Genomic DNA, 121896 nt, shown 5'->3' on the forward strand with positions numbered 1-121896 from the left:
GGTGCCCGCCGCCCGTGCTGCCAGCTAATCCAGGCGTCCACCCCAGCGGAGTCCCTCGGGATTCTCGGGGCAGCCGCAGACGCAATCTGCAGCATGGAGAAGGTACCTGTGCTGGGCCTGGGCACCTGGAAGCTGAGGTGCCTCGTGCTGGGCAAGGGGCAGCGTCGTTTCTGGACACGCCCTGACGTGAAGGGGCCGCCTACCTGGACACCCGCAGGGACACCCCCAGGACACATGCGGCAGCGTCCGCAGGCCCATGGGTTCTTCTACTGTGTTTGGAAGATGAAATTTTTAGATATCAGATTTTCTGAAAATGGAGATTGTCTTTACGGCATTTCATACTAAGGCCCAAGCATAATTATTCAGAAATAAGGTCTGGGAAAGCCCAGAAGAAAAGGTTGTCACTCTTGGGTAAGGGCAGAAAAATTAACGGTCACTCGGCAGGCCAGCCCAGCAGCCCAGTGAAAGATGGAGAAATGTCTGTGTCAAAAGACAAGGAAGCTCTGTCATTGCCATCTTGGCTTTAAAAAGAAACTGTCTTCTTCCCGGTGTAAAAACCTGATAGTGGAGGCACTTTGGACCTTTCTCTACTTTGGATTTTTAAATTCCTGTCAGTGATTTAGACACAGCACTCACTAAAAAGCCCTTCAGTTTGCTTTAAAAGAAAACAAAATAGCCTTTGATAAAAACTCACTGTAAGAAGTCACATAGGAAATTTTTGGATGATAGAAACTAGAATGATCAACCCTGCTCATCAAAATATTCTTTAAATTCTTTCTTCTATCCGGTTATCAACTCTTAAAGCCAGAGGCGTAGTTCATTGTGGTTCTCAGCATCCGGGACAGGCATTAGGCAGCCGCTCAGTTAGCACTCATGGGTTTACCTGTTTTGCGTTTCTTGTTTCATTTCCTTTTTTCTAGTCCTTAAGCCTCAGATTGTTTCTTTCTGAGCCGCTTATCCCGACTGGGCCTTCCAGTGCAATGGCCATTCCTGTTCTGTTCCTTATTTTAAAGTAAAGGGACACTTCTGATATGGCCACACTTAGGATGGTGTTTAGCCTAGGTTTTGGGTTTTTTTCTTGATATTTTTGTTGTGTTTATTTTAAATATATTATCAGGTTAAAGTAGAGCTGCACTGGGAGTGAGGTGGCCAGGGTCACAGATGCTGCCAGGACATTACCGCAGACAAACGGCTTGTGAAGGAAAGGTATTGTGTTCTCTGGACTGGCTGGCTTTGCACGTGGAAAGGGCATTTTTGCAGCATTTTATTTGAAACTTTCTGTTAACAGTGTTACATACAAAAAGTGCACACATAAGAATAGGGCTTGACTGGTTCTCATAAACTGAGCCTGGCTCTGTGACCAGCATCAGGAAACAAGCCGGACCAGCCCCCCAGAAGCCCCCACCACGCTCCTTTCTAGTCCCCCCTCCCTCTCAAAGCAGCCACTCTTCTGATTTCCAGCAGCATCGATGAGCTGCAGAGCTTTGTCTGGATAACGCGGAACAGTTGTACCAGGTTGCTGCCACGTACTTAACACCACACAGCGCGTCGTGCCCTCATTTGTGCCCGGCTCCTTCACTCAGCGTGGCACCCGTTAGACTCCTCCTCGTGGGTCACCAGCTCCTCCCTCCGTGTCCTGCTCCCCGTGGGAACCTCCCAAGGGCAGCTGTCCATCCTGTCCCTGATGGGCGCTTGGGCAGTTCCCCATCTGGGGATATAAAGACCGAGCGTCACGTCCTGCTCTTTCTTATGATTCAGCTTGTTAACTGAGGTATGGCAGCTTCGGAGAAGCACGTCGGTCTTGACGGGCAAAGCCCAGCTGCTTCCAGCAGTGAGCGCGCTCGAGTACCCAGCGCCCAGAGCAGGAAACAGAGCGTCGTCCAGTTCCGGAAGCTGGGGGGTCTGTCTCCTGAGCAGGGATGCGGACCCTCGGGAACGCCCCTCCCAGGGCTTCTCCATCGGGGGTTCTCCTGACGGCCGTGCCCAGCGTGTCCCTAGGTCTCCCTGATTCCCTCGAACGAGCGTTCCTCAGGCCCACTTCTGACCTGGGTCGTACATGAGAATTCAGAGAGTGTGGAGGGACAGGGACCTGCTGTCCCGCCTCTCAGAGTCTCCACTGGAGTCACCAGGCTCGTCTGTGCCGCATGAGTCCCCAGCTTCCCTCATCCACCCATTTACTGAGCACCTTCTGTATGCCCAGCTTGTTCTAGGTGTTGGGGAGACATCCGTGAACAAAACAGAATCAGACCAGAATCCCTGCCTGCGTGGAGCTCACATCGTAGGGACAAAAGATAGAAAATACAGTATATAAGATGTCCACTCATGATACACACGTGTCAGTGACGGAGGCGCGAGGGCCGCGGTCCTTACCTGCAGTGCTGCCCCAGCGCTCGCGACGTGGCTGTTCTCAGAGGGGCGGGTCCCCTCGCGCTTCAGTGATGCGGCCACAGCAGGAACAGAGGACCTGTTTTCAGGTGGACTGCTTGTCAGCTTTCCTTGGTGAGCTGTGACCCTCTTTGTAGATCGAGTGCCATCCATACCTTACTCAGAAGAATCTGATCAGTTTTTGCCAATCCAGAAAAGTGTCCATGACCGCTTACCGGCCCCTTGGCAGCCCCAGGTAGGGACATGCCTCCGGTTTAACTTGGGTGCTTACGAGGGGTTTAATGAAGACGTGGGCAAGGTGTGGAGAGACCACAGGCACCCCCTGTCAGCACTCCTGGGCCCTTGGGCTGAGGGAGGGGCTGGTGCTGGGAGCCACTCTGGGGAGCTGCCCCAAGGAGGCAGTGACCATTTAAGGGACACTGGGACCAGCTGGAAGTGGCTGCTTTGCTGAGCTCGTGACCAGTACATCTCGTGACCTCTCCTGGACCTCTGAAGAATCAAAATTCATCTTTCCCAGAAGTGGCACTGTGTCCTCTGCTCCCTACATCAGCCAACGGGCCACCACCCACTCGGCCACCCAGACCAGACAGTCCATCAGCAAGATCCACTGAGTGTTCTGCCGGGAGCTCAGAATCTGTCTCTCGATCTCTGCTCCCGCCGTCCGCCTTATTAAGATTCTCAGGATATGGGAGCAGCCTCTGTAACCCTGCCACATTTTCCCAGTTCCAGTCCACTGTCCACGTGGCAGCAGAAGGGGACCATTCATTGTGACCATGTCGCCTTCTTGCTTAAAAGTCCTTTGCTTCTGGCCTAGAAGCCCCGGCTGAGCTGGCCTCTGCCTACTCCTGGCCTCTTTTCTTCCTGCAGACACTCTGCGCCAATCATTTGAAACTCCCTGGGTTCCTGGAATAAAACATGTTCTTTCTAGTCTCTTCACCCTTGTGCATACTGTTCTCTTTACCTAGAAATCTTGTTATTATCTTTTTCTGGAATCTGGTTAACACCGGTTTCTAATGTAAGGCACAATTCAGCACCACCTCCTCCAGGAAGCCCTCCTGTCTCCCCTGACTCATGTTCTGTCCACAGCCCTCGTCACGCTATCTTGTCCTTATTTACTTCCCACTCTTCTCCACTCGTCAGAGCTCACCGAGTGCAGGGACCGATCTAACTCATGACTCTCTGCCCAGCCCCTCGCTCAGCGCCTGGCACATACGGGAGGCCCGGGAAGAGCTGAAATTATTTGATTGCTATTATCTGTGTGTTTCCGCGTGAAATGGGGCACATGTGCTTGAACTGGGCAGCAGCAGGGGGAGTTCCGGGAAGGTTGGGTCCTATCCCACAGCTGAGCTTGAGGCAGAGGAACCCCTTTGGGGAGTGGGTGGTAGGAGCCACCCCAGAGAGGGGACCGGGGCCCACGGGCAGATGAAGTGGGCTCTGCCTGTGTCCCTGAGCACATGCTGAGGGCTGTTGGTGGCCCAGGGCTTGAAACAGTAACTTCGTCATAAACGTTTGCTGGGAAGTGGCTCTCCAGGGTGAAGGGGGCCTGTCCCCTGCTGGACGGAGGCTGAGGGACGGCTTGGTCACCATCTTCAGACTCTCTGCACTGAAGATTCACAGTCTCAACTTTTTCTTGGTATTTGAGGTTTTCTGAAATTGTCGTCATCAACAAGAACCGATGATCCATGTGCACGACTCTGTGCCCACAGCATGAGCTAGGAGGTCAGAGAGCCTGTGAATGTCAGAGGCGCCAAAGCACAGAGAGCACACTGCCTCACACGCCCCGACGTTGCCACCTGGCTCTTGTGGAAAAGCGCCAAATACACGAGCAAAGCGCGATCTCTCGCTGTCTCCATGGAAGTGTTGGCAGTGGTTTCCCCAGATGGTAGCATCTGAGTGACAGCTTTTCTGTATCATTTCAGTTTCCTCTGCTGAGCAAGTAGTATCGTGGCCAGACACAAATAAATCTAGATTTTTGCATTTGGGGATAGTTGTGGTTGTGGTTTTTTCTCTAAAGAAGGAAACACAATCGTTTGACCGCGTAGCCCTGCCCTGTCTCTGCTCTCCAGTGAGGGACCGCCCCGTGGTCCAGATGATGGCGCGGAGGCAAGGGAAGTCTTCAGCTCAGGTAGGCGGGGGCTGCTTCCTTGGTAAAACGTCCGGCTGCCTGGGGACAGGACGTGTTCATGAGTTCTCCTTACGGCGTCTGCAGGTCCTCTGAGCTTCTCCTGGACCTGCTCAGGAAATGCCAGTTTTGTTTCTAAAGGACTTTAGAATGAAAGAACTTGTAATAAAAGGTGCCCTGGCTTTTGGACTTTGCTGCACAATGAAAAGTGAGTGGTAGGGGAAAGGACTGAGCTCTGACTCTGGGTGACCCCGTGTCTGATACTGGACTTTGTTCCCCCCTGCAGATTTTGATCTGATTTCAGATCCAGAGGAATGTGATAGTGATTCCCAAATCCATCAACCTACAGCGGATTCTTGAGAATATCCAGGAAAGTGTGTCCTCCATTTGCATCATCGGGTTTGGAATCCGCTGTTAGCTCCAGGCAGGGGTGGGGTGACCTCTGCAGCCGGTGACCTCTGCAGCCAGCGGCCCCGCCCTCTGTGGCTTTGACACTGCAAGGGGTGGGAGGACAGGAGTGGAGACTGGCCCTCCCAGCCTGGGAGCTGGCGAACTGGACTGAATGGGACAGGGAGAGGTGATGAGGGGACAGGGGTGCAGCCAGAGCTCTCGGGGCTGCCCGCCCAGCCAGCTGCCTGTCCCCCGCCCCCAGGGCCGCCCAGTAATGCCGCACCCAGGCTGCCTTAGCCCTGACGTGTCCAGACTCTTCCAGAGCTGTTCACGCTCTCCCCTTCACCCAGACTATGCCCGGCCCCAGCTCTCCCTCCAGGCAGAACTTTAGTTGTCACTGAGTCTCTAGACTTGGGGTAGAGGACCCACTGTGGGAAGAGGCCAGGCAGTGCTCTGTCCCCTCCCGGGCTCTGCTCCTCCCCCTGGCCCCCAGCAACTCAGCTGTGGGTTCAGGGCTGGCTCTTGGGGTGGAAAGGTCTCACTGCAGGCTAGCGCCTTATAGTCCAGGAGTGTTGTGGGGGGGGGCAGCTTAGAATACTGCTTTCGAAGGAACAGAAATAAAAATGACACTGCGTACAGATACTGTGAGTGTTAATGGTCCTGGGGAGCAAGTATCTCCCTCGCTGGTGGCGGAAGGAAGAAATGTTGTAGCTGTTTGTGTGGTTTTTTTTTGGGGGGGGGGTTGTTTTTGTTTCTTGTTTGTTTTTTGCGTGTGTTGGGGAAAGTTCTGTTCTGGAACGTCCTGTGCACTGCAGGCCGGGGGCAGCACACACCCGTCCCTGCACGCATTTCCTGAGCAGCCGGGCTGAGCCCGCAGGGCGGTCGGAGCCCACGTGCCCTTGGGGCCCCAGAGGATGTTCAGGGGAAGGTCAGGGTCACAGGAAGCTCTGTCCCTACAGGCCCGAAGCGCTCTGTGGCCGGCCTAACTCAACTAAAAGCCACTGAACTAAACTTCCTGTAAATGTTTCCTTCCGGTTCCAGGTGTTTGATTTCGGATTATCAGAGGAGGACGTGACCGACCTGCTCGGCCTGGACCGGAGTGTCCGCTTGGCCGCGTTCCCCATGTAAACACCGCTCTTCCCCTCCTTGCAAAGCGGAGGGAGCGGCGTCGGCGCCCCAGGCTGGGCCCTGCACAGGCGTTTCCTAGGTACCTCTGGGGGCCAGTTAAACCTCCTCCTCGTCATTCTCCCCTGTCCGCGGACGGGCCACTTTGGAGGCCAATCTAAAGACTAAACCAGGCCACAAGGGAGTTCAAAACTACAGAAATGTATCTTTTTAATGCTTCTGTTGAAAACAATAACCCTTCTCTGCTTCTATTTTTGACTTGCTTTTCAGAGCTGGAAGTCACAAGGACTATCCCTTCAGAGCAGAGCGCTGAGGCCCGACTCGGCCCAGACGTCCTCTCCCAGGCGCAGGCAGCTCTGGCCGGGGGCGGGGTGGGGATGTGGGGGGTCCCGCCTGCAGCCGGAGTGCCCGGAGGAAGCCGGGAGCCGCTGCGGGCTGTTTTTTTTCTCCCTGGGGTTCATCTGGGCTTTTTGGTCTTATCCCCCTAATGCTCAGTAATCGTGCTGCTTGGTAACAGCAGTGCCAAACCCCAAGCCTGCCATGAAGTTCCAGCATTCGTTTTCATAGAATGGGGTGTGTTTCAGCCTAACCACTGGTTTTCATTGTCCCGACTAAACTGGTCCTGTTTCTATCCGCACTTCCTCCAGTCTGCTCAGGGCAGAATTTCGTCTTCAGGTTACACAATAAACGGTAGGAGGGCCTACAGCTGGAGGCACCTCCAAATTCTTTCGATGGTGGGTTAAAAGGAATCCAAAAGGGACATGGAGATGTGGAGCTGCTACCAATTTCCTAATTTCTCTTTTTAAAGTAAACTTTTATTTTGAGGTAATTGGAGATTCACATGCAGTTGAAAGAAACAATACAGAGAAACCCTTTGTTCCCTCTACTCAGTTTCCATCAATGTTATCATGTTACAAAACGGCAGCTCCATGACGCAACCAAGACAGTGACACTGACAAACTCCTGATCTCACTCAGGTCCCCCGGATTCGTGTTGCGAGCGTGTTTAGTTCTGTGTGATTCTGTCATGTGTGTTTCATGAACCCTTGGCCACTCAGGACACAGAACACCTCCATCACCCCGGGGTCCCTTTTATAACTCTTCCCCCTCTGCCGCCCCACTCCCTCCTTTAATTCCCCAGCTTTCTTGGGGTGCAATTGACAAACTCTGATTTTTAAGTGTACAACGTGATAATCTGATACATGTGCACATCGTGGAAGGATTCCCACAGTCAGATTAGTTAGCACCCATCGCCTCACGCAGTTCCCTTTTTCCTGTATGTGGTGAGAAGGCTTACGACTTACTTGAATAGAGGAGAGGTCGGATACTAGCACGGTAAATATAAAAGTCAGTTTTTAAAATTAGAGTCGTTATAAACCAGAAGTACTGTTCTCGCCGGCAGTTCCATCAATTCAGTCGGTTGGTGCCATTGAGAAGTGATCCCCGTAATCTGCTAATTAACACATCCGACTCCTCTCAGTTACCTTTTTTTCTTTTTGTTCATGTTTTGGTGAGACCCCTTAAGCGCTATTCTCTAAGCAAATTTCAGTTAGACAGTACAGTGTGATTACCTGTAGTCACCACGCCATTCATTAGGTCCTCAGGACAGCAAGTAAGTTGTAAGGAACATTGTATAACTGAAAACTGCCACCCTTTGACAAACATCTCCCCGCTTCCCCTACTCTGATGGCATGCATGTGAGATCTTTTCTTATTGTTCCACAGGCCCCAAGGCTCTGTTCCTTTAAAAAAAAAAAAATTTAGGTTCCTTTCTCTCTCTGGTTCCCACTGGATAATTTACATTGTTTCGTCTTCCAGCACACGAATTACTTCCTCTGTTCTTTCAAATCTATTGGATCAATTCACTGAGTTTTAAATTCTTATGAGTGTATTTTTCAGTTCTAAAATTTCCATATGGTTTTTCTTTATCTCTTCTATTTCTGTTGTGGGATTCTCCATGTCTTTGTTGAAGTGTTCTATTTTTGTTGTTGTTGTTTTTAGTTTGTCCCCAGTTACCTGTGATGGCTGGTTGAAACATTCTTATGATGGCTGCTTTAAACCCTCGGTCAGATAATTCTAATATGGCAGTCATCTTGGTGTAGGAATCTGTTGCTTGCTTTTTTTAAATTCAGTTTGATGCTTTTCTTATTTTTGGTATAATGAGTAATTTTTAATCAATATCTGGACATTTTGGGTATTGTTTATTCATTAAATTCTAGATCCCTTTGAAAAAAAATTTTAGACCCCTTTGAAAAGTCTTATAAAATTATATACTCAATGTGAATATACAACTCACATTGTGAATTCTGTGAATGTGGTAAATTCACAGAACAAAAGTAAAGAACACGGAACTACAGACAGGTGAAGAGCTAGACTTGGAAAATTTGGAAAATACACCGCGGTTAGCTTTTTCTGAGGGATCCTGGTCACCTGTGATCACTTCCAGGGCTGTCAGCATTTCAGTCTCAGTTACACAGGGGGAAAAAAAAGACAGATAAACAAAAAAAAAGGCCAAATAGCAGTAGATGAGATTGTTCAAACTGTATCTTTACTTTGAGGGGAAAAGACTGGGTTTGGAAACTTTTATTTCCTGATCCAGGGACTCCAGCCTTATCGTGACTGATAAGACCAAGTGACGTGGGATGAAGCAGGTGTGTTCTCGTCCTTGAGAGGTCCTCCATCATCAGCCAAAATCCAAGAACGCTGGCCCAGCCACAGACACTGTCGTTAACAGTCATCATGAGATGGATGAGTTGGATGATGAGAATATCAAAAAAGGTATCTAAAGGGAGAGCCTTAGTCAGGTTTCAGGGCTGGGTAAAGAGTGGTTCCTTTTAACTAGCTTAAGTATGAAAATTAATGTAATTTCCTTTTTGGACAAGTACAAACCCAACTGGTTTTATAAAAACCGTGTACAATTGCATTACAGTATAACGAACACATTGTAGGAAATAAATACACTTACATGTACTTGGGCACACATGCAAAACACAAACCAGTATATGCCGTGTTTGTAGGTATATGATTCTACAACTCAGGGACATAGACTACTTGTGTTGACTTTATAAACTGCCAAGAGGGCAGAAATGAATTCTGCTCCTTTTACCACAGTGCCAGTTTGTGGTGTAATACAAAAATTAACAAATATTTCAAGGTGATGACGAGGAAGGTGATAAAAATCTCTCTCTTGTTCAGTGTCTTTCATGCACTCAGACATAATTTATCTATGACTTTACTGGATGAAAAATATATATTGGATCTAAAGATGGACAGAAGGATTTTAATGTAAGTCATTTCAACAGGGGCTTCCGTTTAGCAAGAGAGGTAAACTCTGTTTTCAAAGTACATTGATTTTTGTTTAGACCAGTGAGTAGGACAAAGAAGAGAGAAAAGAGATTTGAAAAATTGGTGCAAAGGATGTCGTACTGACAGATCCTGGAGTTTCAGCAGAGGAAGGGCAGAAGAACGGGGGGAGACAGTGGTACGAGGGCTTGAAGGAAATATGTTTTCAGCCACTTTCCTAAAAGAAGAGGCAAGAGAAGACTCTGCCCTTTGTGGACTAGAATAAACGGAATCCCTTCGCTGTCCGGCTGCGCAGCGCCTACTTACGGCTCATCATCCATGTAGTGCATGTCCCTGTTTAGGCCGTCCAGCCTCTCCATGTCCTCGGGAGTCAACTGAAAATCAAAAACCTACCAGAAATGTGAGAAGATCAAATCAATTTCCAGAGGCAATGACTGCACACCCCCCTCCCCTCCACACACACAGACACACAACTGTATGTAGGAATTCATGAAGGTTTCATGAGACAGTTGTCTTAAACCTGGGGTTCATCCCCTGGCAAAAGTCATGGGCATTCATCCACCAGAGCGTTGACACTGGCAGTTCAGATGGCCCTCAGAGACTTTCACTGAGTGCCCGTGGCCGTGGCGAAGCAACCCTAGGGATTCTGGAGCCCAGATCTCATCTCATCTGACTCCATCATTTTGCAGCTGAGAAATCAAGGGATGATTTACTGAGGGCCGTATGGTTGAGTGAAAACTGGGATTCAGACTCAAGCTTGATCCTCTGTTGGCTGTTCTTTCCAATCACCATGCCCCCCCCCCTTGCAGGAGGTGGAGGACAGAACAGTTAAACACAGCACACAGCTGCAGAGAGCACACAGGCAGATAAGCTTGGCCCATATGCACATTGAGAGCCTCCCAAATAACCCCCACCAGGGGGAAGCAGTGTGCCTCTGTCCGTCCCTCGCCGCCCGCAACCCTGCCGTTTGTATACCTGGAAGTTCTCTTTCATTCTCTCCTCATTGAAGCTCTTGGCCAGGGCCACCACCCCCCCCCATCCACCCCCCCGCTGAAGCTGGTAGCGCAGGGCGACCTGGGCCGGAGTTCGCCCGTGCTTTTCCGCGATGGCGCCGAGGACCGGATCCTGCAGGAGAGCTGGGTGGTTCTTCTTCACCCTGGGAGGGAGGCAGCCCTGCTCTGTGTCCGATACTAGTCACTTCCACCTGGGACAGTGCGTTCAGGCTGGGCATGGCCAAACCTCTAGAGTCTTCCTTAAGACCCTCGGGCTGTCTTAATATCTCTTTTGCTTCTTTTGGTAAATCCAAAGAATAAATACAAAAGAAAGCAAGGTGGAATGGGGAAATTGGGCATTTTTTTTCATTTTTTAAACATTTCAGAGAAACTCAGTAAAAGATTAAGTCAAGAAGACAAAATTGCCCAAAGACCCAGTCACCATCATAATAAACAAGAAGTTTGTAAGAATTTGCTATTTCAAAAAATGCTTTCCACTAATTCTCTGTTTTGTTCTTTTTTGTTTGCTTGTTTGTTTTTCCCATGGAAAACCCTCTTGTTTATTTGATTAAACAAAAATGAAATAAGCAGCATAGGAACAACTTTAAAGTCCAAAGAGACACCAACTCTGTTTCAAGCCTGAGGAAGCTGATACTCCATCTCCTTGCTGCCCTGCCCAGCCTCCTCTGTGGTCCACGTCAGTACGTGCAGAAGCCTGTCAGCTAACACAGGGGGTTTTCAACGCTTTTTCATTGGTTCTTCACCTGCTCATTGCCTGTCACACCTGAGGCCGGCAGTGCATCATTTAAGATTTAAAGGTAAAAATTCTCAGTTTTGTTCTTAAGTGCTAAAAGGCACACATCTACATTCCTCTTGAAGAAACTAAACCTTAACAGAAATTGTTCTTTGTCTCATATCCCTCAACTGTTAAGTGTCAGAACCGTGCCTTGGAGTCACCTTGTCACTCTTAAAAGCCAAAGCGTTTGTACTGGACGAACGTTTTAATCAGTCACTTGATTAGTCAATAATGGTTTGTTGAATCCCTACAATGTGGGCTAGGGGAAGGGTCTGCAGAGGTGGATGGTCACTGCTGACTATCCTTAACTTCCCCCAGACAGTAGAGAGGTGGCTCTGGAAGGCAGGGTCTAGGAACAGAGTACCTTTCTAGAGATCATTACCATGCCTTCCTCGAGTCAGACCCCAAAGGGGCGTAAGCAACAAGAAGAATGTCCTTGGATGTGCAGAACTCCAGCAGTTTGCTCTGGTTGAGGTAAGGGTGACATTCCACCTGGAAGTTGCCAAGCAGAAGTCGGTTTACAGGACCGGCAGGACCACCAACACCAGATTTACGAGGAACGCAGTCCCATGTTCACGGTGTCAGAAATACTTAGGAAAACCCGCAACACGGGCCAGCACGGCCCTTCACCCGCAGGGGCGCCCGTGCAGCTCCCGGAGCTTGCCTTTGGACGACAGCCCCGTGGCGGCAGAGCGGAATGAACGGATGAGCTCAGGGCTCGCAGAGGACAAGTGACATGGGAACAGAAATGAATAAATAAGAATTAAAAAGTGGTGCAGCCTTTAGAACCATCTTCAGTAACTTAAAATACATTCTGTTCTCTTGAAGCAGCTAATGTCCAAAGGCACAGGAACGAGAAGGGCGTGTCACTGCTGACTTTGCGGAAATGAGGAGAAAAGAAGCTGGAGAGGAGGGGGGAGAGGTGGGGGCAGATTGATGGGGCTCACCTGGTTGCAGACAGGCTTGTGCTTGACCCTGGCTTGTTCAGGATCTTCTCCAGCTGCTCGTGGTTAAAGTTGGACACACCGATGGACTTGGCCAGTCCTGCGTCCTTACACTTCTCCATGGCCTCAGGAGGAAAGGGTAGTGAGGAGTGATCTGTGTAGCTGCCTCGAGAAGCATAATCAAAGGTAGGGTGCTGGGTGGGGCCGGAATGAGAGAGACTGAGACAGAGCAGGAGAGAGAAAGTCTTCAAAGGTGCAGATGTCAATAAATAAGACAGGAATTGGCCAATAGGAGGAGAGTGAAAAAATAAGATCGTTTTTTAAACAGCTAAGATAGAGTAAGAAAGGAATGCAGGTGGCCAGGGCAGGGCTGAGAGAGCCAGTACAATCTTTAGCTAAACACCTAGAAAAATCTGATTGAACAACAGCAAAACGAGCCAAGAGGGCAGGAGGTGCGGTCAGGTGCAGTCTGGGAGACAGGAGGGGGCCACGCCGCCTCCCAGACCACTGGTTCTGTTTTCTCTTCGACCTCACCTCCCAGGCTCACTCTGCTCCGGCCACACAAGCCCCTTCGCTGGTTTTGAACGTGGTAGGCTCTCTCCTGCCTTTAATCTCTGCCTCGGCTTCTCTGTGCCTGCGTCACTCTTCCCCTGGTAACCACAGAGCTGATTCCTCATCCCCTGCAAGGCTTTGCTCAGATGCCACCTTCCCAAAGGGGCCTGCTCTGCCCATTTTTATTTTTTTTAGTTGCTTCTCTGCGCCCTAACCCTCACCCCCTCCACACCCACCACTCTCAGTCCCCTTAATCAGCTTTGCTTTCCCGTATCCCCGCCTGCACCTCTTCCCGCCAACAGCACCAACCAATCTATGGGGCCAGAGAGCCTGGTTTCGTTCATGGGTGTAGCCTGAGCGCTTAGAAGTACTCAGCACTGAGTACGTCACAGGCACTCAATAACTACTTACTGAATTACTAAATGAATAAAATGTGAAACCAAGACAGAGGCACATTTGGGGACTTGCCCAAGTCTACACAAGGGGCAGAGTCGGACCACATCCACCTTTCCTGAGTTCTTGTCTGTCCTCTCTCCCCCAGGGTGCAGAGACATGGCCTCTTCAGAGCTGCACTCACCTCCCACGTGGCACAGAGATCCACGGGGTCAGAAATGATTTTTCCATGTGTGTCCCTTGGGAAGAAGTCCTCCCCGGGCTGGGAGACAGGAAAGAATAAGAGACTGGATCAAGCTCCGTCTGGCCTCAGCCAAGCTGTTCCGAGCCTGCAGACCCTGAGGCCAATGGAACAATCTGTCACTGATCCTGAAAGGAGCTGTAAGGTTAGGCCACCGGGAAAGGTAGTACAGTGGGAAAGTACACTTCCAAGAAATGTTTTTAACTGCTGAAGGGTTAATAAATACTGTTGTGCCAAGGGCATCTCGAAACACCCAAGGCCCCAAGCTAGTGAGAGCCCAGAGGGCTGCCACGGCTGGGCGGGCTCCTTGGTCCTGGACCCTGCGGCATAAGGCCTTCTCACCTCTGCTCTCCACCTGGAGATGGGGGGCGTATACAAGAGCAGCCTGTCAGCACCTCAAGGGCTGAGTCTCATCCTCACTAAAATTTTCTGTGCCTTCACTGGTCTCCAAGTCAGGACGTTCCCCAGACACCAGTGGGCATGAGGCTGAAATTCATAGAGCACGGGGCCTTGAAAGTGTAGACAGGCGCCCACAAGATCGAGGCAAACACGCTGAGACCATTAAACCCTTGTCAGTCTGGGGCTGGCATAGTAAACTGGGGTGGGGACAGTTGCAGGGAAAAAAAAAAAAAACAAATCAAAGTATTATATATGTTTCTTCCCACTTTCACAAACTGCATCCTCCTTCTGTTTAGCTGCCAGTGTTTAGGTTGTAGCCAAAGTACAGTAACTTTCGCTAACCTTCAAGGCTATCAGCTAATGAATAAGATGAAGACCCACGTAGCTCAGCTGGAGTTTCCTCAGTGACCTTTGCGGGCCAGTTTGGGCCAACTCTGGGCGGAAGAAGGGGCCCCACACCTGCAGTGGTTGAAAGAGAAGTGGGGCGGGGTTTCGTATTTAGGAGTCTTTAGGAGAGGTTTAATACACCCACCACCAAAAACCCGCTCGTGGTCATTGGAAAGTGACAAGTCATCCCGCGAAGCCCAGATTCTTTGTCATCATAGCTCATTCTCATACTGAATTCCGTAGAAAATAAAAATATGGTCTTACAAAGACATTTTCAAAACTCAGAATACAAAGGAATTATTTGGTTTGCTTGTGCAAAATATATCCATGGCTTCTCCCTCAACCGTTGTAAATCACAGTATCTGGAGGCTGGGCTGGGAAACCGCACTTCAGACGAGCACTTCAGACGAGCACTTCAAGTGATTGTGATTCTGGAAATTCTCTCTTGACTGTATTAAGAGGTTGTTTTTTGTTTTTTTTTTTTCCAAAGAAAGGCCCATTAGGAACTTTCTAGGGGGTGGCATTTTAGTCACTTCATTTTAAGGAGAAATAGCCTAAGGAAAATCCATCAAAATTCCTAAAGGTAAAGAAATAAAAGGATCCCATGAGAAGAGGCTTAAAAGATGGGAGTTGAGAGGGTGAGAGCTGTAGGGACACCACATCTAAACACAGCCATGCGGATTCAAATTCTGGAGCTAGAAGGAAGAAAGAGGAGTAGGGAGAATAAACTAGGAGTTTAGGATTCACATATACACACACTACTATGTGTAAAATAAACAACAAAGACCTACTATACAGCACAGGAAAATGTATTTGATATATTGCAATAACTTACAATGGAAAAGAATCTGAAAAAATGCATATGTGTGTGTGTGTGTGTGTGTGTGTGTGTATAACTGAATCACTTTGCTGTACGCCTAAAACTAACACAACATTGTAAATCAACTATACTTCAATTTAAAAAAAGGAATACTCAGCAGGGAGGGTACAGCTCAAGTGGCAGAGCGCATGCTTAGCATGCACGAGGTCCTGGGTTCAATCCCCAGCATCTCCACTGAAAAACCAAATAAATACATAAGCCTAATTACCTCCCCCTGCAAAAAAAATAAAAAAATAAAAAAAGGAATACCCATTTACAGACCTGCATAGGGGTCATGATCATGAGCATCAGCTCTCTCCATGGGCTACTCGACCCCAAATTCAAATGATTGCTAGCAGCAGTCAATTCAATGAACACGATGGGAAAAAAATCTTGGGTTCCCTTATCCAACCTGACTTAAATACCAAGTTCTTTAATTTGTTTCAAATATGGTATCAGTGGATGTAAAGAATATTAGTAGACAGTGGTTCTAGAGTTTTAAAAATACATTAAAAATACTTTTATAAACATGAATAATATCCTCAAATCAGTTTCATGGTATTATTTTTCCTGCATCACAGGAAAGAGAAATAAATGTCTATTGACAATGCTGTAGGTTGAGATACAAGGACTAAGGCTCAAAGAGGTAAAAAGACTTTTTTCTTGGTTAAGAAATTTCCCAAAGTCAAATATATAGAATATTAAAGAACTAACATTTGATCTTAGTTTCCAAAAGCCAACAACTTCTGACTAAATAGCTGTGCTTCCCAGTACAGCTAAGAAGGATTGAGTCACTTCATCAAAACTTGAGTATGACAGAGTCAGAAAGACCAAATCCACCCCCTGACTTTCAAAACGCATGATAATAAAAACAGCTAGCATATTGAGCATTTAAAATATGTTAAATACTTTTCTGAAAGTTTTACATGTATTTTTTGAAGTAATACTCATAAAAATCATGTGAGGCAACTATTATCTTCATTTTACAGCTTGGGAAACTGAGGTACAGAGTTTAGTTTGTCCAAGGTCACATGTTTAGTGAGCGGCAGGACCTGGATTCAAATGCACAGAAGCCACACCCCTAGCCAGCTGTTCCAAACCAGCCTTGTCATAGTTCAAGAGTGAATGGAAATCAAACCAATGAGAAGAGAAATCCCCCAAGAGTCTATTCAGCGAAGAGCGAGCTTCCCACAGATACACATGCAACTACCCACAGCACCTTCGTGGTGTAGAATATGTCATCCCTCTTCACAGTGCCATCTGCCATCTTCTCCTGGATGGCCCTTCCAATCTCTTCTTCATTTTGGTACAAGTACGCTGAGTCAATATGGCGGTAGCCTGCATCAATTGCTCTCTTGACGGCCATTTCTACCTCGCCCTTAGCAAGCTGGAAGAGCATAAAAAGATAAAGTCCTGCTTGATTCAGGAACAGGTGACCAGTTCCATTAGAAGAGCTGTCCAGTAGAAGCCACTGTTTTCCTCAGGACTTGCAATGACAAAGCTTCACATTGGCTTATAACCAGTGGTGAGTCTTTAACAACTGACTGAAAAAAAGGTGCCCTGATTTGTAGTATCTGCCAATTTCTATGGTGGAAATACTCCCACCATGCCTAATTTCAAGCTACTGATGTTGGGGAAAGATGCTTATAGTTGAATCTCTGAGCCCATAAGCTGGTCCCAGCACACCACTAGGCTTAACTCTCTATTTCTGGATTTACACTATCTACATGACCTATAGATTTATACAATTTCTAAATTAAGTCACTCTCCAAGAGATTCTTAGACTGGTTTCAACCCAGAACTCCAGTGCTAAACATTATCAATGCAATGAAGGTATAATTTCAGGTAGAATAAATTAGTGATTTACCGATGCAAACTCAGAGAACACTTCAAACAGCATTTGACCCTTGGACAAGCAGCAGCAGAACCACTTGATGGCTCGTCAGAAACGTGGATTTGTGAGCCTTATATCCCAGATCTACTGAATCAGAACCTCTGTGGGCAGAGCCCCCCAGTCTGCACTTTCAACAAGGTTCTCAGATGTATGTCTGCCTGTTAAAAGTTGAAAAGCACTGACACTGCACAAAATAACCTACTCTGGAGAGAGGCGTGTTACAGATGAAGACAGTGAGGTCCACCTGGACTCCCCAAAGTCCCTCAGTGGCTGGTTCTGACCAGGACCCAAGTCTGCTACCCACCCCACCTCCAATAATGCCTCTATGGTTACCTTAGACGGAGCAGAAGTGCCCAACCCCAGCATCGGCATGAAGTGTCCATCATTCATCTTTAAGGAAAAAAGCCTCATTTGACTCATCTTCTCTCACTGCTCTGGCTAAACAAATACTGATTTTCTTCTTCTCAAGGAGAAATCTGCGGAAGGAAGAAAATCGTACAATTGTTATTTTTTTTTTAGCAGCTTTAATGAGACACAATTCACGCATCGTAAAATCACCCCCTTTAGAATATACGATTCCGTGGCTTTCAGTATACTCATAGAGCTGTTACCACTACCAACTTTAGAACGTTCTCATCACCCCCAAAGCAGCCCCACAATCATTGGAAACAAGCCCCCACCCTTCGTCCCCTCCCGCTCCTGGCAGCTGCGTCCTGTCTCTGTAGATTTGCACATTCTAGACGTTTGATGTAAATGCCTTCATACAAACGCAGCATTGTCTGCCTGCCCTCTCTCACTAGCATAATGTTTCCAAGGTTTGTCCACGTTCAAGTACGCATCCGTACTTCATTCCATCTTATGGCTAAATAATATCCTGTCATTTTGGGTGTGCCACACTTTATTTATATAATCGTCTGCATTTTTATAATTCATAAACATTCGGCTTTTCCCACTTTGGGGCTATTATGAGTCATTCTTTTATAAACATTCATGTACAAGTCTTTGTGTAGACACACATTTTTAATCCTCTTGGGTACACCCCTCGGAGTGAAACCACTGGGTCAAATGGCAAATCCACATTGAACATTCTGAGGAATTGCCAGATGTGTTCCTGGCAGAGAGACAAACACACAGCTCTAGTTGTAACAGCTAGATGGCACTACATCCATCAGAGTTTCAAGGCAGGTAAAACTAGGTCTCTGGCCAGCCCCAGAGAAGACGGAGCACTGGACGCATGGACCAGTTCTCTCCCCTAAGAACAGGGAGAGCTAGGAGCGGGGGCTTTTTAACAGCTCACTCTGTGCTGAGCAGGGGGAAGGATCTAGGGTGCCTGGCAATTCTCACCGCCGTCTCTGTCTCCGCTGGGTGGCCGGATGGTGCGGAAGATCATCATAGCAAGACTGACCTGTCTGCAGATTAAGCTCAGTTTCCTAAGCGCAGCAAGAACAGCGATGGATCCTATATGCTTTTTTTCAGGCTCCTTTGCTGGACCTTTTCATGAAGAATCTTAGATTGGACCCTTAAAACTCTCTTGAGGCTAGGACGTCAAGCCAAAAATTCACCATAACTTTGCCTGCTACACCTATAATGCTGGGTTAATTTCTCTCTTCTTGAAGTCCCCAAAATATCCTGAGATTTCTGGGTCTGCCAAGAAGTGACAGTCTTTATTCACCTGGCAAAACTCCTGGGAACCCTGCAAACAAGGAGCCAGGCTAATTTTTTTCAAGGGACTTTATTGGCTCCATAAAGTCACCCTTGGCTCCTTAAAGGCGTCTGTCGCATCCTAGTCTATACACGTGTCTCTCAAATACGACATTCCAGCCAAAGCCTTGGTAATATAACCAATGTTTTTTAATTATGCCTTATTACAAATATAGATTCTTACTGAACCCATGCAAATGACTATATTACCATGAAAATTAAAATATTCACTAAGAGTTTCTGAATTCTAGAGGGGCCAGGTAAGCAGAAAAAGATAAAGGTTTCATTCTTGTTCACAAAGATACATTTTGCTAAATTTCTGTAAGTCATAGAGAAAAGATTTCTCCAAATCTGGAAAAAACAACAACAACATATTAAAGAACCAGCAAACAGTCCCCCAAGTTATAATCACCCTCATCAGTTCACATAGTTAATTCTTACTGGTCTTGATCTTTTGTTAGCAGCTGTATGGAGCCATCAGTTGTCTGCACTGGAGTTCTGCGATTCCTTACCCATTTCAGCCGCGTGCTCTGAAAGCTACCAGAAGCCTGCATTCTAGTGCACTTGTTAAGGGTCCGTTCCGCGAAGCTCTCTGTCTCTGCTAAGGGTGCCTGTCACACTTCTGACGCAGAGAGGGAAGCTTTCACTGGGGAGATTTATTTCCTGCTTTTAGGGGGACCAAGGAGGGTCAGAGTGTCCTTGTTGCATTGACTGTTTCTTAAGTAACTTCAGTTAAAAATAATCAACATGCCAACATATGACATATTGGGGGGGGGGGACACATTCTGCTCCTCTTCGCCTCAGTGAACCTCCCAGCCTGTGCCAGCCCTGAAGTATTCAGATTCCTAAAATGCCTCCTTCTCAGCCCTCACGCTGCTGACTCCCTCTGTTTAGATCCCCACGTCCTTCCACTTTGACCTCTGATGTTGGCCCTAACTGCCTAGAAATGCTTCTACCTCCGACTTACTGAGTTTAGAAATTCTCCAGAGACCTTTAAACGTTCACAAAGCCAGCCCAGCTACTGGTATCTTCCTTTTGTTCCAAAGGTCACTCTCGGGATTGCAGACAGAGGAAACGCCCGTTGGGGTTCTGTGGACTTCGCTCCAGGCCTCCTCGATTCGGCCTCTCTGCACGCCTCCTCATGGGGCGTGTTCTCAACGTTCTGTACGCGCGGGTTCCTGCTCGCCTGCTTATTCCTCCACTTGACTTTGCTGCCCTTTAAAGAACATCCTTAATCAAGTAACTGTCACCCTAGTACAACAGCCTAGGAGAAATAGGCAAATGCTTAGAATCACGCAAACTTCCAGGGCTGAATCACAAAACATAGAAAATCTGAATAGACTGGCCACCAGTAAAGAGACTGAAACAGCAGCCAAGAACCTCCCAAGAAACAGAAGTCCAGGACCAGACCGCTTCACAGGTGGTTCCAGCAAACATTCAAAGAACACTTGACCCCTCCACTTCTCAAAGCCTCACAAAATATTGAAAAGGCGTGAACACTCCCTTACTCATTTCACGAGGCCAACATCACCCGGATACCAAACCAGACAAAGACCACACAAAAGCACTTTTCGTTGTGTTGAAGTTTCCTTTGCTGTGCAGAAGCTGTTTAGTTTGATGTGGGCCTATGTGCATATTTTTGCTTTAGTTCCCTTGCCTAAGGAGGAATATCCAGAAAAACTATTGCTCAGAGTGATGGCAGAGAGCATACTGCTGATGTTTCTTTTTATGGTTTCAGGTCTTGAGTTCAAGTCTTTAACTGATCTTGAGTTGATTTTTGTGATGATGTGAAATACTGGACTCGGTTCTTTTTTTTTTTTTTTCCGGTATGTGGCTATCCAGTTTTCCCAGCACCATTTATTGAAGAGACTATTCTTTCTGGTTTGTATGCTCTTTGCTCCTTTATTGCAAATTAATTGTCCATCAGAGATATTGACCTATAATTTTTTTGTGTGTTTCCATGGGATCTTGTTGGCAAAGACTGTTTTTGACAGCTTCCGTTCCACAGAGAAAAATACAGAAATTATCACTGTGCTAAGAGTTCTGCCCCAGTTGGCTCAGCTCTACAGCTACCAGACTATCCTTCAGTCGACCTCGGGTGTCGGTGCCGTCCATAGGCCTGCCAGCTCAGCCTTCATCTCTGGACCTTCCTAGATTCCCATGCAATTTCTCTTCACTTCTACGGTACTGCACATCGGCATGGAATGAAAGGCTGACTTTGCTCTGCAGGTTATGAAAGAATTTTGGCATCTCTAAACATGCAGGCAGGGAATGTCTAGACTCTGAGAGCTGCCGCGAAGCTGCAGAGGTAAGTAGGTCAATTCACAGGTGTGGACGGTCCCTCGAGGTTTGGTTCCACTTTCCTCATGATGGAAACATCCTTCTGAAAACCAGTTTCTCCAAAACTACTCCACACAGTCTCATGTGAACTAACCTGACAACCTCCAAACCTCCTTCGCCCAGTCAAAGGCGACTGCCAGAGAACGGCCATATTTCCCAGTCCAGTTCCCCCGCGTAGACCTCAGAACTATTAGCAACACGGACGGCTTGACTGCAGGAGCATCAGATCCCTTAACAGTGGTGTTAGGAGACAGCCACAGAACCTGACTCTTCACAGGGACTCCAAAAAACTCATTTTTCATTAAAGGGAATAAACTGTTAGAAGGAATAAAAATTGGACCACGCATTATTAATTTTCCATAACAGACTATTTTTAGAGTAGTTTTAGATGGACAGGAAAGCTGCACGAAGTTCTGAGAGTTCCCGGACTTCCTCTCCCCGCCCCCACTTTGCCCTGTTTTTGGCATTTTGCTTTAACTGTGGGTCATTCGTTACAACTGATGAGCCAATATTTTTACCTTACTGGGAACCAAGGGCCATAGATCGCATGAGGGTTCACGCTTTTTGTTGTACAGCAGCCTTGTGCATGTGGACATGTATCACCGTTACTGTACACATAATACAGAATAGCTTCGCCTCCCTGAAAACCCGTGTGCTCCACTTCCCAGCCTCCCTTCCCCTCTCCCTGCAAACCCCTGGCAACACTGATCTTTTACGGTATCTACATTTTTGCACTTTCCAGTTGGAAACAGAGCGTAGACAGCCTTTTAAGATGGGCTTTTTAAACTTAGCAAATGCATTAATGGTTCCTCTGAGTCTTTCCATGTTTTGATAGTTTATTACTTCTTAACACTGATTGAGATTCCACGTTGTGGATAGAATTATGGAACCATATCTGATGAACCTATGTGCACAACTTGGCAGTTATTAAAATCTGGCATAAACATCCGTGTGTATGGCTTTGTGTGGACAAAAGTTTTCCACTTATTTGGGTAAATACCAAAAGGCACAGTTGCTGGCTCATATGGTTAGAGAATTTTTAGTTTTTTAAAAACCACAAACTGTCGTCCAAAGTGGCTGCACCATTTTGCATTCCCACCAGTAATGAATGAAGTTCCTGCTGCTCCACACCCTTGTCAGCATTTGCTTTCATCGCTGTTTCGGATTTCAGCCATTCTAGTAGGTGTGTGAGAGAATCGATCATACGGTTGTTTTTTGTTTTTGGGGTTTTTTTCCGTAACATGCAAACCCATAGTGGCAAATGATGTTGAGCAACTTCTCGTACGCATGTTTGCCATCTGTGTATCTTCTTCGGTAAAGTGTCTCTGAGTATTTCTTTCTGTTTTCTAGAGGAGAAAAGTAAGACTCAAAGTTCCAGTACCAGCCCCTTGTCACACAAATAAATACTCTAAAGACGACATTGGAAGGCAAACTCTCTGCCTCCCACGCTAGTGACAAGTTGTCCACTAGTCCCTCGATGTCGAGTATTGAAGATTATGTTTCAATCAAAATACAGTAACAAGGACCAAGAATTGAGACCTTACCCTGTAACATTGTAGCTTACCCTGTGAAGGAAAAGCCGGGCTGGGCCTACTCGTAAATCTAAGTTTAACAAGGGTCAGATCACTAATCTGCGTTCTGCTGGGCTAACTCATATATCTAAGTTAGTAAGTGTCGGTTTGCTGATTCCCTGCTCATGGTTTTTTTTTGCTAGCCAGCTGGATTTTCAGAGAAACATGTCTGGCCTTGGAGTGTCGGTTTGCTGCCTCCCTGCCTCTGCTTTGTGATGATGATGCTGCTAAAGCTGTTCCATGCCTATTGGTCGAATACTCCAAGCTTGTAATGAACCCTATAAAACCTCATGCGCACGTCTTGGAGGTGCTCAGAGCCTCGGAGCGGAAGCCTCTCTGAGCCCGCCGGCGTAATACATCTGAGTACTCCTGCCCTCCAAGTGATGCTTGTTTCCTGGCTGGCCTGTCTTTCCATAACAATTCCTTCAAACGATATTTTATTTTCTATTTTAGATACTTTCCCAAGGGTACAAGGTAAGACACAGGGGGAGTATTTCTCGCCGGGCACCCAGCAGGCTTCCCCACAGCAGAAAAGCAATTCTCTCCTATCATTTTTCAATTACTTCATATGCAGGACTTTTTACCTCAAATATTTCTCTGGATTATGTCTTGGAGGGAGAAAAGATTTCTTGAGCTGATGAAATATGCAGAGAAACCACTCCCCTTGCCATCACCCTTAAAGCCAAGCAGCTAACAGTCTCCTGACAGCTGAGTTCCACCTCTTCTGCTAAGCTGCGAAAGAGACAGAATCTGGGGGGGCAGAAACCCAGAATGATCTGGAGGTGACCACAGTTTCAGAACAGGATGCAGAGTGAAGACTGAGTACTTTCTCCCTAGTCACAAGGAATGGTTCTAGGCTGGTTAGGCGAAGCAAGGGGGCCTCCCAGAGTCACCCAGGAACTCGGTGAATTTACAATCCAGGTTGTTTCCACTCATGTTACCTCTGTTTTAAATCCTCAACCCTAAGATCACTATTGTTACCTCCTCAGGTGCAAAGGTGCCAAATCCCAGCACAGGAATGAAGCGGCCGTCAGTAAGTTCCCGACGCTGATGTTTGGGATCCATTGCCTGTGGCTCCTCTAAGTGGACTCTGACTTTTCCTTCTTCACTCACAGGTTATAAATAGCAGGAAGGTACCACCCCAACTGCACGGCCCAAATGTTAGAAAACACACTGTAGGAGGAGCAGGTTGAAGCAACAGCCATGGAAGAAGAAGATACTGGAAACCAGTTAACTTCTCTGTACTTTAATCAACGTAGTCTTAAGTAAATTATTATATAATAATAAAAAATACATTAATTTCTTGCACAATTTAACTCATATTTTTAAGGAGTAAATTTAGAATTACGGATACACTTACATTGTCGTAAATTATTACAGGAGATTGCTGAACAATTAAAGAGCATATGTTAGACTAGACACCTCCACATACCAATATCCTTTTTGTTTTTAAAAGTATCTTGATCTTCTGGATGATGTATCATCTGAAACATTTAGCTGTCCTAACCACACACACGTACAACACACACACTATCACACACACACGATCACATAATTTAAAGGAGTGGTTAATAAGCATTTTTCAAAATGTTAACACTTAGTAAAGAATTAAACCTTCAATTTGAAAGAAAATTTGCCTTTTTACCTTTTCCAATAGCAAAATAATTTTTATTTCTTTTTCTTTGCTTTTTAATAAGCATATCCAGTCCTGACAAGAGTGCAGTCCTGAAAAGGGTAACAAAAAAAGGCATTCTGGAAAGGTGCTTACTGAGGTTACTCATTAATTCTTCTGGTTATCATGCGCGGGGCCCAGGAGGAACCTTGGAGTGTTTGTATCTTTCACCCAGCACGTGACTTTTAGAAAACGATCATGATTTAAGTCTCCCCAAATCATAGATATTTTATACAATTTATAATCCTGTCCAATATTATTCATAAAAGAAAAACTTCAAAACAATTTAAATTATAATAAATTTGAGAGGAGTTAGGGAAATCATGACACATTGATACAATGGAATGCTGTGAGGCCATTTAAAATTCAACATGTGGAGTCATGTCAGCACGACGGCAGACTAGAACAGGCTGGATTCTCCCAGGGAAATGTAAGAAAAAACCTCCAATAATTAGCTGAAAAACGTTACAGGAGCTCTGGAAAACAGTCAAACAAAAATCCACAGCAACAAAGTGAACATCCAATTAGGGAAAATGCAGAGCAGAGGGGCAGGCTCATTCCAGCTGCAGGGAGAGCATACGTGCACAGTGACCAGGGACACGGGATTGGAGGAGGTGGCGTAGACTAGAGCACACAGTCTCTAAGTAGAATTAGGATGTAAATTTGGGGGATATTAAGGGATTCAAAAAGCAGCCCTGTGTTCAGGGAAATGAAAAATCCACACACAGACCAGGCAAGATTCAGTAAAAACAGGAACAGTTTAGGGGACCTCTGAGACAACATCAAGAAAACTAACGCTTGCATTACAGGGGTCCTCAAAGAGGAGGGAGAGAAAATGGTTGAAAATATATTGATGAACTTATGGCCAAAAATCTCCTAAGCCCGAAGGAAAAATATCAGATATCCAGATGCAGAAAACACAGTGTTCCAAACAAGATGAAACCAAAGAGACCTTCACCAAGACGTGTTCTAAGTAAAATGGCAAGAGCTAAAGGTAAGGAGGTAATTCTAAAGAGAACAAGAGAAAAACAAAGCATCACATACGGGGGAGCACCATCAGACGTTAGCCGATGTTTCTGCAGAAGCTTTGCAGGCAGGCAGGTGCGACGCGAAGTGTTTGAAGCGCTAAAAGGGGGAAACCTACAAACTAGGATACTCTTCTCAGCAAGACTATCGCTCAGAATTGCAAGAGAGAACGTCCCAGACAGTCAAAACCTGAAGAGCTTATCAGTCACAAACTAGTCCCAGCAGAAATGCCAAAGGGTCTTCTGTAAATGGCAAAGACGAGGCTACAAACATAAGAAAGAATTCCCAGGGAAGAGAAAATCCTTTTAAATGGGGAATCCCTTAAAACTCCTTTGAATCCTCACTAAGTGGGATTTACTAGATATACAGTAAAGGGTGGGGTCAGCCGCCTAAGCTCGTAAGGGGATTAAAAGACGAAACTTGTAAAATCAGCTATAACTACAACGAACAGTTTAGGGATAAACATGAAGACGTAATACACGATGACAAATCCGCGGAAGGTGGGCAAGGGGAATGACAGTGCAGATCTTCTCAACTGCAACATTTTGCTGAAAAGTCAGTGGATGGTCTATGGGGATTGCCTTGCACGGGACTTTGTTTTCTCTTGTGGTCTTTGACATTCTCTCTTTAACTTTCGACATTTTAATTACAAGTCTTGGTTTAGACCTCTTTGGTTTCATCTTCTGGGGGGCTCTCTGTGCTTCCTGAACCAGGATATCTTTTCCCTTCTTCAGGTTTGGGAACTTTTCTGCCATAATTTTACCTAATATGTTTTCTGCCCCTTTCTCTCTCTCTTCTCCTTCTAGGACCACTGTAATGTGAGTTCTCCTCCACTTGGTCTCACAGTACCTAAAACTATCCTCGTGAAATTCTTTTTTCTTTTGGCTGTTCTGAGTGATTTCTATTTTTCTGTCTTCCAGGTTGCTTATGCATTCTTCTGTTAAACCTAGACAGTTGTTCACTCATTCTACTGTATTGTTCATTTCAGGTGTTTTATTCTTCAGCTCTGATTGGGGCTTTTTTTTATGTTTTCTAGTTCTTAATTGAAGTTCTATGTTCTGCTATTTTTCCCCACTTTCAGTGAGCATTTTTATTACTATTGTTTTGAATTATTTATTTGTAAATTATTTCTCTCTGTTTTTTTAGGGTTTTCCTGAGGTTTTATCTTCTTCTTTCATTTCAAACATGTGTCTTTTTCTTCTAATTTGTTTGACCTTTTCCGTTTGTCTCTGTGAAATTAGGGAAAGGGTTACCTATTCCAGAGTCTAAGGGGTGTCCTTGTGTGAAAGCATCTCTCTGCAATCTGCCTGTGACCGGTGGCTTTGGTTGTAGAGCTGGGTCTGATGTGATCATGGGCCAAGTCCTCTCCCCACATGAGCTGATGTTGCTGTGTTGGTGGGAGATAGGGCTGGAGTTAGAAGGACTAGAGCCAGAGTTAGCTATGAACTGAGGCTTCTCCTAGGATCAATGGCAATTTGTGCCTTTGGGGGAGTGAAGCTGGGGCCCAAGGGGCCAGAATAGGAGTCCTGATAGTTCAGCTCCTCCTCAGAGTGATGGCACAATGGCTGGGGGCAGGGCTGGGGCTCTGAAGGCTGGAGCCGCACCGCTGAGCTGGCTCCAGTTTTCCTCTGTGCATGATGGCAGCCTCAGCCTTAGTGGGGATCAGGGCCAGAGGAGGGGGGTGTGGATCAGGAACCTTGTGCAGGAAGCGGGGTCCACTGGGGCGGTCCCGGTAGGCTGGCCAGGGCAGCAAGCAGTGTTTGATCTGCTGCCTCTGTGTTGGGACTGAGAGCAATCCAGTCCTGCACTTGCTCTTGAGGAGTGGAGTCATGGTTTCTTACAGTCCTTCATTTTCAAACCAGACAAGGGGGCTCATTCACAATGCTGGTCTCCAGGGTTGGGCTGCCCACTATGGGGCTTGGACCCCTCTCCCTTTAAGGAGGTATCCCTGAGCCTGTTTATGCCCCTCCTCTTCCGGTCACCTGCTAGGTTGTGGGTCCTGACTGGACCCCTTCTCGTGCCCTCCTACTAGACTCTGTGGGGTTCTCTCATGAAAGCTTTGGGTGGAAAACAGTCACTCTTCTGCTATTCAGGAAGTCTGCAGTTATAATTCCTCTACATGCAGAGGTTTTCTTCTGTCCTTGTGGGTGGAGATGGGTCCAAGGTCCATCTTGAAGGCAAGGTCTGCCTTTTGATCCCCCTCCCAAGTATCCTTATTTTGAAGTCTATCATTTCACTAAAAATAATGCAAGAAGCCTTAAACCAGAGACACTGCTTTTAATTAGCTCCACGAGGTACAGAAATTCTTCCCACACCCCTAGAAGCAATGCACTCAGGGAGAGCTCATGGTGGAGAGCTCACAGTCAATATTCTTCAGAAAATGGATAGTCAGGGTGATCGCTAAAGCTGAAAGAGAAGGAGAGATACTGATTTTATTAACTCAATATCACACTGTCAGAGAGACTGTTTCTCTGTGGAGGGAGTCAGGATGGGCTAAACCTCTGAATTTACAACCACATCCCTTCTGCTACCCTGACACACATACATGCAGGCCCCTGGTCCCTGTGCAAAATGCACCTTCCTGCCCAATTCCCACATTCACATACGATATAAATGCCACAGTGATATTTTGCTTGATTGAAATTGAAATTCATAAGAGGATGTAAGAACTATACCTAAAATGTTAAGGTCAGTTCAGCTTCAGGTGGAACATTTGGCCCAAGATGATGGCAATGTTCACAGTAAGACATATGCTGGTCACACACTCATCCAACACATAAACACAGAGCACCCCAGAATAGAGGGGCGCTGTAAATAAACTTCTAATCTCTTGAGAAGATAGCATGTACACCTACATAGCTTACTGACAAAATGGGATGACTACTTACTTAGTTGATAATGTATAAAAATTCAGTAATTAACATTACTGCTGTTTTCTGTTTTTTCCCCAAGTTTCTATTTTTCTTTCTACATTTGTCTTCTTTTCTTTAGTGGAGGTTCTGGGGAATGAACCAAGGACCTGGTGCATGCTAAGCGCACGCTATACTATTGAGCTATACCCTCCCCACTAAATTCATCTTTTTCAATTTAATTTCACTAAAGAGTGCATCGTGGGCACTTCCATGTGCCAAGAGCCATGCTGTTGACATGAGATTAGAAAGACAAGTAAATCTAGGCATTTACAGCCTAATGAGGAAGAACATAGAACTATACTTGAGAGCTTTTGAGTATAGAAACGCAACTTTCCACCTCTTTTTCAGTTATAATCTCTTTTCTCAGAATCATGATACAGCTTTGCAAAAAAGAAAAAAGGTTTTAAATCTTTCTTTTGAAAATACATCTTCATTTTATCACTAATTTGTATTCCCCTTCTCTCTATACTGCAAACTTCTCTCAGTTTGATGAGTCTTCCTTCTCTTCAATCCTGACATCCTCCTGCAGGAACTCAACGTGGAATTCCATGTGCGTGAATAAGTCAAAGTCAAGGACAGAGGAGCTCCCCAGGGGATAGTGTCCGGACAAAGGCAACATGGAAGTAATTCTTGAATCAAGAAACCAGAGGAATCCAGATGACCTCATCTGTGTGTGTCCTACAGAAGACACAGGAGACGCTACATGGAGAGTCAGTGAAGTTCGTGATCCATTTCTAACTCAGTTTGGTGAGATTACAAGAATGGGAACATGGAGCTGCACAGGGGGAAGAAATGCCAATGAAGAGATAAATCTGGAACAAATGGATGGTGTGTTGAAAAACAAAAGGCCATCAAGGAGAAAAGCCACCAGACATTGAGGGGAGGGGGTGGAAGCGGGGCCAGGCTGTGACTTCATGGCACCTACACCCATTGGCCTTTTTGTGCTCCCTCCTCCATTAAAAGTGTTAATGTTACATTTGACAGTTGCCTTAGGATAAAAACAAACGTAATCCTGGCTTGATTCATTATTACACCATCACTATTAATATAATTATTTTCCTGTGATTTTAATAAGAATGAAAAGTGAAGCATTCTCAAGGTCCCTAAAAGAATAGGGGGCTGTACACACTGCAGTTTCCATGCCTAATGGGTGCATCATCCCTGAGAGGAAACACGCCAGGCACAGGGGTTAGGGGCATACATGTAGTGAATTCACCATAATGTGGGCTTTGCTCATTCTGCTCATGCACTGTCCTGGCCCCAAGCACATTTCTGTTGGGTCAGAGACTGAGCCCCAAGGGAACCCCCTGATCTGAGGTCTACAGGAAGCTCCTACTTTACTCCTACCCTGGAAATCAGGACTGTCTTGCTGATTTAAGAAGGCTCACTTCCTCTGTTGACAGGCCTGCTGCAGAAAAGAACACAAGAGAAACGACCTACAAGTCACTTACTAGGTTGTATCAAGATAGCGCATATTTCTGTTGAGGCCGTCAATTGCTTTCATGTCTTCTGGCGTCAACTCAAAGTCAAAAACCTGGAGAGAAGGGAAGACTCACAGTCAACTCTCCCCCAGGGAGCTGGCCTCCCCCGAGACCTGGAGGACTTGCACCTGGATGGAGGCAAGAGGAGGGCACAGGGAAGCCCTGCCCGGCCTCAGCTTCCACGTGAACTGGCCTGGGACCCCTTCTGCCGAGTTCTCCGCCCCTCCTTTCCCGCCCCCTCTCCTTCTCTGCTTCACTTCACTGAGTGTTACAGCTCAGCAATCCCAGATCTTTCTAAGTGAACTGCTTGCGACAGAAAAAAACCCAAACAATCCTCCTTTTTCCCCACAAGGGGACACTTGCATAAATTGCACAAAGCACCTGCACTTGAGCAAATATTAGACTACTTGTTCCTTCCCAGCATCGCTGACATGTGACACAGCCTTGAGCTGAGGTGAGTACTGGAAGGAGGGGGCCCCTGTATAAAAGTTTCTCCGAGAATCGGACATCAAACTTACTCATTGTGTGTGAATAAATCTACCAAAAGCAACTTTGTAAATGCCTTTGTAGAAAAAGTTGTGAACTGTATTTAAAATGGAAAAGAATAATTAATTAATGAGATATTCATATCATAACCATGGGATGGAATACTCAGTTTTATAGAGATAACCATTTTTCTTAGAGATCTGCTGTTTCAATGCTGTATGAACTTAAATACATATTTTTTGGTGGACGTTGTTAAAGTGAAATTCAATTTTATGTAAAAGGACAGCTAGTCAACAGCAACGGAGAATTCTTAAAGAAGGAAAATATACTACTCTGTAAGTCAACAACATTTTCCACTATGAGAAGACAGCGCACAAAAGTACATCATTAAATAGTGCTCAGAAGTCAACTTATGGAATTTTGCTTTGTGCTTTCCCTGACAAGGAAAATCAGTGGAAAAATATGAACATTTAGATTTCCATTCAATCATATATATATATACACACACACAAACACACACATACATATGTATATATGTGTTTATATATATATACACCCATTTTCATGTCATATTAAAAGTCAGTTCTAGGTGTAATACAGAACTTAATTTGAATAGAAGGACAAAAATACTTTTTCACAGTAATATTTCCTTGCCCCTTGAACTGATCTTACCTGTGACTTCCATTGGACAATAAAATTTGCCAGAAGCAGTTTTGAGTCAGTTCTGACACTTGAAGAGATTTTTATCGCTACACACTGCCTTGGGGTCACACCACTGTGCTGAGATGAAGACCAGGTTGGGGGGGGGGGCACAGTCTAGACAACTGTATGTGAAAAACTATATGGAGTAGAGTGTAGGCTCCTCTGACAGGAGCCAAATCCACCTGCTAAAGCAGAACTGTCCGGCTGCTCTGCGTTTTACTGCAAACACATGAGAGCCACAGCCAAGAGCAGAACAGCTTAGCTCAGCGCAGGCTTATTGTGAAACCACAGGGTCATGAGCTACATAAATGACCTTTGTAACAGACTCCATAATTGGGGAGAGTTTGCTGTACAGCTGTGGCTGATGGTATAAAAAAGGTCTCCTACACAAAAACCAAAAGATGCAGAAACCTGGCAAAAATGGACAAAGTTTGAGCAATGGCAAAAACTCAAGGAGGTTAAAAGTATGTAAATAGCACTACGGTAGCAATCAAGGAAATGCAGAGTAAGCCGCCATGAACTGCAGGTTGAAGATCACGGCTGTAGCTTCCCTGAGCCCCAAACTGACATGCCGGAAACCTCGCCCCCACGGCGATGATACGAGAACATGGGGCCTCTGAGTGGGGACGCGGGCAGGATGGCGGGGCCGTCACGGGCGAGGCGAAAGCCGTGCCACCTGCCATAAAGGAGGCCTGAGCCAGCTGTGCGGCCCCCTCTCCCGTGCCAGACGCGTCGGCAAGAGCGCGACCTGGGAGAGGGCCCGCGCCCGGCCGCGCAGGCGCCCTGCTCTCAGAACCCAGCCTTTAGATCTGTGAGAATTAAATTTCAGTAGTTTCTAAGACTCCCGAGCTCTGGTATTTTGTTAGAGCAGCCAAAATGCTCTCAGAAAGTCACACAATCCAATTTCCTGACTGGAGAAAGAAGACGTGAGATATCACTTGCACAGGGCAACAGAATAGATTGCAAATGTAATGCTGGAACTGACATCTCTCCCTCATGTCCAATCTCAATTCCACTTCGCCGCGCTGCCGCTCCTGCTGCAAGTGCAGGTGGAGAAAACCGTTAGGATTGCCCATAAGGCATCCAGCACAGGGAACAAAGGTAACTCATCTTGGCCCAAAGACGTCTGGAAAGCTGCACAAAGAGTGACCCCCATGGAGGGTATGAGTTAGGAGCCCTGCCCCTCACCCCACGCATCACCTGCATGTTCTCCTTGATCCGCTTCTTATTGTAACTCTTGGCCAGAACCACCACCCCGCGCTGCAGCTGGTAGCGAAGGGCAATCAGAGCTGGGCTGCGCTTGTGCTTCTTGGCAATGGCACCAAGAAGTGGGTCGTCCAAGAGAACGGGGAGTCTCAGGTTCACCCTGGAAGGAAATTCAGAAATGCTGAAGAGCTGAGACTGAGTATTAAGCTTGCTAGGGGGCTTCCCAAACAGACCAAATAGATCCACCTAGACCAGTGCTTCTCAGAATGTGTCCCTGACCATCAGCATCCGCGTCATCTGGGATCTAGTTAGAAATGGGAGTTCCGTGGCTGAACCCAAGACACAGGTGACGAGAAACTCATGTGGCACCTAGCCATCTGTGTCACACAGCTCTCAGGTCATTTAGCTGCATTGTTGTGTTGAGACAAATGCTTCCAAATTCATAGATTTTGTTCTCTTTTACTTCTCTGTGGCTGTTTTCTTCTCCAGTCATAGCCCCAAAGTAAAGGCAAGGGCATGAAGGGAGAAATGGAAGGAAAACCTGAGACATTTTTTAATTTTAACTTTTCTCAGGTATTGATAAAAATTGAGTAGTCCCAGAAGTATTCATTGTATCATTATTATAGTGTGTAAAGTATCTATAGATGTTTACAAAATTGTTTCAAATTGTAATTTTTCTGTCATAACAGTCTTGGAGTTACAGATTAATATCCCAATTTTAGACATAAGGTATGTGAGTCTTGGAGAGTCTATTGTTAGCAATGGGTTTATTAGTTAATAAATAAATAAACCATCACATATGCTTATGTCTTTTGTCTCAATTGGGGTATTATATATAGATTTTAATGCAGACAATTTTTACTGAACAATCTACAAAAAGATATATACAATGTAAAACACTGATCAAATGACACATGACAGAAGAGAAGAATTTCTTCCATCCCTCCTTCTCCCCCCAAGGTAATGGAGAGTTATCTCCAGAGCAGTGAGTACAGTATGATTGAAAAACCTCATCAAAATTGAGTTTTAGGTCAACTCCTTCTTGTCTTCATTAGGATTCATTACCAATTTTCTAATCTTTGGGATCCCAGAGCACTATAGGCGACCAGAACAATGCCCTTGGACTTGCAGAAATCCAGCAGTTTGCTCTGGTTCATATAAGGGTGACATTCCACCTGCAGAATCCCAACACAGAAGAGTGTCAGATTAAGTGAAAAGGTTATTTTAATATGGCAAAGAAATGTTAAACTTTTTGACAATGTTAAAGAAAAAATTTTGTAACATAAAATTATAATGGGAAATATCCACATCAAGTAATGATTTTCTTAAAAATAAATTTTATATTTCTGTCCACTGAAAAGGAAAGAAACGATGACATTTCTGAGAACAAGCAACTCTGGGGACCAGACCTGGATTACTAATACCTTTGCACACTGCCAGGAGCCATGCCTAATTCCAAATTTGGGGCAAGAAAACAACTGTTTGAGTGTTGGACAGCAAATTGTGCAGAAAGCAAGAAATTCCTCAACGACTCATGAAAAAAATGTCTAAAGGACTAAAAGAACCCACTTGATGGGGAGACCACTCGTGATAATTGGTTAGATTTGAGCATCAAAGGAATACTGAGCAACAGTAATTATAACATATGGAATAAATCAAAGTCCACGAGCCCACAGTGATGTGAGAGGGAGAAACAGCAAAAATATTTGCCTCCATTAATGGTGATTATTACAATAAATCCTTTCTTGGAAACTGACAATAAGTGGGAAAGGGATAAATCTTTAACCCTTTCTTATAGGAAGAAGTTACTTTTATTCTGATTTAATGAGGTACTTTTATTTTGACAATAAATATCAGGTCAGAAGCTTAAAAAGAGTGTTTAAAGTTGAAAATTACTTTCTAAACATCTCAATGAAATACTTAATTCAAGTAAAAGTCATTGATGGAATTCAGCCACTGTGAAAACTTTGGGGGGAGTCTCACTTCACCTGATGACAATTATCCAACAGATGACAGGGTAATTTCAACAGGGAAAATACACATTTCTAAAGGAAAGATCTGTCCACCGCTAGATTTATCACGGGAACAAAGTTAGCATCACTCATAGTGGGACAAATTGTCATACGTGCTTCCTACTGTTGCAATTTGAGGCACACAGTACGCAAAGGATATTTCTTGCCAAAATGTTTAAACTTAATGTAGTAAGGTTTCAGATGTAACTACTAACTTACAGGAGCTAGGAATAGAGAAACAACTTAATTAACATCACAAGATAATAATCTGATGTCTCTTATATTGTCAAAATTCAGCCTAGATGTCATTGTAAAAAAAAATAATAATTGAGTTACCATTTTAGCTAATAAAATCTTGAGAAACATGACTCAAAGTGACATGGGAACGATGATCAGATTCAGCGCAACAAAATATTGTCTACAAACACACACACACACATATGTATAGCAATTGGGCAAAATGTTAAAAAATGTGCATTAAGAGGGAAAATATGTATACTGTCCAGCATACCCTAAACTTTTCTAATATCTAACATTTTTGCAATAAAAATTTGGAGGCAAAATTAATGCTAAAATCACATTAGTTTTTTAACTACTACAATTGAAAATATTGCATATCAATTTATATATGAATTTTGTTAATTCTACAGGCTCCATTTTCCATAGAAATCTCCTACTCCTGGACTTCAGGTTGTACTTGATGATATTATGCTATATCAAAAAGGACAGTCACAGAAAGTCAAAGATTACATGACACCAGTTATATGACATTTCTAAATTCGATAAACCCATAGAATTAAAGAGAGTGATGGTTTCCAGGGGCTGGAGGAGGGAGAGACTGGGAGTTGCTAATCGTGGGCTTCCAGTCTCAATTACACCAGATGAGCAAACTCTAGAGACCTGCTGGAACGCACTGCCCCTGCAGTCAACAGCACTGCACTGCGCTGCGCTGCGTAGTGTTGTGCACTTAACATTGTCTTCAGCTCTCCCATTAACTTTTCTCTCCACAATAATGTGAAAATACAAAAAATTTTTAAAAAGTAAGAGCACATAACCAAACAGAGAAAAATGTGTTTAAACAGTTAATTTTATGGTGGAAATCAATGAGAGAAATAGAAAAAAATTGACTAATTCACAAGGTTTGGTCAACCTTCCAATGACTATTCCTGAGTGACTATTTCATCTACTGTTAGCATCACCATAAGCCATTCACTTCATCCCTCTAACCTTGATGACTTGCGTAGCTTCCAGTAAATCTCCCTGGACTGTGCTTCCTGCTGGAGACCCCTCAAAGCAGAGACACCAGGAATAAGGATTCAGGCACACAAGCCCCACACAAAACTGTAACTCCTGTCTCAGCTGATTTCCATCTTTCTTTACTGGCTTCCCATTGCTTGCTTTCATGGCCTTCCTTCCTGTACACAATCACTCTCTTCATCTAACTTCTGGTCATCCTCTACAGCTCAGCGAAAAGCCACCTTCCCCCTGACTTCCAGGTACCTATTCTAACCCTCCCTCATCTGCTTTCTCTTCCATAATTTCCTACACACAATTTACCATTAAGGTCTCACCACCATTTACACCAAGACTTTCTCAAACAGACATACCATTATGGGTTCCATTAACAGCCTTCCAGACAGAGGCTCTGCTCTCTAGAACCTTCTGCCCCACAAAGGGAGGAGGAATAGGAAGGGTGCTGAGTAGACACCTGGCTGAGGTGCAGGAAGAAGGTTGTGAGGATCAGAAGGAGAGGAGAGCGAGAGGGCTCACCTGGTTGCAGACAGGCTTGTACTTGAGCCCTGGCTTGTTCAGGATCTTCTCCAGCTGCTTGTGGTTAAAGTTGGACACACCGATGGACTTGGCCAGTCCTGCATCCTTACACTTCTCCATGGCCTGGGGAGGAAGGGTGGTAATGAGTCATTTGTCACTGGCTATAGATCAGGAGTAAATGCAGGTAAGATCTGTTAAAATGGTCGTCACCAGAATTAGGATTGATTATAAGGAGGAAAAAAGGAATAAATCAAACAAGAGCAAAGGTCGTGACACAAGAATAAGAATCATAGTCTTCTCCTAATAAAACCCATAGCGTATATGACACACGGGAGGAAGGAGATGTCTATCCTCAGTGTCCCAGATTCTTCTCCTCTGTTCCTCTATAAACACTGTGGTAATGACTTCCCCCACACCACTCCAGCATGGCAGCCCTTTTGAAGCTGTTGAATTGCTAAATACGATGGTCCATGATGATTCCCACAGGTGGAAGAAGTGAGGGAGGTGCCCCCTCCCCTGGCTTCCTCCCCTGTGCTCTCTCCTCCACAGACTCACCTCCCACGTGCTACACAGATCCACTGTGTCACATATTAATTTTCCATTTTCATCTTTGGGAAGAAGGTCCTCCCCTGGCTGGAAGAGAAGCAGTCATTTGAGAGCTGTCACAAAGTAATTTTGCCAAGCGTAGCCCTGACGGCAGGCACACCTAGGACCAGGACACTCAACCTCCATGAGGCACGTGTTGTGATATTTGAGACACTGGTATTTACAAAGTGGTTTCAGATGCAGCTGTAAGGAACGTCTTTAGGATACAGGCTTCCTCTAACCTCTTACACTTAATATCTGTTGTAAGAAATAGAACTTTCCTAGGTCCTAAATGGCTCTCCTTGTGTAAATTTTCCCTGTCTGCTTTACTTGCCTCTATGGACCTGCCTCTCTTGGGCGGGGAATGGCAGTTATTTCTGACATGAAACTTGCAGTCTTGATTGAGGTTATACAATCGCAGTTCCTCTCCTCCCTGAACACCTGACAGCCTAAAGGCAGCCACGTGAACCACCAAGGATCTCTGTAGGTTTGTGTGGGATGTGGAATATCCAGTCCTGCTCTCAAATGTTAATGACTATGAGTGTTGAACTGACCCATGGTCATAGGTGCCACTGAGGGAAAATATTGAGATAAAAATAAAGGAAACCAAGAGGAATGCAATGGTAAGAAACAGAGGACAATGGAAACATTTCTGATCACTACTCCCAATCCTTAAATTTGTCCATAGCTGGACTTGCCATTTACATCATCCAATACACTATCTTTCATATGATACCTTGAGTAGGTATCTATGACTTGAGATCAACAGTTCTACATAGCACAGTTGTTAATGGCTAAGCGCAATCTTCACAACTCAGTGTGAAGACACCCAACTGTGTAGGCAAGGATTCCAAGTCCCTAGAGAGACTGATGGTTTACAACCACCCAAAGAGAACACACCAAAACTATTCAACTTGAAAGAGTGAAAGAGGACATAAACTCATCATGTTGGAGTATAAGGCAGTTTCACTGCCCACCACTGCTGCCCCAAAATCTGTGTTTATGAAATCCACAGGAGACCCAGGAATCATAATCAGGACCCGGTGCTGAACATGCCTGATTTTATTTCCTCAAGATTTTAAGGCAAATTTGTGAGATTGCTGGACTCTGTTCTCTTGGATGCATGGAAAGAAAATTCAGGATTCAAAAAATTCAGTAAAAATATAATCAAAACTTATTATTTTGGTGATTCTCTTCTTGTGCAATCATCTCTACATCTTACTAAGAAAAAAATCTTCATTCAAACATTCGTGTAAGTTAATAGACATTCTGACACAAGAAATAAAATACTTGTCATCACACAAACTTCCAACCTTCATAGCCATGGGAAAGTGAATAATATAGAGGTCCACATAGTCCAGTTGAAGATCTTTCAGTGACTTTTCCAAGGCTGGTCGCACCAACTCTGGTCGAAGGAAAGTACACCAAAGCTGCAGAGGTTAAAGAATGAAAGCTGGGTTAAATCGTACTTCAGGTGATTTTGTTTCTCTTCTTTCATCTAATACTTAGATGTTTCAACAGTTTGGAAATGGATGAAAACTACTCCTTTTCTTTCTGAACTCCTTTTGATCTAACCTACCCATGTAAACTTGATATTTGATTGAATTTATCATCAGTATATCACTCACAATGGAAGGAAAAGACCCAAGAGATAAAAAGTGTTATCAAATAATTATCATGCCCATCATCTAAATTGTGTTTGATAGGGTTTAAAAGCAATACACAAACTTAGGCTAAACTCATCAGTCAATCAATCCTCTCAGGAATAATTAGTATCTATTTGTTTACGTAGCAATAGAAAAAAGTGCTTTGAACATAGTAGTATGTGCAGAAAATAATTCAAGACACTGTGACTAGATCTTGAGTAATAAACCAAGTGCCTCTCCTGTCACTCTCTGTTACTGATGGACGTGAAAAGTGAGATTCAGAAAGTAAAGAAAGTTTAGAAAGTCACCCAGGCAATAAAGAAAGCTATAATTTGATCCTTCTTAGATTTTTGGCCCTTCTTAATCACACTGCTCTGGGCCAGGCTCAGAGAAGTAAAGTGACTTTCCTTAAAAATTAAAATTTAAACACAGCGATGATGAGAAAGCCACCATCATTCTCTTCTCTTTTTTTTTTTTTTTTTTTGGATACTAGATTAAATGTGTGTGTGTCTGTGTGTGTCTGTGAAGAGTTTTATCAATAAACAACTCAGCAAACAACTACTGACCCTATTATGTAATTGTCACCTGTGCACGATCACGGTTCACACATGGGCACACACACCACACACACAGCACCTTTGAGGTGTAGAATATGTCGTCTCTCTTCACAGTGCCGTCTGCAATCTTGCTTCGGATGGCCTGTCCAACCTGCTCTTCGTTTTGGTATAAATACGCACAGTCAATATGGCGGAACCCAGCACCTATAGCGAATTTGGTGGCCTCCAGAGCTTCGCTCTTAGGAACCTACATAAGCAACAAAGGTTGTACTTCAATATTCACACAATTAAGAGACTATGAGGCACAAGCTGTGACCTCCCCAAGCATCAACTTCTTTCAAGACTTAGGTTCATGCTGCACGTATGATGTTGAGCCCATAATGGTTTCACTGGACTTCCCGGGTCAGTAATTAAGGTGGAAATCCTGGAACCCCTTTAACCCCAGGCAATCTTTTATTGATCGCTGGGATCAGAAGTATCCATTATCACCCTCTTGTTCAGTGATTTGCTGGAAGAACCCAAAAGATTCAGGATAAAGTTCAAGTCATGGAGATGAATTACACTGTGAGATGTTACCAACAGAAAACAGCAGAGGGCTAAGGGACATCCTTCAAAGCATCAAGAAACAAGGTGAAAGCTTCGAAGAGTCCTCTACCAGTGTAGTCACACAGCGTGCACCAAATAAAATCTGTACCTATTCAAGGTGTACAAACTGATGTTTTCATGAATAGGTCAATTGTGAAATGACACCACAATCAAGCTAGTCAACATAACCATCACCTCACACAGCTAGCTCTTTGGGGTCTGTCATGAGAACACTTAAGATCAACTCTTTTAGCAAATCTTAAGAATATAATCCATCATCATGAGCTAGAGTCACCACGCTGTACATTAGGTCTCCAGACATTATTGATCTTATAACTGAAGGTTTGAACCCTTTCACCAACATCTTTCCATTTTCCCCACCCCTGTCCCCAGCACCTGGGCACCACTCCTCTACTCTCTGCTGCTGTGAGATCGATGGTTTTAGATGCTGCATTTAAAGAGATCATGCAGCTTTTTCCCTTCTCTGCCTGGCTGACTTGTCCAAGCTTCATGCTTTCCTGCTTCACCTGTGAGGCTGCAAATGGCTGTATTAACTTCATCTTAAAGGCTGAATAATACTGCTTTGCTTTTTCTGTATTTCAGAATCCTTTGCTTTTCAAGGGAGTAAATACTTGGTCTAACTGCTCTGCTGGTTCCAGTCATGGTCATTCCTCGAATGTACAGGCATTCAGAGACTGACCAAGGAATGAACGCCGGCGAGCTCTAGTGATAGCCTGGACCACTCCCATTTCCCATCCCACTTTGCACTACAAAGTAAACAAGCCCTGTTTTCTGTCTCCAAAATGTCTGAATATTTCCTTCTGTTTTATAGATGAGAAGAGTAAGACTCAAAGTTGGATTCCCTTGTCCTACAACTAAATACTCTAAAGACAAGATGGACAGACAGCAACTTTCTGCCCTCCAGTCTGGTGACTTGTCTAGTTTGCCCATCTTCTGCCCAAGCACTGAACACTGTACTGTAATAAAAATACACACAAAACCCACAAATTGAAACTTGGCCTGTAAGATTGTAGCTTATTCCCTCAGGTGATCTGTTTTCCATTGGAATAACTTTCTGGCAGAAGCAGAAGTAAAAGGCAAACACAAGTGGAGTATTTCTCACCTGCACCCGGCAGGCTACCCCACAGCAGAAAAGCAATTCTCTCCCGGTATTTTTCATTCACCTCATCTTCAGAATCTTTTTACCTCAAATATACCTCTGGGTCATGTCTTTTTGGAGGGAAAAGATTTCTTAAATTGCTGATATACACAGAGAAAGTGCTCCAGTGCAAGCACCCTAAAAGCCAAGCACCTGACAGTCTTTTCACAGCTAGGTTCCTTCTCATCTGCCAAGCTGCGACAGAGGGAAAAACCGGGAGGGAAACTCAGAATGACCAGTGGCTGACCACAGTGTCAGGACAGGCTGCACAGTGAAGACTGATTCTCTCCCCCCATCATAAGGTTGGTTCCAGCCTGGTCACAAGAACCCAATGAGCCTCCCAGAGCCACACAGGACCTCAAAGAACTCGCAACCCAAGTCAGTTTCCACTCATGTCCCTTCCCCTTCGTTTTGGAAACCTCAACCCCAAGACCAGTACCGTTACCTCCTCAGGTGCGTAGGTGCCAAATCCCAGCACAGGAATGAAGCGGCCGTCATTAAGCTCCTGACACTGACGTCTGGGGTCCATTGCCTGTGGCTCCTCTGACTGAGCAGAATGATTATTTTCTTCTACCGTCACAGGTTATAAATATGAGGAAGGTACCACCCGAACTGCAGCACCCAATCACTAGCAAATACATTGTGGGAGGAGTAGGTGGAAGCAGCACCCAAGGAGTGATAAATGAATGAAATGGCCTTGTTTGCTTTGTTATCAGTATAATCTCAAGGGTTATATAATAATACATACACCTCAAATCTCTTGCAATATTTCACCTCATATTTTACTAAGTAAATCTGAAGTTAATGATTCACTTACACTATTGTAAATTATTGCACAAGATTTGCTGGGCAATTATGGACCTTGTGTTAGACTAGATACCTCCACATACCAATCTATTTTGTTTTATTAATTATGAAGCCAAATTTTGGTCAAACATCAATTCAAACAAACTACCTTAAAGTACATGCTCAAACACACACACAAGCACAGAATCCTACAATGTAAAGGAGGGATTAATTAGCATTTTTCAAAATGTTAACTCTTACTAAAGAATTAAAACTACAAATAAAAATAAATTTTCCTTTTCTCATTTCCCGCCAGAAATATTATTTTGCTTTACGTTCCAGACAGGGGTGGAATCCTGATAAAAATACAAAACTGCACGTTGTAGGTTAATTATTAACAGGTTTTCGATATCCTGTGCAGTGTGTAAAGAGAGTCATAAATTGTACCTTTTATATAACTCTCGAAAATGGTCATGATGTAAATGATAAATATTTTCTATAATTTATTATGTTGCTCAGCATTATTCATGAAAGAAAAACCTGTGAACAAGTTAAATTATAATAAATTTGGGAGGCACTTAAGAAACCATGACACACTGATACAATGGAATGTTGTGAAGCCAACGAAAAGGTTACCATATATATAGAGTCAGGTCGGTAAAACGGTGACTAGAAAGTGCTGGACGCTCCCAGGGAACCATGAGAAAAAACCCAGGAACTTGCTATGACACTTTACAAGAGCTCTGGAAAACAGTTTAAAAACTACAGCAATAAAGTAAACACCCAGTTAGGAAAACTCCAGAACAGAGTGACAGGGAGTTTCACGGCGCTGTTACTCACCCACACCCTCCCCTGCCTGGCGCAGAGCTGCCCTGGTCTCCCAAGGCCATCGGCTCTGCTCCCAGTCACCTCCCTAAAACCAGAGTGACCACAGCAAACCTTATCTGTGAAATTCCAGCCTGTTTGGAGGCTCCCTAAACATTAGTGTCTGTCTCCCCTGACCCTAACCTAAGCTTAAACAGAGGCCATACACTCACAGCCGCCAGGGACAAGGGATAAAGGAGGAGACATAGTCTAGAGCGTGTAAAACTCTGAGTAAAACTGGGGTGTGGATATGGGGGGTATTATGGGATTCAAAAACCAGCCGTGTGTTCAGGGGAATCAAAAAGCGGCACACAGGCCAGGGAAGATGCAGGCTCAGAGAGACCCGAGTAGCCCATTGGTTTCCACCTTACGCTGATTCCAGGACGAGCAGCATGCCGGCCTCGTTAGGACAGGACTGTTGTGATGTGGAACAAATCTGCAAAGTGTGGGTATTTGGCTGTTGGTTTAAGTGCACAATTATAAACACCTCTGTATGTGCTCATGCGCATGTGCGCTCACACAAACACACACACACACACACAGAGCAAACAAGGGCAGGAAGGAAGAAAGAAGGAAGGAAACAGAAGGAACAAAAGAAGAGGAAAACATGGTCTATGAAAGGAAGAGAAAAAACGGGCAGAAACTGTTCTTGAATAATCACAGGTATTAAAATTAGTTCACAGTGGATTTTAAAACAACTCTTTAGGGAGAAGACCAAGACGGCAGAGTAAGAGGGTGGTTAAACCACATCCCCCAGCAAAACACATCAAAATTGCATCTGCACGTGGAGCAGTTCTCACGGGAACGCACTGGACGTTGGCAGGAAGGTCCCGCCAAAGCTGCGCAGAAAGCCCCGCGCAGAGCTGGGCGGGAAGGAAAGAGAAGCCAGCAGAGCAGAGCCTGGGGCCCCGGGAGGGACACGGAAGAGGCGGGGGACCGCACGGGCCGAGGGGCCCTCCCTGGACAGCGAGCAGCGCGCCACGCTTCCCGGGCAGCCGCGTGCCCAGGGCGGAGCGGGCCTCAGCGGGGCTGACGCGAGGGCTGTCGGGAGCCCCGTCCCCGCGCTTGAAGAGTGTGCGCCCGCCTGTCGCTCAGGGCAGCCAGCGGGCGGGAGGAGCACGGCCAGGCCGCTCGGGGCTCGCGCCGGGTTCCCGAGACTCCTGCAGGGCGCGCCTCGGCCCCGGCCGAACGCCCAGTTCGCAGCTCCGGCTCCAGCGCAGCCGCCACGAGGGCGCCGGCGGCCAGGGCTGGCGAGGGCCCGCGCTCCGGCAGCAGCGGCTCGCACCAGCCCGGCAGCTGAGCCGAGCGCGGGCAGCCACTGCCGACGCGGGTAGGGGCAGCGGATCACGGGTCACCCGGAGCTGCGCGCACCGCAGCCCACCCCGGGCGTCTGCTCCAGCCAGCCTCGCTCCAGGGCTGCTCCCCTCTTGGGCAAAGGTGTCAGTGCTGGAGGGGGCAGACTGCACTTTAAAAGGGAATGTAACCAGTTTGGGCCAAACCCTCAGGGCTTCTGCTGCAGCAAAGCGGGGCCTGCTCTGCCCTCAACAGGGTGATGGCAGACACTGAGCATAGCAGAAGCCCCGGCTTACACTTGGCTCTGGCTCTAGCCTCCCCCCTCCCATCTCCAGCCCCATCTCCCACCAAGGTGACAGCTGCCAGCACAACCTGGGGAAAGACGTGACTCATGCTCACTTCGGATCCATCTCTCCCACAAAAGCCACTAGGCACACACAGACGGCATAGGGTTGCTTCCACACAAGCACATCCTTTCAAGACCAGGATAGATAACTGTTTCACCTAATCTCGTGGAGAGAGGGAGTGTTATGCAAAATGAGAGGGCAGAGGAAATTGTTTCAAATGAAAGGAGAAAAGGAAACACCTGAAAAAACAACTAATGAAGCAGAGATAAACATTCCACCAAAGTAACTGAGCAGATAGCAAAGCATTAGGAATAAGAATGCTAACTGAACTATAGGAAACAGGAGATGAACACAGTGATAATTTTCATAAGCAACTAGAAAATATTTTAAAATAACCCATCAGAACAGAAGAATGCAATAACTTAGGGGTTCATTGTACACTAAGTGACACACGAGAACGCACTGGTGATCTGGAAGACAGGATGATGGAAATCATCCAGTAAGAATAAAAAAAAGAGAAACAAATTTTTAAAAAGAGCACAGTTTATTGGACCTCTGGGACAACGTCAAGAACACTAGCAATCACATTGTATGCGTCCTGGAAGGAGAACAGAGAGAGAAAGGGGCAGAAAATGTATTTGATGACATTTTGGCTAAAATTTTTCTGAATCTGAAGATGGAAAAGATATGCAGGTGCAGGAAGCAGACAGCGTCCCAAACAAGGTAAAACCAAACACACACCAAAATTAAAATGGTAAAAGCTAAGACAAAAGAGAAAAGTAAAGGCAGCAAGAGGAAATGAGTCACATACAAGGAAAACGGCATCAGGCCATCAGCTGATGTCTCTGCAGAAACTGTGTAGGCAGAAGGGCGCGGTTGGAAGGGAAAAGCTACAACCCGGACGCTTTGCCCACCAAGAGCATCATTCAGAGCTGACGGAGAGTGGAGGGAAGACATCATTGTTTATAGGAAAGGGAAATCCCGCCAGCAAAGGCAGATACATAGTAAAGACTGTGGATCAACCACATGAATAAACTAGTGAAAAGATTAAAATACAAAACTTGTAAAATGAACTATAGCCACAAAAAAGTAAAGGGATAAACTTAACGATGTAAAAGCTGACATCAAAAACACAAAATATGAGAGAGGAAAGTAAAATTACGTAGATCCTTTAGAAAGTGTACTTAAATTATTATCAATTTAAAGCAAGTAACGCAATTATAGGTTAACATCTATAAACCCCATAACAACCACAAATCTAAAACCTGCAATAAACACAGCAACATAGAGAGGAAGGACCACAAGCATAAAATGAAAGAAAGAAAACAACAAACCACAAGGGAAGAAATACGGAAGAATAAAATTACAGAGAATCACTAGAAAAAATAACGCACAGAACAAGTGACAAAATGGAAATCAGTACAGCCCTCACAATCATCACTTTAAATGTCAGTGGAATAAATGACCCAGTCACAAGTACAGAGCAACTTGCTGCATTAAAAACAAGGAGGCCCATCGATATGCTGTTTAGAAGAGACTCATTGCAGAGCTAGAGACACACAGAGACTGTCAGCGAAAGGATGGAAAGACATTGCATGCAGATGGAAACGGCAAGACGGTGGGGGGAGCAATGCTCACATCAGACCACGAGGTGCCCCTGGGAAAAGCTGGGAAGTCAGAGCTCTAGCCACCTTCCTTTTCCCAAATATTTAGCTGTTTTCCATAAAGTCCAAATGCAATGCAAGTTTTCTGCCAACGTTCCCTTTTCCCCCAACAAATTATCCACCCTACCCTCTCTGCTGTCAGACTAAGAGTGGAAAGGGGAAGTAGAAAAGGAGGGGGAAGTGTGCAAACATGCACATAACACGGTGTCTCTTGGGGTTTACTAAAATGACAGTTAAAAATAGTCACTTCTCTTCATTGTGGCCTTGGACAAGGCAATAACCTCCACTGGTAACTTTGTCTGTAAAATGAATTAATAGTTGAACCTACTTCATAGGGTGTTTGATGCCTTGAGAGCGCTGCCTGGTGAACAGTAATCACCGAAAACGCTGACTAGTATCATTGATGCTGTTGGGACTGTCAACAATACACGACCCTTTGAGCGTGTCTGTGATTAAAATTATTTCTGTTTTTTTCTTTACTCCTTCACACACCTAAGCCATGATCAGATTCCCATGTTTTGGAAAGGGCAGTGCTCATTCGTTTAATTAATTTCTGAAAAGAAAGAAGATTGAGATTTCTTTTACTCCTTATTTTCTGTAGAACATACTTTCTGTGCCAAATAAATTCGAGGGGTACAAAAAATGGCACCTATTTTTTTTTATTATATTAAAAACATGTAACATTAAATCTGGTGTTTACTGGAATGTGAGTAATGGGCTGCCTCACTCGGATTGCCCCAGCCTTGGGTGAAGCTTAGACATATCCATGAGGTCAAGTTTCCTCCCTGACAGGCAGAACAAAAGATGCTTTAGAGATCATGAGCACAGACTTGATGGGAAGCAACTTTGAAAGTTTGTTACCAAATAATAAGATAAATGACTTTGAATTTCAGTGCATTTGAGCAATAGTTCTTGATGTTCTCTTGTGAATGTCAACATTGTTGTGTCATGTGAAACCTTTCAGATACTGTCTGAGAGAAAGTCTCTATGGTCTGGAAAATAAGAAAGGAGTCCTCTGCTGTAGGGTCTCTTGTTCCAGCACAGTTACAATCTGCCATCCGTCCACTCACTCACATAGGCAATTATGTGAAGCCTTTAGCACTTGTTTCCCAACATTTAGACTTTGAGACCTCAAAAGCAGTAACCATCTCTTTTCCCTCTGGAGCTGGGCTGACAATCACAGGCATGCGGAGCCAGAGGCCCGAACGGACCGAAGGACTCAGGACAATGGATGTCTCTGTGGAACCAGTCTGTGGTGATCAGAGGAACCTCCAAGTCTTGCTAATGTATCTGGAACACAGTAGGCTTTTCAGCTACCATTTCCTTCGAAAGGTCAATTTTTAAATAACCCCGAATATAACAATTCCAAAAAAAAAAAAAACCTATGTTTTCTTCTTGGTCATCTGAATTTGTGGATGAAAATTTATGTGCATTATGTAGAGAAGACATTTCTAGCCATCAGATCAAGCGCAACAGAGGAGCTTGCTCCAGACCTGGAGAAATTGTTCTCATTGAAGAGAGATTGGATGAGTGCCCAGCAGACGTTGGAATGCATCTTAGCCAAACAGGAGCTCTTTGAATTCTTTTTTGAGAATCTGAGCATTTTCTTATACATTATTAACTTCTCCGATAATGAAGATGCTTACTGACATGACATTATAATCCTGTTGTGACCTGATACTTTCCCTTATTCTGTGACTGTTATTGGCCTTCAAGGTCCCTCACACTCCGAGATCCTGAAATTGCAGAAACACACAGGTGAAGAGGAGCAGGCGGGGCCTCTGAAACAGAGGAGGAGGGAGCAGAAGCAGGAAACAGGGGCAGTGCCCAGAGCACCTTGGCCCCCTTCACGTGGGACTTAGGGTCCTCCTGCCCGCACAGTTCCATCAGTTCTGGATGCTGGGTATAGAGAACTCAAGCCAAATAAAAAGCAGAAGAGAAACCCAGCGCACTACTGAAGGGTGTTGAGAGAAAATAGCAAAGAGCTTGGTGTCAGGTTTGTGACCCAATGTATTTCCATTCCTATGTGGAGGCTTTTCAAAGAGAGATTTGCCAAATTCTCCCCTGTCTAAGTCCGCCAGGTTGGAGACATTAGTGTTAGCTCAAGGTGTAAGTCCAAAAAGTCTTGAAAAAAAAAAAAAACAGTTTAACTGCAACAGGTAGAAAAAATAGTCAAGACAAACTCCGAAGGACAGGAAATATAAACACTTTAAATTTTCCATCAATAGGATGGTATTAGCAGGGGGTTCATTATGGAAATATTAAATAAAATAGTCTAAGGAACACTGAGATTGACTGTGGCAGTATAAAAAATACAATTTGAAATAAATTTTAGGGAGTTCGTATTGCCAGTGAATTCCATTCTCTTCAGCTTTATCAGAAACTTGATTTTCAAGGATTTTTTTCATACTCTGTGGGTTCTCTTTTCACTCTCCAGATAATTTACTTTGATGCAACAGGCTTTGAATTTTCACAAATACTAATTTATCTGTTTTTTTATATGTTGCCTGTGTGTTTGGTGTTATACCCGAGAAATCATGGCCAAATCCAATTTCATGAAGCTTTCCCTCTAGGTTTTCTTCTAAAAGTTTCATATTTGTATCTTGTATGCTTAGTTCTTTGATGCATTTCAGTTATTTGTGTGTGTGTGTGTGTGTGCGCGCGCGCACGCGTGGTTTAAGGCAGAGATATCGTTTCTTTCATTTGCACGTAGATATCTATTTTTCTCAGCATTGTTTATTGAAAAGACTGCCCTTTTCCCATCGACTGTTCTTGGCAAACTTGTCAAACATAATTGACTATATATGTGAAGGTAGCATCTATTTCGGTCCTCTGTGCTGTTTCATTGGTCTTTAGATCTGTCTTTGTGTCATCAGCACATGATTTTGTTTACCAGAGCTTTATTCTAGGTTATGAAATCTGCAAGTGTGAGAAATCCAAATCTGTTGCTCTTTTTTCTTTACTTTTTCTTTTCTTAGATTTGTTTCTCCATTTTCAAGATTGTTTTGTCTATTCAGGGCCCCTTGAGATTCCATTTTAATTTCATAATAGTTATTTTCACTTCTGCCAAAACTGATGTTGGGAGATGTATGTGTATATATATGGACATCATTGCACGTGTAGACACATCACTTTTGTTATTGCTGCCATGCTGAGATTAAGTCTTTCATTCATGAACATGATTGTCTTCACATATATTTGTGGATATATTATTTAAACTTCTTTAAACGATATTTTGTACTTTTAATTGCCCGAGTCTTTTGCCTTTTTAGTTATTCCCAAGTATTTTATTCTTCTTCAAGCTTTTAAACACGGGATTCTAGGAGGCAAGCTGCCCCCAAACGAAAAAATGCACGGGGAGTTGCCATACTGCTTGACAGATTTCAACAGGAGACACCATGGGGTTAACACTTTATTGCCATGGGGAGGTGCGTGCCTATGATGCACCTGTCCTGCTTTTTATCTGTTCTCTGCCAGCACATGCACAATCTGAGCTTCTTTGTTCATTAGGCTTATGGAATATCTCTAGCACATGTGTACTTCTATTTCCTTTCTTCAAAATCTTATATAATTAATGCATGCTTACAGAAATTATTTACTGCATACTACAAACATACTCTGATTGTGGCCTTAGGTCCCACGGCCTTAATTCATCTCAAGGCCAGCTCATAAATTGTTTTTAAAATCTTCTCAGATTGTTCATTGTTATTGTTTAGAAATGTCCTTGATTTTTCTGTGTTGATATTGTATCCTACACTTTACTGAAATTTTTATTAGTTTTTACAGGTTTTGGTTTCATATTCATGGTTTTCTACATACAGGATTGTGTCATCTCAGAACAGAGACACTTTTACTTCTTCCTTTGCATTTTGAGTACAAATGACTTCCTCTTGTTTTCTTACTGAAGCTGGAACTTCAAAAACTGTGTGGACTGTGAGTGGAAAAAGCAGGAAAATTTTCATATTATTGAATAGCAGAAGTGCTTTTAATCTTTCATCACAGTATATGATGTTCGTTCTGTCTTTTTCATATATGGGCTTCATTATGTTGAGACAAATTCTTTTTCTTCCTAATTTGTTAAGTGCTTTTTATTATGTAATGATGCCGAGTTGTGTCAACTCACTTTTTCACATCATGAGATTTATCGTGTGGCTATTCCTTCCTGTTTCTGTGGTGCGTTGCCATTTCGGCTGCTTTCCTCATCATTACTGTGCAGACTTACACAGAGAATTGTAGAGCTATGGCAATCCATTTTGAATTAATAACAATTGAATGGCCACACCGTAAAAACTCGTACTCCTAGGGAGCTCTGATCCCGTCTCGCATTTGTGTTACTGATGTGGCTTGTTTCATCTTTATACTTTGTGTTCACGGTGACATTGATGGATAAATGTTTTTACCCACTGGTCTTTTAAGTCTTGTCAAACTGAAAAAGTAGAGGTATAAATCAAAATGACAAGAATAAATAATTTTATATTTACTCCTATATAGACCTACACCAGAGGTCTTTATATCTTCTTATGGCTCTGAGATGCTATCTAGCTTCTGTTCACTTGAACCATAATGATTCCCTTCACGATTTTCACAGGGCAGTTCTAAGGATAACAAACTTCTTCATTTTTTTGTTTATCTGAGATTTTCTTAATTATGTCCTCATGTTTGAAAACATTTTTTCAGGATATAGAATTCTTGAATGACAGGGGGTTTTTTTCTTTCAGATTTAAATGAATAACTTTACTGCCCTACGTCCTCTGATGATTCTGATGAGAAATCCAATAATAATCTGCACAGAATCCCTGCTGCCTGATGAGTCATCCTTCTTTTGTTACTTTCAAGATGGTCTCTCGTCTTGTTTTGAACAGTTTAAACAGTTTGAAAGTATGTAAATATGGATATCTTTGTCTTGATTCTACCCGTAGTGCTTTGAGTTTCTTAGATGTGTTAATTCATCTCTTACATCCAATTTCTAGAGTGTTTATTAGCTCTTCATGTAATCTCTGTCCCATTCTCTCTCTCTCATTCTGGGACTCTGATAATGTGTGTATGTGTCCAGATGATGGTGTCCTCTAAGCCCTTTTGTGTCTGTTCACGTAGCTTCATATTTCCTTCTTGTTCTCTAAGCTCTATAATTCCTATACCTTATTTGACATTGTCATTATCATTCTTGATATTATCATTTTGATATTATCATGTATCATTTGCCTATTTTCCTCCAGTTTTTTGCCAAAGGTTTCCTTTAATAACTTCAGCATAAAAAAGACAGTTGTTTTAAAACAGTTTGTCTATTAAGTTCACTGCCTGTTCTCATTTAGGAAAAATTTTGCCAATCAATTTTAATCTTTAATGGACCATGTTTTCACTTTCTTTTAGAGCTTTGATTGTGAGTTTATACTTGAGCAATTAAAGCAAGAGCCAGCTACCCACAGTTTGCAGATTTGTTCCACGTCACAACAGTTCTACAATTAGCCTGGCATGCTGCTCGTCCTGGGATCAGCCCAGTGTGGAAGCCAAAGGGCTACTGGGTTCATTTCTGAGCCTGCATCTTGGCCTGGGTGTGGCTTTTTGATTCCCCTGAATACATGGCCACTTTTGAATGCCTTAATCTCCCTCAAAACCATGCCCCAGTTCTACACAGAGTTTTACATTCTCTAGTCTATGTCTCCTCCCTTGTTCCTGGCATCTCTGCAGATGTAGTCTGCCTGCAGTCACCCTACACAGTGCACATAAATTTCCAACCATAATTTCAGATGAGTAAGGAGAAAATACAGTTCTTCATTTTGCTATGAATTGATTTATTCGGGGCTATTTCAAAATTGACCTTTCGTGGGAAGTGGTAGCTGAAAAGCCTACTGTATTCCAGATTCATAAGCAAGACTTGGGGATCCCTCTGATCACCACAGACTGGTTCCACAGAGACATCCATTGTCCTGAGTCCTTCGGTCCGTTCGGGCCTCTGGCTCCGCATGCCTGTGATTGTCAGCCCAGCTCCAGAGGGAAAAGAGATGGTTACTACTTTGAGGTCTCAAAGTCTAAATGTTGGGAAACAAGTGCTAAAGGCTTCACATAATTGCCTATGTGAGTGAGTGGACGGATGGCAGATTGTAACTGTGCTGGAACAAGAGACCCTACAGCAGAGGACTCCTTTCTTATTTTCCAGACCATAGAGACTTTCTCTCAGACAGTATCTGAAAGGTTTCACATGACACAACAATGTTGACATTCACAAGAGAACATCAAGAACTATTGCTCAAATGCACTGAAATTCAAAGTCATTTATCTTACTATTTGGTAACAAACTTTCAAAGTTGCTTCCCATCAAGTCTGTGCTCATGATCTCTAAAGCATCTTTTGTTCTGCCTGTCAGGGAGGAACCTTGACCACATGGATATGCCTCAGGCTCACCCAAAGCTGGTAGAATCCAAGTGAAGCACCCCAATACTCACTCCAGCAAACACCAGATTTAATGTCCCAAGTATGCACATATTGTTTTGAGTGAACTAGTAGAAACCTGCTTTTGCCATTTTAGCTGTCAGTTCCAAGGTCAAAGACACAAAACCTGCACCAATTAAGCAAAGCACTGCCCACTCATCCCACTAGATCTTTAGTAGCATTTCCTTAATTCATAAGACTTGGACCTTGTATCAACCAGCACTTCCTTCCTATGTTTACTTAGAACTTAACACTCATATTACATTTAATATGACCGAGGCAAAAGCTAGAACAGAGGCATGCTTAAGCAGTAACTCATTGCATTGAGAGATGTGAAGTACCTTATGAAGACAGAAGCAGATAACGGCTTACAAAATACGCCTGTTAAGTGGTATTGAATGTTTCCAAAGAAAAACCACAAACTACTCAAACTCTACAAAGACCTTCCCACATAAAGTCTATCAAATAGCCACACCCAACTCACTCCTGAAACTTTTATAAAAACTTCAGATGCCGGGACCCACCCAGGACTTAGGAGAAAGCAAAGGAAGTTGATCCCAGCTCCCTGTGGGTAAAAAGACTAGTCTGATGCCTTGGATCCAGTGTGGGCTTGAACGGGAGGAGTGAGATGCAGGATTACAGAGACAGGAGGGGAACCGTGGTCACCAGCACTGAGGCCACCTCCAGCAAGCCAGGACCGTGGTCAGGGGCTACACCCTCCAGCTGGCCTCCAGCCTGCAAAGTTCCCTTACAGACAGTATGACGATGTGGTCCATCTCTGTGTTACCCCCACAATTATGGGCTGGTCCCACTTGTGCAGACAAAGAATAAGCACTAAGGACTCTGTGAAGCTGTGTGAGTTGTGGAAAGGGCAGATGGCTTGTGGCAGAACAGTGACTTCTGCCTTCACGGGACCCAGACGCCCAGAGGTGGGGCTGGAGGGGTGAGCCCCGGGTGTGCTTCTCCTTCAGGGACCCCAAGGCAGACTCTGATGTGCTGGACACAGTGTGGATCCCAGAGGCTCAGGCTGCACGGTCTCCCGGTAATGCAATGCCCAGTACAATCCTCCATTCTCCCAACCTTCACAAGAGAAGCAGGCTGGTCCACCAAGGCTTTTGCTTGTAGAGAAAACAGCAAATATTTGCTCCTCAAACCATATATTGATATGTTGTTTTTAAAAAATTAAAGTATTGGCCAGTAGTTTTTGTCTCTAGGAAGTGGCCACATTGGTTAATGACTTATCTGTGCTGAGAGGGGGTGACATTGTGCTCTGTGTGAACAAAACTAGAGTTCACGTGGGCTGGGCGGGGGCTAATAGGTGGGGAAGTGGTGACCAACAGCCAGAAGGGCACAGCTTTGGGAAATGGGGGAGAAGTGGATTGTGTGGGGGGAGGGCTGGGGATGGGAGGGAGGGGTAGAGAGGACAGGAGGCCCTGTTGTTGCCCTGGGAGGGTCCTGGGGAAAGAACAGAGACACTGATGGGTTTTAATGATGGTGTTGGATGGAATTTGTAACTCTGCCATTCTAAGCACAACGCACTTCACTCACTGTGGTGCCATGGAGTGGGTTCTGTTTGAAGAGTAAAGTGTATCCCAAATGTGGCCTCGAAACGAGGGAAGAAGAATGCCGATGCTTTTTTGCAGCGTTTCTTACTTTACCATCACTGCATCCTACCATCAAAGCCCCAGAACCCACTGGAGTCATGGTCCCAGAGGTGACTCAGCGGTTTTCTCAGGCTCCGAAACCCCTGGCCGGGCGTAAAGGGCGAGGGAGGTGGAAAGGAGCGTTTTGAGCTTTGACGGCTCCTTCAGTGCCAGAGCTGACTTTGAAAACAACCAGGTCAAGAAAACCTATCCCAAAGTTGGCTTAACCTGCACAGAACAGTGTTACCTTCTTAAGATGAGGGTCAGAGGTAAGGCCGGCGCTGGGAAGGTCTGGGGAGCACAGGGCTTCTCTGAGGGTCTCTTGCTCTTCTGATTTCTCATCTATTTTTGTGGCTTTGAGTGGCAAGTATCTTCCGACAAATCCCGAACATCTGTATGTGGTCTACACCTCTTCTGTGACCCCAGCCTTCTCTGCCCAGCTGTACACACAGCGTCCTCACTTGGGTACCTAACAGGTATCTCAAACATATGCATCTAAAACTGAACTCATGATCTTCCACAAATGTTTGCCGCCTCAACACACCCATACACACCACCTCCATCTAAGAAAATGGCATCTCGTTTTTCCTGTTCCACAACCAACAATGTCTGGGGTGAGTGTTGATTCCCCGTTTCCTTTCACCACATGCCCGAGATGTTAGAAAGCTTAGTGGACTCTACCCTTAAAATACCTCCATGTCCAACAGATCTGACCACCCGTAGTGCTCATGCTGTGTCATCAGAGCACTTGGACAGAGCCCTTAAAAAGGGCTCGTTTTCATCATTTTCTTCTCAACATAAGACCCAGAGTGTCATTTTTTTTTTAAGATGTCAGCTCATATAACCACTCTGCTCAAAACCCACGATGTCATTCTTCATTTCTGTCAGAGTAAACGGCCTTCCAAAAGCCTGGCTGTCATGACATCCTTGACCCACTGGCTATCTGGCCCTTATCTTCAACTTTGATCTCATCCCCCATTAACCTCCAGCCATGTTAGCCTACATGCTGTCATTAAATGACATAGAAACACTCTTTCTTCCGGCCTCAGCATTTTCTGTTCCATATCCCATGTCTCCACAGAGCTCACTTTTTGCCTTAATTTTTGGTCAAGAGTTATCTTCTCAGTGAAACCTTTTCTGACCACTTCACAATATAAATAGCACCTAACATTCCCACTCACCCCTCCCCACAGTACTTCCCACCCCCCTTCCCTGCTGTCTTTTCCTCCAGTTGCTGTTAGAAGTCATGAGGCTTATGAGATTGTAGCCTGACTTGGGAGCTAGCAAATGAGCTTGCCCTGGTTTCACGGAAGCTGCTAGAGGAAGGGCCATTTATTACTGACAACAAGTGCTGCAGCCAAAGTCAGAGCGCTGTACTCCAACTTTGCTGAGACATAATTCACAGTTCCCGTTGAGTAGTCCAGGTTTACAACGTGATGATTGGGTGGACATACACACTGTGAAAATGTTCACAGCAAGGTGTGTGGTGCTAGCACCTGGGCCCCCGTGTCTGCAGGGGGAGGTGAAGGGGCCCAGGTGACACCCGAGCACCCAGCAGGCCAAGTTACAGGAAAAGGCACCTGAGTCTAGGGCCCCTGGGCCAATTGCAGGAGGCGCTGAGTGCCCCTGCTCCTCTCTGGGGAGAGGCGTTTTCTCTGTGTTACTGGACAGTCACACGCCTTCTGATTCCCTGGAGGGAGACACACTCTCTGTATTGCAAGGCGGTTCACTGTACAAACAGGAAGGGCTGAACGATGAAGGGTCATCAGTTCTTCTGCAGATCAGGGGTCCAGAGATGTGCGAGACTGTACGGGGTTCTCTCCCGTCGGGCACTTGCCCACCTGGAGCAGCTCAATCCCCCTGCTGTCACTCAGCCTTCATCCTCCACTAGACTGTGAACTCAAGATGTTTCTTGTTAAAATTTATTTCCTGTCTATGTTATTTACTGAGAAGACAATTTCTGGCACGTCAGGATTTTCAACAAAGTTTTCCTGAGTAGATCAACGAATGAATGCCGAATTATGCAAGAACTCATCAGAAGCTGGATCCAGGCAGATGAGTAAGAAATACATAAATAACCACATGCACAGTTTACAACAAGCAAAATATAATACTGCTTTGTAAAATAATATCTGATAGTCTATAAAAATACTTAGCTAAACTAAACAATAAGTATATAACCTGTATGTAGAAGATTGTTTTGATTTGTAAACCAACACACACATTTGTATTGGAAAAATGAAGAAAAATGTACTAAGAATTTTTTTTAATGAGCTAAACACAGGTGATCTTTATTTTGTACTCTCTCATTTCCCACATTTTCTGTAATTAATATGTATTATTTTAATTATCAGGAAAAACAAGTATCATTAATTTAAAGTTTTATTATTGCACAATTTTTTTAAAAATAGAAAGGCAAGCTTTCTGAAAGTTCAGGCACTGCTTTTCATCCCCTCCGCTGAGCACAGAAATCCTCTTCACAGCCCTCGGCAGGAGGCACGGTGGAGACTCAGAGTCAGTATTCTTCAGAAAATGGGTACTCAGGGTGACCAACACCACTGAAAGAGAAGGACGGACAGTCACTCATCAACTCTGTCCTGCTGTCAAACAGGAGCTTTCTCTGCGTGCAGTCAGGGTGGGCTAAAAACATGAAATGTACAACAATCCCCCCCCTTCTCTCCCAGCACACGTACACGCAGGCGCCTGGTCCAAGTGCAAATGGCACTTAGATGCCCACCTCCCACGTTCAGCTGTAATATTAACTCCACGGTGACAAGTATCTCACTGAGATTAGAGTTTATAGGAGGTGCAAGGTCTATGGCTAAACGTGGGGGTCGGTTCGGCCCCAGGGGAAATCCCTGACCCTGGGTGTTGAGAAGGATCTCAGTTCAGGACTTTGCTGCTCTTTATCACATATTCATTCGACAAATAAATACTGAGCACCGCCAACAATACGGGGGCCTCTGCTAAGGGACTCTGGTCTGTTCAGGAGGGAGCACGTCCACCTGAATGATCGCACCTACGAAATGTGAAGCGCTTTTCTGAATGTCTGGTTTATGAGAGCACTGGTTATTCAGAAATTAGAGTTACTAAGACAGGAGGGAAGAGGGTAGGGCACAACAACTCAAGTAATGACAACAATTTAACACCAAAATGGTGGAAGATTCACCAAATGGTGGAAGATTCACCTCCTAGTTGGCCTGAAGGACGAAGAGGTTTAACTTCCAGTAGACCTTGAGCTTCATTAGATGCTCATTGTAGCAGCGTGATCAAATAACATGCCCGCAGGTGCCATGACAGCCCCAAGGCTAACGTAAAAGGCCAAAGAGTGGGCGGTGGCCTGATTCCTGGTAATCTCAGTCCCTTCCCCAGGGCAGCTGGTTTGATCCCACCTGCAGGCGTGTGAAGCTACCAAGACCATAAAAAGTGACAACACCACGGCTAGGGGCCCTTTGCGCTCTCTCTCCCCTTTGGAGGCGGCCTGCACTCTGTCTATGGAGTGTGTGCCTACTTTACTTTAACCTGAGTACCCAATCCCCACACCTCTTTCCTTGCCTTTCTCTTGCCTTACACTCTATGCAGTGTGTATCTCTCTAAATAAATCTACAGTTACTCAACAGTGGCTCACACTTGAATTCTTCCCCGTGTGTAGCCAAGGACCCACACTTAGCAGGGCACATCCCAGGGGCTCAACCTAGACCTGGGACTTGGCCCTCCTGAAGCCCCACATCTGATTTCCTGCATCACCTCTACTGTTTCCCTTTATCCCCATGTTCTCATTTTTCTTTCTAAATTGGTTCTTTCCAAATCAGCTCATTAACAAATGCCTTCTGGGCAATTCCACATGCGGATAGCCATGCTGTTGACACAGGATCACAAAGATGAGGCAGTCTAGGCATTCAGAGCCTGATGAGGGAGAACAGAGTCACATGTGAAAGCCTTTGAGTATAGAAAAGTCACTTTCCACTTTTTTTTTTTTCATTTGTAATCTCTTTTCTCAGAATCATGATATAGTTCTATGAACAGAGAAGAAAGTTTTGAGATCTTACATTAGATTTAAATCTTCATTTTATCACTAATATGTACTTCTCTTCTCTCTAAACTCCCTTGCAAACTTCTCTCACTTTGATGAGTCTCCTTTCTCTTCAATCCTGACATCCTCCTGCAGGAATTCTACATGGAATTCCATGTGTGTGAATAAATCAAAGTCAGGGACAGAGGGGCTCCCCAGGGGATGGTCTCCTGAGGGACAAAGGGAACACTGACAAAAGTCTTAAATCAAGAAACCAGAGGAATGCAGATGAGTTTATCTGGGTGTGTGCTGCAGAAGATACAGCAGACGCCGCCTGGAGGGACAGTGAAGTTCACCATTGGTTTGTCACTCAGTCTGGTGAGACTACAAGGAAGAGAAAATGGAGTTGGATGGGGAAAAAATGCCAATGGGATGTATTTTGTATTTTGAAGAAATGGATAGTGTCTTGAAAAAAGGAAAACCCATTAAGGAGAAAAGCCACCAAACATTGAGGGGAGGGGGTGGCAGCGGGGCTGTGTTGTGATCTCACAGCACCACACACACTGACCTTCATGGACCCTTACACTATAAAAAGTATTAATATTACATTTAACAATTGTGTTGGATAAAAATGAATGTAATCCAAGCTTGATTCATTATTACAGTCGTAATTAATATAATAATTTCCCCTGATTTTAAGCAGAATGAAAGTGGAAACATTCTTAGAGGTCCCTAAAAGACTAGGGGGCTGTACACACTGTGCCTTCCTTGTATAATGTGCACATCAGCCCTGGGTGGGCGTACAGCAGGCACAGAGAATAAAGGCATAAAAGTAGTGAATTCACCATGATGTGGACACTGGTCATTCTGCTCATGGGCTGTCCTGAGCCCACTCACATTTATGTTGTGTCAGAGGCTCAGCCCTGGAGGAAACCTCTGGTTTGAGTTCTACAGGGAGCTCCTGGTTTCTCCTACACTGGAAACCAGGACTGCCTTCCTGGTTACAGAAACTTAGTTCCACTGCTAAGCCGCATGCTACAGAAAACAGTGCATGCGAAACAATCTACAAGTCACTTACAGCAGAAAATCACAATATCGTAAGTTTCTGTTGAGGCCGTCAATTGCTTTCATGTCTTCTGGTGTCAATTCAAAGTCAAAAACCTGGAAAGAAGGGAAAACTCACATTAAACTCTTCCCCAGGGAGAGGACTTGCACCTGGATGGGACCTGGAGGACTTGCACTTGGATGGAGGCAAGAAGAGGGTACAGGGAAGCCGTGCCTGGCCTCAGCTTCCAGGTGAACTGGTCTGGGACCCCTTCTGCTGAGTTCTCCGCCCCTCCTTTCCTGCCCCCTTTCCTTCTCTGCTCCTCTTCACAGAGGGTTACAGCTCAGCAAGCCCATATCTTTCTAAGTGAAATTCTTGTGGCAGAAAAAAAAAAAAACCTTGTTGGACAATCTGGACAAATTACTTGCACTTGTGCAAACATTAGACTAGATTTTCCTTCTCAATATTCCTAAAGTTTGACACAGCTTTGAGATGAAGCAAGCATTGGAAGGAGGAGTCTCCAAGTGTAAAAGTCTCTCCAAGAATCAGATATCAAGCTTACTCATTATGCATGAATAAATCTACAAAATAGGATTATACAAATGCCCTTGTGGAGAACACTATGGAATACATTTAAAACATTAAGGACACCAAAATAATTAGAAGTTCATATCACAATCATGGAATAGAAATCTCAATTATGTAAAGAATTCAGATTTCTCTATAGTGACCTAGTGTTTCAATGTAACATGAACTCAGACACTTAGTCTTTTCTGAAAGCTGGTAAAGTGACACTCAATATTATATACAAGAACTGCTGATCAAGAGCAACCAAGAAACCCTTAAAGAAGAAAAAGTTACCATTTAGTAAAGCAATGAGTATTGTCCACTATATGAGAGTGCACAAAAGCAAATCATTAAGTAGGACACAGAGGACACATAACTACTTATGGACTTTTGATATATGACAAAGTTGACAATGAAAATCTGTGGGAAAATATGGACATTTGGATTTTGATTTAGTTACATGTTTATGAATATATATATATATATATATATATATATATATAAAATCCTTTTTCAGTCATATTACAAAGTCAATTTCAGATGCATTACACACCCAGGTTTGAATGGAAGGATGAAGATACTTTTTCACGGTAATATTTCCTTGCCCCTTTAACTGATATGACCTGTGACTTGCATTGGACAGTAAAATTTGCCACAAGCAGTGGTGAGTCAGTTCTGACCCTTGACATGAGGAGGATTTTTTCCCACTCACCGCCTTGGGGTCACACCACTGTGCTGAGATGAAGACCAGGTTGGGGGGCCACAGTCTAACCAACTGTATGTGAAAATTTGCTGGGGCCACAGTCTAACCAACTGTATGTGAAAAACTATGTGGAGCAGAGTGTAGGCTCCTCTGACAAGAGCCAAATTCACCTGGTAAAGCAGAACTGCCCAGCTGCTCTGCGTGTAACTGCAAACATATGAGAGGCCCAGCGAAGAACAGAACAGCTTAGCTCAGCGCAGGCTTATTGTCAAACCACAGGGTCATGAGCTACATAAATGACCTTTGTAATAGACCCCATAACTGGGGAGAGTTTGCTGTACAGCTCTGGCTAACGGTATAATAATGGTCTCCTACACAAAAATCAAAAGATTTTAGCAAAAATGGACAAACTCTAATACCGGAATATCTCAAAGGCCGAAACACAAGGAGATCAAAAGTATGTAAATAGCACTACATTAGTACTCAAGGAAATGCAGAGTAAGCCGCAATGATCGGGAGGTTGAAGATCACGGCTGTAGCTTCCGTGAGCCCCAAATTGACATGCCGGAAACCTCGCCCCCACGGCGATGATATTACAACATGGGGTCTCTGAGTGGTGATGCAGTCATGAGGGTGGAACTCCCTTGAATGAGATTAGAAAGCAATTCATACACCATAAAAAAGACTTAAGAGGACTCCGTTGCTCCTTCTACCACGGAAAGCTACGATGAGAATTCTCCAAACCAGGACAGGGCCCTCGCCTGACCACACAAGGGCCCTGGTCTCAGAATCCAGCCTTTAGATCTGTGAGAATTAAATTTCAGTAGTTTCTAAGACACCCAAGGTCTGGTATTTTGTTAGAGCAGCCAAAATGGTCTAAGAAAGTCACATAATCCAATTTCCTGATTGGAGAATTTAGACATGAGGCATCACTTGCACAGGGTGACAGAATAAACTGCAAATGCAATGCCGAAACTAGCATCTCTCCTTTCTGCCCAATCTCAATTCTCCTTCACCGTGCAGCCTCTCCTGCTGCAAGTGCAGGTGGAGAAAACCCTTAGGATCTCACGTAAGTCACCAGTGCAGGAAATAAGGGTAACTCATCTTGGCCCAAAGACGCCTGGAAAGCTGCACACAGAGTGACCGCCGTGGAGGGTATGAGTTAGGAGCCCTGCCCCTCACCCCACGCATCACCTGCATGTTCTCCTTGATCCGCTTCTTATTGTAACTCTTGGCCAGAACCACCACCCTGCGCTGCAGCTGGTAGCGAAGGGCAATCACGGCTGGAGTTTGCTTGTGCTTTTTGGCAATGGCACCAAGAAGCGGGTCGTCCAAGAGAACTGGGAGGCTTTGGTCCACCCTGCAAGGAAATTCAGAAACGCTGAGGAGCTGACACTGAGCATTGAGTTCGTTAGGAGGCTTCCCAAACAGACCAACTAGGTCCACCTAGACCAGTGCTTCTCAAAATGTGTCCCTGACCATCAGCATCTGGGATCTAGTTAGAAATGGGAGTTCCGTGGCTGAACCCAAGACACAGGTAATGAGAAACTCAGGGGTGGCACCTAGCCATCTGTGTCACACAGCTCTCAGCTCATTTGGCTGCATTGGTGAGTTGAGACCAGTGCTTCCAAACCCACAGAAGTTTTACTCTTCTACTTCTCTGTGGCTGTTTTCTTCTCCAATCATAGCCCCAAAGTAAGGGCAAGGGCATGAAAGGAGAAATGGAAGGAAAACCTGAGACTTTTTTTATTTTAACTTTTCTCAGGTATTGACAAAAACTGAGTAGTCTCCAAATGAGAACTATTCATTGTATCATTACGTATAGTGTGCAATAAGATGTTTACAAAAATGGTCCAAAATCTAATTTTTCAGTCATGATAGACCTGAGAATTATATATTATTAACCCAATTTCAGATAAAAGGTAAGGGATGCTTGAGCTGATTGTTGGAAATGTGTTCATTAGTTACTGAATAAATCATGACATAAACGTGTCTTTGGTCTCAGCTGGGGGTTAGATATAGATGGTAATGCAGACAGCGGTTATTGATTCATCTGTAAGAAATCATGTGATGGGAGAACACTGGCTGAATGGTGGGTGACAAAAGAGAAAGATTTCTTCCCTTCCTTCCTCCTGTCCTCCAAGCCAGTTGAGAGCTATCTTCAGAGCACTGAGTATGGTATGATTAAAAATATTGCATCAAGCAGGATTTTACAGCATACAGCTGTGTGAGCTGTACCTCGTGCCTGGAACCCAACTACTATTGGAAATTGTTTTTTAATCTTTTATTGGAGCTACTGGTTCACAATGAGCCAAAATGCCATTTGAGCACCTTCTGGAAGAAAAGAACTAGCACTCCTACCTTTTGGTAAGAAATACGCATATTTGTTGGTTAGAATTATTTACTATGGAGGTCTTATTAGAAATCTAACATTTTTAAAAGGGGAATATAATTTTCATTCTATTAAAAAATAGAGTTTTAGGGAAAGCCCCTGTTGTCTTCATTAGGGTTCATTACCATTTGGGGTCTCTGTGGGATCCCAGAGCACTGTAGGCAACCAGAACAATGTCCTTGGACTTGCAGAAATCCAGCAGTTTGCTCTGGTTGAGATAAGGGTGACATTCCACCTGCAGAATGCCAACACGGACAAGGGTCACATTATGAAATGGTAATGTTAACATGACAGAGAAAGGTAAATATTTTTAAATGCTTTAAAAATAAAGCTGTGTAACATAAAATTGGAACTGGAAATGTCAACATCAAGTAATGACTTTTCAAAAATACATTTAAATCTCACCCTTGAAAAAGTTACAAGTAATGACATTCCTGAGAACAAGCAATCTAGGGGCCAGACCTGGATTACTAACCACCATCTTACACCAGCAGGAGACATGCCTCTTTCCAGATCTGGGACAAGAAAAGAACTGTTTGAATCCTGGACATCAGATTGTGCAGAAAGCAAGAATTTACTCCAAGACTCATGAAAAAACTGTCTGAAGGACTAAAAGAATCAGTCTGAGGGGGAGTCTGTTGGTGACATTTGGTTTGATTTGAGCGTCAAAGGGAATTATGAGCAAAAGCAATTGTAACACACAGAGTCGGTCAACGTCCATGAGTCCCTATCGATGAGAGAGGGAGAGAGAGCAGATATATATGCCTCCACTGAAGGTGATTATGACAACAAATCCATCCTCAGACACTGACAGTCAATGGGAAAGAGTTAAGTTTTTACCCTGCTTGTAGGAATAACTGTATCCTAATCTGACTCAATGAGGGAATTATATTTTTGCAGTAAATTGCCAAATAAGAATATTAATAAAGACTGTTCAAAATTGAAAATTAGTTTTTACACATCTCAATGAAATAACTAATTCAAGTGGAATTCATTGATGGATCCTCAAACCATAAGTAAAAATTTGAGGGAAATCAGTCTTCTAACAGCAATTACACTCCAGCAGATGACTAGGGAGTTTCAACAGGGAAAATACACATTGCCAAAGGAAAGGTCTGGCCGCCAGTAGCTCTACCACGGGGACAGAGGTACCATCACTGATAGCGGGACAGATCGTCATATGTGCTTCTTACTGGATGGCGCTTTGAGAGACACATTATGCGAAGGACATTTCTTGACAAATGTTTAACCTTAATGTATTAAGGCGTTCAGATCTAACTACTAATATACATGAGCTGGGAATCAAGAAACAAATTAATTAATACCACAAAAGAATAATCTGATAAACCTATTATATTTTTCAAAACCTGCCTGAATTTCATGGTAAGTTTGTGTGACCATTCTATATTAAAAGAGGGTGATAAACATGACTCAGAGTGACATATGAATCACAATGAGATCCAGCACAACAAAATATTACATACATGTATGTATATTATTATTGTGTATATGTTAAGTACATATTAAATATTAACATTGATAATATTGATACTATATATATATATATATAATTTTATAATTTTATTGCCTGCATTTTCCAAAGAAGACTCTTACTCTTAAGCTTCAGGTTGTACTTGAGGACATTATGTTATATGAAATAAGACAGTCAGAGAAAGTCAAATATTACATGACAACAGTTATGTGACATCTAAATTGGTCAAACTCATAGAATCACACAGTAGAGTGGTGGCTTCCAGGCGCTGGAGGATGGAGACATTGGGCGTTGCTAATAATGGACTTAAAAGTCTCAATTTCCCAAGAAGAATAAACTCTAGAGACCTACTGGACCACACTGTCCCTAGAGTTCACAATATTGTAATGCATTGTACTGTATAGCATTGCACACTTAAATTTTTCTTATGAGTACAGATGTCCATTAACTTTTCACTCCACAATAATGTAAAAATACAAGAAAAGATGTAAGAATACAAAACCTAATGAATAAAATGTATTTAAACAGTTAATTTTATGGTGGAAATCTATGGGAGAGCTACAGCAAAGCTCAGTAAATCACAAGGTCTGCTGTACATTTCAGCTAAACGTTCCTCAGTGAGTGTTTCCTCTACTGTTGGTATCACCATAAGCCATTCACTTCATCCCTCTAACCTTGGTGACTTTCATGGTCTCCAGTAAATCTTTCAGTTCCATGAGTTTATTGAAGATCCCTCAAAACAGAGACACCAGGACCTTTAATTCCTATTTCATCTGATTTTCAATCTTTCTTTGTTTACTTCCCGTTTCATGTTTTCAAGGCCTTCCTTCCTGTACACAGTTCCCTCCAAATCACATTCAATATCCAATTTCTAATGGTTTTGCAGCTCAGGGAAATGCCACCTTCCCCCTGACTTCCAGGTACCTATTCTAACCCTCCCTCATCTGCTTTCTCCTCCCTAGTTTCCTACACACAGTTTACCATTAAGGTCTCAACACCATTTACACCAAGACTTTATCAAACAGAGATACCATTATGGGTTCTATTCACAGCATTCTAGTCAGAGGCTCTGCTCTCTAGAACCTTCTGCCCCACAAAGGGAGGAGGAATAGGAAGGGTGCTGAGTAGACACCTGGCTGAGGTGCAGGAAGAAGGTTGTGAGGATCAGAAGGAGAGGAGAGCGAGAGGGCTCACCTGGTTGCAGACAGGCTTGTGCTTGAGCCCTGGCTTGTTCAGGATCTTCTCCAGCTGCTTGTGGTTAAAGTTGGACACACCAATGGACTTGGCCAGTCCCGCGTCCTTACACTTCTCCATGGCCTGGGGAGGAAGGGTGGTGATGAGTCATTTGTCACTGGCTATAGATCAGGAGTAAATGCAGGAAAGATCTGTTAAAATGGTCATCACCAGAATTAGGACTGATTATCAAGAAGAAAAATGTAATAAATCAAACAAGGGAAAGAGGTCATAACATAAGAATAAGAATCACAGTCTTCTTAGAAAACCCAAGACCGTATATGACACGTGGAAGGAAGGAGATGTCTATCTTCAGTGTCCCAAATTCCTCCCCTTTGTTCCTCTATAAACACTGGGTAGGTAATGATTTCCCCCACACCACACCAGCATGGCAGCCTTTTTAAAGCTTGTTAATTGCTGAATCCGATGGTCCACACACCATTCCCACAGGTGGAAGAAGTGAAGGAGATGCCCCCTCCCCTGGCTTCCTCCCCTGTGCTCTCTCCTCCACAGACTCACCTCCCACGTGCTACACAGATCCACTGTGTCAAATATTACTTTTCCATTTTCATCTTTGGGAAGAGGGTCCTCCCCTGGCTGGAAGAGAAGCAGTCATCTGAGAGCTGTCACAAAGTAATTTCTCCAAGCATAGCCCTGCTGGAAGGCACACCTAGAACCAGGACACTCAACCTCCACGAGGCAGGTGTTGCAACATTCAGGATACTGGTATTTACAAAGTGGCCTGCACATGGAGCCATAAGGAACGTCTTTAGGAGACAGGCTTCCTTTAACCTCTTGCATTTACTATAAGTTGCAATGAATATAATTCTCCTGCTTCTTAATGGGGACTGTCAGGGATGTATGTGAATGGTCTGCCCTGTATACTTCCCTCTTGCAAAATGCCTCTAGTTAGCTAAGAATGGAAGTAAGTTATCTGATTTCTGGCATAACTGCAGTATTGACTTAGTCAATATTCCCTCTGAACACTGAGAGGGCACTCACATGAACCAAGCAGGATCAATCCAGGCCATCCTCAGGTTCAAAAGGAATGTGGACCATCCAGACATTCTTGCAAATGTTAATGACTATGAGCATTGACCTCAATCAAGGCCATATTTGCCACCAATGGAAAATATGGAGATAACAATGAAGAAAGGCAAGAGTAATGCTATGTTAAAGGATAGAGAAAAGAACACATTTCTGAAGACTACTGCCAGCCCTTAACTCTATCCGTGGCTGGACATCCCATTTACATAATTCATTAAGCTATTTTGTGTAGGATACCTTGCGTAGATTTCTGTGACCTAAAATCAAGAGTTCTACATAGCACAGTTGTTAATTGCTAAGTGCAGTCTATAAAATATTGTGAAGACACCCAACATTTTATGCAAGGTCTCCCAAGTCCTTCTAAAGAGTGATGATTTAGACCCATCCAGAGAAAACATCACCAAACTTCTGAACTTGAAAAGTGAAAGAGAAGATAAAATCATCATGTTCAAGTCTAAGGCACTCTCATCCCTCACTACACCAGCCCCAAAATCTGTGTTTATCCAATCCCAAAGAGACTCTGGAGTCACACTCAGGACCCTGTGCTGAACTTGCCCATTTTTATTTCCACAAGATTTTAAGGCAAATGGTGTGAGATTGCTGGACTCTGTTTTCTTGGGGGCATGGAAAGAAAATTAAGGATTCAAAAAAGTTACTAAAAATATAATAAGAAATTGTTACTTTGGGGATTCTACTGTACTGTAATCCTTACAACCTTCTAAAAAAATTTTAATTCAAACATTCATGCAAGTTACTAGATGTTTTGACATAAGAAATAAAATCGTTATCATCACACAAACTGCCAACCTTCATAGCCATGGGAAAGTGAATAATATAGAGGTCCACATAGTCCAGTTGAAGATCTTTCAGTGACTTTTCCAAGGCTGGTCGCACCAACTCTGGTCGAAGGAAAGTGGCCCAAAGCTGCAGAGGTTAAAGAATGCAAGCTGGGTTAAATCGTACTTCAGGTGATTTTGTTGTTATTTTTTTTCCTCTTTCACCTAATAGTTAGACCTTTCCACCGTTTAGGAACCAATGACCACTGAGGAAAAATACTGCCTTTCTTTTTGAGGATCTTTTTGACCTAAACGACCAATGTAAACTTTATTACTGGCTTGGCGTTATCATCAGTGCGTGTAGTAACAGTGGCAGGAGAAGACCCAGGAGGTCGAAAGTGGTACAGAATTAATTGCCATGTCCATCAACTAAATTGTGTTGGTACAGTTTGAAATCACTTCAAAAACTTGGACTAATTCAATCAGTCGATCCTCTTAGGAATAATTAGTATATATTTGTTTGCATAACTGAACAAATAGTCTTTTGATTGCATTAATATGTGCAGAACGCAACTGAAGACACTGTGACTGAATCTTGAGTAATACGCAGAGAGCCTCTCCTGTCCCCCTCTCTTACAGACAGAGGTGAAAACAGATTCACAATGTGAAGAAATTTTAGAAGGTCGCCCAGATATAAGGGAAGGTATATTATGATCCCAGTTCTCTGATTTATTAGCCCACACTAAGTCACACTGCTCTGGTCTACGCTCAGAGAAGTAAAGTGACCACACTTTAAAGTTACAATTTGAACACAGTGATGATGAGAAAGCCATCAACTCTCTAGTCTCTTATTTGGGGAGGGCACAAGATTTACTATGTAATATATGTGGAGAAAACTTTTACCAATATGCACGCTCACCAAAAAAATACTGGCTCCATTATATATCATTGGCACCTATGCACGATCACGGTTCACACATGGGCACACACGCCACACACACAGCACCTTTGAAGTGTAGAATATGTCTTCTCTCTTCACAGTGCCGTCTGCAATCTTGCTTCGGATGGCCTGTCCAACCTGCTCTTCGTTTTGGTAGACATACGCACAGTCAATATGGCGGAACCCAGCACCTATAGCGAATTTGGTGGCCTCTAGAGCTTCGCTCTTAGGAACCTACATAAGCAACAAAGGTTGTACTTCAATATCCACACGATTAAGAGATTGCTGAGGCGCAAGCTGTGACCTCCCCAAGCATCAACTTCTCTTCATGCCTTAGGTTCGTGCTGCAAGTGTGGTGATGAGCCCATAATGGGTTCTCTGGACTTTCCTGGTCAGTAATTAAAGGTAGAAATCCTGGAAACCCTTTAACTGCAGGCAATCTTTTATTGATCGCTGGAATCAGAGGTCCCCAAGACCACCCTCTTGCTCAGTGATTTGCTAGAAGAACCCAAAAGACTCAGCCAGAAGTTCTAGTCATCGATACGATTTACACTGTGAGATGTTTGCAATAAAAACAACAGTGGGATAAAGTACATGGTACAAATCATCAAGAAACAAGGTGAAAGCTTCTAAGGATCATCTATAAATGTAGTCACACAGAATACACCAAATAGAAACTAGCTATTCAGGGTGTACAAAGCAGTGTGTTCATAAATACATCCATTGTGAAATGACACCACAATCAAACAAGTTATTATAGCTATCACTTTACACAGCTTTTTGAGATGTGCACTGAGAAAACTGAAGGTCTACTCCATTAGCACATCTCAAGAACGTAATCCTTTGTTTTAAACTGCAATCACTGCGCTGCACGTTAGGTCTCCAGAACTTACTCATCATATACCTGAAGGTTTGATGCACAGATCAACATGGTTCCATTTTTCCCACCTCTGTTCCCATCTCCTGGTCACCATGCCTTTACTCTCTGCTTCTATGAGCTTGATCATTTTTAGATTCCACCTACAGAGATATTTTGTGGTATCTGTCCTTCTGGGTGTGGCTTATTTCACTTTGCTCAATGTTCTCCAGGTTCATCAGTGTGGTTGCAAATGGCAGGATTAACCTCTTCTGTAAGGGTGAGTAACACTCCATTTTTTAAATCTATTTCAGAATCTTTTCTTTATCAATGAGGTAGATATTTGGAATAACTGCTCTCTGCCGGTTCCAGTCATGCTCTTTCCTTCAGGGTACAGCCATTCAGAGACTGACCAAGAAGTAAATACCAGTGAGCTTCAGGGATATCCTGGGTCCTTCCCTCCCCTCAACCCACTCTGCACTACAGAGTAAACAAGTCCTGTCTTCAGTCTCCAAAATGTCTCTGAAGATTTCCTTCTGTTTCATAGACAAGAAGAGGGAGAATCAAAGTTTAATTTAAGACCAGTCCCTTGTCCTACAACTAAATAGTTAAGAGACAAGTTACCCAGCACCCTTCTGACTTCTAGCCTAGAGACTTTACATTTTGCCCAACTTTCGTCCAAACACTGACGTCTATACTTTCATAAAATATATTGCAAAACCCAAGAATTGAAGCTTGACCTGTAAGATTGTAGCTCATTCCCTACAATGATATTATAATTTCCATCAGGATAAGTTCCAGCAGAACAGAAGTGCATAGCAAACCACAGATGGACTATTTCTGGCCTGGCAACCAGCAGGCTACCCCACAGCAGAAAAGCAATTCCCTCTCATTTGTTTTCATTCACCTCATCTTCAAGACCTCTTATCTCAAACATTTCTCTGATCTTTCTTGGAAGGGGAAAGATTTCTTGAATTGCTGATATATACAGAGAAACTGCTTCATTGCAATCACACTCAAAGCAAAGCAACTGACAGTCAGTGTTCTTGGCAACTGAGTTTCATCACTTCCATCAAGCTGGAAAAGAAATAGAAACTGTGGAGAGACCCAGAATGATCTGGAGGTGACCACAGTTTCAGAACAGGATGCAGAGTGAAGACTGAGTACTTTCTCCCCCGTCGCAAGGAATGGTTCTAGGCTGGTTAGGCGAAGCAAGGGGGCCTCCCAGACTCACCCAGGAACTCAGGGAATTTAAAGTCCAGTTTGTTTCCACCCATGTTGCATCTATTTTAAATGCTCAGCTCAAAGATCACTATTGTTACCTCCTCAGGTGCATAGGTGCCAAATCCCAGCACAGGAATGAAGCGGCCGTCATTAAGTTCCCGACGCTGATGTTTGGGATCCATTGCCTGTGGCTCCTCTGACTGAGCAGACTGTGATTCCTTCTGCTGCACTCATAGTTTATAAATAACAGGAAGGTACCACCCCAACTGCACCGCCCAATTGTTAGCAAATATATTGTGGGAGGAGCAGGTTAAAGCAGTAACCATGGAGTGAGAAACATTTGAAGTGAATTAACTTATTTGGTTTGTTATCAGAATAATCTTAAGTACTATCTAATGATAAATTCATCATTAATTTTGCAAAATTTTATCTTATCAGTTTAGTAAGTAATTTTCAACTTCTGGAACCATTTACATGATTATTAATTATTGCACAAGAGTTGCTGAATGGTTATTGACCAGATGATAGACTAGAAGCCTCCACAAAGCAACCTTTTTTATTTTTCTAAATATGACGCCTGATCTTGGTAAACCATCACTTGAAACAATTAACGATTTTGCAATACACACACACACACAGTCACACAAATTAAAGGAGGGATTAATGAGCATTTTTCAAAATGTTAACACTTAATAAAGAATTAAGATCACAAATTAAAATTAATTTGCCTTACTAATTTCCCACGAGGAAAATTAGTGTGCTTTACAGTCTGGACAGGGGTGAAACCCTGACAGCTATACCAAAACCAGGCATTCCGGCAAACTGCTTGCTGGAGGTTGATTTTTAACAGGGTATGGACGTCCTGTGCCCTGGGTAACCTGGCTCTTACATTGTTCGTGCCTTTCATCTAGTTGTATAACTTTTGAAAACTATCATGCCTTAAATGAGAAATATTTTACATAATTTATTACCTTGCTCAACATTATTCATAAGAGAAAAATCTGCAAACAAGTTAAATTATAATAAATTTGGGAAGCATTAGGGAAATCCTGACACAGTGATACAATCGAATGTTGTGAAGCCAATTAAAATGTACCATATAGAGTCATGTCAGCAACAAATGGTGAGCTGGAAAGCGCTAAATTCCCCCATAGAAAAGTAAAGAAAGAAAAACAGAAAGTAGCTATAAAACTTTAGAGGAGCTTTGGAAAATAGTGAAACAAAAATGTGCAGCAACAAAGTGAACACCCAATTAGGAAAAATCCAGAAAACAGTGGTAAAACCTTCATGGTGTTCATACCCACCCATAGCTTCCTGATGCCTGGTGCCAGGCTGTCTTGCTTGGTACAGGCATCAGTCAGCTCCCTGTCCTCCCTCAAACCAGGGTCATCACAGGAAACCTTATTTGTAATGATCTAACCATTTTGGGGTCCATCTGAAGACCAATGTTTGTTCTGCCCAGCTCTAAGCTAAAACTGGAAGGGCGGCTGGAATATCTCATTCCAGCTGCAGGGAGACCATACATACACAGCAGCCAGGGACAAGGGGTTAAAGGAGGAGACACAGCCTAGAGCGTGTAAAACTCTGAGCAGAACTGGGGTGTGGATTTGGGGGATATTAAGGGATTCAAAAAGCAGCCATGTATTCAGGGGAATCAAAAAGCCACACCCAGGCCAGGCAACGTGCAGGCTCAGAAGGGAACTCAGGAGCCCTTCAGCTTTCATGTTGGGCTGATCCCAGGACGAGCAGCTTACCAGGCTAATTATAGAACCATCATGACGTGGAACAAATCTGCAAAGTGTGGGTAGTCGGCTGCTGCTCTGAGTGCCCAACTATAAACACATAAGCAAAGCATTAAAAAAGGGAAACATGGTCCATTAAAAGACAAAAATAAATTAGCAGAAAAGTTTCCCTAAATAAGAACAGGCATTGGAATTAGTAGACAAAGAGTTTCAAAACAACTTTCTTACACACGCTGAAGTGATTAAAGGAAAAAAATTGTCAAAGAACTAGAGGAAAACAGGCAATTGATACATGAATATAATGATTACTATCAAATAAGGTATAGAAAATATGCAGCTTAAGGCACAAGAAGGAAAAATGAAAGTATGTGAACAGGCACAAAAGGACTTGTAGGACCACCATTTGAACTCATACACACATCAGAGTCCCATGAGAGAGAGACAATGGGACAGAAGATTATTAACAGAAATAATAACAGACTCCCCAAATTGGATGAAGGCATGAATTAACAAATGTGAGAAACTCAAAGAACTACAGGTAGAATCAACACAAAGATATCCATATTTACATACATTGTATTCAAACTGATCAAACAAGACAAGTCACCACCTTGGAAGCAGCAAAGGAAACATGACTCATCAGGCAGAAGGGACCCTGGACACGTTATCAGTGCACTCCTCATTAGAAGCATCAGAGGACATAGGGCAGTAGGAGTGTGCATTTGAAATGACAAAAGAAAATAAAATACCCTGTCAATCAAGAATTCTACATCCTGCAAACAGGTCCTTCCAATGTGAGGGCATAATTCAGACAATCGTAGATAAACAATAGATGAGGAAGTTTATTGTCATTGGAACTGCCTCATGAAAAATGTAAAGAGTTCAAAGGAACAGATGCTAGATAGCAACTCAGAGCCATAAGAAGATATAAAGACCTCTGGTGTGGGTCAGTATAGGAGCAAATATAAAATTACTCATTTCTGCACGTTTGTTTGGTACCTCTAGTTTTCCTCATCAACAAGATTTAAAAGATAAATGCATAAAATAATCATGGATCTATGCCAATGTGTACACAAAGTATGAATGTGAAATAAATGACATCAATAACATAAACTGGGAAAATGGGGACTGAACTTTACAGTAGCAGAGTTTCTAAGGCATGGCGGTTAAATTGTTATCAACTCAAAAATATTGATATAGCTTCACAGTGTTACGTGTAATCCACATGGTGATCACAAGGAAAATAACAGTAAAACACAGAGGAAAATGAGAAGGGAATAAAAACATGTCACTACCAAAATCATATAAACATAAAGGAAGGTAGTACTTAAGGGATTTATTTCGTATTGGAAAAAAGATTTAAATGGCAAAGCCTTTTCCTATCAGTAATTTCATTAAATGTAAATAAATTAAACTCCACATTCAAAAGCTATCTATTGGCAGAATACATATTTTAACAACTACATCAAATTTCTGTTCTCTGCAAGAGACTCACTTTGGATCTAAGGACACAAATATGTTGAAAGGAAAAGATGGTAAAATGTACTCCATGTATACGGCAACCAAAAGAACTGGTGTGACTATAACAATAACAGAACTGAAAAAAAAATAAAAAGGCTTTGAAATGAAAATTGCAGCAAAAGACAAGGAGGATATCATATACTGATTAAAAAGAGCAATTATAAATATATATGGGCCAAACATCAGAGCTCCAATATATATAAAATCATCATGAACAGAACTGAAGGGAGAAATAGGCACAACTACAATACTAGATGGAAACATCAACACCCCACTGTTGATAATTGATAAAACAACCAGACAAAAGATCAATAAGGAAATATAAAAGTACTGTGAATAACTGTAAGCCAACACCCTGAATAATGTAGAGCAAATGGAAAATTCCTACAAACACACAACCTATGAAGACTGAATCATGAAGGAGCAGAAAGCCTGAGTAGACCTGGCTCTAGTATGGGGATTGGATCAGTGATCAAAAACCTATCAATAAAGACAGGCCAATGGCCAGATGGCTTCACTCGGGAAGGCCACACATCACTCAAAGCAGAAGTAACAACAATTACTCTAAAGCCTCTTGCAAAAACCTGAACTGGAAGAAACACTTTCTAAATCATTCTATGAGGCCAGCATTACCGTGGGTACAAAACCAGACACAGACACTGCACAAAAATGAACTGCAAATATTGCATATAATTATTGTTGCAAAAAAGCTCAACAAAATTCTACAAAGCTGAATTTAGCGACATACTAAGAATTATACACCATGACCAACTGAGATTCTTCCCTGGAATGGAAGAACTGTTCACATGTTAGTTTTAGGAAAGGCAGCACCCCACATTATCAGGGAGAAGGGAGCAAAGCACATGAAACCACAGCTGGTGCGGAAAAAGCACTTGGCACAACTTGGTATCTATTCGTGAAGAACAGCTCTCACCAAATTAGAAAGAGAAAGAATATTTCTCAGCGTAATGAAGCCCATGTGTGAGAAACCACAACTAATATCATACTTAGTGTTGAAAAGACTGAAAATATTCCTGCATAATATCAATAATAAGAAAATTTATCTATTTTTACCTTCCGGTCAACATACTATTGGTAGTTCCAGCTACAGTAATACAACAAGAAAAAATATATATGCATCCACAGACGTATAATTATCTGTATTCTGAGATACCATGATCTTGTATATAGAAAACTATAAGATAAAACAAAAAAATGTTAGAACTAATAAAAAATTTCAGCAAATGTGTAGCATATATCAACACAGAAAAAGCAGTGACATTTCCATACACTAACAATGAACAACCTGAGAAGAAAATTCAAAAAGCAATTCATTTGAAATGGCATGAAAAAGAATAATGCACTTAGAAACAACCCAAAGCAAAGGCCATGTATAATTATAAATAAAAAAAAATTGAAGAGTAAAGAACACAAAAATACATGGCAAGACACTCGTATTCATGAATGAAAGACTTAGGTTGGCAATACCAGCCGAAATAATCCATACTTTCAATGGAATGTTATGTACATTCCAACATCAGTTTGTACAGAAGTAGAAAACACACCTGAAATTCTTGTGGAATCTCAAGGAATCTTGAGTAGTCAAAACAATCGTGAAAAGGAAGAAACAAATCTTGGGGGAAGAAAATTATTTTAAAGAACAAGTTTGGGTTTTCACAATTCTAGATTTTGTAACTTGCTGCAAAATTAATAGAAACAAAATAGAGTAAATAATGGCATAAAGACAGATCTGAAGAGCAATGAAGTAGAGGAATTAGGAATAAACATGCACATGTATAATCACATGACATTTGACAAGGTTGCCTGGATCTTTCCATAGGAAAAGGGCAGTCTTTTCAACAAACAATGAGGACAAAATTAGATGTTGACGCTCAAAAGAAAGAATTTAGATGTCAAACTTACACCACACATACACACAAACACTGTCACCACACACAGCACACACACATACCACAAACACACACACAACACACACACACACACACACACACACAGAGAAAAAACCTCAAAATCCATCAAAATCCTAAACATACAAGACACACAATGAAACCCCTAGAGGAAAAAACCTATGGAGAAATCACGATGTTGGATTTGACCCCGATTTCTTGGAAATGTCACCAAAACACAAGCAGCAAAAGAAAAAATAGAGAAATTAGTGTTCATCAAAGTTCAAAGCATTTTTGCGCTAAAAGAAACTGATGAGAGAGTGGATACTCAATACTCAGAATGGGAATTTAAAAAAACCTTTACAAATAGTATTTCTGGTAAAGCTGAATAAAATAGAACTTCCTGGCACATACCCCAAACCTTTGCTTTACCTCAAATCATCTTGGCTCAACTGCCACGGACAGTGCTTGGTGACCCATAGGCCTTCTTGCATACTAGCTCCATTGTTACATTCTTCACTATCCCTTCCTATTGACGCAAAATTGACATTTTTATATGCCCTCACTCTGAGATTGCCGTCACTACCACCGTTTCTCTTCCCTAAGGCACTCAGAGTGTTTTCTAGCACTTTCTGCGTTTGCACCCTGAACGAACGCCAGTGTATCCACACTGACCTCACACCAAGCTCTTTGGTATTTTCTCTCAACACCCTTCAGTAGTGCGCTGGGTTTCTCTTCTGCTTTTTATTTGGCTTGAGTTCTCTATACCCAGCATCCAGAACTGATGGAACTCTGCGGGCAGGAGGATCCTAAATCCCACATGAAGTGGACCAAGTTACCCTGGGCACTGCCCCGGTTTCTGCTTCTGCTCTCTCCGTCTCTGCTTCAGAGGCACCACCTGCTCCTCTTCCTCTGTGCATTTCTGCACTTTCAGGATCTCAGAGTGTGAGGGAACTTGAAGGCACAGACAACAACAGTCACAGAATAAGGGAAAGTATCAGGTCACAACAGGAATGCAATGTCATGTCAATAAGGATCTTCATTATAGAAGGAGTTAATAATACATAAGAAAATGCTCAGATTCTCAAAAAAAGAATTCAAAAAGCTCTTGTTTGGCTAAAATGCATTCCAACATCTGCTGGGTGCTCATCCAGTCTCTCTAAAATGAGAACAATTGTATTGTTCTTGATCTGATGGTGATAAAAAGTCCTCTCCTCGACACAGCACATAAACTTCCATCCACAGATGCAGAGGAATAAGAACAAACACAGCTCATTGTTTTCCCTGGAATTGATTTTATTTGGACTCTTTCAAATTTCATCTTCTTTGGAAAATGACAGCTGAGAGCTGACTGTATTCAAAATACAGAACTAGGACCTTGGGAGGTCTCTCTGACCATCAGGACCTGCTCCCACAGAGGTGGCCATGGTCTCAAGCCCCGTGGTCCAGCCATGTCCTGCTGCTCTGTGTGCCCATGCCAGTGGGACAGGAAATGATTTCTGCTTGGAGGTTTGAAAGTCTAAATGCTGATATACAAAAGAAACAAGTCAAAAAGGCTTAACCTAATGCCTAGATGAGTGTAGGGATGGATGACACCTTTTATTTGAGCTGGGGGAAAAATCCTCAATCAGAAGACTCTTCATAGCTTCCAGACACAGAGATCTTCTCTCAGAAAATATCTGAAAGCTGACACATGACACAAGAGTGGCATTCACAACAGAAACTGATGTGAAGAACCACTGCTCAAATGTGCTGAAAATAAGCGTCATTTATCTTATTATTTGGTCACAAACTAGGGAAGTCGCTCTCAATCAAGTCGCTGCTCATCACATCTGAAGCATCTTTTGTTCTGCCTGCAGGAAAAGGGCACGAAATGTAGTGACTTCTGCCTTCAGGGGATGCAGATGCCAAGAGGCAGGGCTGAAGGGGGTGAGCCCCGGGTGTGCTGCTCCTTCAGGGACCCCAGGGCAGGCTCTGATGTGTTGGACAGAGTGTGGATCCCAGAGGCCCAGGCTGCATGGTCTCCTGGTAATGCAATGCCCAGTAGAATCCTCCAGGCTCCTGAGCTTCACAAAAGAAGCAGGCTGGTCCACTGAGGCTTTTGCTTCTACAGAAAACAACAAATATTTGCTCCTCAAACCATATATTGATATGCCGTTTCTAAAAAATAAAAGTAGTGGCCAGTAGTATTCGTCTCTAGGAAGTGGCCGCATTGGTTAATGACTTATCTGTGCTGAGAGGGGGTGACATTGTGCTCTGTGTGAACAAAACTAGAGTTCACGTGGGCTGGGCGGGGGCTAATGGGTGGGGAAGTGGTGACCAACAGTCAGAAGGGCACAGCTTTGGGAAATGGGGGAGAAGTGGATTGTGTGGGGGGAGGGCTGGGGATGGGAGGGAGGGGTAGAGAGGACAGGAGGCCCTGTTGTTGCCCTGGGAGGAGGCTGGGGAAGGAACTGAGACACTGATGGGTTTTAACGATGGTGTTGCATGCAATTTATAACTCTGCCATTCTAAGTATAATTCACCTCGCTCACTGTGGTGCCATGGACTGGGCTCTGTTTGAAGAGTAAAGTGTATCCCAAATGTGGCCTCGAAACGAGGGAAGAAGAATGCCGATGCTTTTTTGCAGCGTTTCTTACTTTACCATCACTGCATCCTACCATCAAAGCCCCAGAACCCACTGGAGTCATGGTCCCAGAGGTGACTCAGCAGTTTTCTCAGGCTCCGAAACCCCTGGCCGGGCGTAAAGGGCGAGGGAGGTGGAAAGGAGCGTTTTGAGCTTTGACGGCTCCTTCAGTGCCAGAGCTGACTTTGAAAACAACCAGGTCAAGAAAACCTATCCCAAAGTTGGCTTAACCTGCACAGAACAGTGTTACCTTCTTAACATGAGGGTCAGAGGTAAGGCCGGCGCTGGGAAGGTCTGGGGAGCACAGGGCTTCTCTGAGGGTCTCTTGCTCTTCTGATTTCTCATCTATTTTTGTGGATTTAAGTGGCAAATATCTTCCAACAAATCCCGAACATCTGTATGTGGTCTACACCTCTTCTGTGACCCCAGCCTTCTCTGCCCAGCTGTACACACGGCATCCTCACTTGGGTACCTAATAGGCATCTCAAACATATGCGTCTAAAACTGAACTCATAATCTTCCCACAAATGTTTGCCCCCTAAACACACCCACACACACCATCTCCATCTAAGAAAAAGGCATCTCATTTTTCCTGTTCCTCAACCAACAATGTCTGGGGTCAATGTTGATTCCCCGTTTCCTTTCACCACACATCCAAGACGTTAGAAAGCCGAGTGGACTCTACCTCCGGTTGTCGGGGTGCCCCACTTCCCGAACGCCTTGGCCTTCCTCCTAGTCCAGGAGGAAATCAGCAAAGGCCACCTCTCGGCCTGATGGGAGGTTCTAAATGGAGTATATTGTTGCTCGGGCTATAATTTTTTTCCTAAGGCCATCAGCACCTCCAAAGGCTGGCCATTAATTTTACATGGTCCAAGCCAGCTGCCAGTAAATCACACCATTTTTGCTGGTGATCTAGCTTTGGGGCCCTCGCAAAATTGGAGCATTTCCCTTATTTCTCCTCTGTGTGAACTTCACTTTCTGAGTCACTGCCCTGGAAGAGGGGGTCTTGGACTCACCTTGAGTCTTGGCAGCATGTACCCCCTTTTGGTGCACCTCTACATCCCCCAGATGAGCCAGAGCCTCAGTCACTTCATGTATGGGGCGGTCTACATACGGCGCTAGTAGCGCCACCGTAGTCCCAAACGTTCCCGTTGGGCCACTAGCCAACAGGAAATCCTTCATCTGGGCTGTTAAGGCCCTTGTCATCTGGACTACGGGAATGCAGAGAAGACATCAGCTGGTGCATGCCCAGTTTTCAGACAACTTGTGCTAAGTCCAAAAACGTGGCCCATTTACTCAAGTGCCACTCAGCGTGGGCCTGCAGGAATTCCCTCCCTGAGCCATGGTCTCCTCCAGTTCCATCCGCTGCCTCAGCACAGCCGTAGATGCAGCAGAACAGGGGGAGGGGTCGGCCTTAGCGCTCTCAGGGGCGGTGGGACCAGGGCTGCGCAGGCACAGCTGCTCTCAGAGACGGCGGAGCTAGGACCACGCAGACACCTTTCTGCCTGTGCTGCGTCTCTGCTCCAGCGCCTCTTCTGTGCACTGCAACTGCTCCACTGTGTCTGCACTTCTCTCCTGCCTCAGCTAGTGTGCCACCATGCTGATAAGAACATCCAGGCCACCCTCCCGGCTGCCTCTCGGTGGGCGAGTGGGACATTATTTTCTAACAGGGGCAGGCGGATCACAGGGGGCACTCACTTCATCCTGCTCACAGCGCCAAGTGAGAGCCAAGGGGAACTGATGTGGGGTCTTAGAAGGTGAGCAGCGTGAACGGAAAAATGCAAGAGGAGTTGCCATCCACCGGACAAACCATCAGGGGACACCATGAAGTTAACACTTAATTTTAATGCCACAGGGTGGTGCACACCTATGATACACCTGTCCTGCTTTTTACCTGTTTTCTGCTTACACATGCACAGTGCCCTTTTCTTTGTTTCTGAGACTTACAGAAACAGCAGTAAGTGCATGTGTACAATCACTGTTTACTTCATACTACAAGCATGCTGTAATCATGGCCTTGGGTCCCACAGCCTTAACTCATCTCAAGGCCAGCTCACACCATCCTTTAGTAGAAATTGAAACATTATGCTGTACAACAGAAATGGATAAACTGACTATACGTTAATTAAAAAAAGAACAAATCAAAATGCTGAAGCCCTGGCAGATGATTAAGAAATAGACAAATAATAAGATGCACTGTATACAACAAGCCAAGTAGAACAGTGATATTTTTAACAGTATTTCATAGTCAACAAATATATTTACACTAAGGTGAAAAACAAATATATGACCTGAATGTAGAAGATTGTTTTGATTTGTAAACAAAACGCACATTTGCATAGGAAAACCATGAAGGAAAATGTATCAAAATTTTTTTAATGCATAAACACAAGTGATCTTTATTTTCTTCCCTTTCAATTTCCAAATTTTCTCAAATTAGTATGTATTATTTTAATTATCAAGGAAAACAAGTACCATTACTGTGAAGTTTATTATTGCACAAATTTTTTTAAAAAAGAAAGGCAAGCTTTCTGAAAGTTCAGGCACTTCTTTTCATCCCCTCCACCGAGCGCAGAAATCCTCTCCACAGCCCACGGCAGGAGGCACGGTGGAGACTCAGAGTCAGTATTCTTCGGAAAACGGGTACTCAGGGTGACCAGCAGCACTGAAAGAGAAGGAGGGACAGTCACTCATCAACTCTGTCCTGCTGTCAAACAGGAGGTTACTCTGCATGCAGTCAGGGTGGGTTAAAAACACTAAATTTACAACCACGTCCCTCCTTCTATCCCAAAGTGCATACATGCAGGCACCTGGTCCAAGTGCAAATGGCACCTAAATGCCCACCTCCCACGTTCAGGTGTAATGTTAACTCCACAGTGACAAGTATTTCACTGAGATTAGAGTTTATAGGAGGTGCAAGGTCTATGGCTAAACGTGGGGGTCGGTTCGGCCCCAAGGGAAATCCCTGACCCTGGGTGTTGAGAAGGATCTCAGTTCAGGACTTTGCTGCTCTTTATCACATATTCATTCAACAAATAAATACTGAGCACCGCCAACAATACCGGGGCCTCCGCTAAGGGACTCTGGTCTATTCAGGAGGGAGCACGTCCACCTGAATGATCGCACCTACGAAATGTGAAGTGCTTTTCTGAATGTCTGGTTTATGAGAGCACTGGTTATTCAGGAATTAGTGTTACTGCGGTTTCCCTTTATCCCCATGTTCTCATTTTTCTTTCTAAATTGCTTCTTTCCAAATCAGCTCAGTAACAAGTGTCTTCTGGCTAATTCCACGTGACAAGAGCTGTGCTGTTGACACAGGATCACAAAAATCAGGAAGTCTAGTCATTCAGAGCCTGACGAGGGAGAACAGAGTCACACGTGAAAGCCTTTGAGTACAGAAAACTCACTCTCCACTTTTTAACCCATTTAAACTCTTTTCTCAGAATCATGTTACACCTCTACAAACAGGGAGGAGAGTGTTGAGACCTTTTATTTGAAACCAAATCTTCGTTTTATCATAATATGTATTTCTCTTCTCTCTAAACTCCCTTGCACACTTCTCTCAGTCTGACGAGTCTTCCTTCTCTTCAATCCTGACATCCTCCTGCAGGAATTCAACATGGAATTCCATGTGCGTGAATAAGTCAAAGTCAAGGACATAGCGGTTCCCCAGGGGAAGGTCTCCTGATGGACAAGACAACACTGAAGTAAGTCTTGAATCAAGAAACAGAGGAATGCAGATGACCTCATCTGGGTGTGTGCGGCAGAAGACACAGCAGACGCTGCCTGGAGGGTCAGTGAAGTTCACCATCCATTTGTAATTCAGTTTGGTGAGATCACAAGGAAGAGAAAATGGAGCTGGATGCGGGGAAAATGCCAGTGAGATGTATTTGGAAGAAATGAATGGTGTCTTGAAAAAAGGGAAAGCCCATTAAGGAGAAAGCCACCAGACATTTAGGGGAGGGGGTGGCAGCGGGGCTGTAATGTGACCTCACAGCACCACACAGTGGCCTTCAATGGACTGTTACTTCACAAAAAATATTAGTTACACTTTACAATTCTGTTAGGATAAAACAAATGTAATCCTAGCTTGACTCACTATTACACTGTCACTATTAATATAATCATTTTCCAACGATTTTAAAAAGAATGAAAAATGAAACATTGTCAGAAGTCCCTGAAAGAATAGGGCGCTGTACACACTGTGCCTTCCTCGTCTAATGGTGCATCTTCCCAGTGAAGAAACACACCAGGCTCAGAGATTAGGGGCATAAAAATAGTGAATTCACCATGGTGTCAACTTTGGTCAGTCTGCTTATGCACTTTCCTAGACCCCATTCATGTGTCTCTTGGGTGAGACATTGAATTCCAGGGGAAACCTCTGGTCTCAGTCTACAGGAAGCTCCTGGTTTACTCCTAGACTGGAAATCAGGACTGCCTTCCTGGTTATGGAAGCTTACGTCCTCTGTTGACATGCATGCTACACAAACAGCGTGTGTGAAATATATACAAGTCACTTACAATTGAAAATCGCAATATCGTATATTTCTGTTGAGGCCGTCAATTGCTTTCATGTCTTCTGGTGGCAACTCAAAGTCAAAAACCTGGAAAGAAGGGAAGAATCACATTAAACTCCACCCGAGGGAGCTGGCCTCCCCCGGGACCTGGAGGACTTGCACCTGGATGGAGGCAAGAGGAGGGCACAGGGAAGCCATGCCCGGCCTCAGCTTCCATGTGAACTGGCCTGGGACCCCTTCTGCTGAGTTCTCCACCCCTCTTTTCCTGCCCTCTCTCCTTCTCTGCTCCTCTTCAGAGATTTACAGTTCAGCAAGCCCATATCTTTCTAAGTGAACTCTTGTAACGGAAAAAAAAAAAAAAAACCTTTTTCCCAACGATGGGACAGTTGGACAATCTGGACAAAACACCTGCACTTGACCACTGGGTTTTCCTTCCCACACCCCAGCGGTGAGACGCAGTGAGTATTGGAAGGAGGAGTCCCCTTGTATAAAAGTCTCTCCAACAACCTGATAACAAACTAACTCATTATCTGTAAATAAATCTACAAAATAGGATTATGTAAATGTCTTCTTGGAGAATGATATGAAGTGTACTTAAAATATTAAAGACATGTAACTAATTAGAAATTCATATCATAATCATGGAAGGGAAATCTGAATTTTGTAAAGAAATCAGTTTCCTTGATAGTGACCTAGTGTTTCAATGCAACATGAATTTAAACATGTATTCTTTTGTGGAAGATGATAAAGTGATGCTCAATCTTACATAAACAAACAGCTGGTCAAGAGCGACCAAGACATCCTTAAAGAAGAAAAAAGTTACCATTTAGTAAAGCAACAAGTATTTCCCACTATTATAAGATGGTGCACAAAAGCAAATCATTTAATATGAGACAGAGGCCAGATATATATTTATGAACATCTGATATATGACAGAGTTGACAATGTTAATCTGTGGGGAAATATGGACATTTGGATTTTCATTTAATTATATATATATGAATACACACACACACACACACACACACATTTTCATGTCATATTACAAAGTCAATTCCAGGTGTAATACAGACCCAAATTTGAATGGAAAGACAAACAAATTCTTTCAGGGTAATATTTCCTTGCCCCTCGAACTGACCTGACCTGACCTGTGACTTGCATTACACAATAAAATTTGCCACAAGCAATGGTCAGTCAGTTCTGATCCTTGACATGAAGAGGATTTTTTCCCACTCACCGCCTTGGGGTCACACCACTGTGCTGAGATGAAGGCCAGGTTGGGGGGCCACAGTCTAGACAACTGTATACGAAAATCTATATGGAGCAGAGTGTAGGCTCCTCTGACAGGAGCCAAATCCACCTCCTGAAGCAGAACTGTCCGGCTGCTCTGCATTTAACTGCAAACACATGAGAGCCACAGCCAAGAGCAGAACAGCTTAGCTCAGCGCAGGCTTATTGTGAAACCACAGGGTCATGAGCTACATAAATGACCTTTGTAACAGACTCCATAATTGGGGAGAGTTTGCTGTACAGCTGTGGCTGATGGTATAAAAAAGGTCTCCTACACAAAAACCAAAAGATGCAGAAACCTGGCAAAAATGGACAAAGTTTGAGCAATGGCAAAAACTCAAGGAGGTTAAAAGTATGTAAATAGCACTACGGTAGCAATCAAGGAAATGCAGAGTAAGCCGCCATGAACTGCAGGTTGAAGATCACGGCTGTAGCTTCCCTGAGCCCCAAACTGACATGCCGGAAACCTCGCCCCCACGGCGATGATACGAGAACATGGGGCCTCTGAGTGGGGACGCGGGCAGGATGGCGGGGCCGTCACGGGCGAGGCGAAAGCCGTGCCACCTGCCATAAAGGAGGCCTGAGCCAGCTGTGCGGCCCCCTCTCCCGTGCCAGACGCGTCGGCAAGAGCGCGACCTGGGAGAGGGCCCGCGCCCGGCCGCGCAGGCGCCCTGCTCTCAGAACCCAGCCTTTAGATCTGTGAGAATTAAATTTCAGTAGTTTCTAAGACTCCCGAGCTCTGGTATTTTGTTAGAGCAGCCAAAATGCTCTCAGAAAGTCACACAATCCAATTTCCTGACTGGAGAAAGAAGACGTGAGATATCACTTGAATAGGGTGACAGAATAAACCGCAAATGTAATGCCGGAACTGACATCATCTCTCCTTTCTGTCCAATCTCAATTCCACTTCGCCGCGCTGCCGCTCCTGCTGCAAGTGCAGGTGGAGAAAACCGTTAGGATCACCCGTAGGGCATCCAGCACAGGGAACAAAGGTAACTCATCTTGGCCCAAAGACGTCGGAAAACCTGCACAGAGTGACCGCCGTGGAGGGTATGAGTTAGGAGCCCTGCCCCTCACCCCACGCATCACCTGCATGTTCTCTTTAGTCTCCTTCTCCTTGTAACTCTTGGCCAGAACCACCACCCCGCGCTGCAGCTGGTAGCGAAGGGCAATCAGAGCTGGGCTGCGCTTGTGCTTCTTGGCAATGGCACCAAGAAGCGGGTCGTCCAAGAGAACGGGGAGGCTTTGGTCCACCCTGGAAGGAAATTCAGAAATGCTGAGGAGCTGAGACTGAGCATTGAGTTTGCTAGGGGGCTTCCCAAACACACCAAGTAGGTCCACCTAGACCAGTGCTTCTCAAAAAGTGTCCCTGACCATCAGCATCCATGTCACCTGGGATCTTGGCAGAAATGGGAGTTCCATGGCTGAACCCAAGACACAGGTAATCAGAAACTCAGGGGTGGCACCTAGCCACCTGTGTCACAAATCTCTCAGATCATTTGGATGCATTGGTGAGTTGAGACCAGTGCTTCCAAACCCACAGACTTTTTTCTCTTTTACTTCTGTATGGCTGTTTTCTTCTCTGATCTTAGCCCCAAAGTAAGGGCAAGGACATGAAAGGAGAAATGTGAGGAAAAGACGGGAAATTTTTTTTTTACCTTTTCTCAGGTATTCATAAAATTGAGTAGCCTCCAAATAAGAATTGTTCATTTATCAGTCTTTACTTATAGTGTGCAATACTTCTATAGATGTTTACAAAAATAGTTCAAATTGTAATTTTTTTCTACCACAATAAACCTGGGAGTTACATAATTTTATACCAGTTTTAGACATAACGTAAGGGAGGCTGGGAGAGTCTCTTATTAGAAGTGTGTTCTTAGCTAATAAATAAGTAAATCATAACTTAAGCTTATGTCTTTGGTCTCAATTGGGGGATATACATAGTTAATGCAGACACTTGTTACTGATTAGTCTACAACAAATCACGTAACGTGAAAATATTGGCTGGGTGGTAGATGACAAAAGAGAAGAATTCCTTCCCTTCCTTCCTCCTGTCCTCCAAGCCAGTTGAGAGCTATCTTCAGAGCACTGAGTATGGTATGATTAAAAATATTGCATCAAAAATGGAATTTTACAGCATACAGCTGTGTGAGCTGTACCACTGTCCCCAGGACCCAACTACTAGTGCAAATTGTTTTTCAATCTTTTTTGGGGCTATTGGTTCACAACGCACCAAAATGGCATTTGAGCATCTTCTGGAACCAAAGAACTAGAATTCCTACCTTTTGGTAAGAAATGCACATTTTTGTTGGTTAGAATTATTTGCTTTGTAGTTCTCACTAGAACTCCAATCCTTGGAAAGAGGAATAAATTTTTCATTTAACTCAAAAAATTTGAATTTTATGGAAACACTTTGCTTTTTTCATTAGGGTTCATTACCATTTGGGGTCTCTTTGGGATCCCAGAGCACTGTAGGCAACCAGAACAATGTCCTTGGACTTGCAGAAATCCAGCAGTTTGCTCTGGTTGAGATAAGGGTGACATTCCACCTGCAGAATGCCAACACGGACAAGGGTCACATTATGAAATGGTAATGTTAACATGACAGAGAAAGGTAAATATTTTTAAATGCTTTAAAAATAAAGCTGTGTAACATAAAATTGGAACTGGAAATGTCAACATCAAGTAATGACTTTTCAAAAATACATTTAAATCTCACCCTTGAAAAAGTTACAAGTAATGACATTCCTGAGAACAAGCAATCTAGGGGCCAGACCTGGATTACTAACCACCATCTTACACCAGCAGGAGACATGCCTCTTTCCAGATCTGGGACAAGAAAAGAACTGTTTGAATCCTGGACATCAAATTGTGCAGAAAGCAAGAATTTGCTCCAAGACTCATGAAAAAACTGTCTGAAGGACTAAAAGAATCAGTCTGAGGGGGAGTCTGTTGGTGACATTTGGTTTGATTTGAGCGTCAAAGGGAATTATGAGCAAAAGCAATTGTAACACACAGAGTCGGTCAACGTCCAAGAGTCCCTATCGATGAGAGAGGGAGAGAGAGCAGATATATATGCCTCCACTGAAGGTGATTATGACAACAAATCCATCCTCAGACACTGACAGTCAATGGGAAAGAGTTAAGTTTTTACCCTGCTTGTAGGAATAACTGTATCCTAATCTGACTCAATGAGGGAATTATATTTTTGCAATAAATCGCCAAGTAGGAACATTAAAAAAGAGTGTTTAAAATTGAAAATTAGTTTTTACACATCTCAGTGAAACAAATAATGCCAGTGAAAGTCATTGATGGATCCTCAAACATTAAGTAAAAATTTATGGGAAATCTCACTTCCCCTGATGGCAATTACACTCCAGCAGATGACTAGGTAACTTCAATCGGGAAAATACACATTTCCAAAGGAAAGGTCTGGTCACCACTAACTCTACCACGGGGACACAGGTACCATCACTCACAGCAGGACAAATGGTCATAGGTGCTTCCCACTGGTTGGCGCTTTGAGGGACACACTATGCAAAAAATACTTCTTGCCAAAATGTTTAATCTTAATGTAGTAAATGTTCAGATCTAACTACTAATTTACGCCAACTGGGAATAGAGAGACAAGTTAATTAACATCTCAAAATAATAATCTGATAAATCTATTCTATTTGTCAAAAACCTGTCTCCACCCCAATGTTCATAACAGCACTATATACAACAGCCAAGATGTGGAAGCAACCTAAATGTCCATTGACAGATGACTGGCTAAAGAAGTTGTGATACATTTATAGAATGGAATACTATGCAGTAATAAAAAATGAATAAAATTATGCCATATGCAACAACATGGATGGATGTGGAAATTGTCACTCTAAGTAAAGTAAGCCAGAAAGAAAAGAAAAATACTATATGATATCTCTCATATGTGGAAGCTGAAAAAAAAAGAAGAAAGAAAGAAAGAGAAAAAGAAAGGAAGGAAGGAAGGAAAGAAGGAAGGAAGGAAGGAAGAAAAAGGAGGACACTAATGAACTCATCTACAAAACAGAAACAGACTCCCAGACATAGTAAACAATCTTATGGTTATCAGGGAAAGCAGGTAGGAAGGGATAAATTTGGGAGTCTGAGATTTGCAAATGTTAGCCACTATATATAAAAATAGATGAAAGAACAGATTTCTTGTGTATGGCACATTATCTATATTCAATATCCTGTAATAACCTTTAATGAAAAAGAATATGAAAACAAATACATGTATGTATATGTATAACTGAGATGTTATGCTGGGACCCCAGTAGTTGACACATTGTAACTGCCTACACTTCAATAAAAAAAATTAAAATTAAAAAACTTGTCTGGATTTCGAAGTAAGATTGACTGACCATTCTACCTTAAAAAAGCATGAGAAACATGACTCAAAGTGACATACGAATGACCATCAGATCCTGCTCAACAATATATTACATATATGCGTGTATATTATTATTATGTGTGTATATTCATATGTACATATTGACTATTATAATTGAAAATATTGATTTTATATATAAAATGTTGATTATATATATAATATTGATTATATATATAAAATATTTATTTTTTATATATGTATATACATATATATATATATACACATATATATATATATATAATTCTATAATTTTACCAGCTACATTTTCCATAGAAATCTCCTACTCCTGGACTTCAGGTTGTACCTGAAGACATTATGTTATATCCAAAAGGACACTCACAGAAAGTCAAATAGTACATGACAACAGTTACATGATATTTCTAAATTAGTCAAACTCATAAAATTACAGAGCAGAGTGACGGTTTCCAGGGGCTGGAGGAGGGAGAGACCGGGAGTTGCTAATCGTGGGCTTCCACTCTCAATTACACCAGATGAGCAAACTCTAGAGACCTGCTGGAACGCACTGCCCCTGCAGTCAACAGCACTGCACTGCGCTGCGCTGCGTAGTGTTGTGCACTTAACATTGTCTTCAGCTCTCCCATTAAGTTTTCTCTCCACAATAATGTGAAAATACAAAAAATTTTTAAAAAGTAAGAGCACAGAACCAAACAGAGAAAAATGTGTTTAAACAGTTACTTTTATGGTAGAAATCGATGAGAGAAATAGAAAAAAATTGACTAATTTGCAAGGTTTGGTCAACCTTCCAATGACTATTCCTGAGTGACTATTTCATCTACTGTTAGCATCACCATAAGCCATTCACTTCATCCCTCTAACCTTGATGACTTGCGTAGCTTCCAGTAAATCTCCCTGGACTGTGCTTCCTGCTGGAGACCCCTCAAAGCAGAGACACCAGGAATAAGGATTCAGGCACACAAGCCCCACACAAAATTGTAACTCCTGTCTCAGCTGATTTCCATCTTTCTTTACTGACTTCCCATTGCTTGCTTTCATGGCCTTCCTTCCTGTACACAATCACTCTCTTCATCTAACTTCTGGTCATCCTCTACAGCTCAGCGAAAAGCCACCTTCCCCCTGACTTCCAGGTACCTATTCTAACCCTCCCTCATCTGCTTTCTCTTCCATAATTTCCTACACACAATTTACCATTAAGGTCTCACCACCATTTACACCAAGACTTTCTCAAACAGACATACCATTATGGGTTCCATTAACAGCCTTCCAGACAGAGGCTCTGCTCTCTAGAACCTTCTGCCCCACAAAGGGAGAAAGAATAGGAGGGGAGCTGAGTAGACACCTGGCTGAGGTGCAGGAAGAAGGTTGTGAGGATCAGAAGGAGAGGAGAGCGAGAGGGCTCACCTGGTTGCAGACAGGCTTGTACTTGAGCCCTGGCTTGTTCAGGATCTTCTCCAGCTGCTTGTGGTTAAAGTTGGACACACCGATGGACTTGGCCAGTCCCGCGTCCTTACACTTCTCCATGGCCTGGGGAGGAAGGGTGGTGATGAGTCATTTGTCACTGGCTGTACATCAGGAGTAAATGCAGGTAAGATCTGTTAAAATGGTCATCGTCAGAATTTGGACTGATTATCAAGAAGAAAAAAGCAATAAATCAAGGAAGGGCAAAGGTCGTGACACAAGAATAAGAATCACAGTCTTCTCCTTAGAAAAGCCAAGACCGTATGTGGAAGGAAGATGTCTACCCTCAGTGTCCCAGATTCTTCTCCTCTGTTCCTCTATAAACACTGTGGCAATGACTTCCCCCACACCAGTGTAGCACGGCAGCCCTTTTAAAGGTCATGAATTGCTGAATCTGATGGTCCACACACCACTCTCACAGGAGGAAGAAGTGAAGATGCCCCCTCTCCTGCCTTCCTCTCCTGTGCTCTCTCCTCCACAGACTCACCTCCCATGTCCTACAGAGATCCACTGTGTCAAACATCATTTTTCCATTTTCATCTTTGGGATAAGCCTCCTCTCCTGGCTGAAAAAGAAGCAATCATTTTAGAGATAATTAATAATTAATAAATAGACACATAATAATTAACAGTTGATTGATTAATTAATTAATAGAGGAAAATAATTTCTCCAAGAGTAACCATGCTGGCAGGCATACCTATCACCAGGACACTAAACCTCCACGAGGCAGGTGTTGCAACATTTGAGGTAGTGCTATTTGCAGAGTGGTTTGCATGTGCAGCCATAAGGAACATCTTTATGAGACAGGCTTCCTCTATCTCTTGCACGTACTATAAGATGGAATTAATTCAATTCTCCTGCCTGCTAATGGGGACTGTCACTGATGTATGTGAACTTTGTCTGCCCTGTATTCTTTCCTCTTGCAAAATGCCCCTAATTAGCTGAGAATGAAAGTAAGTTATCTTATTTCTGGCATAAAAATTGCAGTATTGACCTAGCCAAGACAACCAGAGTTCCTTTTCCCTCTGAACACTGAGAGTGTGAGGGCACTCACATGAACCAAGCAGGATCAATCCAGGCCGTCCTCAGGTTCATAAGGAATGTGGAGCATCCAGACATGCTCTCAAATGTTAATGACTACGAGCATTGACCTCAACCAAGGCCATATTTGCCACCGATGGAAAATACGGAGATAAAAATTAAGACAGGCAAGAGTAATGCCATGTTAAAGGATAGAGAAAAGGGGACATTTCTGAAGACTACTGCCAGCCCTTAACTCTATCCATGGCTGGACATCCCATTTACATAATTCATTAAGCTATTTTGTGTAGGAGACCTTGCGTAGATTTCCATGACCTAAAATCAAGAGTTCTACATAGCACGGTTGTTAATCACTAAGCGTGGTCTACAAAACTCCATTGTGAGACAGCCAACGTTGTAGGCAAGGTCTCTCAAGTCCCTACAAAGACTGATGGCTAAGACCCACCCAGAGAGAACACCACCAAAACTGCTCAACTGGAAAGGGCAAAAGAGGAGACAAACTCATCACAGTCAGCTGGAAGGCAGCTTCAGGGCTCAGCACTGCTGCACCGAATCTGTGTTTATGAAATCCACAGGAGACCCAGGGGTCCTAATCAGGACCCGGTGCTGAACATGCCTGTTTCTATTTCCTCGAGATTTTAAGGCAAAGGTGTGTGAGATTGTTGGACTCTGTTCTCTTGGGGGCATGGAAAGAATAGTAAGGATTCAAAAAACTCAGTAAAAATGTAATAAAAATTGTTACTTTGGGGATTTGACTCCAGTGAATCATCCTGACATCTATCTGAAAAATCTCCATTCAACCACTTATGCAAGTTACTAGACATTCTGACATAAGAAATAAAACACTTGTCATCACACAAACTGCCAACCTTCATAGCCACAGGAAAGTGAATAATATAGAGGTCCACATAGTCCAGTTGAAGATTTTTCAGTGACTTTTCCAAGGCTGGTCGCACCAACTCTGGTCGGAGGAAAGTGGCCCAAAGCTGCAGAAGTTAAAGAAAGAAAGCTGGGTCAAGTCAATACTTCGGGGGATTTTGTTTTTCTTCTTTTATCTAATAACTAGACATTTCTACTGTTTAGAAGGTGATTTAAAAAAAACTCCTTTTCTTTTTGAGGTTCTTTTGTGGCTGAACTTACCAATGGAAACTTTATTATTTGCTTGAAGTTAGCATCATTACATGTACTAACAATGGCAGGAAAAGACCCCAGAGATAAAAAGTGTTAGCAAATAATTATCGTGCCCATCATCTGAATTATGTTTGAGAGAGTTTAAAAGCAGTTCACAAGCTTGGGCAAATTCCATCAAACAACCTATCCTCTCAGGAATAGTTATTATCTGTTTGTTTATGTAACAGTGCTTTGAACATATTAGTATGTGCAGAACACAGTTTAAGACATATTGACTAGATCTTGAGTAATAAACAAACTCCCTCCTCTATCCCTCTCTCTTATTGATGGTGCTGAAAACTGAGATTCAGAATGTGAAGAAATTTTAGAAAGTCACCCAGATGATAAGGAAAGGTATAATCTAATCACAGTTCTCTGATTTATTAGCCCATGCTAAACCACACTGCTCCAGTCTAGGTTCAGAGAAGTGAAGTGACTATACCTTTAAAGCTAAAATTTAAACACAGCAGTGATGAGAAAGCAGTCATCACTCCCTTCTCTCTCTCTTTTTTTTTTTTTTTTTGAATACTTGGTTTAACATGTAAATATTGGGGTAATAAAAGTTCTACCAATGTGCACAACTCAGCAAACAGCTACTGATCTTATCACGTAATTGTTACTTGTGCACGATCACGGTTCACACATGGGCACACACACCACACACACAGCACCTTTGAGGTGTAGAATATGTCTTCTCTCTTCACAGTGCCGTCTGCAATCTTGCTTCGGATGGCCTGTCCAACCTGCTCTTCGTTTTGGTAGACATACGCACAGTCAATATGGCGGAACCCAGCACCTATAGCGAATTTGGTGGCCTCTAGAGCTTCGCTCTTAGGAACCTACATAAGCAACAAAGGTTGTACTTCAATATCCACACAATTAAGAGATTGCTGAGGCGCAAGCTGTGACCTCCCCAAGGCTCAACTTTTCTTCATGCCTTAGGTTCGTGCTGCAAGTGTGGTGATGAGCCCATAAGAGTCTGCCTGTTCTCTTCTGGTAAGTAATCAAAGGTAGACATCCAGGAACCCTTCCAACACTAGGCAATCACTGTTTGATCACTGGAATCAGAGGTCCCCAAGACCACCCTCATGCTCAGTGATTTGCTGGAAGAACCCAAAACACTCAGCCTGAATTTGTAGTCATGTATATGAATTATACTGAGAGATGTTCCCAAGCAAAATTATTATCCCCAAGAGGGATAAGGTGCAGAGTACAAAGCATCAAGAAACAAGGTGAAAGCTTCGAAGAGTCCTCTACCAGTAGCCACACAGCGTGCACCAAATTAAAAGGATGTCTACTCAGGGTGTACAAACCAATGTTTTCAAAATGCATCCATTGGGAAATGATACCACACTCAAGCTAGTCAACATAACCATCACCTCACACAGCTAGCTTTTGGGGTGTGTGGTGAAAACACTTAAGATCCACTCTCTTAGCAACTTTCAAGAACATAATGATATCACTTATATATGGAATCTAAAAAAAGACAAATGAACTTATTTACCAAAAACAAAAAGGAAAACAAAAAACCATACTCACAGACATAGAAAACAAAGCTATGGTTACCAGGGCGGGAAGAGTTGGGAAAGGATAAATTGGGAGCTTAATATTTGCAGATACAACTACTATATATAAAATAGATAAACAGCAAGTTTATACTGTAGAGCACAGGGAAGTGTATTCAATCTTGTAGAAACCTATAATGAAAAAGAGTATGAAAATGAATATATGTATATCTATGACTGAAGTGTTATGCTGTACACCAGAAATTTGCACAACATTGTAAACTGACTATACTTCAATAAAAAATTTAAATTAAATTGAAAATTTAAAAAAAATTTAAGAATATAATCCATCATCATGAGCTGGAGTCGCCACGCTGCCCTTTAGGTCTCCAGAACTTATTGATCTTATATCTGAAGGTTTGTCCTTTTGACCAGTATCTTTCAGTTTTTCCAACCTCTGTCCCCAGCTTCTGGTCACCACTCCTATCCTCTCTGCTTCTATGAGCTCAGTTTTTTTAGATTCCACCCATAACGTCATCATGCAGTATTTTCCCTTCAGAATCTAGCTAATTTCACTTAGCTTAATGTTTTACTGGTTCATGTGTGTGGTTCCAAATGGCAGCATTAACTTCATTGTAAAGGCTGAGTAATATTCCTTTTCTTTTTATGTATTTCAGAGTCCTTTGTTTTTCAAGGAAGTAGATATTTGGAATAACTGCTCTCTGCCGGTTCCAGTCATGCTCTTTCCTTCAGGGTACAGCCATTCAGAGACTGACCAAGAAGTAAATACCAGTGAGCTTCAGGGATATCCTGGGTCCTTCCCTCCCCTCAACCCACTCTGCACTACAGAGTAAACAAGTCCTGTCTTCAGTCTCCAAAATGTCTCTGAAGATTTCCTTCTGTTTCATAGACAAGAAAAGTGAGACTCAAAGTTTAAGGAAAAGTACCTTGTCCTACAACTAAATACTCTAGAGACAACAGGGACAGCAGCTTTCCGACTTCTAGCCTGGAGACTTGTACACTTTGCCCACCTTTTGTCCAAGGACTGAAGGCTATATTTTAATAAAATACATTGCAAAACCCAAGAATTGAAGCTTGGCCTGTATGATTGTAGCTGATTCCCTCCATTGATACTACATTTTCCATTAGGACAAGTTCCAGCAGAAACAGACGTGCAAAGCAAACCACGGGTGGACAATTTCTGGCCTGGCACCCAGCAGGCTACCCCACAGCAGAAAAGCAATTCCCTCTCATTAGTTTTCATTCATCTCATCTTCAAGACCTTTTATCTCAGACATTTCTCTGGGTCATGTCTTTCTGGAAGGGGGAAAGATTTCTTGAATTGCTGATACATACTGAGAAACTGCTTCATTGCAATCACACTCAAAGCAAAGCAACTGGCAGTCAGTGTTCATGGCAACTGAGTTTCATCACTTCCATCAAGCTGGGAAAGAAATAGAAACTGTGGAGAGACCCAGAATGATCTGGAGGTGACCACAGTTTCAGAAGAGGATGCAGAGTGAAGACTGAGTACTTTCTCCCCCGTCACAAGGAATGGTTCTAGGCTGGTTAGGCGAAGCAAGGGGGCCTCCCAGACTCACCCAGGAACTCGGTGAATTTACAGTCCAGGTTGTTTCCACTCATGCTACATCTGTTTTAAATCCTCAACCCTAAGATCACTATTGTTACCTCCTCAGGTGCAAAGGTGCCAAATCCCAGCACAGGAATGAAGCGGCCGTCAGTAAGTTCCCGACGCTGATGTTTGGGATCCATTGCCTGTGGCTCCTCTGACTGAGCAGACTGTGATTCCTTCTGCGCTCACAGCTTATAAATAACAGGAAGGTACCACCCCAACTGCACCGTCCAATTGTTAGCAAATATATTGTTGGAGGAGCAGGTTAAAGCAGTAACCATGGAGTGAGAAATATTTGAAGTAAATTAACTTATTGGTTTATTATCAGAATAATCTTAAGTACTATATAATGATAAATTCATCATTAACTTTTTGCAAAATTTTATCTCATCAGTTTAGTAAATAATTTTAAAATTCTGGAGCCATTTACATCACTGTTAATTATTGCACAAGAGTTGCTGAACAGCTATTGACCAGGTATTAGACTAGAAACTTTCACATACCAGTATTTTTTGTTTTCCTAATTATGAAGCCCAATCCTGGTCAAATATCAACTGAAACAACTATTTTACAGTCCATACACATACACACACACACATACACACACACACAATCACACAATTTAAAGGACGGATTAATGGGCATTTTTCAAAATGTTAACACTTAATAAAGAATTAAAACTTCAACTAAAAATAAATTTGCCTTTTTCCATTTCCCACCAGGAAAATTATTTTGCGTTACAGTCCTGGCACAGGTGAAATCCTGATAATAATATCAAATAGGACATCCTGGGAAACTGCCTGTGGAAGGTTAATTATTACTAGTTTTTGGATATCCTGTGCACTGTGTAACCAGACTGTTAGATTGGATACACATTTTATCTAGTTATATAACTTTTAAAGCTATCATGACATAAATGATAAATATTTTATATACTTTATTATCTTGCTCAACATTATTCATTAAAGAAAAAGCTGTAAACCAGTTAAATTGTAACACATTTAGGAGGAGTTAGGAAAATCATGACACACTAATACAAGGGAATGTTGTGAACCAATTAAAATTTAACATATAGAGCCATGTCAGCAAAATGGTGGACTAGAAAATAATGAATTCTCCAATAGAAATGTAAGGGGAAAACCTCAGAAGCTAGCTATAAAACTTTACATGAGCTCTGGAAAACAATCAAACAAAAATCTACAGCAACAAAGTGAACACCCAATTGGGAAAAATTCAGGATCAAAGTGGTAGAAGGTTTCACTGTGTCTGTACTCGCCCTTAGCACTCCCCTTGACTCATGCAGGGCAGTCTCGATGTGTAAGGGCATCGGCCCAGCTCCCTGTCCCTCCTCAAACCAGCAAGATCACAGAAAATCCTAATTGCAATGTTCCAAACCTATCTGGGTCTGCCTGAAGACCGGTGTTTGTTCTGCCCAACTCTAAGCTAAAACTGAAGGGCGGCTGGAATATCTCATTCCAGCTGCAGGGAGACCATACATACACAGCAGCCAGGGACAAGGGGTTAAAGGAGGAGACACAGCCTAGAGCGTGTAAAACTCTGAGCAGAACTGGGGTGTGGATTTGCGGGATATTAAGGGATTCAAAAAGCAGCCATGTATTCAGGGGAATCAAAAAGCCTCACCCAGGCCAGGCAACGTGCAGGCTCAGAAGGGAACTCAGGAGCCCTTCAGCTTTCATGTTGGGCTGATCCCAGGACGAGCAGCTTACCAGGCTAATTATAGAACCGTCATGACGTGGAACAAATCTGCAAAGTGTGGGTAGTCGGCTGCTGCTCTGAGTGCCCAACTATAAACACATAAGCAAAGCATTAAAAAAGGGAAACATGGTCCATTAAAAGACAAAAATAAATTAGCAGAAAAGTTTCCCTAAGTAAGAACAGGCATTGGAATTAGTAGACAAAGAGTTTCAAAACAACTTTCTTACACATGCTGAAGTGATTAAAGGAAAAAAATTGTCAAAGAACTAGAGGAAAACAGGCAATTGATACATGAATATAATGATTACTATCAAATAAGGTATAGAAAATATGCAGCTTAAGGCACAAGAAGGAAAAATGAAAGTATGTGAACAGGCACAAAAGGACTTGTAGGACCACCATTTGAACTCATACACACATCAGAGTCCCATGAGAGAGAGACAATGGGACAGAAGATTATTAACAGAAATAATAACAGACTCCCCAAATTGGATGAAGGACATGAATTAACAAATGTGAGAAACTCAAAGAACTACAGGTAGAATCAACACAAAGATATCCATATTTACATACATTGTATTCAAACTGATCAAACAAGACAAGTCACCACCTTGGAAGCAGCAAAGGAAACATGACTCATCAGGCAGAAGGGACCCTGGACACGTTATCAGTGCACTCCTCATTAGAAGCATCAGAGGACATAGGGCAGTAGGAGTGTGCATTTGAAATGACAAAAGAAAATAAAATACCCTGTCAATCAAGAATTCTACATCCTGCAAACAGGTCCTTCCAATGTGAGGGCATAATTCAGACAATCGTAGATAAACAATAGATGAGGAAGTTTATTGTCATTGGAACTGCCTCATGAAAAATGTAAAGAGTTCAAAGGAACAGATGCTAGATAGCAACTCAGAGCCATAAGAAGATATAAAGACCTCTGGTGTGGGTCAGTATAGGAGCAAATATAAAATTACTCATTTCCGCACGTTTGTTTGGTACCTCTAGTTTTCCTCGTCAACAAGATTTAAAAGATAAATGCATAAAATAATCATGGATCTATGCCAATGTGTACACAAAGTATGAATGTGAAATAAATGACATCAATAACATAAACTGGGAAAATGGGGACTGAACTTTACAGTAGCAGAGTTTCTAAGGCATGGCGGCTAAATTGTTATCAACTCAAAAATACTGATATAGCTTCACAATGTTACGTGTAATCCACATGGTGATCACAAGGAAAATAACAGTAAAACACAGAGGAAAATGAGAAGGGAATAAAAACATGTCACTACCAAAATAATCTAAACAAAGGAAGGTAGTACTTAAGGGACTTAAGGCATATTGGGAAAAAAGATTGAAATGGCAAAAGTCTTTTCTTTTCAGTAATAACTTTAAATGTAAATAAGTTAAACTCCACATTCAAAAGCTATCTATTGGCAGAATATATCTTTAAAAAATATATCAAGTTTCTATTCTCTAAAAGAGACTCACTTTGTATCTAAGGACACAAATATTTTGAAAGGAAAAAAATGGTAAAAGGTACTCCATGTATACAGCAACCAAAAGAGAACTGGTGTGACTAGAATAATAACACACTAAAAAAAAAGGCTTTGAAATAAAAATTGTGGCAAGAGATAAGAAAGATATTATACAATGATAAAAAGTCAATCCACCAAGAATATAGAGCAATTATGAACATACATGTGCCAGACATCAGAGCTCCAAAATATATGAAATCAACATTAACGGAATTGAAGGAGACATAGGCACAACACTAGCTGGAAACATCATCGCCCCACCTGTAATAACTGACAGAACAAGCAGACAAAAGATCAGTAAGGAAATATAAAGCAGCACCGCAAGCAACTGTATGCCCAGATATTGAATAGTGAAGGTGAAATGGAAAATTCCTAGAAACACACAACTTATGGTGACTAAATCATGAAAGAATGAAAAACCTGAGTGGACCTATATGTATTAAGGAGTTTAAATCAGTAATCAAAAACCTATCAACAACAACAAAAAAAAAAAACTCAGGGCCTGATGGCTTCACTGGTGAAGGCCACCAAGCATTTAAAGCAGATTTAACAACAATTATTCTTAAGCTCTTAAAAGAAAAAAAAAAACCTGAAAAGGAAGAAACACTTTCTAACTCATTCTATGAGGCCAACTTTACCCTAAGAATAAAGCCAGACAAAGACACTGAACAAAAATGAACTACAAATATTGCATATGATTACTGCTGCCAAAGAAATGCATCTACACAAAATACTAGACAACTGAATTCATCAACATACCGAAAATTATATACCATGGCTAAATGCGATTGTTTCCTGGAATGGAAGAACTGTTCACATGTTAGTTTTAGGAAAGGCAGCACCACATTATCAGGGAGAAGGGAACAAACCACATGAAACCACAGCTGGTGCGGAAAAAGCACTTGGCACAACTTGAGCCCCCACCAACCCCACCCACCCAGGCTGGTCAAGCAATGCCCCTGCGGACCCGCCAGCTTCTCTCGGGAGCCTGGAGGATTCTACTGGGCATTGCATTACCAGGAGACCGTGCAGCCTGGGCCTCTGGGATCCACACACTGTCCAGCACATCAGAGCCTGCCCTGGGGTCCCTGAAGGAGCAGCACACCCAGGGCTCACCCCCTTCAGCCCTGTCTCTGGGCATCTGGGTCCCGTGAAGGCAGAAGTCACTACATTTCCTGCCCTTTTCCTGCAAGGAGAACAAAAGATACTTCAGAGGTGATGAACAGAGACTTGATTGAGAGCAATGCCCGGAATTTGTGACCAAATAATAAGATAAATGACACTGACTTTCAGTACATTTGAGCAATCGTCCTTGACATCTGTTTCTGTTGTGAATGCCACACTTGTGTCATGTGTCAGCTTTCAGATACTGTCTGAGAGATCTGTGTGTCTGGAGGGTAAGAACAGTCTTCTTTTCTCCCAGCCCGGATCCTAGTTGTCATCGATCCCTACACTCATACAGGAATTAGGTTAAGCCTTTTTGACTTGTTTCTTTTGTATATCAGCTTTTAGACTCTGAAACCTCCAAGCAGAAATCATTTCCTGTCCCACTGGCATGGGCACACAGAGCAGCAGGACATGGCTGGACCACGGGGCTTGAGACCATGGCCACCTCTGTGGGAGCAGGTCCTGATGGTCAGAGAGACTTCCCAGGGTCTTGGTTCTGTATCTCAAATACAGTCAGCTCTCAGCTGTCATTTTCCAAGAAAGATGAAGTTTGAAATATAATCACTTCCAGGAAAGACAATGAGCTGTGTTTTGTTCTTATTCCTCTGCATTTGTGGATGGAAGTTTATGTGCCATGTAGAGAAGACTTTTCTGGCCATCAGATCAAGGACAACAGATGAACTTGCACCAGGCCCTGGAGGCGTTGTACTGATTTCTGTGTTGATGTCATAGCCTACACGTTTGCTGATATTATTAATTCGTTCTGACATTTCTTGCTTTAGCTTATGGTTTTGTTTTCTACATACAAGATCAGGTCATCTCAGAACAGAGATAAATTTACTTCTTTGGAATGCGTATTATTTCTTTTCCTAATTTTTTTACTGTAGCCAGAACTGCCAATGCCATGTTGACTGAGTGGTAAAAGCAGATAAATTTTCATATTATCAATCTTATGCAGAAACACTTTCAATTTTTTCAACACTAAGTATGATGTTAGCTGTGGTTTTTTCATATGTGGGCTTCATTATGCTGAGAAATATTCTTTCTCTTTCTAGTTTATTGAGTGTTTTTGTTATCATGAAAAGATATTTTCTTTATATTACTGGAAAGTAAACATGCCTTCTGATTCTCTGGAGGGAGACACACTCTCTGTATTGTAAGGCTGTTCATTGTACAAACAGGAAGGGCTGAATGGTGAAGGGTCGTCGGTGCCTCTGCAGATCAGGGGTCCAGAGATGTGCGAGACTGTGCGGGGTTCTCTCCCGTCGGGCACTTTCCCACCTGGAGCAGCTCAATCCTGCTGTCACTCAGCCTTCATCCTCCAAAAGACTGTGAACTCAAGACGTTTCTTTCTAAAGTTTATTTCCTGTCTTTGTTATTTACTAAGAAAACAATGTCTGGCAAATGAGGGTTTTCAACAAAGGTTTCCTGAGTAAACCAATGAATGAATGGCGAATTATACAAGATCTCACCAAAAGCTGAATCCAGGCAGATGATTACAAAATACATAAATAATCACATGCACAGTTTACAACAAGCAAAACATAATGCTGCTTTGTAAAATAATATCTGATAGTCTTTAAAACTACCTAGGCTAAATTAAAAGGTAAGTATATAAACTGTAAAGAGGATTATCTTGATTTGTAAATAAACACGTGCATTTGTATTGGGGAAAAAATGAAGGCAAATAAATGTGCTATAAGCTTTTTAATGAGCTAAACACAGGTGATCTTTATTTTTTACTCTGTTTTCCACATTTTCTGTAATTAGTATGCATTATTTTAATTATCAGGAAAAACAAGAATCCTTACTGTAAAGTTTTATTATTATACAATTTTTATAAAAAAAAGAAAGGCAAGCTTTCTGAAAGTTCAGGCACTTCTTTTCATCCCCTCCACCGAGCGCAGAAATCCTCTCCACAGCCCACGGCAGGAGGCACGGTGGAGACTCAGAGTCAGTATTCTTCGGAAAACGGGTACTCAGGGTGACCAGCAGCACTGAAAGAGAAGGAGGGACAGTCACTCATCAACTCTGTCCTGCTGTCAAACAGGAGCTTTCTCTGCGTGCAGTCAGGATGGGCTAAAAACACTAAATTTACAACCACGTCCCTCCTTCTATCCCAACACACGTACACGCAGGCGCCTGGTCCAAGTGCAAACGGCACCTAAATGCCCACCTCCCACGTTCAGGTGTAATATTAACTCCACAGTGACAAGTATTTCACTGAGATTAGAGTTTATAGGAGGTGCAAGGTCTATGGCTAAACGTGGGGGTCGGTTCGGCCCCAGGGGAAATCCCTGACCCTGGGTGTTGAGAAGGATCTCAGTTCAGGACTTTGCTGCTCTTTATCACATATTCATTCAACAAATAAATACTGAGCACCGCCAACAATACCGGGGCCTCCGCTAAGGGACTCTGGTCTATTCAGGAGGGAGCACGTCCACCTGAATGATCGCACCTACGAAATGTGAAGTGCTTTTCTGAATGTCTGGTTTATGAGAGCACTGGTTATTCAGGAATTAGTGTTACTGCGGTTTCCCTTTATCCCCATGTTCTCATTTTTCTTTCTAAATTGCTTCTTTCCAAATCAGCTCAGTAACAAGTGTCTTCTGGCTAATTCCACGTGACAAGAGCTGTGCTGTTGACACAGGATCACAAAAATCAGGAAGTCTAGTCATTCAGAGCCTGACAAGGGAGAACAGAGTCACACGTGGAAGCCTTTGAGTACAGAAAACTCACTCTCCACTTTTTAACCCATTTAAACTGTCTTTTCTCAGAATCATGTTACACCTCTACAAACAGGGAGGAGAGTGTTGAGACCTTTTATTTGAAACCAAATCTTCGTTTTATCATAATATGTATTTCTCTTCTCTCTAAACTCCCTTGCACACTTCTCTCAGTCTGACGAGTCTTCCTTCTCTTCAATCCTGACATCCTCCTGCAGGAATTCAACATGGAATTCCATGTGCGTGAATAAGTCAAAGTCAAGGACATAGCGGTTCCCCAGGGGAAGGTCTCCTGATGGACAAGACAACACTGAAGTAAGTCTTGAATCAAGAAACAGAGGAATGCAGATGACCTCATCTGGGTGTGTGCGGCAGAAGACACAGCAGACGCTGCCTGGAGGGTCAGTGAAGTTCACCATCCATTTGTAATTCAGTTTGGTGAGATCACAAGGAAGAGAAAATGGAGCTGGATGCGGGGAAAATGCCAGTGAGATGTATTTGGAAGAAATGAATGGTGTCTTGAAAAAAGGAAAAACCCATTAAGGAGAAAGCCACCAGACATTTAGGGGAGGGGGTGGCAGCGGGGCTGTAATGTGACCTCACAGCACCACACACACTGACCTTCATGGACCCTTAAACCATAAAAAATATTATTGTTACGTTTTTCAATTGTGTTAGAATAAAATAAATGTAATCCTGGTTTGATTCACTATTACACCATCACTATTAATATAATCATTTCCTGTGATTTTGATAAGAATGAAAAGCGAAACACTCTCAGAAGTCCGTAAAAGAATAGAGGGCTGTACACACTGTGCCTTCCTTGTCTAATGGGTGCACCATTCCTGACAGGAAACACACCAGGCTCAGAGGTTAGAGACATACAAGTAGTGAATTCACCATGATGTGGGCATCGGTCATTCTGCCCAGGAGCTGTCCTGGGTCCCACTCACGTTTCTGTTGGGTCAAAGACTGAGCCCCGGAGAAAATCTCTGATCTAAGGTCTACAGGAAGCTCCTGGGTTACTGCTATACTGGGAATCAGAACTGCATTCTGGATTTAAGAAAGCTTAGTTCCTCTGTTGACAGGCCTGCTGCAGAAAACAACGCATGAGAAGCAATCTACAAGTCAGTTACAAGAGTAATTTTAAAAATCGAACATTTCTGCCGAGGCCATCCATGACAGGGCCTGAACTCCTGTGAACGGACCGAAAGTCGAGCGTGCCTGTTCCCCGGCGCTCAGCCAGGCTCACTCTCATCAGAATGCCTGTGCCTGCCGTCAAACCTTGCTTAAGCTCAGCTCACCTCCTCCTTGAAGCCTTCCCAGATCATCCTAGCTCACATCAGCCTCCCTCTTTCTGAACATCTCAATTCCTCCTGGCATTTAGTGATATAATATCATCATGAGAAGTGGAAGTACCTTCCGTGCAAACTCCCACTGTTGCTAGGATAGATTTTAACAGCAAGCAGAACCTTGGTCATGATTGTTGAATTGGTTAATTATTATATTAATTTTTTTTCAGTGTTTTTATTTTTTGGAGGAGGTAATTAAGTTTATGTTTTTTAAATGGAGGTGCTGGGGATTGAACCTAGGACCTCGTGCATGCTAAGCATGCACTCTAGCACTGAGCTATGTACCCTCCCCCATAACCCCCCATAATATTAATATTAGTAATTACACATAGGATCTGGATTATTTGGAAAGCCCATAAAATTGAAAGCTTTGTAACTCCTTTCTGCCTACCAGGTCAAACACTAGATTATTTATTCTAATATTTATTTCAGCCTCCGAAGGGACTAAGATCGATATCCTGGCTCGTGTACAGCAGATACAGGAGGCTGTCTCTCGGGCAGCATCGGAACTTCTGTGGAAGAACTGAGAGGACAGGACCCTGGAGCCAGAGCCAGGAAACACTCTCGCAAGAGCAGGTGGTCACAGAAAGAGGAGCCTGGAGAACAAAAGAGCTGATAATGGGATGAGCTGCTTCCACCCAAGGGAACGACCTCACCTCGCGGGATCTGCACTGCCCGTGGGTGTTGCCTATTTAGAAATCCTGCCTCAGCCGTCAAGTGGCATAATAGTGGCTTCTTCTACAACAAAAGGTTTTGATGAGGGAAATTCTCTGGCAGAGACTTCCACCGCCAGCAAATCCTACAGCAAAGCTGCTGCGAGGTAGACCTGTTGGCCAGCCTCTCCCCCTCGCCCAAGTTCATCAGGAGCTTCCAACCAAGAGAAGAGTGGCCCTGAGGCAGCAGAGGCACGGGGAGCCCGACCGTAGACTCTGAATGTAGGAAATGAGGAGAAGAAATAGCGCCTACCTAGGATAGAAATCAAAGAAGATGATCCCTGAGAAGTACTTAAAATGCATGGTAAATATTCAGTATACATTAAGTAACAGAAATAATAATAACTAATAATAATAACAATCCACCCAGAAGATTACCCCCAGAGCCCACAGCTTGTCACCGCGCTTAGTGCAAAGCTGGAGATGGCGAAACAAAGACCCAAATGGGTCCTTCCAGATGAGCGGGCTGCGCCAGGCACAGGGCCGCCCGTCTGCTGACCACTCATAACCTGGTGCTTGCGGTGGAGGAACGTTTCAGTTCGGCGGTGCAAGGGTCTTAGCCAGGCCGCCCGAAGGCCCCTGCAGCCTCACTGAGCGCGGGAACAGGCCAGCTTGCTGCCCGAGGACCTTACGTTGGCTCCAGTGGGCTAGCTCGCCTGGCCCTCTGGAGCAGAATGAGGCGTGGATGGACTCTGCCTTAATGTCCATTTAAAGAAAGACCACAACTCATTTCCAGCTGTAGGCTCTCAGAAGTCTCACAGTTATTAGGGGGGAAAAAAGCAATGATTATGCACATAAATATATTGGCACCAGAGGAGATTTTGCTGAACATAACTCTTAACTTTCTCACCCACAGGTTCACACACACACGCACACCATTCCCAGTCGCCTCTCCCTAACCAGCCTTTACTGTGGCTGTAGATCCTTGCCTCCATCAACTGAAATAAACACACAGCCTAAGGGCTGAGAGTTATGTGTTATTGGGCAGACACTTCTGAGGACGAGAGCCTTCGAACCTGGGCTGACAGCCTCCCAGAGGGCTTCCTCAGGCCATTTTCGGGGTAGTGTTTGCTACTTCTCGGGCTGCCATACTATTATCCTTTATCTCCCCTGGTTTCTGCACCAAATGCAGACACACCTTATGATCAGCCCTGAGAGCACGAGCCATTAGGGGCTGGGGATGAACAGACACACATCACTATAGATAAAAAACAAGGACCTACAGTAGAGCACAGGGAACTGTATTCAATTTCTTAGAATAACATATAGTGGAAAAGAATCTGAAAAGAAAAAAAAAACATGTATGTATATTTATAACTGACTCACTTTGCCGGACACCTGAAACTAACATTGTAAATCAACTACACGTCAATAAAAAAACCTAGTAATAATAATTTTAAAAAAACACAAGTACACCAAAAGCCCCTTGGCCAGTGGCCCCACTCCCTGCCTCCTGGGAAGCTGGACCCCAGCCTCAGAAACACTGGAAGAAAGTTTTAAGAAATAAAATAAATTTTTAAAATAAGAGCCCTCATTTTCTGAGCGTCTTTCCAAGTAGCGGTGCCAAGAGAGAGAGCCTGTGAGGCGAGCCAGGGTTGGCCTTTCAGCTGCCTCGTGGGCTATCAGAGATCTTTGCTCACTGTGAGTCAGCAATATTTCTGAATGACAACAGCTGGGGTTAATGGAACAGAAACTGTTTTAGACGGTCGTGCTTGGTGAACAAGGATACTTCAGTGAGGACTGGGGTAGAGGAGAAGCGCTCTCAGGGATAGCTTCCATAGGAGACCCTAAGCAGTTATGACTTCTCACGGAAACATTACCTGTTGGTGCCGGTTGGTGAAATACAGTCGTCCTCTGTGCTCCACGCAGATGGGGGAGAATGTTGGGTTAAGTGAGTGTCAGACAGTGAACTGAGTGGGTAACTAGACCCGTTAAAACTTGCCCCAGGGGAATGCAAACATCCCTTATCATTAACATGATTCAGGCCACTTTTACCAAAAGTTGGGATTGGCACAGGTAGGGCTACGCAGGATGTTGTAACTGGAATTCAATTCAGCAAATATTTACTGAGGCTCCTCTCTGTGCAAAATACTGTTCCTAATTTTTTTTTTTCAGGTCATGCACATAAGAACAAGCCTCAGTTTTGAAATTTGCTTTTGCAGGACTATAGCCTCAAATCTTTCCCTGGCTCTAAAGTGACAACAACCTTCTTTGAAACAAGGACATAGGAGTAATTTTGCTAAATCTTGAAGGCCCTAGTCTAGAAGTGAACCTTCCAAACTATGGCCTGGAGGATCGAGGATGGCACCTGTTGGAAATCCATCAGGAGCTTGAGCGCAGATGGCTCGGCTGCTGTCTCGGTTACAAGGCACTTGGCCAAGGGAGCCCAGCAGGGTGAACACCTGGCTCTTCTCAGGTACTGAGCTCAGGCTGGCCCAGGAGTCCGTGTTCTTCACCCAGACCTTCCCACGAACGCATGTCAGGGAATCTGTGCTAGTGGAGAGGAGATAAGCCCAAAATAAAGACACTCTGACTTCAGACAATGGAGCTGCCCCTTTGCCCCCCAAAATCTAGCTAATTTAAGTTTCCTGAGTTTTCTGCTCTCCCAGACCTTATACAATTCATGCAGTGTGGGAAGAGCAGAGACAGAGCCCCAAAATAGTAATCAGGAGACATGCTCAGGATGTGAGCAGACCCAGGTCTCTCTCTGCCCAGGAAAGGCTAAAACTACATGAGAGCAAAGTTCATTCTGTCCAGCGACTGAAGAAACAATCAAAAATATCTTTTGTTTACAATAGCCAAGACATGGAAACAACCTAAATGTCCACTGACAGATGAATGGATAAAGAAAATATATATATAGCGGAATATTATCCAGCCATAAAAAAGAATGAAATAATGACATTTGCAGCAACGTGGATGGACCTAAAGATTATCATACTAAGTGAAGTAAGTCAGACAAAGACAGATATCAATTATAAGTTATTACAAAATATTGAATGTAGTTCCCCGTACTGTGCAGTAGGACCTTGTTGTTATATTTGAGGTTTTCCTCTACAGCCCCCCCAATCTGTCATTCGTCCCCACTTAGGGCACGATCAGAAGAGCTCTATTTCAGCCAGAAGGATTTCAGCCGGGCACAAAGAAAGTGATCCTGACCCAAAAATTGCAAAGAGAGGCTCAGCGTCCTCCCTCACGGGGCTGAAGTCCCGGTGGTCTCCCCACAACTCGCATGCCCCTCTGGGGACTCGAAGGAAACACCCCTGTCCAGACAAACGCTACACGACCCTAATGCTCTGAACGGATACACCGCATTTGCTCTACCGGGATCTTCATCACCCATATTTGCTGGAACAAAGCAAAATAAACTTCCACCAGAGAGTCAAGCCTACACGGGCTTTGCAACACATTTTAGTCAATGCTTCCCTCTAGCGTGTGGCCGTGGAATTACAGGACTGGGACCCTAAAGGGACAGGAGTTTGAGGAAAACCTAGAGGCCATTTCCAAACTCCCTTCAGCTAGCTTACTTCACTGGTAAGGACACCAAAAGCCCTGGGTGTCACCCCGGGTCCCCCAGCCATGGCCGCAGAGGTGACTGGACGGCCGGATCCTTTGCTGCTTCGTCAGGTGCTAGCCCTGACGCAGGCAGGGTGGACAGTGTAACAGGGCTCCGTCCAGGCTGCCCTCTCCCTGTTGGGCTTTTAGAAACTCAGCAAAACCACGAAGCACACCACTTGCACCCTAAGAATCGAAAATAGAGGTAAAGACGGTAAACTGGCTCAAATGAAACCAGTCTTCATCCATGCAAAGCCAGGGCCCTTTAATTTGCCTATGAAACCAGCACAACTGAAGAGAAGCACGGACGAGGGATTTGAACCCAAGTCTGTCCGGCTCCAGAGCCCAGCAGGGCATCACCTGCCTCCTTCCCTCAGTCACCTCCATTTCTAGCTGCCCGGGGCTGCAGCTGCCCAAGCTCCCTTCCCTCCCTTCCACCCCCGGAAAGACATCGGCTCAAGTTCTCCAGGTCTTATGGTCCATACACGGTGTCACCAACTAACGTGAAAACCCAACTCTGACTCGTGGGCTAAGAGACAGAAGAGAGTGAGGGCTCCCACCGCAAACACCTTTCCACATGAGCAGTCAGGCGCCGGCCTGTTCTGGACTTTACCCAAGCTTTCGTATCCTGATCTCACTGCTCCTCTTTTAAAAAGTTCACCTCCTGGCCTCTTGAAGCGTCCTCAACAAGGGTCCTTGGTCCCTTCCCCTTCCCTCTCCCTCTCTCGTGTGTACACGTCCTGCAACGCTGCAGATTTAGCCAGGAAGTGGGATGGGCATCCAGACCGTGGGCTTTAGAACCAGGTGGACACAGGTGTGAATGTCAGGTCCACCACTGACTGTTCACTGCTTGAATTACTCAGCCTGTATGAGGCAGGAAATACCGCCCTTCCTGGGAGGCTGCGGAGATTAAAGGAGACCATATCTGGGTTCGCCCTGTGGTGGACGAGCCACACGCTAGTTACCGTTACAAGACATCACACCGTGAGGTCGCGCTGATGCTGGGATGTTTGCTGGTGACCAGGAGTCAGGGCTAGACTGGAGGCCTGAGGTTCGAGAATTTGAGAGTGACCACCTTTGGGACACACTGCGGGGAGAGGCGATGGGTCCTGGGCCCTGAGTGTTCCTACACTCTCACCAGGCACACTGAGAACTCGCGGCCTCACTGCTCTTTTCCAAGGCTGTTTCTCAAAGTTGTGTTCCTGGCAGGCAGCCTTGCTCCCCGGACAACAGGCGTGCTTCCACTTGCTCCGAAGGTGGTGTATCCTCCAAGCTCGGTGCTCCTCTCCCACGCTTACCCCTCTGCATGCGGGAATCCATCCAGACCCCAGAGTGGCAGTGGTGCTGGCGGGTCAGGAGAAGCAGGGAGAGAGAGTGGGCTATGAGATGTGACAGCATGGAGGTGGCTGGTGTCCTTGAGAAGAAGGACTGCATGGAACGGGGGAGGAGAAGCCCCACGGGAGCAGATTTAAGAGAGGATGGAAGGAAAGCAAGTAGGGATATTGGATATTTTTCAGGCAATTTTGCCAGACAGAGAAATGTGAAAATGAGAAATCTCACTTGCTCCCTCCAAGAAAACCTGCTCTGAAATAAGTTTCTCTATGAAGTACTGTATAATCTCATACCTGTGGGGACAACTCATGAATGCCACCGTGCTCTGTTACCCACAAGATATTCACCTTTTACAAGAAACAAGGTCTAAGGCCAAAGCTGTCACTGCTTTCTGTTTGGGCCACAGGCCAACGGAGACAGATGTCGCCCCCTAACACTGCAGTTGCCCGGCCACTCCGGTGGCTAAACCACATTCCACAGCCAGCAGTCTGAGGCTCTGGGGCGCTCCTTGTCTGACTGTCCCTCAAAGGGAATTTTAAGTGCACTCCAAAGACTTGGGATGGCAGATGCTCATTGGTTAATATTATCGGACACCAGGAAGAGCCTGAAATAGCAGCGATTAACTGTCATGACCTTGGAGAGCACATTCAATGATAACCAAGCGCCCTACCACTTCCCAGAGCTCATGAGAGAATAGCGCTCATGAACCCACCTTCTGGTGCTTGCTGGAATCACGGAGCTTCTCTGCTCATCGGGGCACTCACACCTGCGCTAAGTGTATTCAAGAGCCAACCTCAGTAGCAAATCGGCTGTTCACCTCCTCCCCAAACGGCAGGAGCTCTGACGTTTTCCTCTGCCCCAGGGAACTCTCTCTTTCTCCCCAGACACCGCCAGTGTTCTGTTCTGTATCTAGGACAGGAGAGGACGATTTAACTGGTGAAGGGAAGAAGAAAGAGGGTTTTAAAATCACCCGGCTAGCCTGAATCTTAGAGGTGGCCCAGACAAGCCCTCTTTCCTATTTTACTAATGTAATAAGTAATTTACTACTTCACTGGCATTTACTAAGGCCCAGAGGAGTTGGGTCACTCTCTGGAGCTCAGCTGGAATGTTAGTGGCAGAGCCGGCATGCTAAACCTGGTGACCTTGTGCTTTTTGAAAGATGTCACACTCTCGCAAAGGGCAGTACCGTCTGGTGAGGCCCCAGGCTTCCCAGCTCAGATCCCAGCCTGACGCAACCTCCCAGCCTCTCCTCCACCTGCAGGAAACTGGACAAGCTGCTTATCGTCCCTGGGCAGCACCTCCCAGGGGCCTCAAGCTAAGAAGACTTAGCTCGTCCTAGCAGCAGCACCCAACACATGTTAACTTCCTGCCATGGCCTCCCGGAGACGTTCCAGTCCAAGGGTTAGACGATGATTCTCCCCAGAAAGAGCCAGCATTAAGGGAAAAAATGAGAAGTCTAGCAAAGTATGTGCTAGTGACAAAGGTAAACCATAGCTGTGAAATCCCAGTAATAATGACTCTTCACTGCAGGACAAAAAATAACAGGCAGGCCAGGTTTCTGCCCTCGGGGGCATCACCGGCTCACCCCAGGCTGGGTTCTCCAAGCACACAAGCATCCCCTTTGGGTGGCTTCAAGGCTGAGGGAAGAGAGGCCAAGTGCAAAGTCCCTGGACAGATGCCCGGCAGCCAGCAGAGGGGGTCGGGGAAGCCATCTGACCTGAACCAGGTGCCCAAGGCTGGTGTCTACATGGAGCTCAGGGCTGGAGGGGCCACAGAGGGTGCAGCCCCGCCAACAACAGCCCCGAACAGCCCCGAACAGCCCTGAGGGTCCCTGGGAGAGAGTCAGCAAGGAGCTGAGAGCATCGATGCCACACCAGGTCACAGGCTCCTGGTCCCACCACCCACCTGCCAAATCTGAAATCGTTTTGCTGAAAAGATAACAACCATGCCAGGAGATACTGTAAGAGTTGTGTCAACTTAACATACACTCCCTGAAGTCATTTTCCACACTCTCTCAGTAACTGCCTTTACTTAGGGTTTTTTTATCCACTTTTTTCTGTTTTTTCACTTTGATACGCCTGGACATCACTCCAAGCCTCTCCCATGTATGTATACATGAGTGTTGTTGCCCAGCTAGCGTTCCCCTCCAGACAATGCGGATGCAGACAGCCGGACCTGAAGCTTCGCCTCCGCTGGGAGCTCAGTTACCCAGAAGAGCGTCAACTGTCTCATTAACTCTGTGACCATCAGAGCTGGAAGAGCAAACGCAGCAGCTGGACAAGTCATATTCCGCCCAGCCATTCGCCAGGCTGAGGGCCGAGGCCTCGCTGCCGACAGGTGGTAGTGGGGCGGGCAGCGAGCTGTGGGCATGTCCCCTCCAGCTGAGCAGGGCCTCGAGGCCCTCTGGGTCTTCCTTCAGGCAGGACTCCTGGAAGGCGGGGAGGGGGGTCAGGCTGACCTGCTGAGCGAGTCAAGCCTCCCCGTGGCCTCAGGTGCCCCCTCTCTCTGTTCTGCTGAGAAGCGGTCCGGAAATGCTGCGTCCGTGCGCGCTGGTCCGCAGCCCCCGTCAGCGCGCGCCCGAACGCGGGGCCGGGGCGCGCGGGGCGGGGGCGAAGGCGGGGAAGGGAGCCTGGGGGGCGGGAGGGGGTTTCCCCACGACGCAGCCCTCGGGGGGGGGGGGGGGGCAGAGCCGAGCCGTGCGGAGGACGGAGCCGTCGCGTGAAGGACGAAGAGCGCCTGTCTCACCCGCGCCCCCGTTTCACAGAAAAGCCCGGAGGAGGCGCGACCCGCCCCGAGGCGCGCAGCTCCCCCGGCAGCGCTCGGGCCAAAACGCGCGTTCCCCGGCTTCCGCGCCGGGCTTCTGGGCGCCTCCGCGAGGAAAGCAGGCGGAAAGCGAGGAACGTGGGTGACCGTGAATACAGAGGGAAAGCTATGGGGAAGAGAAGGGCGAAAGAGTCACTGCAGGAAGGAACGGACACCAGCGAGGGGCGAGCAGCCAGAACGGGCGCCGACGCTGAAGTCCACGCGCGCGGGAGGCGCCGCGAAGGCGCGGGGAGGGCGGGATGGGGAGGCGGCCCGGGACGGCAGGTGCTCCGCGGCCCCCGGATTGAGCCGTGTGTTACCAGAACGGCAGGCAGCACAGACGTCAGTGGACCCGAATATGCGGCCCAGACACAAAGCAGAGTAGATGGAACTTAGTACGTGATGAAGGCTCCGCTTCCGCCAGGGGCCGCGGGATGGGAGCCAGCCACTGACTGGTGCCACGCGAGGCTGTATATTCGAGGTAGAATTAAGTTAAATCTCTCCTTCACAACATTCCCCCCAAAATGAGAGATGGATGAAACACAAATGGAAATATTGGGCAACAAGTATTACAAGAAAACATGGGAGAATCTGTCTAGGAGGTTGGGAGACCTTCCTAATCAAGGCAAAAAAAAAATTAAAAGTCGAAAGGGAAAAAGACTGATAAATTTGACTACATCAGAATTTAAAACTCCTTTATTATAACAGAGACCACAAAGAAGATCAAAGTCAAGGGACAAACTAGGGGAAAAACCACAAGTATCTAGCAAAGGACTTAGAGCCCGAAAAGGTAAAGAATTCCTAAAATCTATACAAATAAGAAAACATGGGCAAGCGACTCAAAGAAGAGGAAACAAAAATGTCCAATCAACATGTGAGAAGTCGATCAACTCAGGATCAGGGAAATGCCCGTGAAAGCAAAGTGAACTATTTCTTCCCACTCAGCAGCCTGGAGAAGACGTGAGAGTTTGACACCGAGCGTGTGGAACATGTCCATCCGTAGCCCGCTGGCGGAAGTGAAGCTGAGCGTAACCACGTCAGAGGGCACACTAGTAAAATCCTGTTGACGCTAACTCCCCCGATTTTCACTTTCATGTTTAAGCAAATGAATACACAACTTGTCACTTTGGTAGTAAGGAGACTCACTTGACCAAACATCAGAGACCATACATCAGGTGGGAGCCCTGGGCAGGGAAGGGTGTTTGCAGTCGTTTCCCTCCCAGCCCACAGGTGGGGTCAGGTCAGGCGTGCTCGGGGCCAGGGCAGGAGGAGAGGCCAACCTGGGGGTCAGTATCTAAGCCCCTCTCCATGGTATTCAGCGCCCTGGCTCCCTGACTGTCCCAGACAAGGAAGGCCATCAGGTTGTCATCCTGTCCTGACTTCAGTGGTGAATCTATTTCAGGTTGGCAAGTGAAGCAATTACATTTCTGAGTGGCAGGGGTCACTTGGTGCTGAATGGAAAACCTGACTCTGTCATAATCAGAGACATCCCCACTGGCCAGAGCCGAGCCCCGCGCCCACCTCCCTTCCTTGGGCTGACTCATTGCTCATCTCCTTCCTCTGCGCAGAGTGGCCGGAAACGGTGCACTGGGGGCCCAGATGGGAAGGTATGTCATTTAAGTGCTGGTCACCCAGGAAATTGCAATTCTGCCCTGGCCGGTACTAGGGCACAAAGAGTGAATTGATTTCCTGTAAGGTCTGGACCTAAAGTGTCATGGCTGTGTCAGAACCAGGAGGGGAGCCAGGAAGCCTGAACAAGCAGAAGTTAAGCAGCAAAGTGGGGAGAGGTGGGGGCAGGGGGGCATTCGGGAAAGTCAGGTGTTCAAGGCCTCGGACCACTCACTAGCAACGCTTGTGAGCTTGTCTACCCCTCGAGATTGTTCCAACCTTAAAACCTGAATCCCGGGCCTGCGCTGTCGTGCCGGACTCTGGTCCTTGCTGTCCTCGTCTGCAAGGTCGGGTCCTCGGTGCTCCTGACCCCACGTCCTGCTTGTCTCAGGACTTCCCTCCCTGCTCCTGATCCAGTAACAGTGACAGCTGTCACTCCTTCAGTGCCAGGCAAATGGCCGTAGACCCTGGGGCCTGTCTCCTCTGGGCAGTGGGGGCTGGGGCGCCGTCTTCCCAAAGAGCGCACCTCAGAATTACCAGGGAATCTTTGTCAAAATATACATGCAGGGCCCCTCAAAATCTTCTGAAATAGAACATAGAGAGGTGGAGCCTAGGAGTCACCCCGAAGGTCGGAAGGATGACGCCTGGTTCAGAGCTGCCGGTCCCGACTCTGGACACATCTGGTCTGACTGAGCCCACCGCACCAGCAAGAACCCAAACTCCTTCTCCGGCCGTGGAGCCTCTGCGGGCACCCGCCCGGGGCTTCTTCCTCTGATCTTCTTCCCCAGGCTGCAGTCCAGCTTTATAAAACAGTGTTTGGGGGTTCAGATAATCTACATCTCCTCTCTTTCTGAGACTGTGCTGGGCAATTCATCCGCAGAGACCATCAAATACCTCAGAGAACTTTTCAGCATGCCACACCCATCGCTCAAGAGATCTTCCACATAAAAATGCTAATGGCAACTAGAGATAGGATTGCTCTGCCCCCAGCCTTCATGGTGATAAGGAGACAGGGAATCAGCTCCTCTAAAGGGCAAGGGGCGGGGACATCTGAAGCCGAAGCGAGCTCAGGATCCATCGCCTGGTAACACCGCCCAACCCGCCGGGCTCTTTACCTCCGTGTTAAATAGGAACGTAATTAAACAATGCTAAGAATAACGCCGGGGCTGCTATGCTGGGGAGAATGCGTGGCAGATGAGGAGGTGGTGCCCTTGACCTCGTGCACTGGGAGAATGGGGAGGGTGTTTCTAAATGTGGAAGCCACCCAGTGAGCAAAGTGTGGAGGGGCACAGAGGAGGGACGCGGCCCCCCTTCCAGGACAAGGCAGGTGGAGGCCGAGGCCAGCACAGCAGAGCGGAGGGGTCAAGTGCAGTCAAGGATTCAAGGACAGACAGGCCTGAAGGCAGGTCCGAGTTTCTCCACATCCCACCTGTGTGATCGCAGGCAAAGACACAGCTTTTCACCCCTAGGAGGGAAGAGCCCCGGTACCTACGTCACGGGGCGAACGTTGTGCGTTAATAACCACACAGCTGAGCTTCAGAAAAAACTTTAATTAAAATAATGTGTGCAACCAGGAACTCTATTTAATATCTTGTAATAACCTCTACTGAAAAATAATCTGAAAAAATATGTATATCTATATAACCAAATCACCTTGCTGTGCACCTGAAAGGAATACGATATTGTAAATCAACTCTACTTCAATAAAAGTAAATGAATGAATAACATGTGTAGAACCTTTCTCTCCATGCCTAGCACTGAGGAAGAGTTCAACAGGTGGCTGATAATCGCTGTGACGACATAGATGGCCCCTCTGGACTTCCGCGTCTGATCCCTGATGACGCCGAGGCAAGGACTTCATTACTCAGAGCCTTGCTTCCTACACACAGAACGGGAGTGATCACCTCTGACCCCAATCCTACCTACGGCTTTATTCTCCCAGAGGGTGAAGACACGTAGGGCAGTGTCAGCAAACAGATGTCACTGAACATCAGCCTCAACAACGAGGGAGCTCCTGCCGTTGGAAACAACACAGATGACACGATGGACATTGTGACAGTATTGAGGACATTGCTGGGTGAGATAAGCCAAAGACAGTTACTGTGTGATCTCACACGTAGAGTCTAAAGTAGGTGAACTCGCAGAAGCAGAGAGCAGGAGGGTGGTTGCCGGGGGCGGGGGACACGGAGGGATGGAGGGCTGTCAGTCAGGGGGTTCGAAGTTCATCACACAAGAGGATGCATGGTGGGGGAGGGGCAGAGGGCAAACAGGAAATCTCTGTACCTTCCCCTCAATTTTCCTGTGGACCTAAAACTGTTCTTTAAAAGTGCACTTTTTAAGTTTTCAGGAGGGGAAAAACTGATTTTTTAAAATTTATCATTTCTACCCATTCCAGAAACCTAGTCATATCCAGTTAAATAAATGATCAGATAAAACCACCATGAACCTTAAATCTCATCACTATTTTTTTTTGTTTGGAGTTTGACTCTAAACAAAAAAGACCACGACCAGATTTTGAAAAGAGGCAACTGAATTTTAAGTCACTGCAGAGTCATATAACTCTCTCTCCTCAATAGAGATGAAGCGTTTTTTTTTAAATGGGCTTCTATTTTTTAAAAAGAGCATTTCCTAACATTGATGAGTGTCACATTCTAAAGCGGATTAAAGAAGGAGAAGGTGAACTCCGCTCTTCTAGACACGTATGGCGTATTCCTGAAATAGGCGTGTACGCAGAGAGTGCCGAGTCGGAAGGACCAGAGGGTTTCACGTTCCTGAGGTTACTGGGATTCCGACACCTTCTGAGCTGCCTCATGGAATTAACGAAGGCGAGGTCTGTCCCACGGTGAACTAAGCAGCCTGGTTTGTACGTGCTTCATGCATTAAAGTTCTAAGTAAACCTGCATTTGATACAATTGTTTCGCTGCTTTAAACAAAAAGCAATTTTAAAAAATAGGAAAGGGAGAAATGGAAAGCCGCTTACAATCTGATCACCTGTTCTGAACCTGAACCACTGACTTCTTTTTTAAGAACACAGCAAAGGAAGTGTTCGTTTACACAGCGGGCAGCCAACCTTCAGAGCTTGCTTCCCTCGGGGGAATCACAGGTCGGAAAACACGAAGGTCACACGTCTTGTTCACGCAGTTATTGAACGTCTGTGCCAGGGTGACAGTGCCAAGAAGACAGGACTGATTCCTGCTGCTTATATTTTTAAATAGAGTTGAAAGAAAATCACGAAGAAAAAGGTCTGAAATTAGCAAAAGAAAGAAGAGTTCTTGCAGCAAAACCGCCAACTCTTAGTGCGCGTCTGCGGCCCGGGGGCTCCAGCAGCCCGGCTTCTCTTCCATCGCCCAGAACACCAGTGCTGGGGGGAGGTAATCCCTGCAGGGTTTGGAACTGGAGCCACCCCTGAGCAAGACAGAGACTTCACCCCATTCCATCCCATTATTCAAGGCCCCCTGGGGGGGATGGCCAGAGGAATTACTCATGTTGTGGTATTTGCTTCTAAGTCTGGGTTTCCTGAAGACTGACAAGCTTCAGACCTCAGGGCAGAAGACCTCTAATGGTTTGATTCCAGACACCATGATTGTCCAGTGGGAGGGATGACTCTGAGCTACGCTCCCCCGTGAAGGTGTGCACTGCCTGCTCTCAGGACAGAACAGAGACGCAGGTCCTCACAGGGATGCAACACAGCACTGCTCGCCAACCTCGTGTGGGAGGGAAGACGCTGTCCCAGGACTCCATCCTCGCTCTGTGTTAAGTTCTCTTATCAGTCCCTCCTCCATGGCCTCATCCCCTCTCCGGGCACCCAGAGCCAGTGCCACTTCCTCCCGCATTGAAAGTGATGGATCTGCCAGCACTGCCCACGACGTGAATGAGTTTTTCTCTTCCTCAGTGATCGGATTTGACTCTGATTTGATTTCCAGATGCAGAGAACACAGATCAGTCATGGTGCTGGGCTTAATACAATGGAAGTCCTTGCCTCCTGTCCACATTCTGACAGGAGAGAGGGAGGGAGAGGAGAAAACATTCAATGTCAGTCTGTCCGGTCGCCCCAGAATGGAGAAGGAGACCTGTATCAGGATCTGCCCGCCTGCCTTTGAAACCACAGCCACACCAGGAGACGGATGCCTACCTTCCCCAGACACATCGTGATGCGGAGTTGGATGGATCGCAGCCAGGGACCCTCCCACAGCATCCTGCGTGCAGCGCCCCTACCCCCGAGCCCCCACCCCAGCTCCAGGCCTCTCCCAGTTCCTTTGGCTGAGGGTTTAGCCACCCGTCTCACTCCTCTCTCTGCCGCTGGTACCTTCCCAGTTTGACCATTGCACCCCTGGATTTCCTGCCTCTCAATTCCTTTGACTCCAGCTGTAGCTGTCCGGTGCGAGTCTGAGCTAGCGCCCAGTCCGGTGGCCTCGGGGTCTTCCCCTTACAACCCAGGTGCCGCCTCCCCTCGTCTGGCCCGCTCCTGTCCACATTTTAGCCAAACGCCACAGCTCAAGTGGGATCCCACGTCAGAATATACCGGAAAAGGTATGAGAGATCTGCAGCGGTCAGCTACGCGGACCAGCCAACAGTCAGCTGACCTCCAAGCGGGGCCAGAAGAACCACCAGCCTAAGTCAATGACCCTCAGAACTGAGGCTGAACACTTGGTAATGATTTTAAGCCAAGTGGGTTGGGGGTGTTACATAAGTACAGTCAGTAACTGCTAATCTTCACCCACATTAGGTTCAATGTTTGAATTAAACTTCCTTCTATTCACATGTTCCTTGACATTTTTCTGTTTTTATTACCAACTTTTGTGCCTTTCATCCCCTTCAGAGCAGTTGGGCCACACCCCCCATGTCTTGCTCTCGTCCCTACTAACCCACTAGCAGTGATGAAAAAGGAGCCTTTTGCAAGGTTTCAAAAGAATAGCTCAAAGGACCATTGGAAGAAACAGCATCAAAGTAAAAACCACTTCCTGGAGATCAGTACATATTTGTTGAGCTTCAAAAGTGGGCCCAGGACTTCTGATGGAGAAAACCGGGGTGCAGAAGTACGTAACACAGCCTCTGCTCTCCAAGGAGCCGAAAGTCTGAGGAGCTTCAAGTCTTGACATGGGGGATAAAACTAGTTCACATGAACTGATAGAAAACGGCGATGGGCTGGTTTGCCTGGTGAAGGCAGATGCGCCACAGGAGCTTGCAGAGGACACGAGCGCGTGCTAGAATGAGGAGAAAGCCTGTCCTCTGCGCAGAGGTGAGGAGGGAGGCCGTTGTTCGGGAAGTGTGGGTGGCAGCGGGGAAATCAAAGCCTTGGAAGCAGGAGTGGGTTCCAGGACAGGGACCGTGGCCGGACCTGGATCAGTGGGGAGGGTGTCCCACCCAAGTGCGAAGTGCATGTTGGTGGATGTGAGGAAAGACGCTCGGTCATGAAGGCTGATTTCCTTGGGGAGTCTGTGGGGCACGCAGGATGTACGTGCCCGTGAGAAGGACAGACTGACGGCAAGCCATCAAAATGTTGTGCTTTGAACCACTGAACCCAATCCTGGGGATTTATTCCCAAGCCAATACTTCAAAAGCAGAGGGGAAAAGCCATCTACATAAAGACACTTAGTGCCAAGACAGCCTTTAGATACAAAATGCCCACAGACTAATGAGAGACAAAGCATAGCAACTTCAGGGAACATTCCACGGCCTTTTCAAAAAAGATAGACAAAGACTATAGATACACAGCAAGGTGCTTATGGTGTAATAGTAAATCGAAACAAACTTAGTTATGTGAGCTCTAAGATTATAGCAAAATTATTCACTCACGTGGGAATATATTAAAAAGATACTTAATTGAAAATAGTTCTATGTGAGTTCAAGACAAATATTTAATCTTTTAAAATGTCATCAAGGTTTAAAGGTGATGTAATCATAGCCTTTTTTTTTTTTTTTAATTTAAAATAATGAGTTATGCAGAGGAGGTGGCATCAGGAAGGTGGAAATTTTTAGCCAAATGGGTCTGGACAGCTCTGCGTTCATACTTCTGAGTGGATCATAATTATACGAGGTTGTGAGTCAACCTTCCCACCTCTGTGCCTTTCCTTTTAATTACTTCTGTCGCCTTTAATTGCTCCCTTTCACATTCCTGAAATATCCTGATCACACGGGACACCAGAACCATAGCCCTGAGCTGCCATTCCTGCTGGTGAGTTCGGAGGCACGGGTCTCAACCCTTTCCTCTTCTTGTTGGTCTATAGGATTTGATGCAGAGTCTGTCCTCAATTTAGACCACTAGGATTCTCCGTGGCATTAACTCTCCATGGACTTGTGTAAATCTACAACTTTGTGCCTAAAATACAGACCCACAAGTGCAATGGCTGACGATAACAAATTTCCTCAACAAATATTTATTAAACAGCAGGCACCATGGACTAGACCCTAACCTAATTCCTCTCTCAACAAGGCTTTGATCCGTGTAACTTACAGCGCATCCACCTAACCCGTCCTTCCCACTGGCTTAGAGTCCAGCTGCCGGCCCCGCGTTCTGGTCGTTCACAGTCAAGGCCTCCAGCCTCACCAGATACTTGAGCAGAGGTGTTTGCCAGTTAAATGCAAACTGATACCCGTGTGTTATATCTAATTCACCTTTGATGTTTAAGACGGTAATAACTGTTATCACGTGTCCCCCTGATCAGCATCTGCAGGCTGATTTCGGGTACCCCCAAGGGCTCTTGTCAGTCCATGGGACAGCAGGGGAACCAGACGTCACCATGTGCTCAGAGCAGGAGTCCTCCTCAGACGGTCCTATTAAAGCTGCTTTTTTTTTTCCATTTTTCTTCTTTTGGTCATTGTGAAATTGTGACTTATAATAAATATATATTCGGGCTTCCTCTACTTCTTGGCACTGAGCTCCTAAAAGCCCCTGGGATTTCCTAAGATAAGAGCAATAATGGTGAACGGTGTGCCTTTGATGATTCATGAGAAGCCTCTTTCAACCACACCTGAGTTTACACTAACAAAGTGACTTCTGGAAAGCCCTAAGGATGGAGGCCGGTTGCCAGGGGAACCAGCCACTGTTTAGGGGGTTGGAACTTTCAGCCTAACCCCCAAGCCTCCGGGGAGGAGGTGGGGGCCAGAGGTTGAGGTGACCACCCATGGCCAACAATTCAATCAATCAGGCCTATGTAATGAAGTCTCCATAAAACAGCCAACTGAAGGGGTTGAGAGATACACAGCAAGGTTGGTGGACATGCCCCTCCCCCCACACCTGGCTCTCCACATCTCTTCCATCTGGTTGTTCCTGAGCTGCATCCTTTTATAATGAACTGGTAATCTAGTGAGTAAACTGGTTTTCTCAGATCTGTGAACTGTTCTAGCAAATAACCAAACCTGAGGAGGGGGCTCCCCCACCATTACCCAGTCTTGCCTCGAGGTGACATCCACTGTCTTGCCTCGAGGTGACATGCTGAGCCACCAGAGACTGACCCTCCTTGCCTATCTCATGGAAGTCTACAAGGATCACACAAGAGGGGCCAGGGGTAGGGACAGAATCAAGAGCTTCTCAAGTGGAGAGCATTCTTCTTTATACCTTTCACCGTAAACCCACACCTTCATTACTGTCATACAAGCAAGGAACCCAAGATCACAAAGTCATCAAGAATTCACACACTTCTTGAACATGTATCTGGGTTCTTTCAACGTATTTACAGTTGCCCTGAACCTTTGGCCTCCACACCACGTTGTTTCCTGTCCAAAACCTGTCAGATTAATTAGACTCCTGATGAGATTATTCTGACTCGTACATCCTCCCACTTCTCATCTCATCTCTGACTAACATGTGACCTTTTTTGACGGAACTATTGAAATTTAGTAATGGTTTTATTGCCAACATTTGCCAGTTGTGCGGTGGCATTTATCAAGCTCTCGTTAGCCTGGACAAGAATCACTTCCGGCATTGATTGAAGCCCCACAAACTAATTTTTCTTAACTTGCATCAGCTCAGCTCCAAGTGTTCTGGCTAATAAGCTACTAATGAGTATGCCATGGAGTTTGTCACAAAAAGAAATCGACAGAATTAGTGGGTTTTTAGCAAAGTTAAAAGATACCGAACTTCCAGAGAAGGGTGTCATTCCTCAAGAGCACTGTTCTGTGTGATGCCACCCCATGGGAGGGGTGGGGTGGCAGGAAGTTGCTTTACCCCTGGGGGTCCATGTTCCCCTTCCCTTAACCCCAGCTACCTGCTAAGTCTACACCCAAGATGACTTCTGATCATTCCAGAGCCCGGAAAAGAAAGGCATTTAGGTCAACATGAAATAGTCAGAAGTTGACTCACTCCTCGGGGAAATCTCAGGTGAGCTCTTTGCTCAAGTAGCTTCAGAGAGTTTGAGAAGAGTTCTGCCTTTAGAAGTCATAAGACCTGCGTTTGTCCGAACTGTTGGTCAAAGCACTTGACCTCTGAAGCTTGGGTCCAATTACATCTTCAGTAACACGAGGATAACAAAACCTTACCTGCGCCCAAGAACAAACAGGGTCAGATAAATTCTGCCCAAGCTCTCCTCCAAGAGCGAGAGGTGGGGGCCCCACAGATGGAGCAGGTGATGTTACATGAAATAGACATCGAGGTGGTGGTGTTTTTAACCCCATTGCAAGAGAGGAAGCTAAGACTGGGCTCTGTCTTTCCAAAGTCACACAGCCACCCAGGACCAGAGGTGGCCCTTGAGCTTGGGTCCATCTGGCTCCCCGGGCTACACACTTAATCGTTCTCCCACACTAACTCCCAGGGCAGGTTTGAGTGGCAAGGGTGACTCTTTCCCCTTCTTTCGCTCATCACTTCTGTCCCCATCCAACTAAGGAAGAAAAAAGCCCCTCTGGTTGATGTTTCAGAAGAAAGGCCTCTGTACAACTTAGCACGTGTCTCATGTGACTGAGGGCTGGGGGCGGACGTTACCACCTGTGCTTTGCCGCAAGCGTCAGCAGGTGGCTACGGGGCTACTTGGAAACAACATTGCTTGGAAAGTATTGGCTTATATAATTTTTAGGTGATTAGTGGAAACATATTATTAATCAAAAGTATTTACATTAAGGGTTTACTTGGTAGAAATGGGCAC

At 44.4% G+C, this 121896-nt stretch overlaps 3 protein-coding genes, 1 long non-coding RNA gene and 1 pseudogene across 8 annotated transcripts; 1 reads left to right on the plus strand and 4 right to left on the minus strand.

Annotated features, from left to right (window-relative positions):
* Positions 1–8546: 8546 nt before the first annotated feature.
* On the minus strand, positions 8547–17602 carry LOC106728692 (annotated as a pseudogene).
* Positions 17603–19537: 1935 nt separating this feature from the next.
* LOC116661571 lies at positions 19538–23692 on the plus strand. 2 transcript variants are annotated; one of them, XR_004317517.1, is made up of 3 exons: positions 19538–19901; positions 20220–20789; positions 23382–23692. It is a non-coding gene; the product is annotated as an uncharacterized LOC116661571 (long non-coding RNA). The 2 variants fall into 2 exon arrangements; XR_004317518.1 differs by having other exon boundaries at positions 23508–23692.
* Positions 23693–27347: 3655 nt separating this feature from the next.
* On the minus strand, positions 27348–40830 carry LOC102511678 (dihydrodiol dehydrogenase 3). Its single transcript, XM_006176841.3, has 9 exons — positions 40637–40830; positions 38527–38694; positions 37558–37674; positions 36215–36292; positions 35660–35782; positions 32943–33052; positions 31872–32037; positions 29454–29536; positions 27348–27496 (listed from the first exon to the last, which is right to left on the minus strand). The coding sequence occupies exons 1-9, from the start codon at positions 40718–40720 to the stop codon at positions 27454–27456; spliced, it is 972 nt and encodes a 323-aa protein (XP_006176903.1). The 5' UTR covers positions 40721–40830; the 3' UTR covers positions 27348–27453.
* Positions 40831–55477: 14647 nt separating this feature from the next.
* On the minus strand, positions 55478–69756 carry LOC116656624 (dihydrodiol dehydrogenase 3-like). The gene is made up of 9 exons (XM_032473972.1): positions 69603–69756; positions 67491–67658; positions 66516–66632; positions 65181–65258; positions 64623–64745; positions 62062–62171; positions 60739–60904; positions 58308–58390; positions 55478–55775 (listed from the first exon to the last, which is right to left on the minus strand). The coding sequence occupies exons 1-9, from the start codon at positions 69684–69686 to the stop codon at positions 55733–55735; spliced, it is 972 nt and encodes a 323-aa protein (XP_032329863.1). The 5' UTR covers positions 69687–69756; the 3' UTR covers positions 55478–55732.
* A 9904-nt stretch (positions 69757–79660) lies between these two features.
* LOC116661570 (dihydrodiol dehydrogenase 3-like) lies at positions 79661–114346 on the minus strand. 4 transcript variants are annotated; one of them, XM_032473974.1, is made up of 11 exons: positions 114342–114346; positions 106619–106629; positions 94364–94465; positions 91841–92008; positions 90869–90985; positions 89446–89523; positions 88902–89024; positions 85547–85656; positions 84197–84362; positions 81822–81904; positions 79661–79965 (listed from the first exon to the last, which is right to left on the minus strand). In XM_032473974.1, exons 3-11 carry the CDS (start codon positions 94445–94447, stop codon positions 79923–79925), a joined length of 972 nt encoding a protein of 323 aa, XP_032329865.1. In that variant the 5' UTR covers positions 94448–94465; positions 106619–106629; positions 114342–114346; the 3' UTR covers positions 79661–79922. The 4 variants fall into 4 exon arrangements, with proteins under 4 accessions (XP_032329865.1, XP_032329864.1, XP_032329867.1 ...); XM_032473973.1 differs by lacking the exon at positions 114342–114346 and adding an exon at positions 104022–104023 and having other exon boundaries at positions 94364–94456; positions 106619–106624; XM_032473976.1 differs by lacking the exon at positions 114342–114346 and adding an exon at positions 104022–104023 and having other exon boundaries at positions 106619–106624.
* Positions 114347–121896: the final 7550 nt, after the last annotated feature.

The sequence above is a fragment of the Camelus ferus genome, chromosome 35 (genome assembly GCF_009834535.1).
Source record: "Camelus ferus isolate YT-003-E chromosome 35, BCGSAC_Cfer_1.0, whole genome shotgun sequence".
Taxonomy (NCBI): Eukaryota; Metazoa; Chordata; class Mammalia; order Artiodactyla; family Camelidae; genus Camelus; species Camelus ferus.

Excerpts from the sequence above, each read along its gene's own strand:
- LOC116661570 (XM_032473974.1), bottom strand. The coding sequence starts at position 94,447 with ATGGATCCCAAACATCAGCGTCGGGAACTTACTGACGGCCGCTTCATT. Across the intron at positions 92,009-94,363 it reads GCACCTTTGCACCTGAGGAG|GTTCCTAAGAGCGAAGCTCT; the intron begins GTAACAATAGTG and ends TTGCTTATGTAG. Across the intron at positions 90,986-91,840 it reads ACATATTCTACACCTCAAAG|CTTTGGGCCACTTTCCTCCG; the intron begins GTGCTGTGTGTG and ends TAACTTCTGCAG.
- LOC102511678 (XM_006176841.3), bottom strand. The coding sequence starts at position 40,720 with ATGGACCCCAGACGTCAGTGTCAGGAGCTTAATGACGGCCGCTTCATT. Across the intron at positions 29,537-31,871 it reads GGATCAAGGAGAACATGCAG|GTTTTTGACTTTGAGTTGAC; the intron begins GTGATGCGTGGG and ends CCTTCTCTCCAG. Across the intron at positions 27,497-29,453 it reads CGCTATCTTGATACAACCTA|CTTTAGCGATCACCCTGACT; the intron begins GTAAGTGACTTG and ends CTTCTCTTTCAG.
- LOC116656624 (XM_032473972.1), bottom strand. The coding sequence starts at position 69,686 with ATGGATCCCAAACATCAGCGTCGGGAACTTAATGACGGCCGCTTCATT. Across the intron at positions 64,746-65,180 it reads ATCTGTGTAGCACGTGGGAG|GCCATGGAGAAGTGTAAGGA; the intron begins GTGAGTCTGTGG and ends CTTCCTCCCCAG. Across the intron at positions 55,776-58,307 it reads CGATATTGTGATTTTCTGCT|TGGTGTTGGTCACCCTGAGT; the intron begins GTAAGTGACTTG and ends CTTCTCTTTCAG.